The sequence below is a fragment of the Leucopleurus acutus genome (genome assembly GCF_964270905.1).
Source record: "Leucopleurus acutus genome assembly, chromosome: 6".
Lineage (NCBI taxonomy): Eukaryota > Metazoa > Chordata > Mammalia > Artiodactyla > Delphinidae > Leucopleurus > Leucopleurus acutus.
Window position 1 is genome coordinate 116,272,246 of NC_139149.1, and position 141,401 is coordinate 116,413,646.

The 141,401-nt window shown below is 49.8% G+C and overlaps 2 protein-coding genes and 1 long non-coding RNA gene across 3 annotated transcripts; all 3 read left to right on the forward strand.

The window, feature by feature from the left end:
- The first annotated feature begins 25,087 nt into the window (after nucleotides 1–25,087).
- Nucleotides 25,088–91,652, forward strand: TRAF3IP1 (TRAF3 interacting protein 1). Its single transcript, XM_082840883.1, has 16 exons — nucleotides 25,088–25,262; nucleotides 28,423–28,491; nucleotides 28,919–29,080; nucleotides 30,865–31,008; nucleotides 31,112–31,507; nucleotides 33,910–33,981; nucleotides 35,054–35,129; nucleotides 46,736–46,819; nucleotides 47,205–47,225; nucleotides 48,191–48,275; nucleotides 48,716–48,799; nucleotides 51,430–51,553; nucleotides 51,771–51,804; nucleotides 54,613–54,689; nucleotides 88,337–88,560; nucleotides 89,058–91,652. Exons 1-16 carry the CDS (start codon nucleotides 25,140–25,142, stop codon nucleotides 89,221–89,223), a joined length of 1,941 nt encoding a protein of 646 aa, XP_082697009.1. The 5' UTR covers nucleotides 25,088–25,139; the 3' UTR covers nucleotides 89,224–91,652.
- Nucleotides 91,653–112,556: 20,904 nt separating this feature from the next.
- On the forward strand, nucleotides 112,557–130,574 carry ASB1 (ankyrin repeat and SOCS box containing 1; the record flags this gene model as incomplete). The annotated part of the gene is made up of 6 exons (XM_082841615.1): nucleotides 112,557–112,580; nucleotides 112,772–112,986; nucleotides 117,117–117,263; nucleotides 119,316–119,618; nucleotides 126,548–126,933; nucleotides 128,121–130,574. 6 exons carry the CDS (start codon nucleotides 112,557–112,559, stop codon nucleotides 128,324–128,326), a joined length of 1,281 nt encoding a protein of 426 aa, XP_082697741.1. The 3' UTR covers nucleotides 128,327–130,574.
- A 5,978-nt stretch (nucleotides 130,575–136,552) lies between these two features.
- LOC309962732 lies at nucleotides 136,553–138,489 on the forward strand. Its single transcript, XR_014326261.1, has 3 exons — nucleotides 136,553–136,683; nucleotides 137,773–138,016; nucleotides 138,383–138,489. It is a non-coding gene; the product is annotated as an uncharacterized lncRNA (long non-coding RNA).
- The last annotated feature ends 2,912 nt before the right edge of the window (nucleotides 138,490–141,401 follow it).

The following is a 141,401-nucleotide window of genomic DNA, read 5'->3' on the forward strand; positions in this document are numbered from 1 at the left end:
GGTCTCAGCCTTCACCCCACCTCCCAGCCAAGCTGCTCTCCCCGGACGCCCAGTCTATTCCCAGCAGCCCGCTTCTTCTAGGGGGCCTGGCCCAGGTCAGCCCTGCCCACTTCTGCGGGGCCCTGCCTGGAGGGCCCCTCTGCACCTGGGCCCCCGTGCCCTTGCCAGGGCACTGGCTCTCTCGTTTGCTCCTGCACTCAGTCAGCCAGCTGTTTACTGGGCAACTACTATGTGACAGGCACGGTGCTGGCCACTGCTTCCTCTCCTCCTGGATCACGTGGGTTGTGAGTTGGCAAGCTGGGGAGTGAGCTGGGGAGGCAAAGGACAGGGGCCGGGAAGAGAATTAGGTCTGTGAACGGGGAGGGGGCTCTCATGTCCTCTCTAAGGAGATGGAGGGGACACTGTGCATCTTTCTGGCTCTAGGGACGTTGGAGATGAGAACACCGGACCCTGACCCTCCCTCTCCAGCCTCCCTCATGCTGGGCACTGGGCACAGAGGCAGCTCCTGTCGGGGACACACCCTCAGCCATCTCCCAGAGGTGGGTCCAAAGGCATGGGCAGCTGTGTCCAGGGTCTGAAGACATGGGTGAGACAAGGCCTGCCTGCGCCTCATGGTTGGGAAGTCTCCTGAATCAGGCAGTGACCAGAGGGTTGGTCCTCCTCTATGGCTGTGAGGTGCTCTGGGGACCAGTGTAAAGAAGGTGTCTTTATTGTTCTAGCCACCTACTGAGAAAGTTGTTGTTTTGTTTTTTTAAAACTAAATATAGATGCAGGGAAGTCTGTTCTTTGTTTTGGGGAGCCGTGTGTCTGTGTTGCGTGTGCACGACACACGTGTGTGCGCATGTGTGTGTTCATAGTACTCCCCCGGGAAGTTGTAGACTGAGCCATCGGCAGTGAGTGTGCAGCCAACATCTTTCTTCACCTCACCCCGGATAAGAGACTTTGAAAATGACTGAGTGAGTCTGCACAGTACTACCTGGCCAGGAGTGTTGGCCCCGCGTCCCCATGGCCCCTTTGCAAGCGACATCCCCAGCATCACAGTCCTGATGGCACAGGCTAGGACCTCCAGTACAACGTAGAATAGAAGCGGTGACGGTGGACATCATGCCCAGGCCCAAGCTGGAGAAAAAGTGCTCAGTGTTTCTCCACGAAGTATGATGTGAGCCTTAGGTGTTTAGTTTTTTACACATGTCCTTTGTCACATAGAGAAAGTGTCCTTCTATTATATTATTATTAATATAATCATATTACCTATTATAGCACTAATGTAAATATTATTCTCTATTAGTATAGTTTGCTGAGAGTACTTTTCTTTTCACTTTTTTTTTTGGCCACGCTGCGCAGCGGGTGGGATCTTTGTTCCCAGACCAGGGATCGAACCCGGGCCACTGGCAGCGGCAGTGGGGAGTCCTAACCACTGGACTGCTAGGGAAATCCCTTTGAGAGTTTTTTTTAAACTCATACATTGGTTCAATGACTTTTAATCCATGGCAATTATTATTATTTTAAAAATCTCTCCCAAATAAATCTAATCTATTGTTTTAGATCTGCAAATAATTTAAGTCACCATAACTTTTTTTAAAAATCACCATACCTTTGTCTTTACTATGCAACACTGTGTATAGACTTGCTTACTTCATGATTGTGTCTTAAAACAAAAAATATTAATGAATAAAAAAATTAGTGCCTAAGACTCTGCCTTTTTCATGTTGTCAGTTTCTTCTTTTTGCTCTCAGAACCCAATGATTAAATGTGTACCCAACAGAATTCTCTTATTATCAGTTTTGCAAATAAAAGGCATGGTTTTAGCGGAAGTCAAAAAACTGTTTGTTATTGTGTCACTTGAGAGGGGATTAAAACTTCAAACTTCCTAATCACAAGGCCATTAAAAGGTAACCTGAGGGTTTCCCTGAGGTGAAACCTGTGCCCTTTGGTAAGGGAGAGGGATGTGGCAGTGGGGAGGTTGAGTTTGCTGGTCAGATTTTTGCCTCGCCATGGACATATGTACACTACCAAACGTAAGGTAGATAGCTAGTGGGAAGCAGCCGCATAGCACAGGGAGATCAGCTTGGTGCTTTGTGACCGCCTGGAGGGGTGGGATAGGGAGGGTAGGAGGGAGGGAGACGCAAGAAGGAAGAGATATGGGAACATATGTATATGTATAACTGATTCACTTTGTTATAAAGCAGAAACCAACACACCATTGTAAAGCAATTATACTCCAGTAAAGATGTTAAAAAAAAAAAGATTTTTGCCTCTTGACTTTGATGGCTGATTTGTGTGTCAGATTTTCTGGTCTCTGGAAGCTTGAGCCCCCTTCCTAGAGTTTCTGGGCCACTAATATCCCTCACTCTCCTGGGATGGCCCAAAGAAAGACAGCTTACCAACAAGGCCCCCCATGTCCAAGGTGACCCCCATGTCCGAGGTGCCCCTTTCTTCAGAGGGCAGAAGGTCTCTCACTGGTTGGCATGCCATCCAGCTGGTCTTTGGGGCCATGGACTGGACGAGGCAGGCCCCTGGGGCAGAGTCTCTCGCCCTGTCACACTCTGCCTGGTGTGTGTCCCCAAGGCTGGTTCTGCTAGCATTGCTGGGGTTGGTGCTGAAGTGTAGCCCAGCCGGTACCCCCGCAAACATCCATATCCTGGGGCAGTGTCTGGAATTGGAACACTGCGTGCTTCGGGAGGGGAAGAGGGGCCCTCCCCGTCAGGGTGTGTGATCCTTCAGGACGCTGAGGTGAGCTCCATGTTCATGCACGGCCTGAACCTCAGGTTGCCTCTCACCCTGTGGACGAGCTACGACTTAGCACATCCTCACCACTGGCAGCGCTTTACGTGAATTCTCTTCTTTCATCCTCACGACTCTGTGAGGCGTGTATCCAGATCCCACGGTCCCTTTGCAAAAGACAGCCTCGATGTCAGGACACACTAAGGAATCGTGCAGAGCCGTGTCTCATGTCATCAAGGAGAGACGGTCTTTGTCTGCAGAACGATCTCGTGCCGCTTGCTCCTGCAGAGCCTGGGAACAAGGCGACCAAAGTCCGAACTCCAATGTCTCTCTCGTCCCCAGAACATTAACCCCACCCGAAACCTCCCTCTGTGATGTGGCTGGCCAGGTGCCTGCACCTTCCTCCCCCGCCTTTAAATACATAGAGGCTCACAGTGGTGGGGAATGGGGGGTGGGAGTGGCTGGAGCACAGGTCCCTCTCGTGGACCACCACCCACCCCTGGCCCTGCCGCCCGCAGGGCCTCCCTGGATGGCAGGGCCCTTGCCTTCCGCCTGAACCTCTAAGTTTTCCCTCCAGTATACTGCGGCGTATGTCTCACCTGCGTTACCTGCCACGTTGGTCCTTGTTCACCTGCTTCTCCTTGCTGTCCAGCGTGGAAAGTATACCACGTGTGCCCGGACCACACCTTTTTGGAAGCAACAAAGGGGTCTGGGTAGATCACTCTCAGGATGGGCAGCATCGCCTCTGGGGATGGTGACAGGTCACCTGGCTGAGTTGCCAAGGCAGGAGCCCAGGTGACTGAGCTGTGGAAGGCAGCAGCCTTGGGGCACGTGGTGGTCCCATCGTGAAAGAGACCCTTGCGGGGAGAAGGCTGCTGTGGGCCCATACCCCCACTCCTCTTCAACAGATCAAGCCCTGCGAGGGAGGAAGAAGGGAAAATAGGAGACCCCCACCCACATGGCACTACTGAAGCTTCTGGGGCCCCGTGGTGCAGGGAGAAGACCATGTGTTGGTGGGATATGTGTGGGTGCTCATTAAAGAGATGGGCTCCCCCTGGCGTTGCTGCCACCAGCACTCCGGACTCTCAGGAAGCCGGGAGGGTTCGTCTGCACAATGAGAGCCGACAATGGTGCTGCCGAGGGAAGCAAAGGGCAGGTGGCGGGGGCCAACCCAGGACCCCTGCCTCGGAGTCTGTGGTCTGGACAGACTAGCATTCCCACTTGTGTCTTGGAGTGGGTGCTCAAGGGCATCCGTCATACCCCCCCACTCTACCCGGGGGAGCTCCTGAGACCTTGGGATAAACTAGGACACCCCACTGAGGCCATGGCGTTACTGAGGGAACTTGTGGGAAACCAGGAAGAACCCCTGACTACAATTTCTGGAGTCAGAAAATGCCAAGTGATTTAACGTTGTGAGGCCTCCAAGGGGGGATGTCCTCGGCTTTGCTCCTCCAGTCCCGAGGCAGTGTCAGGGATGGAACGGTCCTCCCAGATCTCTGCCTGAGATAGGAAAGGGGAGCAAAGACAGGGAGGACTTGCCCCCCTCCCAAACGGTGTGGCCATGGCTTGGGAACAAAGGGTGCTGAGTAGGGAAATGGTGGCCTGCCTAATCCTACACCGTGGAAGGCTGGTAGATCAGGAAGGAGGACTAAGGGGCCCATGGTGAGAGTAGGGAAGGGACCGTTTGTAAGGAAGTGTGTGGACAGGGGTGGGGAGATGGTGAAGGGAGAGTAATGTGAAAACTAGGAAGGGAGGGCAAGAGGAAGCCTGGGGCCGGGGGTTCCCTGGGAGAGAAGAGCCCATCACCCTCACCTCTGGGGTCCACCCTGCAAAGCTCCTACCCCTCTGAAGGACTCGGGAGTGCAGCCGAAGAGCTGGCGTGCCACTTCTGACAACACTGAAACGCATTCCTGAAGGGAAGGCTTGTGGCTGGAGGGTCCACGCAGCCAGACCAGTCCTGCTCGGGCCTCCCTACACCCGGAGTCCTTCAAACCAGAAGATGAGGACCGAGGTCCTGGCCCTCTGCTCCCTTGGGCCTGGGTGGGGATTGAAGACTCTGTGTCATATACACTGGAATGGGGAAGGATCCTAGGCCTGGGGTCCCAGGTGGAGCCCAGGAAAGGTCACCATGGTAACTGCTGTCCTGGTGGGACTGTGGACCCAGCCTGCACTTCTCCAGTAAGAGGCGGGAGAGGGCCAGCTCACCAGTGCCTCACCCTTCACCCTCCAGGGGGCAAAAATCCCAGCTGTTCCAGAGAAACTCCTGGGCTGAGCACGTGAACCTGCTGACTGTCTGGGTGTCTCACGTGGTTCATTGGGGAGCAGAGGTGGCCACGGAAATGCTGCATCTCGCATTTTCCTCCATATTCCTTTGCGATCACTGCCCTGGGACAGTGAACCTCCTGGTAAAGTGTGGGTTCTTAAGCTTTTCCTCAGGCTCTGTTTTCCAGGGAATCTAAACGAAGACACTGGAGACTGAAAATGGTTTTAGAAAGCAGACCCTCAGGGTTTCATTCTGGGATTGAACTGCCCACTTGTCTTAAAGCCACCGCTTTATCCATTCCTAGGGGGAAGCGGGATTGTAACAACCAGGGTTCGGCCGTGGCTTGTTTTGTATGGTCCTTGAGCTAGAGCTAAGAATGGTTTTTATTTTCTTTCTAATTTTTATTTTATTTTATTTTTTAGTATTTATTTATTTGACTGTGCCGGGTCTTAGTTGTGGCATGCAGGATCTAGTTCTCTGACCAGCGATCGAACCTGGGGCCCCTGCATTGGGAGCACGGAGTCTTAACCCCTGGACCACCGGGGAAGTCCCAAGAATGGTTTTTATTTTTTAAAGGGAAAAAGGAGGAATAAAAAAGTCAAAGAGGGCTTCCCTGGTGGCGCAGTGGTTGAGAGTCCGCCTGCCGTTGCAGGGGACGCGGGTTCGTGCCCCGGTCCGGGAAGATCCCACATGCTGTGGAGCGGCTGGGCCCGTGAGCCATGGCCACTGAGCCTGCGCATCCGGAGCCTGTGCTCTGCAACGGGAGAGGCCACAACAGTGAGAGGCCCGCGTACCTCAAAAAAAATAAGAAATAAAAATAATAATAAAAAAAAAGTCAAAGAATATGCTACAGAGCTCACACTAGGCCTACAAAGCCTGGATTATTTACTGTCTGGCCATTTACAGAAGAAGTTTGCTGACAGCTGGTAATAACTTACCACGCAGTAGCATTGCAATTCCTTAGGTTTTCACGGGTGGTTGGTTATGATGGGGCACAGGTGGAGAGCAAGGTACTGGGAAGTCAAGCAGAGGTGATACTTCATCAGAGGGGACAATGGTAATGATACTGATCATGGAGAAGGGTGGCTCCTAACGTTGGGGCTGGAGACCTTGGCGAAAGAAAATGGTAGGCTTAGGACAGCTCACTGCCAACTTGACCAAGTCTGTAAGCCTGAGGGCCCCTTTGCAGCCCAGCAGATTCACATCTCCCACGGCCACTGGGTAGACTGGTGGAAATCAGGCCTAGACTCTGATTGTGAGGTTCCCAGAGCTACAAAGGAGACCAAGTCACAGGCTTGACAGGTCCCTTATGTCAAGGTCAGGAGTCAGATAGGGAATGATCCTGGGTCATGGATGAACTGAAATTTTCAAAGCCCCGAGTTCCCAGGAGTCTCCTCGTCGGCAGAAACGATCACTTCCCCCTTCCAGAGAACTGACTGTCCTTGCTGGTTGCCTCACCTGGAGCAGGTGCCCTGCAAAATGATGCCTGTTTTCCTCAAGACCTACTCTCAGCACGCCTCTCTGATTCCAGGCCTATGAGGGGGACCGGGTTTCAGCATAGCTGGAGCAGGGAAGATAAGCCCTGCCCTGGTAAGAAACAGCCCACACGCCAAAGGAATTGCAAGCCTGGCTGACCTGTACCCACAGGACCTGAAGTACATGTGTGATGGTGGGTCTTCAGAGTGCTGCAGTGGGGGCGGGGGGACTACAAGGCTAGGTCGGTGGCTAGAGAAGGATTCACTGGTGTGGGGCACTCTTCTGTGATTTAGAACTTAACGTTTTGGCAAGAACACCGGGAACTTGTTCTAATCATTTCTTGGGGGTGAGTCCAGTGGTGTGCTGGTAAGAGTTTAACAGCTGGGTCTCTGGAGGGAGAAAATGTTTGTCATGGTGTAAGTGTCCCCACTGTGGCCAATTTCCAGCTACCAATGTGACTCTCTTAGGAAAGCGGCAATGCCCACCAAGGCCACACCGTGAAGAGAAAAGATCCGCACCGGACTCAGCCCAGTACGGCTGACAGAAGCATTTCTTTAGAAAATAGAGTGAATTCACTCAGTTGCAAGGAGAAATGGGTCTTCTGAAGTTCAACACCTAAAAGACTCTTTTTCACGACTCTTTGTTCAGGAGATTTAAAAAGAGGCAAGTGTTACCGAATAATCCGAATAAAGTGTTCCTTTTACAAGCATTTCTCAGGGTTCTTGAGGCCTCTTGTAGGAGGATTCTGCTGTAAGTCAGTTCACGCTGGGCTTGGAATCATGGCTCCTGAGAAGCTGTTTGGGACAAGGACAGGCCAGTCCTCAGCCACAGCGCTCCTGCTCATCACGGCTGTACAATCTGCTGTCGGCACAGAGGAGGCAGCTCAAGGTTCTGTCCTGAATGAGGGCCCAGGCGTCGGTGTGAGTCATTAGGGCTCCAGTGAAGGAGAAATGGCTGCCAGGCACCCCTGTCTCATCCCCTGGGAATGACCCCTGCCCTCTGGGATGCTTCCTCCCGCCCCTGCCTCTCACATCTGAGCCAGCCCTCAGGGTCAAAGGTCAGGAGGAGGTCACCAGAAAGGCTCAGTGTCCCTGACAGATTGTTCCTCAGTGGCGGGGGGGGGAGCATGGCCAGCAGGGGATGAGCTGTGCCCAAACCCCCCGCCCTTGATGTCGAATGTTGGCCTGAGAGAGCCCGACTTGCGCTTTATTGAAAGAGTATGGACTTCCCTTCCAGACGAGGTGCACAGTTAACAGCCTATGTTTTTAGGGGAGTGTGTTTGTGTGAACGTGTACATAGAAGCAAACCAAAAAGGAACATCAAAACTCTTACAGAGGGCTTCCCTAGTGGCGCAGTGGTTGAGAGCCCGCCTGCCGATGCAGGGGACGTGGGTTTGTGCCCCGGTCCGGGAGGATCCCACATGCCGCGGAGCGGCTGGGCCCGTGAGCCATGGCCGCTGAGTCTGTGCATCCGGAGCCTGTGCTCCGCAGCGGGAGAGGCCACAACAGTGAGAGGCCTGCGTACTGCAAAAAAAAAACAAACAAAAAAACTCTTACAGTGATTTTTCCCTGAGTTGTGGAATATGGGTGGCATTAGTTTTCTTTTTTATACCATACTTTTCAGTGTCTGTCATATAGTCTATAATAAGCATTCGTTACATGTTCTATATATTTGTATAAATTCTAGATAATCTACATTTATATAAGAATTTTTATAATTAGAAAAATATAGTTTTAAATGTTATAAACTACTAAATATAAATCAAAAATTAATTTTGAGTTTTTACCATGAATGGATGGTGAATTTTACCAAGTGCTTTTTCTGCATCTATTGAGATGATCATGTGGTTTTTATCTTTTCTTTTGTTGATGTGGTGTATCACATTGACTTGCATATGTTGAACTAAAAAATTAATTTTGAATAGGGTGCTTAGTATCAGTCTAAAATGGCTGGCTTTGTAACCCCAATAGAGATGAAGAATTGGGACCAGAGCAGTGAAAAGCAAAGACACTGAATTCTTCATATTGTGAAGTTACTATTTTTGTTTGACTTCTCTTCATTTCCCAGTTTTTGTCTTCAATAATTACATAAATATGAGTTTCATGCTGTTTTGAACAACCACTGCTAGAGATTTACCAAGCATATATTTATTGTCCACACCTTTGCAGAAATGATAAACAAATAAAATATTCTACAGAGCCAAAGTCAGATGATAGAACAATAAACAAACCACAGAAAATAATGTGACAGACATAGGTCAGGCACAGCCATGAGTGCAACAAACAAACAATGGAAGTAAGAGCAGTGGGCTTTCAGGCGGGACAGAAAACACCCAATATTGGGGGGCTTTTAAGATGCCAAGACACAAATGCTACAGAAAGGTAACATAATAAAATAAATAAAATGATGAGCTTGGCTGTATCTGTGAAACCAAAGAACGTAGATGTGGCAACATTGCGGAAAGACAAAGCAAAATTTGTGCTTTTGGGTGTACGTATCTTACGTGTACAACCATATGAAGCATACGTGCCAATGGGGAGTGCGGGGAGGGAAAACGTGAAAGGAATACACTTCTGTCGGGTGGGTGGAGTGGAAGTGGCTTCCTCACTTGTTTTCCAAGCTCTGTTCTGCTTGTACAAACAAACAGGGGATGCTAATTCCTGTGCTTTCTCAGCTAGCTTTTAAACAAAACAAAACAAAACAAAACCTTCTAAGCATGTTTGCTTAAAGGCCATACACCTAGCACAGTTTATAATAGCCAAGACATGGACGCAACCTAAGTGCCCATCAACAGACGAATGGATACAGAAGATGTGGTACATATATACAATGGAATATTACTCAGCCACGAAAAGAATGAAATGATGCCATTTGCAACAACATGGATGGACCTAGAGATTATCATACTAACTGAAGTAAGTCAGACAGAGAAAGACAAATATCCTATGATGTCACTTACATATGGAATCTAAAAAAATGATACAAATGAACTTATTAATAAAACAGAGATAGAGAAAACAAATTTATGGTTACCAAAGGGGAAAGGGGGAAGGGATAAATTAGGAGTTTGGGATTAACAGATACACACTACTATATATAAAATAGATAACCAACAAGGACCTGCTGTGTAGCACAGTGAACTACATTCAATATCTTGTAATAACCTTTAATGGAAAAGAAAACTGAAAAAGAATATATATATATTCAGTTATGCACATATATATAAATATATATATACATATATCACTTTGCTGTACGCCTGAAGCTAACACAACATTGTAAATCAACTCTACTTCAAAAAAAAAAAAGACCAGGCATCTCTCAAGAGTGGGATTTTGGGGAGCTAAGGCAGAGATGTGGCAAGAGGCTCTTCCTGGAGCGGTTCAGGGCAGTGCGGGGGAGCCCTGGGGGCGGGCGGGGGGCTCACCCTGCCCCTGCCCGCCACTTGCTTACAGCTGGACCCACGAGGCTTTACCGCACCTCCAGGTCACTTTTCAGCCCCTTCCTCCTCCGACTCCCTCAGGCTCCGGGTTGGAACGCGGGTTGCCTGCTCGTGCTCCTCCGTCCATGAAGACTGGACGTGGCCCTGGGTGTCATCTGGGTGAAGACATCAGGCCCCAAAACGACAGCGTCGGTCAGCGCTGGGTGCGGGCGGATTTGCACCCTGGAAGCCGCCTCGTGCAGAATCTGTCCCCGGCTCTCACCTTCCGCCGGCCCTGACGCAAGGACACTGTGCATCCATGCCTGCCACCCGTCCCCGACTTCCTCTCCTGTCCTCCTCTCTGTCCTCACCCTCGGGACTCCAGCGTTCTTCTAACACTCGGAACTCCTCATCCAACTGCCGCTTTCGGGAAACATCTGATGGCGTCCCTGCCCGGGATCATGGAGGCTTTTTTATTCTGAGGGAGTAAGTTCTCGCCACCCTGGGCTCTAGGTTTAAGAGTGCTCTTCTCCAAATCTGTTTGGAACTCACTCTTTTTTCCAAGGACAAGCTTCACCTCATCCTGTCCAAATGTTTTTGCCTTTTTAAAAATAATTAATTAATTTATTTTATTTTCGGCTGCGTTGGGTCTTAGCTGCCGAGCCGGGGCTTTCTCTAGTTGCAGCGAGGCGGGGCTACTCTTCGTTGCGGATTTGCGGGCTTCTCATTGCGGTGGCTTCTCTTGTTGCGGAGCACGGGATCTAGGCGCACGGGCTTCAGTAGTTGTGGCACGAGGGCTCAGTAGTTGAGGCACATGGGCTTGGTGGCTCTGCGGCATGTGGGATCTTCCCGGACCAGGGCTCGAACCCATGTCCCCTGCCTTGGCAGGTGGATTCTTAACCACTGCGCCACCAGGGAAGCCCTTTGCCTTGTTTTTGCTTAACTCTTTTGTCCCCTACCTTTCCCTCAATATTCTCTTCTCTCCCCCTCGTTGTTCAGGTCCCCAAGATTTCAGGCCACATCTGTGTCACTCCAGAGATGAACTCTCCTCTGAGACACCCTTTGCCGGCCAGCAAAGGAGCTCCTGGCATGCTTGTACGTGGAGCTTCTGACTGGGAATTGTCCCTCCAGGTCTTTGGAGGGTGCTCAGGCCAAGGCTGCGTGTGATATCTGGGAGAGCCATGTCTGTCCCTGGGGGCTCTGGGGCTCCGGCTGCATGGCCCAGTGAGGGGTGTTTGTGTGTGTGTGTGTGCGTGCGTGCACATGTGTGTGCGTGAATGCCTATCATCAGGGACTAGCATCTTTCACTGGCATCAAAAGACTGACCCACTTTCTGCAGCCACCTTCTTGCAGCCGACGAAGCCTTTGTTCAGTTTGTATGGGAGAGCGGAAATGTGTCTCCAGCTGGGCCAGGTTGTTTTTAAGAGAAGTGGTAGGGGCTTAGCAGGTGGGAAGGAAGCCTGGCCATGGCTCTCCTGTGAAATCTCACCTCCTTTCTTTCTGGAAAATTTACAAGACTCTGGTTTCCTTTTGCTCAGTCATAATGGAAGCCTCTCTTTAGGCATAAAGTCAACAGGGCGCAATGGAAATACCCTGAAAACATCACCCCCTGTTGGTACCTGGGATTCAGGCCCGTGAAAGCCCTCGTTCCCCGTGGTGATGAACGCCTCACAGGTACCAGGCTCAGCTCTGGCACACGGCTGAGCCCTGAGTTTGCAGAGAGCTTCAGTGAAGGGCAAGCCGAGTGCACTAAGCATTTGCTGAGAGCCCACTAAGTCCCAGCAAGTGGAATTGGTTTTGGTTTGTTTGTAAAATTTCATTGCACTTACAATAAAACCAATTGCTTTAACTCTTTTTTAAAAAAATTTATTTTTCTATTTTTGGCTGTGTTGGGTCTTCGTTTCTGTGCAAGGGCTTTCTCCAGTTGCGGCGAGCGGGGGCCCCTCTTCATCACGGTGCGTGGGCCTCTCACTGTTGCGGCGTCTCTCGTTGCAGAGCACAGGCTCCAGACGCACAGACTCAATGGTTGTGGCTCACGGGCTTAGTTGCCCCGCGGCATGTGGGATCTTCCCAGACCAGGGCTTGAACCCGTGTCCCCTGCATTGGCAGGCAGATTCCCAACCACTGCACCACCAGGGAAGCCCCGTTTTAACTCTTAAACTATTCCATGCTCCTCCTGCGTGTGGACCCCCAGGAGTCTCGGGGGTGGGCCTGGCCTCACTTAACGGCTCCGTACAATGATGCAGCCCTGCTTTCTTCCAGAAGCTGGCATTATGCCTAGTGTTAGCTGTCCTAAATTTGTAACAATTGCTGGACACATATAAAATTCATCTGTTTGGACTGCACAAAGTGAATGGACAAGACTAACATTTAAATTGTTAGCCAAATACTGCCTTTTGAAGAAACACATCACGCCTGGACCTCTGCCTCAGCTTTTTGTTTGCGTACAGTGAACATTGTGGGAATTGATATAAACGTTATTTTCCTGTTTCTCTGGCTTGTGTTATTTTTGTTTTTACAATGTTGATTTGATTTGAAGGCGAGTGCATCAGAGGGAAATGAATGTCAAATCTTGTTCAGAAGGTGGTAAACAGGCTTGTTTGGGGGAATCAGAGACCAACTTGATGGACAAAGTAAAGGAAAAGGAGTGGGGTTGGTGGGGAGGGGACAGTGCAGGCCTTGAGGGACGTGGTAGGGGAGGGTCGAAGGACATCTGGGGTCTGACCATCAAAATGATCCCCAGGACATGGCCTGAGAAAGGGGTTGGGTGGATGGGCCCTGGGGGCCAGCTGAGGTGGGAGTCGAAGGTCTCACAGGAGATGCAACCTTGGGCATCCTTTGGTTAGTTTTTATTTTTTAATCTTATCCAAAAAAACGTATGTTGTGTATAGTGTGCAGAACAGCGGCTTGGGTTTCATAGTTCATGTAGCCAGATTTACAGTTATTTAAAAGGTTATTTAAAAATTCAACCACGTTCCCATTTGTTTGTGCTTGAGGAGGTCTGACCTTACATTGGTACCCCACCTTCCGGTGGTGACTCCTTTTCCTGCCTGCCGGTCTCTGGGCACAAAGAGCCCCAAGTGACTGCTGACAGCCATGACACAGCTCAGTGGCACTCTTACTGGGTACCCTGGTGGAAGTGGTCTCCCTCTGGAGGAGAAGCACAAATTCTCCCAGTGAATGCCTGGAAGTGAAGGAAAGGGCACTGCTTCTAGTTTTACTCCTTGGTTCCCGGACCTATGCATTTTATCAATTGGAGACAGCAATTTATAATGATTTAGGGTACATTCCGTGTCCTAAAGGATGGAGTCGCATCCTTGTAGGGTATTTTCTCCCACCTGGGACCTCAGCTGAGCCTCCAAGAGGAGCGCCCCGTCACTCACCTGGGCGCGCCGCTTCTGGGTGGAGAGGTAAATGAGAGACCCTGTGGACCCCGCGCTCGTGGGCCTAAAGCCACACCCCCTTTGCTGTCAAGTGGGCCCTTTGGTCTGGAGCAGTATTATGTGCTGTTCTATACCTGACGATCGAACATTCTTATAAGCCCCAGAGAGTGACCATAAAGGCAGGAAGAACAAATCCACACTCGGACTCTGCGTTGATTCAGCCAGCATGAATCATTGCCCCCTTTAGGGTGGAAAAGTCCAAAGCGATCAACTTTCCACAAAGTAGCCTGTGGGATTCCTCAAGGGGCGGTGCTAGGATGGGGGTAGCTCTGCCTCCTGGTGCTGTCGGGTTGAACTTCAGCAGATGCCATAACTGGCTCAGCCTTGGTGGGTAGGATCTCATGCTGGGCCCATGCCGTCCTGTTATCCCACCACCACGGCTCATCGCTGAGTGGCCCATGGTTGAGGCATGTTGATTTCAACCAGTCAAACCATTTGCCTGCTTGGTTGGTTATTGCCTGTTCCCTGGTGGGTGTTTTCTGGTGGGTGTCACAGTGGAAGACAAAGGTCTTCGCACCACACCCACCCCCAGGTCGAGCCACACATGTGCCCCTCCACAAAATTCCTGGGGTCCTCAATCTTTGGATCCTTCCAGGACCAGCCTAGCGGCAGCCAAGCCTTTAGTCACCGTCCATGGGCTTGAATACATTCAGGTCACATCCCCTTCTACGTAAAACGAATAGCCAAGTGTGCTGCCCAAGGGTGGTGGGCAGAATGATGGCCCCCAGAGATCTTCGCGTCCAGATCCCTGGAACCTATGAGTAGGTAACAGTACATGGCTAAAGGGAGTTTGTGGATGTCATCAAGTTGAGGAGTTTTAGATGAGAAGGTGATCTTGGACTATCTGGGCAGGCTCAATTTAACTAGTGAAAAAGGGAGGCAGGAGGGTCAGAGTCAGAGAGGGAGATGTGGCGATACAAGCAGATGTTGAAGTGATGTCATTGCTGGAAAGAAGCCACGAGCCAACGGACTCAGGTGGCTTCTAGAAGCTGGAAAAACCAAGGAAGTGGATCCTCCCCAAGAATCTCCAGAAAGAACACAGCCCTGCCATCACCGTGATTTTAGCCCAGGGAGACCCATTTTGGATTTCTGACCTCCAGGATTGTATGATATTAAATGTATATTGTTTTAAACTCCTAAGTTTGTGGAAATTTGTTGTAGCAGCAACAGTGAAACTAACACACCAAGTTTCTCCTCCCTGGGAGCTTGGGAAGATTTCATTTCACCTCTGCCTTTCAGGGACGCCGAGTGAGGCTGTATTGTAGCTACAGCTGCCTTTCAGGGACGCCGAGTGAGGCTGTAGTGTAGCGCTGCTGTTCGTAGGCACATTTTGCACCCCACCCTGAGCCAACCCATCCACATAGGAAGCTCAGCTCCCTTCTTCCTCTGCCGGCTGGTCATAAGTGCCACCCTAACCCAACACAGCAATAGGTGGAGGTGAGGGACAGGCAACTGGGGCAACAGCAGTCGGTGGTACGAGGGTCTGGGCTTACGAGGTTTGCTTTCGTCCTCTGGCCCTGCGCGTGCCCGATCCTGACGTACGACTTTCTTCTTCCAGCGGATCACAGTTGGCTGTGCCTGACCTCGCAACTTGGAGGGTCTGGTGGAACCCAGCTCTAGTGGCGTGGTGGCCACTTGGTGTCTCGCGGTCAGGCACTCCTTCTCTAGGACACAGAGGCGTGCCAGCAGCTACGGGTCTTTGCTGCAGGTAGTGTGTGGCCTTGCTCCAGAAACCTAGGGGTCTCCGTTGTGATTCTCCTCCTGGGGCTTGCCATAAAATTACCACAGGCTTAGTGGTTTAAAGGAATATGGCATTGTTTCCCAGCATAGGCACCTCTAGAACCACAGAATCTTCCAGATCACATGGTCTAAGTGGCAGGGATGCTTGTACCACAGCCTCTGCACCTGCGAGAGTTCTTTGCTGTTCTGGGACTTTTCCCAGAGCCACTTGGTAAGGACATCGGGGTATTATTCCCAAGTGTGGCCCACTCTGCCACCAGCATCCGAAGAAGCTACGAGGCGTCGTGGGTCTTTCTTAGTGGTGGGAAGTGCAAAATGCAGTATTTGTCCTCTCCTTTTTTTTTTTTTTTTGTCCTTTCCTTTGGAGCAGGTGTCTGTTATGCTCCAAACCACTGGACTCCTGCAGGCCCCGGAGTCTTCATAGGATTTCTCTCCACCCTCTGCAGCATGTATCTTACTAAAGCCTCTGACGTGTTTTCCTCTTGTTCATCCAGTTTAATTAATATGATACCGTTAATATGCTGGACCAATATGGTGTCATGCAGAGCACCCTCTGTTAGGACAGAGGGAAAAGAGTTAACATAACCCTGGGGCAAGACCGTCAATGTGCCCTCTGTCCATCCTAAATGAGTGTAAACTGCCTCTCGTCCTCCTTTTTAGCAGGGATGGAAAAGAATGCATTGGCTGCCTCCCACGTACTTGAGGCTGTGTTGACCTGCTCTGGAAAACATACAATAATTGGAGCTACTACTTGTTTGGGTTTGCAGTACTCCACTGTCATTTTCCAGGATCCAGCTGAATTTTATAGGAGTTAGACTGATGAATTAAATGGCTATATGATGGGGCAAACTATCTATGTTAAGGGTGGGGCAGATCCCGTTCTTATAACTACTGTCGTTCTCAGCAGTATTCAGTACCGTTTTGGTTTACTCTCCCGGCGGAGGTGAGCAGGGGCTCCCACACAGGCTCCCCCACTTCTATAGCTCTTATTCCACAGTCCAAGGACCTGGGCAACACGGGGCTAATCCCACCTGCTAAGTATGTCCATTTCAACTGTGCGTTTAAGGGCTTCGGAAATGACCACCAGGTGGGTCCGTACACTCAGTGGACCTAACGAAATCTAAACAAACCTACGGCTAACTGAAGCAAATCTTGGCCAGGACTTTATTTATCACTCGACCCCGAATGCCCTCCCTCTAACAGGGGCCATGATGACGCTTCAGGTCCCCAGGACCCTGCGTCCAATATTCCTTGAAATGGTTGTGTATACCCCACCCCTGTCCCCCCAGTGTAGGGTTACCCGGATGAGTGACCTTAGGTCTCTTTGGAGAAAGACTGGGGGAGATTATGACTGTATACAATGGCAGTGATGTCGGGAATCTGGGCTTTCCTTCAGTCAGTGGGGTCCAGGTCTGAACAGTGAGTAAGGGGTGGAGGCATTTTATTGGGGGCAGAAACCCTCAGCCTCTGGATTATCTTTGATTTCTTTGGTTAAACCTCACTCACTGCCTGTGCATCTGGCCCCTAGGAACACTGTGTTCTATCCACCATCTTCATGGCTGTCTGCATGTCACCTCCTGCTGGCTACCACGCCAACCTTGCCACTCTTTACTGTAACTGTATCTACCCTGTTTCTGATCATTAGGCACCGCTGCTTGGCCTCTATTATTCTGAGATCCTGTCGTCCCCATTGTTACCAGGGAGCTCAGACTCACAACAGCATCTCCCTACCATGAGCCCCCGCCGGGCGCACTTCTCACCAGTCACTGCTTTGGTAAAAGAAGTGATCCACCGGGACCCCCCATGGAAGCAAGTCGGCTGGTGGGTTTGCTGGTGTTACATACTGCATCTACTCTAGCAGGACTACTTCTCTGAGCCTTTGACCCTTTTCTCCACCATATCCCGTGGCAGGGACGGCAGTTTTCCTTCATTTAGTGAAGGCCACAGCGTTTTGCAGGCTTTCAAGAACCATACTAACAACTAAGATGATTAGTCCCGTGTCCCTAGGTCCTTGCCAGGGTCGTAAATCCTATACTGTATGGCAGAAGTCCTGCCACACTGACTGACTCTCTCTCATCCAACTTTTCATTCTATCCCCTGCTGATCCAGCACGTTGGGATGCCGTCCCAAATACCGCCTCCAGGCTCTGCTGGGCCCTACAGCTCCTGTGGGTCTAGTGCCTTCTTCCCAGCAGGTCATGTCGTGACTTGACCCTGGTGACAACTCTGGGGACAGGAGGGGGCTAGTGGGGAGGATCCCGAGAAAGGTGCGTGCTGTCTTGCATGCAATGACCTCTATGTTGTCGTCGAGAAGCCCTTTACGGGGAGAAGTGGACCACTTCTGTAAGCCCAGAAGATTCAGGGGAATGTGGGGATTCTAGATTTTTGAGTACATCAATCCAGATGTCCTGTTCAAATCTCAGTCCCAGGGCTTCCCAATCACACGTCTCATCTTGGCAGAACAGACTTCCTGGAGTTGAGAAATAAACCTTCTCTGGAGCTCCACTGCCCTTAAAATTAATGTTGAGGCTTCCCTGGTGGCGCAGTGGTTGAGAGTCCGCCTGCCGATGCGGGGGACACGGGTTCGTGCCCCGGTCCGGGAAGATTCCACATGCTGCGGAGCGGCTGGGCCCGTGAGCCATGGCCGCTGAGCCTGCACGTCCGGAGCCTGTGCTCCGCAACAGGAGAGGCCGCAACAGTGAGAGGCCCGCGTACCGCACAAAAAAAAAAAAAAAAAATTAATGTTGGACCTGATCCTTAGCTATTTCTGATCTTTGGCTGCGAGAGACAAGGGTTTCTTTACGACCTGCCAAGGAGGTCCTCTGACTCTCAGCCTCGGCCTTCATTGTCTTTATCCACTGCCCTGGCAACCCCACAGCCACCAACTGACCCCATGTTTCTTTCAGATGCTGAAGATAGTGCCCTCTTGCTGGCCTCCCATCCCTCCAGCGCTGGGGAGATTTTTCACAGTTGCATCCCTACTGCACCAGGTGCTCAGTTCTCCCACTCTTATATTAATCATGGGGATTTCAGTTCAGCTGGCCAGTGGGTGATTCCGCTTCAAAGTCTCAGGTTAGAGGCTGCTTCCCCAGACCACTCCTGATAGAAACTATATTAGGTGGAGGTCCCTGAGAAAGTGGGTTTGTAGCCCCAACTCGAATGGGGACTCCCCGGGGGGAAGAGGGGGGAGGTAAGCCGCTTTGGTTGAATTTCCCCAGAGAGGAGCTTAGCTGGGAGCCAACAAGGACCAGTACTCCTTGTGGAGTGGGTTTTGGTCCGAGAAGCATCGGGGTGGCCTTCCACAGCATCCGTGACAGTGGTTTCAGACTTTGGCTCATTTAGCCAAGGTGCACCGTGTGTACCAAGGAGACAGCAGAGCAGGCTCCTGTCTTCCTGGAGCTTGCGTTCTAGCGGGGAGGAGACACTGTACATCCCTTTACACAATTTCTTGTTTAGGTGCAGCCCGGAGGAAGCTGATGGGCGGCCGTGGGCCACCTGGCGAGGCACCCGGAGGTGCAGGTCAGGGGAAGCTCCCCGAGGAATGACCCACAAGCCTAATGGGCTTGCAGGGGTGGCAGGCTGGCATAGTTTGGGTGGAAAACTCAGTTTTTACGTGATTCAGACAGAAGCTGTGCTCTGAAACTCTGCTCTGAGGCGTGGACGGTGTGTGGCTCACGGTGTGTGGCTCATGTGGACGGTGTGTGGTAGGTACTCCGGAGGGAGGGGCTGGGCCCAGCGAGGCGGAGGGGCAGCGCCAGGCAGCGCTGAGGCCTCGGAACCCGCCCGCCTGCCCTCCTGTGACACCTACTCTGGCAGAAAGCGCCAAGTCCACGTGTGTACCTTGTCCTTGTGCTTTCGGGCAGACCCTGACTGACTTTGGACACCAGTTAACCAGGCTTTCCTGGAAAGGGCTTGCTTGGGTCTCTGACGGCAGACGATTCTTGCTCTTTGTTTGAGAAACAGCTCCTCTGTTCAAATAAGAGGAAAGCCGTGGACGCCCCCTCCTCCAGTCCAGGAAGGTGCCCTGAACAATTATTCTGTCTGTGTCTTCATGGATGTAAGGGCCCTCCATCAGATCTCTAGGTCCCGGGAGATCCCGGTTTAAGAAAATCCTGGTGGCATCTGGCTCGGCCCGATTCTTCTGCGGGGCGTTGCTCCAAGGGCTTGTCATTAGGGATCATTATTGGAGGAGGCGTCTGAGCTTCTAATTCAAACCCCTCGCTTTCCTGGTGAAATAGATGAGGACTAAAAAGGCCAGAATTGACCAAAAGTCACACAGCTGGTTACAGGTAAAGTGACAGCTGGTCACTGCTAATTTGGGGAACTCACAACAGTACCAGGTAAACTTCAGTCTCCTAAATGATCCTGTGAGATGCAGTTATATATATATATATATATATATATTTTTTTTTTTTTTTTTTTTTTTTTTTTTTTGCTGTACGCAGGCCTCTCACTGTTGTGGCCTCTCCTGTTGCAGCGCACAGGCTCCGGACGCGCAGGCTCAGCGGCCATGGCTCACGGGCCCAGCCACTCTGCGGCGTGTGGGATCTTCCCGGACCGGGGCACGAACCCGCGTCCCCTGCATCGGCAGGTGGACTCTCAACCACTGCGCCACCAGGGAAGCCCAGATGCAGTTGTATTTGAATGGGGTATAAATGGGCACCCAGAACATTCACCAACAAGGCATCAATACTGTGGTTTTTCCTAAGTGGGGGCTTCCTCTGACAACCTTTAACTTTTGTTTTTGATTGAAAAGTTATTATTTATTGAGAAATAAATCTAAATTACAATGAGGTATAAAGAAGCAGAGAAATGTCCCATTATCCCAACTCCAAGATCATCTCTGAAACCTTGGGACTGCCGGACTTATTCACACACTCAAACACACTCACACAAGTACACATTTTACATGACTGAGATCATATTGTCCACATAACATCATAGTTTGATTTTTTCATTTAAACTTGAGGTATAAGTGAATCATGTTACTAAGAGCCCTTAGGAAAGAGCAATTCTACTAACTGCATAAGCTATTCAGCGTTTGGCATATAGGTATTGAGTATCGTATGCATCTGACAATGTTGAAGGTATAGGGGATTTAGAAGTGAGCAAATCAACCTGTACTCATGGAACTCACTCTCTGGGGGGCAACTGGGGTGGGAGAGGAGACAGAAAATGAAAAGGCAGATATGAATTTTAAAAATTACTTCCAGAGAGTGATAAGTACTTTGAAGAAAGTAAAGATAACAGGCTGGAGAGTTCAGATGTGGTTTACTTTTGACATCTCTGAAGATGTCACATGTGATTTGAGACCCAAATAATGGGAAGGATGCAGCCATATTAAGATCTGGGGGACCAGTGTTATTCAGCTGAAAGGACCAGCAAGTTCAAAGGTCCTGGGGCAGAAATGATCTTAGCAAGTTTAGGAACAGATAGAAGGTTTTGTCTTCTAGGCTCACTTGGAGAGGAGGGGACAAAGCCTTCTAGGCAGACCCCTCAGATTTCACAAAATGATGTCAGTTACCTCGTGGCTTAGATGATGGAGTGTACAGCAAGGCACTTTACTGGCCATACAGACTGATACCTGCCCTTCTGAGGCTGTCCCCAGGCTCTGGCCACTTCTCCCTCTCCTGGTGCCTGCTTCCCAGCCCGTCCCTCTGGCTGACCTACATTCTGGGCTCTTCTCAGATGTGGAGCTCAGGATTGGGCCTCCCCAGCCTCTGTGGGCCTTTGTCTCTAGGAATGTTCGCCTCTCAGGCAAGGGAAGGTAGGGCCTGGAAGCCACCTTGCTTTGTGGACTTTCCCTCCTGGGGTGAGTCCTGGCCACGGTTACTTGGTTCATTTATTCATTCAGAAACTGCCGATTTCAAAAGCATCTCCTGCCAGGCTTTTATGTTTCAAACACTTTCTTTGCTGTGATTTTCTCTAGTTATTCAATCAATTATCTTTTTTTATGAATGACACTTTTTTACGTGCTCTGCCTTTTCCTCTAATCCTTTCATGACTCTGAGGAACTTAGGGGCATTCAGGGTACAGAGCCCCCACTCCCTGCAGCCAGCCCCCAGAACTGGAGGCCCCAGGCTGGCGCCCTCCTCCCGTCCCGACTCCTGAGGCCCTGGTGCCAGGTCTCTTTCCTGGAGGCAGGAATCCTTAGCTGCATGCACTAGCCCTGCTTTCCCAGGCCCCAGAATGCCTGCCCACCTGCCTTCCGGGTGGGAGGCGAGGACTCACCTAGGGACGGTGTTAAGGACGTGACCTACAGGGACTCATGTCCACTCGACAGTCACCTCCGCCCAGACAGGCCCTCAGTGCGGGGTGGTGACCCTGCTCCCTTGTCCCAGATCTCAGATCTCACACCCTCTCTCACAGTCCCGCAGAGAGGGGCCAGGCCTGTGCCCTCCGGCCTCCACAGGGCCTCCTCAGCCTAGAAGTCCCCCTACTCTCCACAGCTGTGGGAGAAACACGATTCCTCCTCGTGCGGCACTGGCTGGGGTCCTCGGTGGACCTTCGGGGCCAGAGGACTCTCCACAGCCATACGCCCTCCCCCACTGCTCACAGACAAGCCGGTTACTGGCCACAGCTGCCCTGGCTGCTCCGGGCCCAGAGGAGGATTCTGCCTGGCGTGAACTTTCTGGGCAGGAGGCTGGGGAGCCTCTGTTGAGAAGGCCGGGTACTTGGGGGTCAGAGGCCAAGGTCACTGACCTCCCTGAGTTCCCCCTCTGCCCCTTGGCTCAGGCCAAGCCCAGCCAGTGTTCAAAGCTCACAGGTGGGTGCCCCTGACGGGAGACTCTGGGCTCCCAGCTTGGCCATGGTGGGCAGGTGGAGGAAGAGGTCTGGGTGGGACGCTCCGGCTCTCAGACTCCACAGCATCTTCTGCATCTGCTGCAGGCCCCGGGGGCCTGGCCGCCCTGGGCCAGTGAGTTCCCCTTCCTTCTCTCCCTAACGCCTGGAGGGCAGGAAGCTGGTGCATCCTCGTCTAAGGGCTTAATCACCGCAGAGCTTTGGGCCAAGCTGCATGAACTAAGGGCCCAGCCATGAAGAAGTACACAGTCCCATTATGGCCCCCCTTTTAATAGACTTCCAGGGGGCCTGAGGTGGGGTCGGGTGGTGGACGGGGAGGGGGAAGGGAGTGAATACCATTCTCCATCGTGATTGAAGTACTAGCGTCAGCGTGGGTGAGGACGCTCAGAAATGGCGAGGCAGTTGGGAAACTGTTTTACGCTTCTTTATGGCGTTTGATGGACGGTTTAAGAACGAGTGTTTGCTCTTGGGCAACAGGATACATGTGTGATAAAGATAAGTGTGTGGACGACAAGGAGGATAACAGGAATCTGAGAGCCCTGGAAGGAGCCTGGTTCACAGTGTCCACCATCACCCAAGGGACCAAGGTGCCAAATGCCACAGGGGACTGTCCTGCCAAGACCTTGGATTGTGAGTCTGGACGGGAGAACCCAGACTCTGGGAAGTGTACTGCTGGGCGAAAGGGAATGGATGGGAAGACAAAAGCTCCCATGGGTAGAGTGGGGTTCCCAGAAAGTCAGGAAGATTTGATAAGGCAGGGGCCTGAGGATGGAGGTGCTCTGGCCAAGGGGTGGACTTGGAAGTTGGGAAGCAGGGTTAATAGCCGAGGGCCACCTGGGAGGGAATCTTAGAGCACGATTCTCCGGGGGCTTTCTTCCTCATGGACCGTGGAAGAGCTCTACACAGTGAGTGTTATCAAATGCCTTCCCTCACAGGTTGTCACCTCTTAGGCTTCTCTCAACCTCTCAGTAAAGTCTCTTACAGCCAGCCCACCTGCATGGTGAAGTGTGGAAAGAAATGAGGTTGGCACTGCTGGAAGGAGATGAGCTCTGGCCGTTCACCTGGCCTCTGGCTAGATAACCAATGCTCACATGGTCCTGGATGCAGTTAGCAGCAGAGAGAGCTATGGTCCTAGGAGCAGTGAACAACTGCTGTTGTGGAAGTTGCTTACCAGAAGGTATGTAGTTCCACAGAAATCCCCAGCACCTAAACAATACTCAGCATACAGCAGTGATTCAATAAATGCCTGAATGATACTTTGTAGGCTATCCTCACCAAATATATATGAATGCCCGTGAAAATGAAAAGTGTACATGTACATAAAAAGTGCTTGAAATCAGTAATTACCAGAGAAATGAAAATTAAAACCATAATAAGATACTATTACATACCTATTAGAACGGCTAAAATTAAAAAGACGGACACATCAGGTGTTGCCAGGGGGTATGGGGCAACTGGGAATCCCATACGTTGCTAGTGGGAATGAAAACCGATGCAGCCACTTGAAAAACAGTATGGTTGTATCTTGTAAAGTTAAGCATATTCTTACCATATAATCCAGCAATCCTATTTCTAGGTATTTATCCAAGAGAAATGAAAACTTATGTTCATACAAAGACTTGTATGTGAATGGTCTTAGTAGTGTTATTCATAAATAATAAGAAATAAAAGCAACTCAAATATTCATCAACTGTTGAACAGATAACCAAATTGTACTATGGAATACTACTCAGCTGCAAAAAGGAATGACATATGGATGAATCTCAAAACATTATAAAGGTAAGAATTAAACACAAAAGACTATGTACTGTGTGATTCCATTTATATGGAACTCTAGGAAAGGCATGGATGTAATGACAGTTGCAGTTGCCTGGGGCTGGGGTGGGGGAGGAGATGAACTGCAAATGAGCACGAGAAAATGTTTTAGGGTACAGGAACTGTTCTGTATCTTGATTGTGGTGATGGTAGCATAATTGTGTAAAATTACCAAAATGCATCAGGCTGTACACTTAAAATGGGTGCATTTTATTGAATGTCAATAATAATCGGGGGCTTTCCTGGTGGTCCAGTGGTAAAAAATCCGCCTTCCAATGCAGGGGACATGGGTGCAATCCCTGGTCGGGGAACTAACATCCCACATGCCGCAGGTCAACTAAGCCTGAGCCCCACTACCGAGCTCTCACGCCTCAATTAGAGAGCCTCCGTGTCGCAAAGTACAGAGGCCCTGCGCTCTGGAGCCCAGGCCACAACTAGAGAAGAGAAAACCCGCACGCACGACACAACTGGAGAGAAGCCCGCGCGTCGCAAGGAGCGCCACAACGATAGATCCCACATACCGCCAACGAAGATTCCGCGTGCTGCAACGAAGATTCCGCGTGCTGCAACGAAGGCCTGACGTAGCCAAATAAATAAATATTTTAAAAAGTCAAATATAAATTTTAAGTTAAAAAACTCCACATCCAGATACATCTCGAGCAAAGAACACATAAAGAATGGAGCGCATTGAAAATGGTAAAAATGAATGTAAATAAAAATTATAAAGGTATCCAATAGAAGAACTAAAAACAGACCACAAAGCTTCAAAATTTATAGAAGTACCTGCAGTGAGCCTGTGCGTGGCGGATGGAAGACAGATGGGACAGAACCACAGACACCTGGCAGAACAACAAGGGAGCGGCTTCATCCTGGTTACAGAGCCCTGAAGCATCGTTTGGTCCTCATCTCCCTGGGAGTGAGGGAGGCTGGCACATATTATCCCTGCTTTATAGGAACAGAAACATAGCCTCAGAGAAAAGGAGTTACTCTTCCGAGAAGCCATGTTAAGTAACAACAGGATAAGGTATGTGTCTTTCGAGATAACTTAGTCCAGTCCCCCCGAAATGAATCTTGGAAGCTGTGTTGCTGCTATCAAGTCCTCGGGAGGGCTCCTCTAACGCGGGGCGAACAGCTTTTTCCCGAGGCTGCTGAGCGGTGGAGGGGTTCGGCGCTGTCACCGGGCAGGGACGCTGAGGCAGCCCCACCGCAGACACCGCCCGCGTGCGCGCGCAGTCGGACAGGGCCCGGGGCGCCGCCGCGGGTCCGTTGCTAAGGCCGCGCCGCCCTGGCGACCGAGGGCCGCGGCCCCGCGCACGCGCCTTGGCCGACTCCGGTGCACTGTGGGATGGAAACCCGAGCGGCGCGTCTAGGCTGGACCTGGCGGCGGCGGCGGGGCCGGCGGCGGCCGGGGAGCGGGGTTTAGGCTCGGCGGCCGGCGAGACGCGGGCGGCGCCGCCATGAACGCGGCGGTGGTGAAGCGGACGCAGGAGGCTCTGGGGAAGGTGATTCGGAGGCCGCCGCTGACGGAGAAGCTGCTGAACAAGCCCCCGTTCCGCTACCTGCACGACATCATCACGGAGGTGAGCGCCGGGCCGGGGCGGGGGTCGGGGTGCAGTCCGGGGTTCGTCGGGGTCGGGGCCGGGGTCCCGGTGCGCTGTCTGGGTGCGGGCTGGGGGTCAGGGCCCTTGTGGGGCTCGGGGTGCGGGCCGGGGGTCAGGGCCCTTGTGGGGGTCGGGGTGAGGGCCGGGATGCGGGTCGGGGGTCACTGCCGGGTTGTGGGTCGGGACCAGGGCTGGCGTCAGGGTGGGACCTCGCGTCGCTGAGCGCGTCCCCTGCCCGAGGAGCCGGGCTTTGGCCGGATTCCGCGGCGCCTCTGCTCTCACCCCTGTGCTCCCCCTTCGCGCCACCCCCCTGAGCCCCCTCTTCCGGGGAGACTCCCGGCCCCTTGGGGAGCATTCTTATTTCTTCCCATCCTACCCATGTATCTCTTAGAGCACATCTTCCACTCTACCTGGCAAAGCTGTTTCTGTGATTTTTTTTTGCTGCGGTGTCTAGCATGTGGAGAGTGCTTACAAATCCCGGGAGAAAGAAATCATTCTTTTTTTTTTGTATAAACTCCCTCTCCCTAAGTTTTCTTCCACCTGCTCCACTGTGGTCACCACATACTGGATGCTTAATCAGTACCTGTGGGTGAATTGATTGAAGGTGGTTTAGGGGACCTGAAAAGAAGACGCTATAAAAGAGCAGGTCAGTATTTGCTGATAAACGACAGAGCATGTCTTGAGATTGGTTGTCTGTAAACTTTTCCCCACTGGCTGGTGAATTCCTGAGTGACGTGGACGGTAGCTTGTTTGTTGGCATATCCTGGGTACGGTACACAGAAGGGGCACGACATTCATTGTTGAATGGAATCAGTCAAGGCTCCTGTAACTCAGGGTGGCAGCGCCCATTTCCGTGGCACACCTGAGTGCAGTGTTGACCTTGGAAACTCGGGCATGCTCTTGGGGAGTTAAGAGCTCAAACTTGCAGGTGTCCAGGGGCTCAGGCTCCCACTCTTGCCCCATGTTTGTCCTTAAACTTCACTTCTCACTCTTTCCAGCAGGTGCTGGAAATTACACAAATTTTGCTCTGCTTGTGTTTGCTATCTCAGCTTAGCTTACAATGTGTGCCTCTCTCTGTTAAAAACCCTAATCGTGCTTACAGCTCTCTTGAAACCCACCCACATCCCAAGGGCTGCCTTGACTGGCCTCCCGCTCCTCCTAAGCTAGTGCAGCACTTAGACCTGCCCTGGACAGTGTTTGGGGAAGGGACGTGGCTGCGTGGAGAGCCTGGTGGGAGCCGGGCCTTGAGCTGCATCACCCCCGCCCTGTGAAGTAGGCAGGTAGCGTCCTCTAACCCAGGAGGGGTCAAGTCACTTAGCCAGGAGGTGAGTGGCCAACTACAGCGGTTGCCGCCCAGCCTCACACTTTCATTTTCTGTGTTAGTCCCATCTCTTCACTGAAACAGAGCCAGGAAGGAGGCTGGGGCCATACCTCGTCCTGTGGGTCTTGGTGTGGCCCTGGGCTCATGGTGGCTGCTGTCCCCACCTCCTGGAAGGGCGGAGGAGGAGGAAGGTTTGGGCAGGAACCGGCTTGGTTGGCCAGGTAGCCAGGGTGTGGGGAAGGAGTTCTGTGTTCCCAATCGGGATCCACTGGTCTGCTTTTCTTCCTCAGTTTTTTCCTAATCTAAGGTCAAAATTAATTTCTCTACCTGTGTAAAGATAAATACGTTAATTGTCACCTACTCAATAAAGATGTTAGGACAGTTGACATCTGGAAAGCATTTTCAGTAAATATGTGCAGATCCTTGTACGAAAATTCTTCACTGCCCCTGAGTATTGTATTCAAATCTCCCTGTTAGTATTTTAGCTACTGCTAAACCAACTCTGCCTCTTTCATAAATTGAAGCACTGATCCTGCGAAATTCACGCCTCTTGTTGGTTAAAATGACTGCTCACAAGTTTAACTGTCAGCACACTGGAAAAAGCTCCAAAGGTTTTTCCTTTTGAGGATGCAGAAGTTCCAGGAATGTTAAATGCAGGATACTCCTAATATTCCACCTGTTTTGTCAGGAAGAAAACCAGCACAGCTGTTAAGTAGTTTGAGGAATGAAAGCTAGCTTAATTAATAGCTAGCTAGTTGTAGCTTGGTCTCAGAGAAGGAGCCTAATATTAGTGTGGGACTGTCTTTTTTTTTTTTTAAGGTAATAAATACTCTTTATATCTGACCCAGGACACACACATATAGGCAATGTTCATCTTAACTACATACAGTGCAGTCTGATATTTTCTTTTATGTTTTATTAAAAAAATGCTTATTGCTACCCATTACATTGACCTTATAGTGACCTGCCGCATTTTGAAAACCTCTGGTCTGAGAGAAGCCAGGGCCCTGGTGTGTCTGGAGGTGGGGAGGAACAGAACACATCACCACCCCCAAAGCCTGACTGAGGGGTAGCTGGGAGGTCCAGGTTGACTGAGGAGAGGAAGGGGTGGGGGGAGAACAAAAGTGATGTGGCACAGAGCACCCCTGTGTCCCAGGAAGTGAGGAGAAACCCAGGCTGGGAAGTCCCTCTTCTTTCCAAAGTCCACGCTCTCCACTGCCCTGAGCCGTCCTCACAGGAGGCCGTTTCCTGTCTGTGCACCTCTCGGGGCCTCCTCGTGGTCGTGAGGCTAAGTCCATATTCCTGATGGCTTCAAAGGCCATCCAGTCAGGCCCGTGCTGACTCCCTGGCCTCAGGCTCCTCTTGTCGAACTTCCTCTGGCCCCTTGAACAGGACCTAGTTGGACCTTGTGGGACTGTTTCTTTTGCCTGTCACGTGCTTCCTCAATACCCGCTCCCCCAATTCTTCTCCTGTAAGCTTCTGGTCTTAGTTTAGATATGATTTGCTCTGGGAAGTGTTCCCCGACTCCCCGGGGCCTCCTGCACCTGGATTAGGAGGGATCCTGTCCCCCGTTATAGCCCCGTGGGTCCATCGTGTTCACCTGTCGTCACAGCCAGGCTGAGTTCTGTGAGGACCAGGCTGGCTCCTGCCGGGACAAGGCCTGGCACATGGCAGACGCTCAGTGCTCATTGCGTCAGTGGATGAATGACGTCCTGGGCGTAGACAGATCCAGGCGGCCCTTAGCGTGGGCAGTGGGCGAGGCCAGGGCACGGGCTGTCCCATGGGGCGCTGACCATGGCCTCGCTTTATCTTTTGAAGGTGATCAGGATGACCGGTTTCATGAAGGGCCTCTACACAGACGCCGAGATGAAGTCCGATAACGTTAAGGTAGGTTTGAGGCACTGTCCCTGCTCGCCTTCGTGAACGGGGTTTTTGTGAGCGGTGCGCTGTGGTGGCCCCTCGCTCACGGCTGACCTGTGGCTGGCATGCGAGGCTGGTGGCTCTGGGCGTTGCCAGGTTCCCTTCCTCACTTCGTGGTCTTTTCAGCAGCTGCCTAGCACGCTAACGTTATCCTGGAGGAATGGAATGAGTGTTCCAAAGGTTAGTGATGCTAGCCCACCACCTACAGCTAAAAGCTTTACCGAAGATTTTTTTTGGTGGTTGTTGTTATAAAGAGTCAGGATTTCTAAATTTAACACACATCTAAAAATAGCTTTTTATCTAAACGGGAACTGTGCCTGTTGGACATACTGAAGATAATGCAAGCTCTTTTTGAAGTATTTTAATATTTGTGTTTTAAATGGAAATCTTTCAGGATAAAGACGCCAAAATTAGCTTCCTTCAGAAGGCCATAGACGTGGTGGTCATGGTCTCCGGAGAGCCACTGTTGGCAAAACCGGCTCGGATCGTGGCTGGGCACGAGCCTGAAAGGACCAACGAGCTGCTCCAGAGAATCGGAAAGTGCTGTCTCAACAAGGTAGCGCCGCCCCCGAGCTGGAAGCTGCCAGCGCGGGAGGGATGACCAGACGGGGAGGGCAGGCCACGCAGCGGAGCCGAGGTGTTTAAGGAGGGGGTTTTAACCCTGTGCTTGCAGTCTGACCCCACCTCTCCTGGAGCCTCAGAGTTGCAGAAGTAGTTTAAAGCTGTACACTGAAACAGATAAGGCAGTGCTACGCACAGGGTCTATGAGCTGTCAGCATCAAATAGGGACTCCACAGGCACTTTGCTCGTGGGCACGTGGCTGGAGGCTGCGTGCCCGGCCTGCTGAGCCCTGCATCCTTTCTCCTTTTGGGCCTCCTTTCAGGGCAGGTGACTGTTTCCAACCGGGTGGCCGGAGGAGCTGCTTTTCTTCATCTTTGGGGCTTGTGGGATGTCCCTGTTCTCTGCCCGCCTTTCCAGCCTCTTGGGTCTGCTTCCCTCCCTCTTTCCCTCCTCCCCTCCATCCCTCCCTCTCCCCTGGTGGGTGTTTGCAGAGCTGTGCTGCCTTCACAGAGATCCCGTTTCACTTGTGCAGGGACTGGATTTCCTGAGATCCTCACCAAGGGCTGGAATCTTGGCTTCTCCCTCACAGTCCAACTGGGCCGTAGGAGCAGGTCATCCCCAGGGCCTGCCTTCTTTGTGGGATCTGAGTAGCCCCCAGGGGAGCGGAGTTGGACCTTTATCAAGGGCATGGCTAACAGAGCCCTTCATGGACCTGATGGGCTGAGGGCTCACCTTCCATGTTACCAAGATGGGAAAGGTGGGCTTCAGCTCACACAGCAGCAGTGGGAGATGGAGAGTGGGATCAGACTGGCCCCCGGGGCCTCAGGGTAGCCTCGCCCTGGTGTGCTGGGTCCAAGGCATGGAGATGCAGAGGCTCATCTTCCAGTGCGCTGACCTCTGTCCCCCGCCCCCACCCCCAGATCCTTCTCGTTGCTCATCTTTCCAGAAAGCAAATCTGACTAGCCTTCCTGCTGAATCCCTCGCCCCCAGCTCCGTGCACCGCTCACGAAGCCCGTCTCCTCTGGTCCTTTTCTCTCATCTCTCACCTTGTGCCTGCGCCCCTGAGGGCTCCTGCCCTGGTCTCGCTCCCTCACTTGTGCTGCTGCTTTCTCTGTGCGGAGCTGCTTCCCGGGAGCCGTGTGGGATTGGCTGCTCTTGCTGGAACCCCCGTCGTGTTCCCCCAGCGCACTGACTTTTGGTTGTTGTGTTTGGCCGCCTCGCTGGTGTGCAGCGTGTCCTCGGCCCGCGGTCTAGTGCCGGGCGTGTAGCAGTCACTCAGCGCAGGCTTGCGGAAGGCGGGAGTGTGTGGCCAGTGGGATTCCTGACCCGAGGTGTTCAGAGACTCGGGGGCGGTCAGGGCTGCTGCAGCAGGGATTTTGGCATTTGATGGGGCTCCGGTTAGGTCATTCCTTAGGCCCTTTCGGTGCTGGGCCTCTGTGGCCCCGTGAGAAGTGAAGGGTGTCGTAGTCGTGTGGCCAGCTTTGGCGTCCTTGAACAGCACACACGTCCACGCTTGGCACCTTGGGTAGAAGGGACCCAGGGTTCATTTAGCTTGAGTGGACTGTGCGGTTACCGCAGGAGTGCTGGAGGGCTCAGGTAGAGGAGATGCTGTACGTTGTCTGTGGTAACGTTCATTTCCTTTTAATATTTTATCCTTTGAAATCCATTAGGAGACAAAGATTCCGTTTAATGAGCAATCTTTGAATGTTGACATTCATGTTTATTAAATGTACTAATTTCATCGCAACCTTGCATTTTATTTCCTCACGTTGGGACAAGCTCTCCAGCGACGATGCGGTGAAGAGAGTGTTAGCTGGAGAGAAGGTGGAAACAAAAGGAAGGTCCTCACTGACGTCGAAACCTCAAGAATTGGATAATAAGAACGTGAGGGAGGAAGCATCCAGGGTTCATAAGGATAAAGAGGTGAATGCAAGTTACGTGCATCTGAAAATGAAATAATGAGGCTTTTTGTGGTTCAGGTAGACATTTATAAGTGATATTGTCATCCAGCTTTTTTTTTTCCTAGGATAGAAGAAACTCTGAAATAAATGAGAGGAATACAAGCGGAGGTCGAAAACAGAAAGAGGAAGAAAGCAAACCAAGAGAAAAGGAAAGGGACAGGGAGAAGGCCAAGGAGAATGACCGAGACAGACACAAAGATCCCGAGAGAGACAAGTGCCACGAAGGGGAGAGCGAGCGGGCCAAGAACAGGGCCCGGCCGGAGAGGGCCAGGGATAAGGGCGCAGAGCGGGAGAGCGAGCGGAAGAACGAGGGCGGAAAGGAGGAGAAGTGGAAAGACCGGGAGAGCGAGCGCGAGCGACACAAGGGCCAGGAGCGGGCCCGGCAGAGGGTGCGGGACGGGCAGCGCTCCAGGGACCCCGACAGGGAGAGGAGCCACGAGCGCGAGAAGCCGGGGAGAAAGGTAAGTCCTGTCGGAAAACCTCTGCCTTTAACTTAGAAAGGGTTCGTGGTGTTCTCCACAACGACTCTGGTCTTGGTTGTAGTGTGATTAGGAAACTGGATTTCTTTATCACCAATTTAAAATTCTGACAGTCGTGGATTCCTAGGAGAACCTTAAAGCGATACTGGTTTTTGCTTTTCCTGTCTGCTGTGTGTGTGTGCCTTTGGGCGTTCTCCTGGAGACTGGGGATCAGTGGGTCCCGTGGCTTTGTGAGCAGCGTTTCCAGGCAGCCTCAGTGTGTGGGGTCCCCGGGGTGTGGGCATGGCTGCGTTTATTAAGGATTGGGGATACTTTCTAAGTCTCTGAAGCATTAGCAGATGAGTAAAATGAGACCTCAGTTTACTGAATTCTTGTTTAATTAAATTTTCAGGTAAATTTAGGGTTTTCCAGAAAATTCTTTTGGTTTCAGACACTGTTTTCTAGAGGTGCAGGTTATTTCGGACCCACTGTAAATAGGGTAAGTCTCCGGGCAGGGCTGGCATTGCAAATGCTGGTTCTTGCAGGGACATCAGGTAACTGTAAAGTGTCCTGGGCAGGTCCTGGAAATCCTCTGGTCTCCAGCTGCTAGAAAGGAGGAAGCTGAGCTCTGGGAAAGCACAAGGTCTGCTGAGTGAGGCGGCCAGGCGGTGAGGGGCTAGCTTGCTCTTTCCTGCTGAGCCGGCCTCTGGTTTTGTGGCCTCGCATCCCTGGCACCGGGAGGTGAGCGGGCTCCGTGGGACGGACTGCACGCCAGGCCTGGCAGCTGGTCTGCTCGGTGGTTCTGTTGGCTGTCGGTATGCTACCTGGGACCCTGGGGTCTCCCAGGGACACCCTGGAGTCATGTAACCCACCACGGCGTATGTATCATAAGAGCCCGGTTTCCCGTAGGAGTTTTAGAAATAACAGAGACCTTCCCCGTCTTTTGCTTCTTTCTAGAGGTCTAAGAAAAGTCTTTTTCGCTGAGCCGGTTTTAGTGTGGTGCTCGAACATTCTAGTGCACTTTACTGTGCACGAGGCAGCCCCTGCCTGGGGCACCTTCTCAGCCCTCCAGGCCTTCAGACCCAGTGTCCCACCCATGATGTTCACTGAGGTTGCTGGTGGTATGACTGGTTTTTTAAGTAGAGAGACAGTTCCAAAGAGAACTTTTATAGGTGGATATATGGGACGTATTGGAGCCACGAGCGAGGCGTGCTTTTGTTTAAATGTGTGAGACCAGGGTGAACGGACTGCGTTCCTGCTCCCAGCTGGCCCTTGTTGGCCGAAGGCAGGTGTTCATAGACCTGTCGTGGTGATTTTGCTGGACTGGCCCTTCTGTGTCCATCTGGGGCTCCTTTGTGGAACAGGGCTCTGGGGGCAGGCTGCTGTCTCCCCCAGGAGTGGTGGGACCCCCAGAGAGCCGAGCCTCGAGGCTTCCGGGAGGGCAGCTCCAGGAAAGAGGAGACTCAGCTCTCACCTGGGCCCTGCCGGGCAGTCTGCAGCCTCCAGTCGAATCCCATGAGTTAGAAGAGACGATGGTGAGACATTCTCAGCCTGTGAAACAGCAGGTATGAAGGCACTCTGAGAAGTCACGGGTGTGTCCCCGTGTGGCGGTGGAGGATGAGTCTGAGGTCAGAGTGGCCACGTGTGGGTGCTGCCCTCCTCCCATGTCTGCAGGGAGCTGAGCACTCTGGGCTGGGGGGACCCCAGGCACAGAGCCCGGCCCGCACAGGAAACTACTTCGGATATAGTCTGCTACCTTCATAGTTAAGTCGTGAGGACAGTTAATTGTTGAAGTACTCAACAGGCATCCACTGCTTTTCATGGAGGAAAATCTCAGTGATCGTGTCTCTTCTACTCCTTATGTCGAGATATGTCTTTCTGAGAGTTGATTTAAGTGTGAGGTTTTTTAAGGTGTTGATTTAACATGCTTACAGTTTTCACGTCATTTTTGTTTTGAGAGTGCTTTCCTGATGTAGCGTCTGGAGACTTTGCTCAAAAAGAACTGCTCCATTGGGAGGTGACAGTGGTTCCCTCACAGAAGATAGGAGTGGGCGACTCCCTTGTTTCCAGATTCCCTGTGTGTTCCTGGAACATCTCCGAGAAGTCTGGCCTGGCGTAGGGACCGCGTGGGCCTGGGAGCCGCTGCTCCCTGCGGTTCCCTGCGAGGCCCTGCCCCTGCTGCCCTTGGCCTCCTGGTCAGCCCCCAGTGGGCGGAGATCTCGGATAGGCCTTTGGAGGTCCAGGCCACACAGCGACCACAGTGGGGCGGGGCTGGGATGTGACGTGGTGCTCCCGTGTGAAGGGTTATCTTGTTGGTCAGCGTTAGAGAAAACATCTCGGCGCGTTTTTAGATGTTACGGACTTGAGTAATTCTAGAGTTTGAAAAAAAAAATTTTTTTTTATAGTCCTCAAGCTCAGGAGAGATGTCTAAAAAGTCGTCAGATGGATCTTTCAAAGACTCCAAAGCTGAAACAGAGGTAAACTTGAAAAAATAATTTTGAGAGGCATAAACCCATAAACCCATAGCTGTGTTGAAATAGTAAGTGCTGTGTGTGGTCCACCCCCAGTCCACGGAGGCACGGGGTGGGGCGTGGCGGAGGCTCACACACAATAGGTCCATATTTATTTTGTCGTAAAAGTACCGCTTTAAAGGGTTTACTGCCTGCAAGGTAGGTGGGGTGTGTTTATTCTCTGCCTCTCTGTGGTGGACTCTTGGGTCTCCTCGTACCTTTATGTGACAAGTATGATGTGCGGAGTACAGAGGGGTAAGGCAGTCATTTGGGGAGAGGATGGAGGTGGCACTTTGGAGGAGTCTGGGAGAGGATTAAGTCATGAGGCAGGCAGGGACCGGAGAGCCGGCTGGAGGGACCCGTCCAAGCTCTGCCTGGCCCGGTGGGACCCTGCAGTGCAGTTCCTGTGGGTGAGGTCCAGGCCAGGCCGGGCTGTCTTGGGGAGGTTAGACTCACCCCAACTTCATCGTCCAGTTTGCATTTCAGAAAGTATATCCGGGCAGCCACAGGCAAGATGGACAGGCGTGGAGTGGAGGCTGGGAGGCTAGTTAAGAGGCCCTCATGGCAGGTTGAGGGAGGGGTCGGGCCAGGGAACTGAGCCAGCGGTGGGAGGGACGGGATGTGCTGTTTTCTCTGATTTACGCTCTGTTTAAACACACTGTGTACGTTTTCACTCTCAGAGTTGTTCACAAATGCATTGAGGTAATTAAGCATATAGCGACAGAAGTTGAGTCCTCATAAACTCATCTGATGAGAGTGATTCTCAAGGTATGGTCAGTGGACGGCTGACCTTTTTAGGGCTGTACCAAAAAGTGGAATTCTGCATTTAGAGTGAAAGAGCTTTCGGCTTCCTTCTAATCCACACTCTTAGGTCTTAAGTGCTTAGCTGCGCTGACTTGGAGTCAGTTCCCCTTTGAATGCGTACGGATGTTATTGTGTTTCCTGTTTGTTCTTCCTTGAGCTTGAATAATAAATCTGCTCATGGTGTCGCTCTGTGGTGCATCAATTAATTTATATTTTTCATTCTCTTTTCTTTAAGACTGAGATTTCCACTAGAGCATCCAGGTCAGTGACAACAAAGACATCAAAACGGCGATCCAAAAATTCAGTGGAAGGTACTGCAAAATTTATCATACAATGTAGCTGAAAATACTAGATTCTTTTTTCTTAATTTATTTTATTTTTGGCTGCGTTGGGTCTTCGTTGCTGCGCACAGGCTTTTCTCTGGTTGTGGTGAGTGGGGGCTACTCTTCGTTGTGGTGCGCAGGCTTCTTATTGCAGTGGAGCATTCTCTTGTTGTGGAGCATGGGCTCTAGGCGCGCCGGCTTCAGTAGTTGTGGCACGCAGGCTTAGCTGCTCCGCAGTATGTGGGATCCTCCTGGACCAGGGCTGGAACCCATGTGCCCTGCATTGGCAGGCGGATTCTTAACCACTGTGCCGCCAGGGAAACCCAATACTAGATTCTTTGCTTTAGTCACAACATCTAGTAGGAAAAAGCTTCTGTGACTAGAAAGCGGATTTGCCTTTGGAAGGAACAAAGACTGTGTGAAAATGATGAAGATATATGGTTTTCACACCCACATGCATGTGCATGCCCTCGCACACATGTGTGAGCTCACGACACCAGGGGCAGAGTACACCTGCGTGATCTGTGTTCCAATCTAAAAGATGTGACTGAATGTTAATTTTCCAGAAATATTTATCAGTCATCCGTGTCTCACTGACTCTTCTGAATGGGTAAGCAAGTTTAGTCCTGATGCAGGACGGACATCAAGAGCGTCCTGCCCTTAGACAGGTGATGTTTATGCATTTAAAACATAGCAGAAAATGTCACTGGCAGTCATGCTAAAAGCTGAAGCTGAAGCAAACGGGCCTGGCCTGGGTTTGCCCGAAGATGTGTCTCCTTGTGACAGACCAATAAGTAGGGAAAGAATGTCAGTCCAATGCAGGGAAATACAGTTGGAGGCTGGCAGTGTCGGAGGCTTTCAGTGGAAGCATGAAGTTACTTTGAATGAGCGGTAGTAGTTCCTGAAAAGTCATCCTTTTCCTAAATTGTAAAACTTAAAGAAGTATGGCAAGAATGTAGTAGTTGGAATTTTTCACTGAGAAATTGAACTTAGGTGGTAAGTTCCACTCTTTGACATTGATAAATGCTTTAGTGAACTTCTTTGTGACAGAAACTTTCTCTTCCTTTTGGGCGATCTCTGTGGGATAGGTTCCCAGGGTATAATTACTGGCACAGAGGGCCATTATGGACATTGTAAGGTTTTAGCTACGGTGGACACTGTCCGTACCCTCTACCCCACACCTTCTCTGGGGATTTGTTTGAAAGGCTCGCTGATTTTGATAGATGGAAAACACTCAGAGTCTGAGTGTTCTTAATTTGTGTGAGCTCCCTGTATGTTAAGGACATCTGCCAATTTTTTTTAAAGTATTTATTGTTTTATTTTTTTTAATTGGGGTATAGTTGTTTTACAATGTTGGGTTGGTTTCTACTGTACAGGGAAGTGGAGTTCCCTGTGCTAACAGCAGGTTCTTATCAGGTATCTATTTTAGGTATGTATGTCAATCCCAATCTCCAAATTCATCCCACCACCACCCCCCTGCCGATTTTTAAATAAGTATTTGTTTCTTATATTTTTTTCCACTTTTTTAATTCTAATTTTGTTTGGTTACTGACTTGCCTAGGTGTTTAATTTTTTTTTTTTTTTTTTTTTTTGCGTTATGCGGGCCTCTCACTGTTGTGGCCTCTCCCATTGCGGAGCACAGGCTCCTGATGCGCAGGCTCAGCGGCCATGGCTCACGGGCCTAGCCTCTCCATGGCATGTGGGATCCTCCTGGACCGGGGCACGAACCCGTGTCCCCTGCATCGGCAGGCGGACTCTCAACCACTGCGCCACCAGGGAAGCCTAGGTGTTTAATTTTTATGCACTGGAAGCTACCAGTCTTTTTTCTGTAGTTTTTCCAGAGATTTGAGAGATGAAGGTTTGTGTTTTGTCATACGTTTTAATATTTAATCTTTTTGGTTATCTCGTATTTTAATTCATGGTATAAAATGAAGCTCTGCATTTATTTTTTCATAATAACTCATCAGGTGTTCCAGGGTCACTTACTAAATAATTGTTCCCTTCCCTCCTGCTCTGTGATCTCCCCACATGCCTTTTGGAGTCTGGAGTCTGGTGTTTCTGTTTTTGTTTTTTCTCTACGGTTTTCTGTTTCACTACTAGTTCCCTATCATTTTTCTTTTCAAAGACGTTTTAAGCCCTTTTATTTGCTATTCTTCCAGATGTATTTTGTAATCACTTCATGAGTCAAAGAATCCCACATCCCACAAAACAAATGGATGAGGATGTAATTGGACTTGGGTGAAACTTAGGCTTTCGTTATTCTGGGAAGATTGGATACCTCTACTTTCAAGTTAGACAGGGGTCTCCTCCTCTCCCGAGATGTGTGTTGGGTGCTTGGGTGTGTCTGTCAGTCAGGGATTGCTCGATTGTTTGTTTTGTTTTCAGTTTTTTTGGAAATGGTATCTTTCTTCCCCTCATTAATTTTTACTGATCGTTGTTGGAATATAGAAACTTCATTGATTTTTGTAAATGTATCTTAAATCTAGCTTGTATTGAATCTTAACCCATAATTGTTCCATTGATGTTTTGATTTTCTAAGCTGATGGTCGTATCATCTGCTTTTCTTTTTTACTAACTCAGGATGTTAGCATCTGAGTTAACCGGTAAGCTTGAACTGTAGGGTTCCTTGTATTTGATCTTTGAGAGATTTGGTTATCAGAGAGTTGCCAGCTTTAAGACACTAAGGTTTACTGAGCTGTTGACAAATTGGTGAACTCTTCCTTCCCTGCCTCTGCTAGTCGGGCACTGACCTCACCCCGGGTCCTTGCCCAGCAAAGCTGGCGCTGCGCCCTGTCGTGCTGCCTCGCTTTAGCGGGTAGCATTAGGGGAAGGGTCCAGCACCCAGGAGGTGTGCGAGACACAGGTCCTCTGTGTTCCCGCCGAGGAGCGAAGCCTTGCCTTTACTAGAGAGGGAGGGCATCACGTTTGTTAGACATACTTAGAATCTTAAGGCCACACTAGAATCCCTATAGGATCCAAAAACCATTCTGCGTAAGAATATGATAATTTTTGCTTATTCTTAACCAGTGGAGACTAGCAGAGCAAATCACTTTGAGTTAGTGGGTGCATTTTAATTTCATTTGTTTGATAATATGCAGCATCGCAAATTAAGTTTAATACGTATTTTCATTGTGCAATTTCATGTTAGGAAGAAGGGATTCTAGAACCAGTGAAAATAGTCTCTCCCCTGAAAAAGAACGTAACTCTTCCTGCAGTAAAGCTAAGAAGGAACACGCCGGGAAACAGCTCGGTAAGACTGAGCGAACCCCAGGGAGGCTGCGAGCGAGGGTTTGTGACTCGAAACCTTTAGCCGCCTGATCCCTTGCTTCCGTCTGATCGTTGAACAGATGGAGCCCTGTGGGTGGTGCAGGGGAGATGCGCCCTGTGCTAGAGACACGGCCCGGGTGCTAGAGCACTGTTCTCGGGGCCCCAAGGGGAGCAGGGGCAGGGGACCAGCGAGCCCCCTTGTCTGAGCCACGGGGCTGCCCCCGCCGTGCATGGATTCCCGTCCGTGACCCCCTCACTGGCCGAAATCGTCCATGTGAGCCTTCCTTTCTTAATTCTGCAAATATCTGTGGAGTACCTGCCCTCATGGAGAGTATGATCTAGAAGGAGAAGACAGATAGTAAAGAGAACTCAGGATGTATACATTCATGTTAGTTAACCATGAGTCTTTTGAAGGGAGGTGAAGCCGAGAGAGGTGGAGGGGGTGCGTAGGCAGGGAGGGCCACTGAGGAGGGGGTGTCTGGACAGAGTCCACTAGCATCACAGAGCACATGACCTGTGGGTGTCCAGGAATGGCCAGAGGCCCTGAGCTGGGGACAGGCCTGCCTGTTTGAGTGACTGGAAGCTAGGTGGTGAGGCTGGAGCAGAGAGAGGGCAGGTGCCAGGAGAAGGGGCTCGTGAGCGGGCAGGCTGGGGGCAGTGGAGTAGGTGGGAGCGAAGTCCCGGGGTGCCCAGCAGGACAGAGACAGGCTCTGGCTTAGGTTTGAGAGGCGCGAATGAAGGCCAGAGAGCAGTTAGGTGGTGCTGTGGCGTCCAGGTGAGAGACCGCGACGTCTGGGACCCAAGGTCACTGCTGCAGAGATGGGGAGTGGGGGTGGGGCGGGGTAGGCCGCTCTCACGGAAGGGATGACAGTGGCGCCGATGGACTGCACGGCGCCTGTTAGAGAGGAATCACAGGTGGGATCGGTCGGGGTGTCCGGCACCTCTGTGGTGTCATTTATTGAAGCGGGGAAGGCTTTGGGAGAAGCTGGTTGGCGGATCCGTTCTAGAGGCGTTAAGTTCAAGATGCCTGTGAAACAAGCAGGTGGAGGCGTTGGGACAGCGGGCGGGCGTGTGGGCCTGAGGTTCAGGGGCAGAGCTGGAGAAGCTGACGTTAAAATGAAGAACTTGGGGGTTCCCAGATTAGCGCGCGGGCCTTCATGCAGTAATGGCCTCCGGGGAGCGTGGAGCCCAGGATTCGAGAGTCGGAGAGGAGGAGAGGCTCTGGCAGAGGAGACAGAGGCCAGCAAGTTGGGGGGTTGGAGAGCCAGCGCCCTGAAAGCCAGGGGCTTCCGGAGAGGTAGGGGCTTATCCAGCGCTTCCGAGACGGATCCCGTGGAGGCTGAGGGTTGACCGTTGAGTTGATGGGACAGTTAGTTGGTGACCTTGGCATAAAGCCTTGTAAATCCCAACCAAAGCAACCAAAAGCGAAAACCTTTGCAATAGTTTAATCTGTTGTTCACTGTTTTATGTCAGGAAGAAAGGAGGATGATATTTCAGCTAAAATTTTAGACCCCATAGTGTCTGGATTAAATAATGAACCAGATCAGGAAACTACAACTTCAGAAATAGGTAAGAAAAATATATTCTTTAGTTTAAATTCCTCACCACTTTGGTATGAAATATTTACATCTCAGTGGGGTTATCATTATTCTTTATTTTTCTAACCACTTTAATGTTCATCAGATTTCTTTTTTCCCACAGTGTACTGAAGAACAGAAATGACTTGATAGTCTGTTTGCTTTAATTTGCTAAGTTTTATGATAAAGAAGATTAACTTAGCTTTAAGTTAACCTTTACGTGCTTTATTATGTGTAACCTCTTTGCATAAGTCAAAATGCTTTCTTCATCTTACTCCTGGAATTTTAAAAAGTGTTGTGGATAGTTAGAGAAATTATCTTTCAATTCTGCAGCGTGCTCTGCTGTGTTCTGTTAAGAAAATGCTCCACAAGAACTATTTTCAAGTGCTTGCTTGGAGCACCCTGGGAAGGTGTCCCCGTGGCACACCTTTTACATTCGAGGCTGGCACTGTGACGTGTGTGCACATCCTCACCCTGCTGATACCAGCTGATTAGACGTACGGATATGGAATTTCGGTGGGGTGATCCAAGGTTGTAACTGTGTGGAGTCTTCTGTGATGTTTAACTAAATTCTTCAGAAATACGGCAATTCTTGAGTGACATTTGAGGGGAAAAATAGTGTAAATCTTGCCCCCAGGGAAAGATAAAAATTTTTCTAGGCTGAACTTGCCTCGGATCTACCTGGTTTTTTAACATTCTGTAACTGTAGCTAGAATAACAATGAGCCCATCTTTCTGCACTTGCGTTCTCCCTTTACTAGTTTTTGCTTTTCTAGGAGGGGTGTGTTTGCAAGCCGTCTGCTCCATCGCTGGTTCAGCAGTGATGGTCTGTGGTTATTCTGTTCCAAGTAGGTCAGCTCTGTGTGGTTTATCTGCGTCTTGAGCAGTGTGGGAGGACCGAACGACCTGAATTGGGACAGAATGAGTTCTTACGGATGAAAATGCTTTTCTCAGTGGCCACGCCTGTTGCAATTCAGCTGCATCTTGTGATGTTTTATTTCATTTCTGCAGGAGCTTTTCTCAGCCACAGGCGGGTCCTGTGGGGGGCAGCACAGGGCAGTCCTGGTACTGCAGGAGAGGGGAGTGGGCGGGGCGAAGCTTGAGTGAGGGCTTGCCCTGCTCAGGCCCTGGGCGGCCCACGTGGGCACACCTCGCATCCAAACCCAAACCTGCGTACCTGCTGCCCTGGAACGAGCCGCACAGGTGTGCTCGCTGAGCCAGTGTCTCCTCGTGGGTACACGGGTGTGAGAAGACCTGCCTTGAGGGTAAATGAGGTGATGATCGTGAAGTGACTGGCTTGTCACAGACGTGTCGTGCACCATTGCTTTAGTACCCATCACTTTATATATAAAGTTTACTCGAGAGCCCCAAGTCAGGGTGAGTCAGCGCTGTTCTGAGATGGTATGCTGGATTTAAAATAAATTGGGGTAGTTCTTTAGACATATGTTAGACTTTATGGATCTTTATAGATCTTTATCTGCATGTGTGAAAATAATAAAAGCTCAGCATTTAAGAAGCACAGAACATTGCAGCCGGCGATTCGCAGTTGAGCGCTTTGTGGAGGTTAGAAGGAAGCCTGGCGCCACCTGGTGGCCACCAGCAGAGTCCTGTGCGCTCCCTGTCCCTGGGTGGCCCTGGTGAGCCTCCCTCCGCGCAAACCCTTCCTCCCTTGAGTCCTGTCACTGCACACACCCCGGGTCCCTGTCATCACAAGTGTCGTCCTGCACTGGCAGTCATTTTGCTTCCGGAATTCAGGGTTTGCCAGCAGTCGTTAGGGTTCCTTAAGTTTCCAGATTGATTATGGCTTCCAGATCCAGGCCACTGGGTGTGTCCTCCCAGCTCCCTTCCTCTCCTGGCCAGCGCTTCTGGCCAGCGCTTCAGACCAGCGCCTGGCCGGGTCGTGCCGACTGCTCCAGGGCCTGGCCGGCCCGCGTTACTGTTGGGGTGTCCCGGGACAATGGCTGGGCTTGGTGGTTCTCATTTGCCTTTGCCGGTGGATTGAAGAATTCAACAAGGAATTTATCCATTTCTTTCTCAAAACATGAACGTCTTCCTCCCCTGCTCACATTGTCACACAGGCTGTCTGAGCAGACTCGCTCCTTCTACAGCTGTTTGGTCGTCTTATGTTTTCCCGGAACCTTACGGCATCCATGTCTTCATTTTGCTCGGGTTCGCTCATTTCATTTTGTTTTATTGTTTAGACATTTTCGTTATGGAAAATACGTAGAAAGAGTAGAATGACTCGCACCCACGTACCTCTCACGTAGATTCAGTAGTCCTAACGTTCTGACACATTTGCTTCATCTATGGTGACGTAGTTTTATGAAATACTTCAGAGTATTTAAAAAATATTTTAATACTTTAAATAATTCCATTTAAATACTTCAGCATGCACCTCAAAAAAAAAATGTTCCTACATAGCCGTAAAATTATTGTTGCACCCAACAGACTTGTCATTCCCCAAGAGCATCTAAAACCCAGGCTGCATTCTTATTGTCTCAACAATGTTATTTTTAAAAAAATCAGGATCCAGAACACACTGTATGTTTTTTATTATTCTTTTTGTGTCTTTAATCTCTTGAATGTGGAACAGCCCCCCTTCCCCCACCTTCGTTCCAGAGCATTGGCTTTGTGCAGAGGTGAGGCTGCTTGTCCTGTGCAGCGCTCCCTCCTCTGCGTTTGTCTCATCGCTCCCGTGCTGTCATTTAACTTATGGCGCCACCCCCCGCCCCCCGGTATTTCTGTTAGATCTAAAGGCCTGATCAGATTTGGGTTAAAGAGATTGCTTCTCCCTCACCCCTACGTAGGTGCTGCTGTGCCCTTTACCTTGTGTCCTGTCAGGATGCACTTAGTGTCTCTGCATCCCATGATATGATGCTAAGGCTGGTCACTGGGCCCGGCAGATCCGCCCATTTTAAACCCTGGTTATTTGCATTTACCCTCAGATGTAGTCAGCACCTCCGTGCAGCTGAACTTTGCACAGAGGCCTGGCAGGACGGCAAGCTGCTTGTGCAGTGCTGTGGGCTCTGCGCTGCTTGGTGAGTTTCAGGGAGAGTGACTGGTGCAGACTCCGTGGCCCCAGCCGGTGCCCCCAGCTTTGCGCGGGTGATCTTATTGGGATGAGAACCCCCTCAAGGCGCGGTGCTCCGCCCACGTCCTTACCTGCAGGGCTCAGTAATGGCCGCTAACTCAGCAGATTGTGCTAATGCGCTGACTTTTTTTTTTTCCAATTCATAGTAATTTTAATTTCTTATGGGTGCGTTATTGTTTTAAAAGCTGTTGTTGGCAAGTTGGTTAACCTGTCCTCTGATTAGGAATCGATTGTAGTATTATTAGTGAATGATAGTCTGTTTTTATGTTCTTTCTGTTTGTGTGAATTTGGGGTTTAGTAAACCTTACTTAAGAATACCACTGGAAACGTTAAAACAACCATCATAGGCCTCTCAAAAAAGTAAAGAAAGAAAGAGCTTCGAGGAGATAAAATTGTGCAGAGTGTCATTGGTCTCCTCAAGCTATGGACAGAAGTAATGCATTTGTAATTTACTTACTGTGCTGGTGGGTTTTGCACAATATAGAAAATATTTGATACTTTCAATTAACATATGACAACTTAAAGTTATTGGGGTGTTTTCTTCTAAAATTGACAAGCTACAGCTGCCTAACTTATACTTATTTTTAGATTTGTTTGTTTTAGAACTTAATGGTATTTCTTGTTGGTCCTATGAGATATCATAAATAATTAACTGTAGGCATGAATCAGACTGTTTAAGTCAGCATCGTTTTTGCAGATCAAAAAAAAAATTTCCTCAGAAAATTACATGTTGTCTATTTTATGTAGTTGCACTACATCAAATCAAGCAGTTCTCTGATAGTTAGTGACAGTTTAATTCTGACATAAACTATTTCTTTGAGTACTTTTAAGAAATTATAAGATCGTGTTTCAGGAAAGGGAACGTTTTCCTGATTTTATTTTTGCCTCCGGATCCATTTCAGAGAGTGTGTGGGAGGGTCCTTTAGTAACGGGTCAGGTTTCCTCCCTGGGTCCTGCCACAATTCAAAATCTGTTCCCCCAGCACCCATCCTTTTGTTTTTACTAGGAAAAAATGTTTTATTTCTCAGGTATTTGGTGTTTTTTTCTATTTTTATAAACATTCGCGTATGAGTCAGTAATCAGGAGGCAAGCGTTTGGGAGCTTTTGACACGTCTAGGGCTGTGCACGAGGCCAGAAATATTTCTCCTTCTCCTCCTGCTTTCCTGAAGTTGCAACCTATTTGCAGCTTGTGACTCCCAGGCCTGGCTCTCGTGGGGAGATGAGGGGAGACTGGTAGTGTCGGGTGGTCCTGGAAATGGGGGGCCAGGGTGCTTTGGCTGTGGGAGCCCAGGCCTCTGCCTGGGCCACGTGGGCGGGGTCTGCTCACGTCTGGGTGTCCCTTCGTGCTCTCCTGATCCCAGAGCCAGGCCTGGGAGGAGTGTTCTAGGTGCGTTTTCTAGAAGCTGCCCTGGGTCATCCTTGGGAAGCTTGTGGTGGGGAAGCACAGGTAAGTAGGGTGCCTCTGATGACCAGTTCCATCTTAATAACCCATTTAACTGTCTTACATCAGGAACAAAGGAAGCTAATACTAACTCAGCTAGTGTTTCAGATGCTAATTCATCTAGTCTGCCGCGAGAAAGTGCTGAGCCAGAACCAGCAGTAAAGCAGAAAGGTGAGAAAGGGGGACCCCCGTGTCAACCACTCCTGTCCCGTGAGGGAGACCCGGCGCCCCGATGTGGCGCGCTTGTGTGGATGCCTCTCAGCCCAAGGCCACGGCTGCAGCCACAGGTTCCCTGAGTCTCTGACACCCCCAGAGAGTCCAGGCCCTCGTTCTCCGCACCATCAGGACCAAACATGGCAAATGGCTCACTTCTGCCTTTTTACAGAAACTAGAAGGCGTCTTCTAGTCACTGCCTGATGGCAGCAGACTGTCCTGTGTCCCCAGTGTTCCTCCTGAGATACTGTGGGAAAGCCCGGGGTGTCGGGACGACAGGAACAAGCCTCAGTCGCTGCTGGGGGTCCCAGAGGCCGAGCTGCATCCCCCAGGTTTCAGGTCCAAAGAGGACTTTTAAGCAGCTCAGAGCGGTGTCACGACTGTGACTTTTCTGGCTGTGACGTTCTCTGAGTGTCTTAAGTCCCACCTCAGTGGGGTTCTGCTTTTGGCATAATTTTTCTCAGCAGTTAAAAAAAAAAGTCCTGGTAAAGTCCCCGTTCAGCATTTGCTTTTTAAGGCCCTGGAGCTCTTTCGAGCATGGAGGGGTGCACGTGCCCCAGTGCCGGGCCTGGTGCAGGGTGTTGGGACCGGGGCAGCAGGGGCACGGCCAGGTGAGGGCCGACATTTGTCAGTTTGTTCCAGTAGAAAATGTTGGTTGAAGGCCTACTGTGTGCTAGGCCCTAAGGCAGTGAGTGCATGAGTGGGCAGAAGCCAGTAGGTGCCCTGAGGGGTGCTGGGGGTGGTCTGGGGGGAGGGACTCTGCACTCTCTCGGGGAGGGTCAGGGAGAGCCTTTGGGCAGGGGCAGGGGTGAGAGCTGGGGCCAGTGGCCACATCAGGGAGCTTTGCAGCAGGAAGCTGATGGCATTTTTACGATGAGTGGCTAAGCCCTACTCAGATGGCCTCCACGTGGGCAGAGCAGCGCATGGTCCAGAGGCGAGAGCAGCCTGGGCTGTGGAGTGGGGGGGGGGGGGGCGGCAGAGTCTCGAGGCGCGCAGACACCTGAGGGCAGGCTCCCAAGCTCAGAGGGGGGCGCGGCCGGCTGTGAGGGTGCGCTCACCTGGGACGAGGGATCCGAGGGGGACAGAGCGCCTGCACGTCCGGGCCGCCTCGGCCCCGGGATCTGGGGAGGAGGTGGAGCCGCAGAGGACCTGGGCATCCGCGAGGACGGGGCGCCCAGGGGCCGGGCTGATCTGTGGGCGGGGCTGTTGTGTGCCCTCACCACCTGGGCATCAGCTCGTGACTCAGCCACCTTTCCGGGACCCACGGCCTGTCCCCAGCGACACCGAGGGCATGGGCTTTGGAGAGAGTCTGGAGGTGTGGCGTTGGGGCCCCGGGGGCCCAGCGGCTCTCACGCTGGTCTCTTTCCCGCGCACCAGGCGACAGGGCAGCAAGGAGGGCGGCTGCGGCCGCTGTGTGTCCTCCCGGGCAGCCCCCGTCACCCCGTCTTCCAGAGGCTCTGCCTGGAGCCACGCTCCCCAGGCCTGTCCTCACCTTGTCCCTCTGTGGGGCGGGACCTCCGGGAGGCTCTGTGTCCCACACAGATGGAGTCCTGGAGGGCTCCCGGGTCCCCCCGATGCCCTAAGTGGGCCCCCCCACCCCCTAGAGCCGCCCTCTTTGGGGCAGCATTTCTGTGGCTCTGACCACGGCGTCCACAGGCCACCCAAAGCGCTCGAGGTCCCCCCCGCCGGTGCACAGCTCCGGGGTCTGAGGGGTGCTTGTCTGTCACGTCTGTGTGTCCTGAGGGTAAGCTGGGCCCATCCCCGGGGGGTGTCTGTCCAGGCCCTCACCTGAATCCAGGGAGTTTTGGGTCTTCTTCACACGTGTTCATGCCTTTTAGGAGTGTAACACAGAGACCTTCCTGGGTCCACCCACCCCTGCAATGCTTCACTCGTTGACTGTGGCCGCGTCGGTCACATTTGTCCCCATAAAGTGGCACTTGAAGGGTCCTGGGGGAAGAGTGCCAAGGCAGGCCTGTGTGGAGCAGAGACACTTTCTTCTAATTTAGGAGCCGATGGAGAAACACTCGCTGCTGGGTTATGTAAGACGGGCTCTTGTTTGCTTCCATCCAGAGCCTGGAAAATGCCCCAAGGTGTGTTCGCCAGTTCACCCCTGGCTCGTCCCACACACATGGAGTCGGTCCATCGTGGCCTCGAGGCTCTGCCACCTTCCCCCTCTTCTGTTTCTTTCATGCATCTCTTTGATGGATACACTTTCTTCTCATCGCTGCCCCCTGTCCCCATGTAATAGCATGCTCTGATTCATAGCTTAGTTTGTCCTTTCTCTCTTTGGACATAAAGCAGTGGCAATAGGAAACTAGAAAAAAGGCTATGAGGAAATGACCCCTTTCTCCCAATAGACATGCAAAATTATTAATTATGTATTTCTCTCTAATCCTGTTCTGCTCATTTAATATACTGAGGTTTCCTAACACAGAAGTTGATTTTCTGATGTACCTTTTTTTTTTTTTTTTTTAGGTGATTCTCCTAGTGATGCAGGTAAGGAATAGCCTTAAGTAAATCTGTTTGGTGTAAACTGTGTACGTGTGTATAGTTACTAACATGTACTCTCAGGTTTATGTTTTACAAATTGTATTAGTGAAAGTAACTGAAGGAAACATAACTACACCAAGTTAAGATTTAATTTTCATATTTTATGAAAATATGTTTCAAAAGAATACATTTCAGAATTTCTTCCTGAGTGTAAACTGTATTTCCAATAATCAAGTTCTGATTTTACTATTTTCTAATGTATAAAGTCCTTTTACTTTAAATAGTAAGAGTAAATTTAATTGTCTTAATATTATAGCTTGGGCTTATTATTTACTGATTAAATATTTATCAAAATGAACAAAACTTTATTCAGATTATAAAAACAATATGGTACAGAGCCAAAGTGAAAAACCTTAAAAATGCAGAAAACTATGGAGAAGAAAATGAAAAGCACCGCAGTGCCCCTGCTCGTAACTCGAATGGGTGTCCTTCTGGAGCCCACCTGTGTGTGCAATGATCAGATACGTTACCCTACTCTACCGATGATACGTACATTAACATGACGACTGTTTTATACGAGGGTCTCACAGACCGCAGTTCCCTGAAGCTTCCTAGTGTCTGTCACTGTTGTAAATGCTGCTGGGTGAGCGTCTTGACACGAGGTTACACGTGTCCGCTTCTTTCCTTAGCTTGTATTTCCTTTAAGTTAAATTGCTGACTTGATTGACCTACCTTTTGAATTCTGTTTCTGGAGAAGTTAAACCAGTTTGTATTCCCAGGGTTTGAGTGTGCCCGTTTCCCCAAATCTCCCCCCAAATTTAGATATCAAGTGTCTGTTTGAACTTCATCAAAATGATAGATGAAAAAAAGCTCATTTATATTTGCAGTTGTTTGATTGCTGTCTCTTCACATATTTACTAGTTGTTTGTTTCTTTCTTTATGAACTGCTGGTTGGCTTGCTGCCTGTCCAGAAGGAGACGTTGGACCTTCTGGCCAGGAGAAGTGTGAGGTGCCAGAGAATTCCGAGCTGCCAGGCGAGCTCCCAGCCGCCGTCAGGTTCGTGTGCTCTGGTTCCCACCCGGGCAGCTGCCCTGCTCCTCTCCGTACCTTCCACAGCTCATGTAATGCTTGGGCTTAATTGTGAGGAAGTGTGTGTACGAAGAAAGCAAAAACTGTTTAATTTTCTTGTACCTGAGGTGTAACTAACTCACGTAGAATGTTTTAGAGATTTAGGGAAACTCGTACTTAAGGCTAAATCATGTCATGGTTTGATTCCTGATAGTTAGGTGACTACTTTTTGTACCTTAAGATTAACAAGAATGTAAGATTAGAAGATGGATACTTTTAGACTTGTCAGGCTAATGGAACGTTCTTAATATGCTGCAGGCTGTGTCCTAACTGGCATATTGATGGTGGCCTGGAAGTTAGCATTAACATTAATGTGGGTTTTCATCTGTCCACTTTGAAACGTGCAAGCGTTTTGTATCCCTTTTCAGGAGGATACCTCGGCCTGGGAGCGCACGGCCCGCGCCTCCCCGGGTCAGGCGGCTGGAGAGCGCGGAGGTGCCGACGACGGACAGGTGAGGCCCTGGAATCCGCGTTGGCACCGAGGGGCAGGGCTTCCCTGGCGCTGGTGGGACAGGGATGGGTGAGGATGGTGCGTGTGCTGAGAGATGGGGGCGGAGCGGGCAGCAGACGGCGCAGGGAGCACCTGCTATTGAGTAGAAGAGAACCCGGGGTAGAGCGTCACCTCAAACCTCGTGCGTGCCACACACTTCAGATAGAAGTGAGGGAAAACACAGGTGTTCGTGCTCGTACAGTTATGTCTTTACAGTTACAGGGAAAGTGGATTGCCCCCATCTCTACATAGAGGATTTTCTAAGCATAAAAACAATTAGGGGAAAAATAGGATAAAAAAATTTAAAGGCTTAATTGCACAAAAATTAAAAAACAAAAGGTGGTCAGAAAGTCATCAGCAGTATAAAGACAAGCCTCAGGCAGGGCTTTTATAAATTTTACAAATCTGCCTGTGGATCCAGTACAGAAAATCAAAACAAAAAACTAGGAAGATGAAAACAGGCTGGTCGGAGTGGGCTTCATTTGGACCGGGAGGCGGGGCCTGGAGGCGGCGTAGACGTATTTTACGTATGGTTGCCGGGGGAAGCGGAGGGATGCGCAATGTCAAGGGAAGTTAGGGGTCTCTGTTTTGAAGATGAGCCGGCTAACACATTTTTCTGGTGCGGGGGATGGTCCAGTGGAGAGGGGGAGACTGGAGATGCCGGCGTTGTGGGGTGGGGAGAGGGGACTGTGGGAACAGAGCCCCTGGGTGGGCCAGGACGTGTGGAGGGAATGGCCTCAGCGAAGGCCGGGGGGCTGGTGGGTGGGCGAGATCCCAGGAGGTGAGACCCTGGCTCTTCATCTTTCTCCTGAGCCAACAGCGAGTCTGGGCGAGGAGGGGCAGGGCTCAGAGGAGAGAGGAGGTGGTGGATAGTGTCCTCCACGAGAGGGGCTGGTGAACGGGCGAGGGCAGAGGTCCTACCCGGGGGCCGCCCCAGCCCGGGGCCACGTCTGGGGGCGTTTTGTGGCACCGTGATTGGGGAGGAGGTGCAGGGGAGGCCCTTGGCCTCTAGGTGGGGCTTGGAGCCAAGGATGCTGCTGAACATCCTGTGGAGGACAGGCAGCCGCACCCCAGAGGTCTGTGGCGTGCCTCCCGCCTCCCGCGGCACGTGGGGCGGAGCGATGGCTCAGCATCACGTGGACTTTGTTCTCCAGCCGGAGCTGGGAAGATGGGTGGGGGAGGCCACAGAGTGGGTGCTTGGATCCGTGGTTAAGCATTTGCTGTCAGTGGCAGTGACAAGGCATCACTCTGGGAGTGATTTCTCAGCCCTTGAAATCCTCAAGAGTGAAGCCAGGAGCCTGGAGTGCGGGGTGAGGCCCGGGATTGGCAGGTGGCGGCACTCTTAATGGGGTTCAGGGCGAGACTCTGATTCTCGGGGAATCTCTGACAACGTGAGATTCAGAGTTGGGAGATTTTAGGGAGAAAGATCTGGAAGCCTTCATAAGCCCAAGGAAAACCTCGACCCTCCTCGGGACCTGGCGGTCGGAGGCCAGAAGGAGGAAGGCCTCGCGGGGCAGGCACGTGGCGGCAGCATTCGGGGGTGAGGGTGAGGATGGGGAGGGTTTGCTGAGGAGAAGGATGTGGGGGAGGGTTTCGGGAGCTGCAAGTGGTGGGATGTAGGCTGGACGGGGTGTACAGAGGGCGTGGAAGACCAAGGACGAGACAAGGTCGGTCCTGGTGGGGCAGGACAGGCGGCTGGAGCCGAAGGTGTTAGTGGGAAGCGGGTGTTGTGTTGAGAGCTCACACCCAAGTGCAGGGACTGCTTCTGGACCTCCCATCCCACTGAAGGGTGTGTGTGCATGTGTGTGTACATGCGCTGGAGAGATAGTGGCAGGGGCTGAAGGGTATTTGTTGAAGCGTAACTGTGTCAGGTTGGTAGGGAAGACATGAGGGCAGGAGGGGCTGGTGGGGAGCCATGGAGTGTTGGGGTCTGGGGGCTGTGGTCCAAGTGCAGGTGCAGCAGAAGTCAGTGCCTGAGCAGCAGGCAGCTGGTGGTGGTCTGCCGCGGGGTGACAGTAGGCGGGGCAGTTCCGGCGGTGGCCACTGGAGGCAGGAGAGAGCCCTTGGATGGAGGCGGTTACCAGGGAGACCAGGTCAGGAGCCTGTGGACATCGGACTGGTCCAGAATGATGGCAGGCCCTCGGGGAGAGGCAGTGTGTAAGTGAGGGTGCTGGGTGGGGCCGTAGGTCAGGGACAGCACCCAGCAGCCAAATGAGGGGCCTCGAGGAGGCTGCTGTGTTCCCGCGAGAGATCAAGGAGCGGGGTCTGGGGTGGCACTGGCCAGCAGGGCCACCAGTGAGTGCCACCCCTGCCCTGAGATTTGCGACTTGGGAGACCGGGCTTCTCCTGGAGAGGGGCTGCAGGCCCAGGGCTGGTCCCGCAGCGAGCCCGGCTGGGAGGAGGGCACGTAGCGGGGCGGGGTGGCACAGTGGGGCGGGGCCTGGCGGCTTTCCCCAGACTGCATGTTCGCAGACTGCGTCTCAGCTCCGGCCTCCTCTCAGGGAACCTCAGACACAGTTCCGGACGCTGGGATTGATGAGGACGTGTGACCTGGAGAACGTTTCTAATTTAATCTGATTTCTTTTCATGTAGGACAGGAAGTGGTAAAACCGTCTCAAATGTGATCGTAGAGTCACAGAATTCTGACAGTGAGGACGCCGACCAGTTTGTGGTGGAGGCCGCCCCCCAGCTCTCTGAGACGTCAGAGCTTGAAATGGTTGGTCAGCCACAGCGTATGTTTAATAATCACACTCAAACAGCACTGGAATTAATTCTCCAACTTAGAGATTTGTGTAGACGGAATTTTCCTCCAGCGTTTCAGTTAGTTCTCTGCCATCTTTAATTTTGTCACCTCTGCTGAGATGCATGCAAGCCTGAGTTTGAGATTCCAACAAATCTGAATCTCCTTTTCTTCTCCTTCCTTTCCTGCTCAGGTACAGGCGGTGGAATTAGAAGATGAGAAGCACGGTGAGTCGTGGGGTTGTGTGTGCACACGTATGTCTGCTCCGTGTGTTGTGAAAGGATCTGGTGAAATGAGCTTTGTCTGCCAGGGTTTGGTCAGGGGTCTGAGTAGCAGTGGATGGGATGCCGTGGGCACGGATGCCTCCTCCGTGTGTGGGTTATTCTGGGAGGCGATGGAAGCTGCTGGGGGGCGGGGGGTGGCCAGGACCCCAGAGGGCAGCCGTAGGCAGTTGTGGGGATGGCATCACTTCTTTTCTGCACGGTTAGACTGTGGGATTGGATGACCCCTGAAGTCCTTCCCAGGTCGACAGTTCTGTCATATTGTTTTCTTCCCAAGCACAATGTCTTCCTTGATTTCAAACATTTATGGAAGCAGAGAGAATAGTCTCGTGAGCCCCTGACGGTCGTGCAGCTTTTGCGGTGAGCGGTCATCTGGTCTGACCTCAGTCTCCACCGACTGCTTTCAAGTCCTGGAGAGCATCATTTTTGCCATAAACATGTTCTTTTTTAAAAGGCATAACCGTCACTCCATTACTATATATAAAAAAAGCAGTCCTTCCTTAATATCATCAAATGCCTGTTTTTTTTTCCCAGTGGTTTTGTGTGTTTTTTTTCTAGTTTGTATGAGTCAGAATCCAAATAGGGTCCCTGTGTTTGCAGCTGGTGGATCTAACTCTGAATCCGCTCTTAGCCTGTAGGTCCCCTGCCGCCCCATCCCCCTTGTAGTTTATTTGTTGAAGAGGCTGGTCGGTTGTCCAGCAGAGTTCCTCACCGTTGGGTGTTGCTTGTCACACCCCAGTGTTGTGGGTTTCTTCCATGTTCTTCGGTTCCTGTAAATTGGTTCTAGAGACTTGGTCAGATTCAGGTTTTTCGGGCAAGAACACTTGACAAGTGGTGTTGGTTCTTCATCACACCTGCCCGTCTCTGTGCTTGTTGGTTGGTCTCAGTCTGTTGTTTCATGAGGGTTGTGGGGACGGTGACCATTCTCGTCCCGCCCCCTTCCCCCTCCAGCACGTTTTGGTGGGCAGTCTCCACACTGTGAGGCTTCCCCTCTGCAGGAATTTGCCGCTCCGAGGCCCAGCTTCGTGCTTCCCCTTCATTGATCAGTTTTCTTAATAGTGCATTTGTCTCCTGGCACCTTCAGGGGTGACTAATGAGGGCTTTGGTGGTGGTGGTGGGTTGTTTTTTTTGTAATTTTTATTGGAGTAGCTGATTTACAAAAATATGGAACGAATTTGCATGTCATCCTTGCACAGGTGTCATGCTTACCTTCTCTGTATCGTTCCAACTTTAGTATATGTGCTGCCGCAGCAAGCGCTTGACGTCTGTATGATGTCATGGTTTTTAACACGCTTGACGTGTTCCATTTCAGTCCATCTCAGTTTTCTCCTTGATGTTCTGTTGTCCAGTGTTTGACCGTGGGGGCCTTTTGACACGTCCCAGTGGACTTTGTAGCTTCCTTGTTTGTGGTAGGACAGATGTTTCAGGCTCGTTTTGTGTATTTCCTGCCCGGTGTCTCTAAGGAGCCTGGCTGCAACTTGCTTCTGGGTTGGTCATTGTTTCTGGGGGTTTTCTAATTTTTTTTGTAGGAAAGTATATCCTGAGTTTGTACTGGTATTTCCAACTTAGATTTATGATGGCAGGGTTCTTCCTAAGTTCTTTGTTTTTGCAGGTACGTTCGTTCCTGTCTCGTGCCCCAATGCTGGCTCCCAGCAGCAGTAGCTGTTTGTGTCTTTACCCTACATTGTGCTCTCACAGCAATTTGGAGCAACACCACTGGTGGTTAACAGCGACGTGATTGCTGGAAACACCCTAGGATCGTTTTTGGCAGATCTGCTTGCCTTTTTGTTCTTAGTGCACATCCCATTAGGGACGTGCAACTGATTCTTCTCTGTCCGGTTATGCTTGCCAGCATGATACTATTATGTTTATTTTTTATTTATTTATAAAAAATTAAGAAACAAAAGCAAAAAACCAAAATGAAAAAGTCACCATCGCTTCTGTCCTCAAGGAGCAATTAGAAGGGACTCTTTCATGATATTTGCTTCATGGTCCTTCAGAACCGGAAAACGGGAGGCATTTGCTCCTGTGGGTTTTCTCTGATGTACCTCCAGGGTCTTAGGGCTCTGGTTGCAAGGCATGATGGGAGAAGGTGGACGTGATGATAAGTGTGTTTGGCCTGCATAGCTGTAACGGGGGGTGGGGCGGGAACAGGGTCAAGGGGAAGGAGGCAGGTCTGATTTCAGGGTTTCAGATGAACCTCTTCTTCCTCGGGTCTCAGTCCTGCAGAGCATGGATTGTGACACTGCTCCAGCTTCTGATTCAGTGGATACACGATTTCAAATATGAGCTAACAGTTCATGATGCTTCAAGGCTTCGATACTGTTGCGTTTATAGTTTCATTTTGCTTTTCAAGTTTTAGGCTTTGAAATTTTGGATTTAATTTTGTTTTACCTATGTAAAATACTCCCTTATGTGAAATATTCACATAGTTCCAAGGTCAGATGTACCAAACAAGATATATTCAAATGGTTTTTCATATGATATTTATGCCACGAGTAATCCTTTAAAAAAAAAAAAAAAGTTGATGACTTGTCCCAATATAAAAAAAGTATTCGTCCTTAGTCTACAGTAGGCTGAGAGAATTACTTTGACCTTTTATCATACAATGATTATCTGAAGCCGTTTCAGTGTAGAGAGAGAAAGGATAAGAACTAAGTATCCCTCCTCACCCCCAGCCCCCCACCCCTTTAGAACAGGATAGCTTCTTAGGGCAGAGAATCACTTTAACATAAAACCACTGGTTTTCAACAGGAGGACTTGTCAAAAAAATTTTGGAGACTAAGAAAGATTATGAGAAGTTGCAGCAGTCACCCAAACCTGGAGAGAAGGTAACAAAATGATTTTTGTCAACAGTGGCATTGTAGCAGTCTGTTTCACACATTCACATTTAAAAACTAGAAGCATCTTTCAAGTGTTGTGATTATCAGTGATGTCTGTTTACGTGTTTACAAGCCCCTTCCCATCTCCCCCACCCTCCAGGTGGGAGGATAGAAGATTTGGGGCTTTTGGGGTGCGACGTTGCTTCCCCGGACCCACATCCAGTCCCGTCCTGGGTGGGGCAGTGGCCTTGCTTGGGAGCTCAGGAGTCAGGGTCCAAGGCCTGTTCTGCTCTGACCCCCTGTTGACCCCTTCCTGCCGGGTGCATCCCTTCTCCCTGCACAGAGTGGGCAGGCTGTCTGCATGGCCCTGGCTGATGACAAAGTAAGAGTCGGGGGAAGTTTTCAGGGCTGGCTTTTAAATGCACGTGCTATTTGTATGTGGCCTCCAGCCGTCTCCCTTACAGGTGTGTGATGTGGCTCTGTTGGAACCCACGGCCTCCTACCAGCCACTGCCCTTGGGCACGTGACCTGGGGTGAATACCTGCAGGCCGGGTAGTGTGCCTCAAATGCCACGGGGAGGTTTCTGTTATCGCGCCTTAAAAAAATAAGAATAAATCTTCATTTTGTTTTTTTTTTTGCGGTACGTGGGCCTCTCAGTGCTGTGGCCTCTCCCGTTGTGGAGCGCAGGCTCCGGACGCGCAGGCTCAGCGGCCATGGCTCACGGGCCCAGCCGCTCCGCGGCACGTGGGATCCTCCCGGACCGGGGCACGAACCCGTGTCCCCTGCATCGGCAGGCGGACTCCCAACCACTGCGCCACCAGGGAGGCCCTATTTTGGGGTTTTTTAACAGAAGTTTCTTGGTTAGTTAGCTCTATCAGCAGCCAACAGTTCCAGTAAGTTTTACACACACACTCCCACAGACACTTTTCTTTCCTTCCAGTTGAATGAGCGGTTATTTGTTTTAGATAATTTTGCTTAAAATGTCCTGGTTTGGCATGCAGATACGGCCTGCAGGATTAATAGCTACTGAGGAGAGCTGCATGGTAGAGCCCACCGTTAGAGGGAGCCCTTTACAGCAGTAATGGGAGAGTAGCGTAGCCTGAGTTCTGCCGGCAACACCACCGCCAGCTCTTCTGAAAAGAGAAAAACTCTTTCTGCAGTTTATTGTCTATTGCTGTGGAATTTTAATATGTCATAGTCCTTTTCATAGGCCTGAGGACTTGTCCCGGTGTCCCTGGCAGTGTTTCTGCAACCCTGTCAGGAACCTCCAGTGTGGGCCTCGGGCTGTTACTGTAGGTAACCTTTGACGCTTCAGTTGCTTTAAATTTTATAGCTATGTTTTTCTGCAAAGCACACTAGGCCTGTGTTTCAGTTTCCTCTGAAGAGTAAATTTCAGATTAGTAGATCTTCTGACTTCAGAAGATAAAAGGGAAAAAATTCCCTCGTTTGGTGAACATTTGGGGCTTTAAAGGAGTACAGTTTGCGAGTGTTCTGAAGTCAGGGGCGATGTGTATTACAGTTGGGCGGGAAAAGTCAGCAAGTTCTCTGCTTTTTTTTCTTTGGTATGTTATAGACATCAGATTTAAATTTAACTTGTGGGTCTTCTAAAAACATTTTAATTAGATTTTCAAAAATAAGTTAAAATGTATTGGGAAAGTTGAAGTCCTTTCTGTCCTCGCTCTGATCCTGTTCTCACGAGGGCAAAACCACTAAGATGCATTTGGTGTGCTCCTTACTTTTACGTGTATCTGCATTGCTTTGTGAGTTTGTAACTTTATCCTGTTGTTGATTTGTTGTGCAAGTTGCTTTCTTCAGACAGCGTGATGTATCTAGTTTATTCATTTTAATTGATGAATGGTATTCCAGTGTTTGTCAGTAATTAATTCCTTTACTGATGGACATTTAGGATTCTTCAGCCTTTCGCTGTTTGTGAACAGTGCTTCCACGGGCTCCTTCGCGTGTGCCCTGGCGCACAAGAGCCAGTGTCTCTCTCCAGCAGTGGTCAGGAAACGTCCTCTGTAAAAGGCCAGACAGTAAATATTTAAGGCTTCAGAGCCATACAGTGTCCACTGTAACGTCTCATCTCTGCTGACGAGCTTGCAAACGGCTGTAGCATAGATACCAGTAAACAGATGTGTGGCCGCGTTCCAAAGAGACGTTATTCGCAACAGCAGAACCAGGCCTGGGCCTGTGATTTGCGACCCCCGTCCTTCAGAGGCCGTGCCAGACCTGGAGCTGCTCGCCAGAGCGCGGGCAGAGCTGCCGTTTCACCAGGTGCTGTCAAAGGCTATACCCATTTGTTCTCCAGATGGAATGAAAGCCTCTGTTGCCACACAACGTGCGGCCACAGCCAGGATAACGGACGTGCCCACCGCCCTCAGAAGTGGCCTTGGGCATCCCTCCCACCCACTTCTCTCCATGCCCCCCTCCCCCAGTCCCCGGCAGCTGCTCATCTGCCTTCTGGCACTTTCGTTTGCATTCCTAGAACTGTATATGAATGGACTCAGTTGGTATATACTTTTTATTGGGTCTGGCTCCTTTTATCCGTCCTGATTGTTTTGAGATATCTCCACGTTGCGTCGTGTATCAACAGTTCACTTTTTCTTTTCCCGCCGAGTAGTAAGTAGTCGGCGGTGTGGGTGTACCGCCGTGCGCTGACCCACGTATCAGCCAAGGAACATCTGGGTTGTTTCCGGTTTGGGACTGTTGCAGACAGAGCTGCTGTGAACAAGTCTTTGTGTGGACACATACTTTCATCCCATTGGGTAAGTACTTAGGAGTGGGACTGCTGGGTCATGTGGTAAATGCGTGTTCACCTTTTTAAAACACTGCCAGACTGTCTTCCTGGGTGGCTGCACCACCTGCCATTCCAGCCAGCAGTTGAGTTCCAGTTCCTCCACACCTTCATCAGCACTTGGTGTGGCCAGTCTTTTTAATTTCCTGTGGTTTTGATTTGCATTTTCTTAGTTGCTAATGATGTTGAACGTCTTTTCTGTGCTTATTTTTCCATTCTAATATCTTCTTTGGTAAAGTGTCCAAATATTTTTGCCCCTTTTAAAATTAGGCTGGTTGTTTTCTTCCTGTTGAGTTCTGAGAATTCTTCTTATATTCTGGATACGAGACCCTTATCAGACATGATGCGCAAATATTTTCATCCGGTCTGTGGCTTGTCTTTTCCTTCTCTTAACAGTGTCTTTCAAAGAGCCGAAGTTTAGGATTTTAAAGTAGTCAAATGTAGGGGTTTGCTCTTTTTGTTGGTTGTGCTTTTGTTGTTGTGTCTAAGAAGTCTTGCCTAACCCTCAGTCATAGAGGTTTCTTCATATATTTTCTAGAGGTTTCATAGTTTTAGGTTTTATATTTTGAGTTAATTTTTGTATAGAATGCGAGGTATATTGAAGTTTATTTATTTGTTTTTGCATATGGTATCCAAATGTTCCAGCATCATTTGTTAAATTGTCACCCTTAACAAACTTTTTGCCCAATCTGAAGGATGTACGATTGTATCTTCTTGTTTCTTTAATTTAATATTAATAGCAACACACACCTGTTGCCTCCCTCTGTGCTAGGGGCTTTGTATTGATTGCTCTGGCCTCATATCAACCGTCTGGTGTCAGTTCAGTCACAGTCCTGTATGCAGAACTCCTGATGCCAGAGGTATTTGGTTTTAGAAATGTGCTGTGGTACATATACTGTATATCCTCTAATCCCTACTGAGGTCAGAGGTAATCAAATGCATGAACAGTTCCACAACAGCATGGATTAAGAGTCCCACTAAGGGGGTGGGCAGAATGCTAAAAATAACCTCACATGAGTTTTGGTGCCAAGTTTATGAAAAATCTTTCCATTTTCAGCACTTGTGGCTTTTGGAATTGACACTGTGGTTTCTTCTCGTGTGTTGCCTGTTCACATCTTTGCCCATTTTCTTTAGTGGTGTTTTTCCTTTTGTTATTGGTGTGTGTGTGTGTGTGTGTGTGTGTGTGTGTAAAATGGTTGCATATGTCATATATCCTATAATAATAAATATCATATATGGTATATGTTATGGTTGCATATAGTACATGTGTCATGGAATAATCCCTTGTGTCTCATGCTGTAAACATCTTCCCAGTCTGTTACTTGTCTAACTTAATGTCTTTTTATATACAGAACTTTCCTATTTTGATATAAAATTTAATCAGCCTTTTTCTTTATAAGTTGTTCTGCTCTTGCCTTAAAAAAAAAAACTGTCCTATCCTGGTAGTAGAGATGGTCTCAATAGTTTTCTTAAAATAGTTTGTTTTCTTTTTTCATCTAGGTCTCTAATCTGGAGTTTTTGTTTATGTCGTGGGTAGAGATCTGCTTGTTTTCTCCTTGTAAGTGGTGCTGCCCTCTAGTGAACCCAGACCCCTCGTGTGTGGGTGTATTTCTGGGCTCTGCTGTTTTAAGTCCTATGTTTTTATGTCTGGGAAAGACGTTCTAATTGTTCCCCTCCACTCCTCCCACACCCCAGGTTGTCTTGGCTGTTACTCCTAAATCTTTCTGGCTTTGCATGAGCTCTAGAATCAGTTTGTGTGGCTCCATTAGAAGGTCCTGTTGCGATGTTGGTCGGAGCTGTTTTCACCCTTGCTCCCCTGCCTGCCTCCCCACATAGCAGAGCTCCTCAGTGGAACTGGATGTACCCGCCAGCTACAGTGCACCCCTTCCCATCCTCTTGTGAATGACTCTTCTGAGTTGCTCCCGTCAAGGTCACCTGCCTTCCTGGTTGGTAAATCCTCCTCGTGTGACGCTCAGTCCTCATCTTACTGGAATTAGCGGCAGCACCTGGTTCACCTGGGCGCTCTTCCTGGATGTGCCCTCTCCCTTTGGCTCCCAGGACAGCAGCGTGCCTCTCTGGCGCCCCTGCTCGGTGCCGGTCACCCCTGCTCCGTGCCGGTCACCTCTCCTCTGTCTCCACTGCCGGGTCTTCCTCCTCTCTCGCTTTTCTTAGTATTGGCATCTCTGTTGCTAGCTTTTCTGTTCTCTCAAACTGGTCCTTTCTGTTTGTTTTACCAAGTCACTTTCCTAAGCGAGTCTATTCCATTTCCTATTTCTTTTTGAGTTTATTATGGTAATTAATATTCGAATCAGTTAGGATTAGGGTTACCTGTGGGTGCAGGAAAGATCTGAAGCAACAGTGGCTAAAGTGAGCTGGAAGGTCCCGAGTCAGTCTGGAGGTGGTGGTGATCCGGACCCTTCTGCCTCCTTCCTCCATGCGTGACGTCCATTCCTCAGGGCACCTCGTGGGCCACAACGGCTGTCGGCTCTAGCCTTCGCGACTGCGTTCCAGCCAGCAAGAAGGAAAAGGGAAGTAGGAGAAGGGCCCACCTCTTCTCTTTTAGGCTATTTAATGGAAATGATGCACACTACTTCCATTTACATTATATTGGCCAGATCTTTGTCACGAAGGGGTCTGTGAAGTGACACCTTTATTCCAGGCATCCGTTTGCTTAGCTAGCAGTCAGAGGTTCCATTACTACAGACCACAACTTGCAAGATTTTCTCATTGCCTGGCATGGTCAGAAAATGATGATTTTGCAAGGCACTTGGGTAAGTGGCGGAGGCTGCCTGCCTGGCTAGGGGCCGAGGGTTCTGAAACCAGCACGGCTACCACATGTGGGCTGCACACAGGGCAGGAAGCTTTGCTGTAAGTAGAGAGGTCAGGCACGGGGGTCAACCAGCAGTCCCTTCCACGGAGCTTCTCTAGGAAGTTGCTTATTTCATGCCCATTTTACAGAGTCATGGCAAAAAGATGTTTCGAGATACTTTTATGATTTAAAAAATATATCTATAGTTATAGTTTTCCTTTTCTTCCAAAATTTTTGCATCTTTTTTCCTTTGATAAGACTTTGAAAAAACTATTGAAGGAGACAGCCTCTAGCAAAGAATCAACTCCTGGTTTTGTAGATACTCACTTTTATTTTCATTTCATTGATATCTACTCTTTATTCTTCCTCTTAATTTCTTTGGGTGTTTACTTTTTCTAGCCTCTTGAGTAAAAGACACAACTCATTTATTTTTAGTCTTTATAATTTTAAACAAATATATTTAAGACTGTACATCTCCCTTTAAGCATGCTTTATATCCTTAAGTTTAAAATTTTTTGAATACTAAAAACTCCTTGAATTTTAATATGAAGTAGTTGGTTGTTATTTCTTCTTTAACACGTGGGCTATTTAGGAGTCTGGTCTTTAGTTTTTTTTTTTTTCTTTTTGCGGTACGTGGGCCTCTCAGTGTTGTGGCCTCTCCCGCTGCGGAGCACAGGCTCCGGACGCGCAGGCTCAGCGGCCATGGCTCACGGGCCCAGCTGCCCTGCGGCATGTGGGATCTCCCCGGACCGGGGCACGAACCCGTGTCCCCTGCATCGGCAGGCGGACTCTCAACCACTGCGCCACCAGGGAAGCCCTGGTCTTTAGTTTTTAAACATAACGGTTTCTAAAAAGTTGTTGTTTTTTTTTTTAGCAGTATCTAATATAGTTGCATGTTCAAAGAATTTGGTCTGTATGATGTTGATTATTTGGAATTGAGACTTCCTTTGTGGCCTAGTTTGTGGTCAGTTTTTATAAATGTTTCAGAGTGCTTGCAGAGTATGTTTACTTCTCTCTTTGGTGTCCACACTTCAGTGCACACTGCTGATTTCACGGAGCGGTGATTGGACGACTATGTGCAGACCGTATCTATCTATGATTTTTATGTGTTAATCATAATATTAATTGCTTATCTTCTCTACCTTATTCAGAAATTCAAATAGTAGGTGTTTGCTCTCACATAACTTTTAGTGTGCCCTTAGTTTCGGTACTTTTAATTTTTTTGGAAGGAGCACTTTTTTCAATGCTAAGGAAGTACATATTTGTAATCTGGGCATCTCTCCAGCCTGTCTTTGAAGTTGTGTTGGAAGAAAAGCCGTTCCTTATTGTGCTAATGGACTTGAGGAATACATTATAGAATAAATATGTGAGTCAGATTGCTTTGAGCATTTTCTTCATCATCCTGACTTACTTGCTCTCTTTTCAAGAGGAAATATAAACTTTGTTAATAGTACGATATTAGCCCATGCCAAGTATTTTTTTCCTTCAGATTTATGAAGTTTTTGAAAAAAAACCAGAAAAGCAGTTTTATGACAGTGTTCCTTATGCTTTAAAAATGCTTGCTTTTTCAGCTTTATAAATGAAGATGCTTTGGAGAATAACCAGCAGTGTCAAGGATGGTTCACTCAGTTTAAAGGACCATTTAAAGATTTCTCACTCCTAATTTTTCAATCTCCTTTTATACAGTCTTCTCTCGGGTGTTTTTTTCATTTTATATCTGTTCTGTGAATGTTAAAGTTCAGATGCTTTTTCTTTGCATTTAAATTCTTTATTTTGAAATAGACTCAGAGTCTATTTCTCTTCGTAGATTTCTTTCTCTTCGTTTATTTAACGTTTTGGTGATTTTGCTCTCTTCATCTTCTCAGTCACATAAACCATGTATTGTACTGGGACTGCTAGAGGTCATACATCTCTTCAGATGGGAACCTGAGCGTGTGTTGAATTGGACCTGCATGTATGTATTTCACTGCCCTTCTGAAGGAAAGCTGTCATAAGGACCTAAGGTAGCACCCACACATCATAGAGATTATGGATGACTGTCTTAGAGAAGCACTTATTTGGGCATATGAGAACCTCTTGTATCTTGAAATGCCTCTTGATGGATAAAATGATCTTATCACAAACGTGTTATATTTTAATTGTAATAAGTAGAATATAGCTAATAGTCATTACCTCAATTCTTATATGAAAGTCAGGGGTTTCGGTCGTATTCTCTTTTACTTTGGTGATCTGGATAGATCGTCAAGTTATTTCTTATTTTGGTAGCTAGATGGTGCAATTTCATTACAAATTTCTTAACCCTGTTAGAAAACTGCTATTCCAAATCCCTGCTTAACTGAAATCCTGCGCCTGATAAATGTATTCTTAGTTTGGAAGTTCATGGTCCTAGTATTATTGGATGTTCTTTTGCTAAGAATATTGTTCCTGTTTAAATTGCTATGAAAGAAATAAAAGGGAACGTATGCTACGATATTTCTTCACTGGTGAGACTTTAATAACTAAACTGGGGAACCACTGAAATTGATTGTAATCATGAAGAGTTACAGGGTTTTTGTATTTCTTTCTTTCTTTATTTGGAAATAAGGGGATAGTTTTACATTCCCAAGTAGTACAGTGTTTTCCAATACACAGGCTGGGGATTTGGAGTTCTGGATATAAAATTAAAACAGGGGCTTCCCTGGTGGCGTGGTGGTTGAGAGTCCGCCTGCCGATGCAGGGGACACGGGTTCGTGCCCCAGTCCGGGAAGGTCCCACATGCCGCGCAGCGGCTGGGCCCGTGAGCCATGGCCGCTGAGCCTGCGCGTCCGGAGCCTGTGCTCCGCAATGGGAGAGGCCACAGCAGTGAGAGGCCCGCGTACCGCAAAAAAAAAAAAACAAAAACAAAACCTTAAAACAGAATTATCAACAGTATCACTTCAAAATACTTACAGATAATATACCATGGATATATTGTAGACCACAAAAGTGGTTTAGGAACCATCAAAACATTATATGTATCTGAACTTTGTGAAGATAATTATGAGGACGTAGGCCTTCTCTGTATATCCTGTGATGTGGTTTGTTATGTGGATGAGGAAACTTTACCTGAAAAAATATATATGTGACTTAACAATTTGGATTATAAGAATTAGCTATAGTCCTATAAACATTTCCAAATTGAATGGTCATCATCTTCTCTTTAATATGTTTACTCAGTGAATGATGTGACAAATATTTTTACTCAAAATGTCAACTTAAAATTCATATCATATTGTATCTATACTTTCCTAGATTTTAGTTCTGTCACGCTAAGTAATTTTGGCCTCAGTTCCAAAGTTCTGTGCTTTGCATAAAAAAATACCTTGAGTTTGACTGATCTTGACAGCCTAAGCCTGTAGGTGGACATTCAGTTACGGAGTAGTGTGGAGCCTGGGGTTAACTGTACTCACTGTGACGCGTTAATGAAGGTAGGAGGGGATTGTGCTGTGGAAGCCACAGGGTGGACGTCAGTTGGTTAGGGTTAGGATTCAGAGTGAATTTACACAAATTGACTGTAGAAAAGTGCAGGGGGTAGTCTTGGGAGCAGAAGGTAGACAAATAAGAGAGATTTCGTCACACGTCACAGAAGCTGCAGCTGCCAGACTCGGGCTCGGTCGACAGGAAGAGACTGCAGGTGCGCTGCCCTGACTGAAGGGTAATTCTCGCTAGTTTGTGCAGGTAGGAAGACTAGAAAATATCCATGAGATGTCATGAAACGGTTTTTTAGGAAAAAAAAAAACAAACACATTAGAAATCAAGGCTTACAAGGAGTGGCGTAAAAATGATCTAGCTGAGCCATTGCCGGCTCAGCCTGCCTTGGCTGGCCTGCTGGTGCAGGTCTGGCCTGGTCCCCTGAAGCCCAGCACAGAGCAGCCTTGCAGGGCGGGTCTCCAGTTGTCTCTGCTGGTCCAGGTGGACTGCAGGTCCGTGGGTGACAGAGGTAGGAGAGTCACGTTCCCCATGCAGCATCTCCTGTAATCTCACCACCTTGTTCAGAGCCCTGCCCGGTACCATCGATGATTTACAGTGGGCCCTCTGCACCCATGGGGTCTGAATCCACAGATTCAACCAACGTCAGACAGAAGATATTTCAAGAAAAAAAAATTCCAGAAAGTTCCAAAAAGCAAAACTTAAATTTGCAGTGCTGGCAACTGTTTACATGGCATTTACATTAAATTTACAGCTATTTACGTAGCATTTATACTGTATTAGGTGTTATAAATAATCTAGAGGTGATTTAAAGTATACTGGAGGATGTGACTTGGTTATATGCAGACACTTCGCCATTTTACATAAGGGACTTAAGCATCCGAAGATTTTGGTGTCTGGGGTTCGGGGGTGGTCCTGAACCAATCCCCGGATACTGGGGGAGGACTGCACTGCTGAGGAAGTTGGGGTCCGGGCGTCTCCGTACCTTGCCGAGGTCTCACGCCCAAGGCCTGGGGCCCAGCTCTTATTCTGCTCCTGGGCAGAGGGTCTTAACGCAGTAGGGCCCGTGGGCTGCTTGGGGACACATCTCAGATTCACCAGAAGCCGCCCCCTCCCCCACCCCCCAGTTTGCAGGGGCAGAACCTGTGCTGTGTGGATTGGGTGGAGCAGCTCGTTCCTGGAACTGGTTTAATCCTGAAGTCCATATGTCTTTGTCTTCACTTTAAACAAAGACATTTATTTCCTAGTAACTATTCTTATTCTTAGTTATTTTGGTCCATCCTGAAACATAGCCATTTGTGCTTACTGTTTTAAGTGAGAAACACGTTTATTTTATTTTGCTAGTTCCCCTTTCTTTATTGTTCCTGTGTGTTTACTTACGACTTGAAAAGCAGCTTCCAGGGAAGCTCTGTTGCTGGAAGGACCAGACCTGGATGAATAAATTAGGTTTCCTTGAGCTTCTAATGTAATCTGGGCCACATGGCCATGTCAGCGAGACCGAGCTGGAGGAACCAAGGGCACGGCCCTGCCGCTCTCTAGGGATCCGGGTCACAGCGGTGCTGTGGAGTCGAGGACAACTGAAATGCTTGGCATTGAAATACTCGATTTCCTACTTATAGCAGTGACGCATGTATAATTTCTCATATTGGAGCATTATCAAGGTTTTCTGATCAAATCTCTAAAACATTCCTTCTGGCCGAAGGCCTCTCCCCAGCCGGCGGAACCCTTTAATGACGAATAAAGCCTTTCCATAATCCTTGTCACAGAGGCCAGGACTGACGGCCACTTAGTGAAGGGCTTGTTTTATGTCAGGGTTTTGCTCTACATAAGCTATAAATTTTAGAGAATATTCTTAAATCCCTTAGAGAAAAACAGATCTTAAAGTAGAAATGTGTATTTTTTAGACATTGCTATTTATAAATTATTTACAAATAAATACACTGTATCCTAGTACTCTTCCATGTGTACTGCATATTACAAACAAGATGTGCTATAAAAGTTTTATTTGTTAGGTTTTGAAACTCAGGAGTAATTTCCGCATATTAATATCTTTGAGACTGATTAGGTTTCCAGGTAGCTTTTAAAAGCTTTACCGTACTACAGATAGTCACTTGCAGTGAAAAATGATAGACAATTATGTTGTAATAGTAACAGCTAAACAAGGCAAAGAAAATACTTTTAAACAATTTTAAAAGCTACTTTTGAAGAAAAGCAGATTTAGAAGACATTTAAAGTTGTGAGGACCACTTTTGAGCACTTTCAGATACTTCAGAGATGACTGATCGGGATGTTTAATGTGAAAAAGGAGTGTGTGTCATGGCCCTCCTTCCAGGGCCGCTCCCGCTCTGCTCCTCGGGTTAGTCTGGGCTCCACATTCAGCCCTCGACTGGGTGAAGGCGGCTTAGCTTCTAGGGAAGGAAGGCCTTCTCCGAAGCCCATCCTGGGGTGGCAGCAACAGTCATCGTGCGCCGGGGTTGGTGAGCTTCTGTTACGGGCCAGGCCCTGAGCCACGTGCCTGGATGTGTTGCCACAGTTAATTCTCACAGTAATCTTACACTTAGAGAAAAGTTGCACGTACAATACAAAGAAGTTTCCCCTCTGAACTCTCTGAGAACAAATTGCTGATATCACTCCCGCATACTTTCCCGAGTAAGTTCTCTGAACAGGGGCATTCTCTGCACTACAACAGGGCCACCTTCCCCAGGAAATGAGCGCTGCTACATTGTTACCATTGTTACCGTCTTGGGCGGGAATAGCCCAGAAGCAAGGCCCTGCTCTTCTCACTGGGTCCCGTCACGGGGCATGTGTTTTAATCTGTCCCGTTACTGCTAGTTCTGCCTCGGATCTCACGGTGTCTGCCAGGCTTCTCCACTGGCAGGTTACTTTTTGTAGTAAATAATATTTTGTGGGGAAGCGCTTTGGAACCACGTAAGTATCCTGTTCTTCACTAACTTTCATTTTAATTATTTATATCACTATGGGCTCATGGTTTCCAATTTAGTTTTATCGTTATTTTAACGCTCACATGGCCTCTGATTTGGCCAGTGGGGGCTCCTTCAGACTGGCTTCTGTGTCCTTTCATTCTGCCCCTGTCATTCTTTGAGTTCTTCCTTTCTTGCTGGTTCGCCAAGATGTTCTAGGCCTTGCCTGTACTTTCCCTGCCTCAGCCCTGGTTCCGTGCAGTGGAGAAGGGTCTTTAGAAACCACGATCTGCTCACTAGGTGTGCTCACTGCTTTTGAAGTGTTTCTGCTCTCAGGCCCTCTCGCTGGTCAGAGCTAAAGAGAAAAAGTGTGTGAGTGAGTGTGTGTGTGTGTGCCAGTTTTCTGCTTCTGTATTTGTATTTCTCTTTTCCAACAGTGTGAAACCTGGCTCTTGTTATCCTTTGTAGATGAGTTTATACATGACTCCCTCTTGCATGTAGCCAGTCCCCATTGCTGCTGTCACCCCTGGCCTGTGTGGCTGCCCTCTTCACCCACCTTGGGTTCCAACAGCCCTCGCCAGAACAACAGTGTGACCGCTGCCCTGTGGACGAGCTCCCCGCCGCTCCTGGACTAGCCAGCCTCCCCGCACGGCTGCCCTCTCTGCAGCCTGCGTTGACTGCTGCCCGCTTCCTCCCTTTCCCCTCCCCACCCTGGGCCCCCGAGGCTTCCCACCCCGTGCAGGTGCTTTCCTTGCTCTGCCCACCTCATGGCTTCAGGGCTGAATGGTTCAGGAGGGAAAGGAGCCAGGAAAGGCCACTTACTGGCGTTCCCTCGGAAGGGAATCTCATAAGGTGAGGACCCGTGCATCTCATTTCCCCCTCCCGTGGCTCGCATAGTATTGGACATAAGTGAGTGATCATTACCTGTTGACTAGGTGAATTTCAGAGCTACTGAACAAAAGTTAGGAGAGAAAGAAGGACATGGAAGAGAAGGAATGCTAACATGTGAGGAAGCCCTTGGCAGAGATGAAATGAACAGGAGGGGCTGCGGCCTCGGGAGCCGCACACTAACTGGTGGCTGGTGCTTCCAGCCCCTCCAGTGGCGCTCTCCTGGCGCAGAGCCCTGGATGGCCTGACCGCCGGCCGCCGGGTGGTGGAGAGCAGGCACACAGCCCCCTTGCTCTGCGGTTTTCTGCCACAACTTGGAAGTTTGCAGTTTGAACAGTAATTCAGATTTCCAAGTAAAGTGTGATAGGCATGACGCTTAAATGGTTTTCTGACCTAGATTAATGTGGTGTTAAACATAAAAGTATGCTTTTTAAGAGGTGCTTTGGTACTTTCACAAAAGCAAGAAGCTTAACCTGTGGTGGGCCTGCACTTAAAAGGGCTGTTATGTTCTGGGTAAAAAGAGAACTCACAATATTGGCAGTATTGTTGGGATTGAGGTTTTGTTCGTTTGTTTGTTTTTAACTATTCTATAGGTATACCGTAGGGCAAGAAACAATAGGTCCTTTTTTTTTTTTTTTTTTGCGGTACGCGGGCCTCTCACTGCTGTGGCCCCTCCCGTTGCGGAGCACAGGCTCCGGACGCGCAGGCTCAGCGGCCATGGCTCACGGGCCCAGCCGCTCTGCGGCACGTGGGATCCTCCCGGACCGGGGCACGAACCCGTGTCCCCTGCACCGGCAGGCGGACTCTCAACCACTGCGCCACCAGGGAAGCCCCAATAGGTTCTTTTCAAAGGAACCAAAGTCAGATTTGCTTTTACACTTCTCAGCAGCCCTAAATGCCCGAAGAAAATGGAATAATAATAGTGGTTATAGCATTTGGAGAGAAACAGATTGACCCAAGATTCTTATTATTTAGTCAGGTTGGCGTCTCATATGCAGAAATAATGAAAGACATACCCAGGTAATGCGAGGGCTCAAAAAATATTGCTCTTGGATTCTTCTTGGAAAAAATGATTGCCTAAAATATAGTCTGTCTAGATAACTAAGAGATCAAAAGAGCAGCCCAAGCCCACCCCTCTGGAAAGGGGAAGGTAGGCCTGACCAGTGCAGGAGCCACTGGTCAGATGCATTTGGGCACCCGGAAGTGGCTGGTCTGAACTGAAAAGTGTGCTGTGAGCTTAACAGACGCAGCGGGTTTATAGAAGACATAGAAGGAAAGAAGACAGAAACCATCTCGTTAGTAATTTTTATATTGACTGCATGTTGAAACAAGATTTTGGACAATGTTAATTAAAAATTCATTGAAGTTAATTTCACCCATTTCTTTTGCCTTTTTTAACGAAACTAGAAGAAAATGTTAAGTTACGTATGTGGCTCACATGTTTGTAGTGGGCGTCGTTGGTGTGAACAAAATGAATTAAAATTGAGCCTTAAAACCAGTTAAGCAAAGAGAATTTGAATGGGCTACAGAATTAAATGTGAAATCCTTAAGACAGCTTTCAAAACATCAGTTTTATAGAAAAATAACACAGTAGCAGGTAGTGGGGTAGAGAGTCAAGGGAGGTCAAGTCGCATGAACGGCGTCATTTACTCACTTTTCCTTGTCCTTCTTCAGTGTCTCTTGATTACTCAGTTCTTAATTTTAATCTAGTCAAATTCTTCAGTCTTGTCCCTTGTCATTAGTGCTTTCTGTGTCTTCGTTAAGAAATCCTTGTCTCTTCTAAGGCCAGAAAGGTATTTCTTCTCTTTAAAAAACTAATGCTTTCTTACGACATTTAAGTCCTTGATCCATGTGGAGTTGATTTTCCTGTATTCCTTGAGGTAGAGCTACAATTTTTCCCCCCAGTTCTTCCTCCTTTCCACACTGATCTGTGATGCTGCCTCTGCTGTATATGAAGGCTCTTCCTGGATTCTCTACACGAGAGGCTAGCAAACTTTTTCTGTAGAGGGCCAGGTAGTAAATATTTTCGGCTCTGAGAGCCGTGCAGTCTGTGCCCAGTACTCAGTGTGGCCATTGTAGTGAAAGCAGCCGTAGACAACACGCACGTGAACGTATCCATAAATCAACTTTTATTTATGGACACTGAAATGTGAATTTTATAGGACTTTCGTGTGTGTCACAGAGTATTCTTCTTTAAATATTTTTTCAAGTGTTTAAGAAAGTGAAAGGTCACCATTCTCAGCTCGTGGGCTGTATGAAAAGCAGGCGGTGGGCCAGGCTGTGGGCTGTGGGCTGCACTGTCTCGCTGGCCCTGCCCTGTCCACCCTGCTTCAGTCCCTGTAGCTTTACAATAAGGCCCCACGTCTGGGAGTTTGGCTCTTACTGGCCCTTTCCACTGCCGTGTAAACGTTATAACCGGCTTCTTGGGTTCAGTGGGCGTGTTCACGCACAAGATGCTGCACTTACTTAGCCTTCCTTTGGGTCTTTCCGTGAATGTTGAGGATCTTCTCTGTAGAGGTCGTGCACATCTCTTGTTAGATTCTGTCTGGGTACTGCAGAGTTCGTTCAGTTATTGTAAGTGCTGCATGTTTAAAAACTGTTTTCCGTTTGTTGCTGGTAGGTAGGAGTGCTGTTGATTCATAACCAGCTTCCTCGATAAACTGATTACGTTCAAAAATGCGTCTGTTGATGCTTTTGTGGTCTGTGCTGTAATAGCCACTGGATACTAAGGTAGATGATATTGAGATGCAGACGGGGGGCGGGGTGCTCCAGGAGGCCAAGGGACTGGTCAGCGCGCAGCGGGGACTCCCACCCAGGCCTTCTGACCCCAGCCCATGTGCCACCTCGAGTCAAGGCGGCTTCACCTCCTCCTTTCCTGTCCTCACGGTTTTCTTTTTAGGGTCTAATTGCTCTGGCTGGGGTAGTAATGAACTAGTCGTCGTGAGAGTGAGCAATCTTGTTTCCTTCCTGATTTTTAACGGACATGCTTCTAGAAGCTACCCCTTCCTGATATCGTTGTAGCAAAAACAAGTTGAGAAAGTACGATTTTTCCCAGTATGGGGCTTTTATCTTGAACGGGTGTTGATTTTATTAAATGTTCTTTCCGCATTGATTGAGATGATTCTGTTGTCTTCTTTTAATTTGATAAACGTCACTTATAGCTTTTCTCATCTTAAACTATTCTTACATTCCTGGTATACAACCAGCATTGCTGTGATATGCTATCTTTTTTATCCACTGCTAGATTCTAGTTGCTGATTAGTATTTTTCCACTTATATTCGTGGGTGAAATGGGCCCCTGATTTTCTTCTTCATGTGGTCTTCGTCTTGTTTTTGTCCCCAGGTTAAGAATGAATTGGGGAGCGTCCTTTTCTTCTCTCTGGAACAGATTGTAGACGATGGAATGATATATTTCTTGACAATTTGGTGGGACTCACCTGTGAAACCATCCGAGTGTGGTGTTTCTTTTGTGGGAAAAATTTAAACTACTGCTTTTATTTTTGTATTAATTATGGGCGTATTCAGGCTTCTATTTCTTCCTGAGTCAGTTCTGGTTATTAATTTCTTTTAAACTATCAAGCTTGGGGCTTCCCTGGTGGCGCAGTGATTGAGAGTCCGCCTGCCGATGCAGGGGACGCGGGTTCGTGCCCCGGTCCGGGAGGATCCCACATGCCGCGGAGCGGCTGGGCCCGTGAGCCACGGCCGCTGAGCCTGCGCGTCCGGAGCCTGTGCTCCGCAGCGGGAGAGGCCACAACAGTGAGAGGCCCGCGTACGCAATAAATAAATAAACTATCAAGCTCATTGCAAAAAAGCATTTTTTTAAAAAATTTATTTTATTGTTTTATTTATTTCTTTTTCAGCTGCGTTGGGTCTTCGTTGCTGCGCACGGGCTTTTCTCTGGTTGTGGCGAGCGGGGGCTACTCTTTGTTGCGGTGCGCGGGCTCATTGCGGTGGCTTCTCTTGTTGTGGAGCACGGGCTCTACGCACACGGGCTGCTGTAGTTGTGGCACACGGGCTCAGTAGTTGTGGCGTGCAGGCTCAGTAGTTGTGGTGCACGGTCCCAGCTGTTCTGCGGCATGTGGGATCTTCCCGGACCAGGGCTCAAACCTGTGTCCCCGGCATTGGCAGGCAGACCCCCAACCACTGCGCCACCAGGGAAGCCCGCAAAAAAGCTTTTGCTAGAACTCTGAAAACATCTGCTCTATTTGTAATTTAGGTTTTTTTTAAATTAATAATATTACTTATTTGTGCTTTTTCCTTTTTTTAAATCACTTTTTACAGCACTTTGTCTCTCTTAAAACCACCGAATTGTGGCTTTGCTGAGCTTCACTTTGTATCTTTGATTTTACTTTTTGCTGATATTTCAAGTTTTCTTTATTTCCTTCCTTCTACTCTTTGAGTTTTTTCTGTTTTGTTTTGTTTTTTTAATTTCTTAAGTTGGACACGTGTTACTAGTTTTTATTTACCCTTAAAAAAAACCTTAATATAAACTTGTTTTATGATTATAAATTATTTTGTTTCAGAAGTCAGTATTCGGGACTTCCCTGGTGGTCCCGTGGTTAAGACTTTGCGATTCCACCGCAAGGGGCATGGGTTCATCCCCGCTCAGGGAGCTAAGATCCCACACGGCGCGTAGCGCAGCCAAAGAAGAACCAAGTCAGTGTTCATTCACTCACCAGCCGTTTATTGATCACCTGCATATCCTGGGCACTGTTCCAGGCATCAAATCAGGAATGATGTTAAATGCTATCAAATATCTTTTTGGCAACTGTTGAGATTATCATATATTAATAGAATTCCTAATGTTGAGCAAGTCTTTCATTCCTAAAATAATCTTTGCTTGGTCATAGACTATTATCCGTCCACTGCAGAACTATATTCAATTTACTACTATTTTAAAATCGAAGTTTGTATCTTTATTCAAGTGAAATTAACCTGGGGTGTTTGTTCGAATGTGTCTGTGTATTGTCATTAGGTGTTACGATCAAGATGATGTTGGTTTTATAAAATTCGCTTTTTTCCTGTGCCCTAGACAGTTTAAGTCAGAGGAGTGATCTGGTTCACAGAGGTTTCATGGAGCCTTGAGGCTGGGTGCCCTTCCTTCCTCTCAGACAGAGGTTGGTCCCCTCGGGGGCTCCTCTCCCCAGGGCTGCTATCAGAAGCAGGAGCTCACTTCTTAACTGACGACAGCTTGAGAACAAGTAGCTCGGAGCTCACAGGGTTTCCTGGTCCCCAGCTGCTGACAGTCACAGGTTCCCATGCTCTTGCCTGCGGGGCACATAGGTCGCGGGTAGTGAGGCCTGGGTAGGAGTCCTTCTCCTACACATGTGGGTCAGCTTGCCCCCCTCCCCCCACCGGGAAGCCCTGGGAGGGACACTGGGTGCAGCTGCCCTGCGGGAGCTCAGCGGGATCCCAGAGCTGAGGTTTGTCCCCTCTGTGCTCCCTCTGTCCATAGGAGGTGGGGCGGGGCTGTTGTCAGGGTGTAATTAGCGGCTTGCTTTCCTGATTGCTTTCCTGCGGGGCAAGCCGCCTCCTCCCCTGGGTTGTGCTGTGGGCTGGCGGCTTCCGGCCTCTCGGCCGGGTGGCCAGTATCAGGACCTGTCACAGAAACCCCCGCTCAAGTCCCTGCTCACATGTCGCCTCTTCAGAGGCCTTCCCTGCCTGCCGGCTACACCAGTCCTCCCTCCAGCCCCTCACCCACGAGAGTCCGACCCGACTAGTCTCTTCATGGCATCGGTGGCCACCTGGAATTGTAGAATGTGTTTTTGGACTGACTTGAGTGCTGGAGGAGCGAAGAATAATGAGTCCCGGTTTAAGAAGACCTAATTGTGCCATCTGTGTCTTCAGGGCACCTGCAGCACTCTTGCCACTGTCCTCAGCGCCCTCAGGGTGTCTGGGACCCAGCGTCCTTTATTTGCATTTCCTTTGCTCCTCCTAGCCTTGGGCACACTGCTTATGCTGATCACGAATTCTGCGGAATGTATTTTCTGCTGAAGACCTCTGATATCTGGGTACTTCCAGTTACAGGTTTGAGTGTTGATTTCTTCTCCATTTCCCATGCCAGCAGCCGTGAAATTCACTGGGGTCATAGCCCAGTAACTGCCTTCGGGGGTTAATGCTTAATTTAGGTGTGATTATTGTATCTGGTATTTTTAGAGCCATTAAATATGGTAAGAATTTAGAAGTCTAAATATGAAAAAATAAAACTGGAGCCAGAATTATAAGCACAGATTGGAGCAGTAGGCTCAATAGAAAATGATAAATATTTTAGCAAGACATTTAAAGTAGCAAATTCAGTTAGTTAGTAAAGGGATGGAAAGGAAAAGCAAAATAATTTAAGGATCCTAATGGGCATTTCCAGAGATGATAGTGAAAAGAGAAAAGCACTTCTAAAGTGTATTTTTAAACCTAGATTCATTTGCTTCCACTGCCTACATCATGGGAGGTGATTATAAAGTATAGAGCAAGTGAACTTTAGAACCCTGTATCCTTTGAAATTTCCTTAAGGTACATCTGCTCAAACAGTCTGTGCATTAGCCCTGTGCAAAGGGTCTTGTTAAATGTTGGTGCTGGGTCTGCCCCACACCCATAGGTCAGTCTAAGGGCAGGATCCTGGTGTGCGTATGTTTAAAAACTTCCGCAGGTGATTCTGATGCACAGCCAGGAATGAGACGGTGCCTTCAAGCTTCTGCGCCAGGTGGTCGCTGACCCCTGGAGGGATGAGGTAGGAGTTGCTTAGCCTCCACTTCTGGTTCCTGTGCACAAGGGCTGATCCCATTAAACCCTTAGAAGACCTGGGGTCAGTGCTCGGGGAGGAAAGAGCCTGTCCACTCCCTCCATCCCTGGGTGGTAGCAGTGGCCTTCTTGGACCTGGCTCATTTGGGTGGGGGGGCCATGGAGCTATGGACTTGAGGCAGATCTAAAAGCATCGTCCTAACCAATAGGGAACATGCACTACCTCCTGCCTGGTGGCCTGTGTGCTCTAGTTATAGCTTCTTCCTCTTGCTGACATGCAGGGAGTGGGGCCTGTTCCTCGCCGGTGCATCTGCCCAGGTTGCTGTTTCAGGAGCAGGGACTGTTTCTTGTTGGCCCTGGCTTGCATGAGCCTAGCCACTCCAAGCTTACTCACCCCATGGCTCTCCCCGCTTCCCCAAGGTGAGATCATCCTAACAATATTTTACAAAAAATGCCTGCACACACCTTTTTAATCTTGAGCTCCTGAGAAATCTAAATAACAAATACAGACTTGTAAAAAGACGAGAGGAATGTGAAATGTAATAAAAATGACATAAAAGGATATTAATAACTTTGATGTCCCTGAAGATGTATTAGTTGATGCTTAAATGTGAATGCTATAGCCATGGAGATGCCATGGAGATGCCTTGGATGGAAAGCAAGGGTCCTTCCTGGGAATGTCTTCTTAGATTTAAGTTCCTCTGAGTGCTTGATACCAGTTTTCTCCGTCTGTTGAGCCTGGCGCCTCCGGTCTGGTCGTCTGAGGGTACTCCCAGAGCCATCCGTCCTCTTTACAGAATGGCCACTGGTTTTCTTGCCTTGATGACGGGACTCAGTAGGAGGCTTGATACTTTTTCAGAATTCTGTTTCCATGGAACTTCTAGGTCAGATGGGGCAGCTTGAGCCCAAGAGTTTATCTTCCTCTCTCCTATTAGTATTTGCTTAGTATACCTAGGTGTGCTGATGTTGGGTGCATATATATTTATAATGCATATATATGCATATATATTTATGGTTGTTTTAAACTCTTGATGAATTGACCCCTTTATCAGTATATATAATGACCTTTTTTGTCTCTTCTTAGAGTTTTTGGCTTGAACTCTATTTTGTCTGATACAAGTATAGATACCCCTGCTCTCTTTTGGTTTCTAATTTTGTGAAATATCTTTTTCTATCCCTTCACTTTTAGCCTATGTGTATCTTTAAAGATGAAGTGAGTCTCTTGCAGGCAACAGGTACTTGAGTCTTGTTTTTTTTTTTTTATCCTTCCAGCCACTCTATGCCTTCTTTCTCCCAGTTTTATTGAAATATAATCGACATATAGCCCTGTGTACTTTTAAGGTGTACAGCGTAATGATTTGATTTAAATATATCGTGGAATGGTTGCCATAACAAGTTAGCTAACATCCATCATCTCTTATAGATAAAAAAAAAAAGGAATTTTTTCATTGTGATGAGAACTCTTAGGATCTATTCTCCTAACAACTTTCATATATACCGTACAGCAGTGTTAGCTATAACCATCGTGTTGTACATCACATTCCCAGTACTTATTTGTCTTATAACTGGAAGTTCGTACCTTTTGACCACCTTCCTCCAGTTCCTTCTCCCCTTACCCCCATCATACTGTATTTGTCTTTCTCCGCCTGATGTATTTCCCTTAGCATAATGCCCCAGGGTCTACCTGTGTTGTTGCAAATGGTAGGATTTCTTCCCTTTGTGTGGGTGAATAATATTCCACTGTGTATAACTATCTATCCATCCATCCCACAACTTCTTTATCCATTCATCTGTTGATGGACACTTAGGTTGTTTCCACGTCTTTGCTATTGTGAATAGAGCTACAATAAACGTGGGGCTGCAGATGGCTCTTTGACATGGTGCTTTCATTTTCTTCAGATATGTTCCCAGAAGTGGAATTGCTGGGTTCGCTCTGTGCTTTTTGCTTGGAGGATTTAATCCATTTACATGTAGAGTAATTACAATAAGTAAGGACTTACTAATGCCATCCTGTTGTTTTCTGGCTGTTTTCTGATTCCCATGTTCCTTTCTTCTCTTTCTGCCTGCCTTTGTGAATTCATGATTTTCCATAGTGGTGTGCCTTGATTCTCTTCTCTTTGTCTTTTGTGTATCTACTGTAGGTTTTTGCTCTGCTTTTTTTTTCGTTTTTTTTTTTTTTTTGCTTTGTTTTTTTCTGAGGCTTACATAAAACATCTTACAGATATAACAGTCTGTTTTACACTGATAACAGCTTAACTTCAATTGCATACAAAAACTCTACCCTTTTACTCCCCCTTATGTTTTTGATATTGTGATCTACCTCTTTTTATATTGTGTATTTATTAACAAATTATTGTAGCTTTAGTTATTTTTAATACTTTTTTCCTCGAACCTTTATACTAGAGTTAAGTGGTTAATACCTCCATCACATTACAGTACTAGAGTTTTGTTGTTGTTGTTGTTTCGTTTGGCTTTAGCAGAAACGCTAGACATGGATAAGGCTTTGTGACATTTCTTCTCTGTCTGTGACACTTTAGAAAGCAAGATTTACACGGGATTGTCTACAGTTAACAAATAGGCTATTTTTGAGACTTTATGGCTTCTTATTTAACAGCCATAAATCTAAGAGTAACTATATGTCATGACATAAGAACTATGAGGTCCCATCTTGAGATTGCTTCCTTCAAGATCAGCATTTTGTTTCAGATGAAATGTTTTAAATTTGGTTAATACTACATTTCAAGAAAAATAATTACATGTATACATGCACCTATTTATCTATCTATTTATTTTTAAAGCGAAAGCAGGTTTATTCAGGGAGATACACACTCCGTAGGCAGAGTGTGGGCCATCTTCGAAGGCAAGAGGCCAGTATTAGAGTATTTTGAATTTGACAGTATACTTATCTTCACCAGTGTATTGTATATTTTCATGTTTTCATGTTACTAATTAGTGTCCTTTAGTTTCAGCCTGAAGAACTCCTTTCAGCATTTCTTATAAGGCAGATCTAGTGGTGATGAACTCCCTCAGCTTTTGTTTATCTGAGAAAGTCTTATCTCTCCTTCATTTCTGAAGGACAGCTTTGCTGGATAGAGTATTCTTGGTTGGCAGTTTTTTCCTTCATCTCTTTGAATATTTTGTCCCCCTCTTTTCTGGCCTGTAAGGTTTCTGCTGGCAGATCTGCAGATTGCTTTATGGGGACAGCTGGAAGTTGCAGGCTGCTTTTCTCTTGCTGCTTTAAGAGTCTCTTCTTGTCTTTGATTTTTGACCGTTTCATTATGTGTGTCTTGGAGAGGATCTCCTTAGGTGAAGTTTGGTGATGAACTGTGAGCTTCGTGAACTTGGATGTCCAAATCTTCTTCCAGATTTGGAAAGTTCTCAGCCGTTTTTTCTCTCAATAAGCTTTCTGCCCCTTTCTCCCTCTTTTCTTCTGGGAGTCAAGTGCTTTGTAGATTGCTTCCCTTGATGGTGCCCGTTGATCACGTAGGCTTTCCTCACTCTTTTTCACGCATGCTTCCCCCCAGACAGGGTCATTTTGAAGGTCTTGTCTTCTACGCCACAGATTCTTCTTCCGCTTGAACCGTTCTGTTGCTGATGCTCTCGTCACATTTTTCATTTCATTGGTTGTGTTATTCAGCTCCAGAACTTCTGTTTCTATCTCTCTGTTAAACTTATTTGTTTTCCTATGTTATTTTCCTGATTTGTTGAACTGTCTGTGTTTCCTTGCAGCTCATCGAACGTCCTTAAAATAGCTATTTTGGGTTCTTTATCAGGTAAATTGGAGCTCTCCATGTGTTTAGTATTGGTTACTGGAAGAGTATTGGTGGTGTCATGTTTTCTTGATTTTTCATGTTCCTTGAGTCTTTTTTTTTAAATTTATTTATCTTATTTACTTATTTTTGGCTGTGTTGGGTCTTTGTTGCTGCACGCAGGCTTTCTCTAGTTGCAGTGGGCAGGGGCCACTCTTTGTTGCGGTGTGCGGCTTCTCATTGCGGTGGCTCCTCTTGTTGTGGAGCATGGGCTCTAGGTGTGTGGGCTTCGGTAGTTGTGGCATGTGAGCTCAGTAGCTGTGGCTTGCGGGCTCCAGATCGCAGGCTCGGTAGTTGCAGCGCACGGGCTTAGCTGCTCTGCAGCATGTGGGATCTTTCCAGACCAGAGCTCAAACCCACGTCCCCTGCATTGGCAGGTAGATTCTCAACCACTGTGCCACCAGGAAGCCCCTTGTTGCTTGAGTCTTGTGTTGCTGTCTTCACGTTTGAAGTAGCAGCCACCTCCTCCAGTCTTTACTGACTGGCGTTGGGTGATAGCGATTTCCACCAGCCCTGCTAGGGATTCTGAGGCTTCCTCATCTCCTATGCGTGCGCTCGCCCCATGTTTCTTCCCGTTTCTCGCTCCCTCCTCCAGCAGAATTCCTCAGCTTCTGTGCCGTCTCTCTGCCCCGTGGCTCCCGGCTGGGTGATGACAGCCTCTGTTCCTTTTCCCAGGAGCGGAGCTCAAGCTGAAGGTTGTGGTGTCTCCCTCCACAGACTCAGGCTGGCTCTCTGCTCGTGCTCAGTAGCCGTCCGTCAGAGCTTGCTCTCACCATGTGGGGATCACACACAGGAGTGGCCGCAGGGTGGGAGTACGTGTGGGTGAGGCACGCTGAGCGCTGGGGGGCACCCATGGGCCAGCTGGGGCTCCGTAGGTGAGGCGTCCCCAGCGGCTCGTATAGGCGGACTTGTTGGTGGAGTCTGCGGTGGGGGCAGTAGGGTCTGCATCAGTGTAGCTACCTGCCACTCTCCCAGCCACTCCGAGCCCCCAGGCATGCAGCCCACGGCGCTGGATGGGGCGAGAGAGAAAGGAGCCTCCTTGGCAGCTTCCCGCACAGCTGGGGAAGCGGAGTGCCCACTCCGGCGCTCTCACTGTCCCCTCGGGGGAAGTCACAGGCCATGGTGGTCTCTCGTGGCCCTAAGCTGCTCCACCTCGGGGAGGAGTGACACCATGGGTGAAGTCAGGCTGTTTCTCTTTCCCTCTCCAGTGCATCCACACTGGCTTGTTTTGCTCTGGTGGTGTGCTGGACCTCTCCAAGGGCTCCCTGCCTGCAGAGTCAGCACAGCCGCTGCCTTGTGGTGGAGTCTCCAAAGCTTGGCGGCCCCCTACTCCGTGCCGCGGTTGGGAGATTGTCCCCATGTGGAGAGCGGAGCGAGAGTGGGCTGGCTGCCCGAGCGTCCTCCTGTCCAGCTCTGAGCCGTCTACTGCCTTTCTTCATCTCCTGAGCATGGTTGCCTCTGACATTTTGTTCTGGTTTATAGTTGTTCCCTAGTTCGGTTTCAGTTCTGTTATTTGGGCAGAATCTACTTGCTGTAGCTTAGAAGAATTGCAGAATCCTAAAAATCTCTAGCTAGAATGAATTTTAGAGATTTAAACAAAGATAAAGAAATACAAAAATAAAGGTTCATGGTTACGAATTCCTAATCTTATTTTTTTCTAAAGCATATATTTGATGATATGATTAATAGTGAAATAGAATACACTCTAGGAATGGAAACCCTATTCCCTAGTGGATAAATATATTTTTGTCCATTTTCTTTAATAGTCAGTGTTTCTTCTTCTTTTGGGCTGCCACATCCAGGAAAGAGTCAGTTGTTTCAGTTAAAAAAAATTCAAGTCAGCCGTTGTAGCATCCTTTGAACTTAGCTTACTTACGGTACATTTAACCAAGAAATTATTCTTGAACCAAATAAAATCACTAGTGAGTGTGTTGTGTCTCAGGTAAAATCACTAGTGAGTGGGTTGTCTCTCAAGAATAAATGGCACATATAAAATTCAACATCCATTATTGCTACAAGCTTGCAGTGAACGAGGGGTAGGAAGGTTCCTCTGGCCACAGGAGGGAGAGTACCTGCAACGAGCAGTCAGCAACCTACACAGCAGGGAGGGGCTGCAGGTGTTTCCGTGGAATTCAGGAACAAGGATGTGAAGGGAAACCTGGCTGAGATATTCTGGAGGGTCTAACTGGTACAAAAAGAAATGAGGTTGAATTCTGGAAAGGAGACAGGGTCACCATCATTTGAAGATGACAGCAGTCTACCGAGTCAATCAACCCCCTAAAAGTTAAAACTATTTAAAAAATTTATAAGGTGCCAGTGACAAAATAAATACACAGAAGTCAGTACTTTTCCTATGTGTCAGCAATAACCAGTTGGAAACAATGTATATCAAGTCCCCCATCCAGAACTGGAAACAAAAATGCAAGTTTCCAAGGCATGTGTGCATTTAATAAGAATTTATAGTAACTGTACTGAGAAGCCACAGAATTTTACCAAGAAATATAAAAGGTCTGGAAAAAGTCGAGAGAGACATTGTGTTTCTGGGTGGAAACTCAATATTATAGAGATGTCACTTCTCTCAAGTTAACTTGTAAGTTTAATGCAATTCCAGTAAATATTCAATGGATGTTTGGGAATTTGGCAGGGAATATTCTGAAGTTTTTCTGAAAGCATAAATATATGAGAATAGCCTTCCATAAAAATGTTTGAAAGGACCAGGTTTAGGCCAGTAATGTCACATTCTTAACTTACTTTCATTACTTTAAGTAGAGAAGGGATCACTGTGGCTGGGGATCTGAGCTCTACATTTCCCTGTTGCCTGCTTTGTTAGGGTCATTATGGTCAGTCCTCCATGTGACAAGATGATTTTTTAAATCCTTTCCATTTTCATGTCAGTCTGAAAGGCCAGGCTGAAGGTACGTCTTCTCTGTTCCGTGCAGTAACCTTTGGCTTCAGCCGCAGTGACCCCACGCCAAACCTCTGTACTCTTATCTTACACACCGGCCTTCCGAGAGGGTTCCTCGTTCCTTTCCAAGGACATTAATGTTTGTAGAAGTAGCTAACATTTAATGATCTTTTGATTTCTCTCTGCACCAGGTTCTAGGTGGTTCCTTATATGCATTTCTTCTCCTGTAGCAGCTTACCCTTCGGATAGTCTCAGTCGTAGACAATATAATTATAACAACAGCTGACATTGATAGAGCACTTACTATCCCTAAGGAGTTGCATACATCACTTCATTTAATCCTCCCAGTAATTTATGAGATAGGTGTCATCCCCATTTTCTAGGTTAGGAAACTGAGGCACAAGAGTGATCTTGCCCAAGATTATGTGGACAGTCGCACAGGCAGGACATCAGTGAACCTCACACTATATAGCTTCTCATGCATACGTTCTAAAAGCTTCCTGCTCGTGTTTATTTCTTATCCGTAGTGGCTGCAGCGAGCAGATTTTACCAGCTGGGAGGTTTTTTTTTTTAACAGCGTGTCCCTGACTTGGACTGGTGGTTTTCTCTCTGCTGCCAGTGTTCAGTAGTTACACCTGCAGCTGTCAGATTGTGGAAATGCCATCGGAGTCGATGTTCTTGTATATGCACAGAAGTAAAATACTGGCTTGTGAAAAATATTTGATGTAAATTGGTACAAGCACTTTGGAAAACTGTGTGACATACGTACCCGTTGACCCAGCAGTGCCACTTCCTGTTGCATGCCGTGGAGAATCCTGTGCCTGTGTGCCTGTGTGTATTAGGACAAATGTATAAGGTTGTTCCGAGTGGCCTTGTTTGTCATGGCCCCAGACCAAGAATCACCCAAGTGTCCACCAGCAGTGGGGTGGTTGGATAAATCATGGTGTATTCATATGATGACATAACCGTTCAGCAATGCAGATGAACAGAACGCGTGTGCTCGTAATTACATGGTTGATTCTCAAGTACAGCGCTGAGCAACAGAGTCCAACACGTGCAGATACATGTGTGATTCCATTTGTCCCGTGCACATAGGACAGGCACACGGGTCAGCAAACAGCAGAGCCCGTCATGCAGACCTGGGACTCGAACACCAGGGACGGCAGACTGACAGTGACCTTGGGCTTTGGGGACCCTGGCAGGGTTTGCTTTCCTCACCCAGATGATGGCTGCAGGTGTCACTTTATCATTTTGTTAAACCGTTCATTTGTGTCTTAGGTGCTTTTCTGTGTGTGTGTAAAGGTTAAAGTGTTTGATTCCAGACTGTTTTACTGTGCGTTCAAGATACCAGTTTGACCCACACTAGAAATGAATGTGTGGTTTACAGAGAAGTTTGGTGATGGAATATTTCTGGATGAACAGGATGCTTGGAATCATTATTCTGTGGGTCTCTGCTTCTCTCATGTAACTTGGATGCAGGCATTCCTCGGTTTACGAAGAAAATGAACTTTTGACAGTTTGTATATAAATCGCTTCCTGAAGTCATGGGCGAGTATGTTACTTAAAGCAAATACTCACACTCTTTGATTTATTACCCCCCCCCCTCAATTAATCAGGCCTTTGTTTATCGGGTTGGCTTCATGTAGGGTAGAGCTCTGCTCGGGAGTGTCCGTGACCCCGCAGATCAGCGGCAGAGTGGAGGGCAGTGTCGTACCCCAGATCCGGCTCTGAGAGACTTCCAGCAGAATCTAAGGGTCAGGCTTTCAAGCATTATTTTAACAATAGTACTTTTTTGCCCTGAAGCATTGTAATTGAAATTTAAAGAAACAAATCTCGGAGGTCAGCAGTTTTTATGTGTATGACTTATAATAATAAATCATTATAAATTTAAAAAGCACTATAAACACAAATGCCCACAGTTCTGGGGACAAGTGTGTGTGTGGTAAATGCAAATAATATTAAGTCCCAGGAGTAACTCTTCACCTGAAAACTCTTGGAAAGTCACTTTTTCTGAAGCGCGCGTGCGAAGTGGCCGGCCAGACGCTACCAGCTGAGCAAACAGTCTGCATGCAGCCTGCGGCAGGCGGAGGGCCGGCCAGGCGGGAGGGCGGGCGGGTGTGTGTGCCCGCGACACACAGCTGCTGCCCCTCTGTGTCACCTGTAGCAGCTGATCCCGTGGCAAGCCACACGCAGGAGCTGCAGATCTCCGAGCTCAGCACTGCAGTCTTTCAGTAAAGATTTTTAAGGGCTAATTTCATGGTTTGGGTTATTTATGAAGTGGCGATGGGGAAGGGGATGTGTCAGGAAGGAAGGCAAATGATGTTTTGGTGAAAGAACTTGTCCGCCTGCAGCTGGGCACACAGCTTGTCGGTTGGTGTTGACAGTACAGCAGCGTACCTGTCAGCCTGTCGCCTTGCCTGGAGCGGCGGCGCCCGCACTGAAGCAGGGACTCGCCTGCTCCCCCTGCAGGCCTTGCGGCTTCGTCCCTCATGGTGGATCAATTTATAATGGTTACCGTTTACTGAGGGCTTACTCTGTGCGAGGCACTGAGCTGCTTATTTTATATTACCCCACTTAATCTGACCTGCAGGGTAAATATTATTACTTCTGTTTTATGGTGAGGAAACCGAGGTACAGAGAGGTCACGTCAAGCTCCCAAGGCCGTAAAGATGGGAGGCGGTGAGGCGGGCTGGGACCGGCTGGGGCCCTGCAGAGCACACGCTCCCGACCGCTCGCGCCTCGCCCACAGGCCCTCTTGTGTTCTAGGCGGTTTTAGGTGCTATTTTGGGTCATGATACAGTTTTGTTACTTTCTGCTCTTCTGTTTTCAAAAATTAAGTATATTTCATGTGACTAATTCCTGTATGGTGAGTATGGTGGTGGATTCTCCAATTCTACCGTACATATTAAAAGTCTATAAAACAAGGGCTTTAATGGTTGTATTTGTCTGGAAAGTTGCTGATATAGCAGTAGAAGCTCTGCGTAAATCAGAGGCTGTCGTCAGTGGAGTGTGCTTGCAAAGCACATGATCAGTGCTTGACTTATCCACCCCACCTGCCACTTTAAGTGAAAGTTTGAAAAATGCCAGAATTTTGATATTTTGCAGCAATAATCAAAGCCTCTCCCGACTACCATAATCCAAGCCCACATGTATCTTGTTTAACATCTGAGGCTCTTAGAATTATGACCTTTAAGATTAGTGTTCCCGGGCTTCCCTGGTGGCGCAGTGGTTGGGAGTCTGCCTGCCGATGCAGGGGACGCGGGTTCGTGCCCTGGTCTGGGAAGATCCCACGTGCCGCGGAGCGGCTGGGCCCGTGAGCCATGGCCGCTGAGCCTGCGCGTCCGGAGCCTGTGCTCCGCAACGGGAGAGGCCACGACAGTGAGAGGCCTGCGTACCGCAAAAAAAAAAAAAAAAAAAAGCAAGATTACTGTTCCCAATCCTGCTTGGTTCTGTGCCACAGAAACATGAAGGATTTTGACAGATGACCCCTTATTGTCTTCATCCACGTTGGGACTTGCCAGTTTGGCAAGACATTGTGCCTGTTAGTCTCCATCCTAAGTTCTGTGCCCTAAACAGTTTTGGGTTAGAGACAACATGATGCCAAATGCATAGGAATTACTTAATAATCATTATGAGTCGGCTTAAATAGAATTTTAAATGTCTCAACTAAGTAAGTAGTCAATATAATAAAGACAAGACAGTTTTTCCTGGGAAGTCGTTTGTCATTGTATTGATTCATTTTAGTCATTTAGCATTTTAATTTAAAAGCATTTTTATAGCTACTACCTTTTTTCTTTAATTAAACTTATTTTGAGATAACTGTAGATTCAAAGGCAGTTGTAAGAAATAATAGAGAGATCCCAGGGACACCTTACTCAGTTTTTCCCACTGATAACATCTTACAAAACTGAGTGCAGTGTATGACACCCAGGATGCTGACCTTGATACAGTCAAGATACAACATCTCCAGCATCACAAGGATCCCTCTTGTTGCCCTTGTATAACCACAGTCCATTCTCTACCTTCCACCCCACCCCGTCCTGAACCCCTGGCAACCACTCATCTGTTCTCCGTTTTTATAGTTTTATCATTTTAAGAGTGTTATATAAATGGAATCATGCAGCATGTAAGTTGTTTTTTTTTAATTTTAAAATTTGTATTTATTTTTGGCTGTGTTGGGTGTTCGTTGCTGCACGCGGGCTTTCTCTGGTTGTGGCGAGCGGGGGCTACTCTTCGTTGCGGTGCGCAGGCTTCTCATGCGGTGGCTTCTCTTGTTGCGGAGCATGGGCTCTAGGCGCGCGGGCTTCAGTAGTTGCAGCACATGGGCTCAGTAATTGTGGCTCACAGGCTCTAGAGCGCAGGCTCAGTAATTATGACGCGTGGGCTTAGTTGCTCTGCAGCATATTGGATCTTCCCGGACCAGGGCTCGAACCCGTGTCCCCTGCATTGGCAGGCAGATTCTTAACCAATGCGCCACTAGGGAAGCCCGCAGCATGTAAGTTTTGAGACTGGCTTTTTTCACTCAGCGTAACTCTCTCAAGGTCCGTCCAGGTTGTTGTGCGAATCAACAGTTCGTTCCTTTTTTATTGCCAAGTAGTATTCCATGATACAGATGGAGCATAGTTTATTTAACTACTCACTCCTTGAAGGGCATCTGGGTTGTGTCCAGCTTTTGGCTCCTTGAATACAGCTTCTGTAAACATACCTATACAGGTTTTTGTGTGAACATGTCTTCTCTTCTCTGGGATCAGTGCCCAGGAGTACAATTGCTGGGTCGTATGGTGGCTGCACGTTTAGCTTTTAAAGAAACTGCCGACTGGTTTTGCAGAGCAGCTGCACCACTTTACATTCCCACCAGCCGTGAATGGGGGATCCAGTTTCTCTGCACCCTTCCCAGCATTTGGTGTGGTCGCTTTTTTTTGTTTTAAACATTCTGATAGGTGTGGAGTGTTATCTCATGGTGGTTCTAATTCCCATTTCCTTAATAGGTAATGATTTTGAACATCTTTTCACGTGCTCGTTGGCCTTCTGCATATCATCTTTGGTGAAATGTCTGTTCTTTTGTCCATTTTCTAATTTGATTGCTTGCTTTTTTTGCTGTTGACTTTTGGGAGTTTTTACGTTCTAGGTACTAGTCCTTCACCAGGTCTGTGGTTTGAACATATGTCCTCTCACTCTCTAGGCTTTCTTGCATGCTCTCAACAGGGTTTCTTGCCCAGCGACAGTTTTTAATTCTGATGAAGTCCAGTTTATCAGGTTTTCCTTTAATTGACCATGCTTTCGGTGTCAAGTCAGAACTCTTTGCCTGGCCCTAAATCCCAAGGGTTTTCTTCTAGCTTTTTTTGTAGAAGTTTTATAGTTTTCTGTTTTACATTTAAGTCTGTGATCCATTTTGAGTTAATTTTTGTACAAGATATGAGACTTAGGTCAAGGTTTATTTTTTTCCCTGTGGATGTCCAGTTGCTCCAGTGCCTTATGTTGACTGGCTGTGTTTCCGCCACTGGATTGCTTGTGCACCTTCGTCAAAAATCAGCTGGGCATATTTGTGAGCATCTGTTTCTGGATTCTCTGTTCTGTTCCATTGATCTGTGTGTCCATCCTGCCGGTACCACCCTGTCTTGATTACTGTCGCTATCTGGGAAGTCCTGAAATTGGGTAGCCTGATTCTTCCCTCTTATTTCTTCTTTTTCAAAATGTTTTAGCTATGCCAGTTCCTTTGCCTCTCTATATAAGTTTTAGGATAATCCTGTCCATGTCTACAGGGAATTTGGGATTTTGGTAAGAATTGTATTAAACCTATGTATCAGCTTGGGGAGAATTGACATCTCTACTATGTTGAATCCTGCAATTGATGAACAGGGTATGGCTCTCTCTTTTTAGATCTCCTTTGATTTATTTCATCCACATTGTGTAGTTTTCAGTATACAAGTTCTGTACATATTTGGTTAGATTTACACCTAGTATTTCTTTTTTTTGAGCAATTATAAATGGCATTGTATTTTTAATTTTGGTATCCGTGTGTTCACTGCCAGTAAATAGAAACACAGTTGATTTTCGTATGTTTATCTTGTATCCCGCAGCCTTGCAGAGCTCACTTATTAGTTCTATGAGCTTGGCCTTTTATTTGTAGTCCTGTGTACTTAACACTGTCTATGTGCCAGGCATTATGTTAAGGCTTTCCGTGTGTTTGCCAAAGGCCAGGACGTAGTGAGGCTAGGATCTTGACTCAGAAATTACTTACTCACTTCATCTATTCATTTGGCAAATATTTAAGGAGCACTTATATGGACCAGATGCAGGGTTCCTGCCCTCCTGGGGCCTACGGTCTGAAACCGGAATTAGAAGTGACACAAGTGGTTATCTAACTTAATACAAGAAGTTTAAAAATAAAACAAGACGTTGATTAATTATAACCTAATGCATCTGACTCGGTGTCAGTGGGTAAAGCAGGGACCTTTAGTCAGCCTGTGTGGAGTGGGGGCACCCAGGGGGGACTTGCTAAACATTGTTCATTTCCCCAGGAAAGGTTTCCCGACCCAAACTGCTTGTTGATTCTTACATCAGTTTTTGCAGTTCAGAGACGTCTGTGGTAAAACCTCATATGAAGGGAATTAAATATTCTTGTCCAAGAGCCCAAGAACTCCTGGCCAAAACTACGTGAAGCTCCCTGGTCGCCTCCATCGTCACCTCCTTCACCTGCTGTGCCTTAGCCCCTCCCCCGCCAGCCCTGCACCCTCGATGCCCGCCCCAGGCCCCGTCGCCTCCGCACCGGCCAGCCCAGGCCAGCCCTCCTCGACCTCACCTGCTGCCCCCGTGCTGCCGAGGGCCGCGCCCTCCGTCCGCACACCGCACCTCCCTCTCTCCACCTCGCGGCCCTCCTCCCCTCGGCTGGCGGCTGCCCTCCTCTGGCCTGGCAGGCCAGGTTGCAGAGTCGTTTGAGCTGGGAGGGTGGTGCATCAAGGAGTGAGATGCAGGGCCAGGTCCCCTTCCCGCCACACGGTTTGGGAAGATCATCGGTGGCCCTGCCTGAGCTTTTGTAACAACAGCGGCAGTAAGTTTCTGGCCAGTTGGGAAATGAAAATCTTACCCTACAGAAATGTGCCCCTCGGGCAGCCTTCCAGGGACAGGGCCTTACGGGGCGCTGCTGACGTGCTCACACAGGGCCTGGCACCCCGGGCCACTGGTGACCTAGTCTTGCGGTCACAGGCATGAAGCAGTGTCCCATAGCCCGGTGGGTCCCGAACTGGCACCGTCCCCACGCCCACGCCCCTTCCGCCCTTATTAGTCCCTGTCCTGCCTTAGGAGTGAGGCTGTTGCTCTCTCTTCATTCTCTTCCCACTAACTGTAGGAGAAACTGCTCGTCTTTGAGTCGGCGTGGAAGAAGGAGAAGGACATAGTCTCCAAGGAGATAGAGAAGCTCCGTGTGTCCATCCAGACCCTGTGCAGGAGCGCACTTCCCCTGGGCAAGATCATGGACTACATCCAGGAGGACGTCGACGCCATGCAGAACGAGTTGCAGCTGTGGCACAGCGAGAACCGGCAGCATGCTGAGGCCCTGCAGAAGGAGCAGAGGTGGGGGCTGGGGTGGGGGGTGGGGAGCCGGGGCGGGGGAGAGCGGGGGCGGGGCCCGGGGCCCACGTGTGCCCGCAGCCCAGGGGGAGGGCTCCCGAGAGCCCACGGCCCCTCGACCCTCTCTTTCTTACCTCCTCCCCCGAAGGAAACACGTTTCTTTTTCTTTTTCGTTCATAGCATGACGTGCATTTCTTTGTAGCAGTTAGAGAAGATCTGCAGTCAGTGTTCAAAAACGAGATTTAGACATTAAAACAGACAGCAAACTTTGCAGTTTGGATACCATATTTTTCATGTATCTTATCGAAATCCCCAAAGCTTTGTGACTGTAATTTGAAAGTATTTTAATTTTTCACTCTAAAAGAGTACGTTTATGTTTTTACCCTTTTTCTTTGGATGCAATGACTAATTCCCCTTTTGTTGTTTTCCACTGTTTGAATTAAGAAGCAAATGTAAAATGTGAAAGATATTTATGAGCCCCTGGCTTTGCTTTCCGTCAGCATCACAGACTGTGCCCTGGAGCCCTTGGAGGCGGAGCTGGCGGAGCTGGAGCAGCTGGTCAGAGACCAGCAGGACAGGATCTGTGCCGTGAAGGCCAGTATTCTGAGGAATGAAGAGAAAATTCAGAAAATGGTGCACAGTATCCATCTGAGTTCCAAAAGGTGAAAGCGCAGACGTTTCGGAGACTAAAGGCCGTCCTCAGTTTGCACGTCGTTACTCCTTAAGTTTCCGTTTGAAGACAATGAACAGTTTACAATGTTATCCAACTAATTTTCAGAGCTTTACAAGCGTGAGGCATATTCAGTGTGTGAAGACCATGTGTTCCTACCTTCCTCCGCTAGAATACTTGCTAGTTATAAATAACTCTTGCAAATGCCTGTGTGAAAAGTTTCTTTACAAGCCTGTCCTTTGTATTTCCCCCGTAGGCTGTTCAGTTCTGTGCCAGATTCGCCAGCAGGTGAGTGGTGCTGGCGCAGCCAGGGATGCAGGCGTCCGTGATTTCAGACTCTGAGTCTAGTGACAGGACTTCTGTGAGTCAGGCACTGAGTGAGATGGCTGTACATTTTGATAGGAGCTTCATAAATACAATGAAGCCTGAAAATGAATGAATTATATTTTTAGCTCATTTCCACTTGAAAAGGGTTAATTTCGGCCCATATCTTTATAAGGTACGCGTGAACTTTAATTTTTAACCTCTTTGTAATTGCATACATGTTATGTAATTTTCTTACTGGTCCCTTTTATCTTTTGCTTATATTTCCAGCCCTTAAAGTTCATACATTTAAAAAGGAGGTTTGAGTATGGCCTTCATGGACATCATCTGGACATGAGATTGTCACAGGCCCTTTCCTCACTTTCTTTAACATTTTGCCCCTGGGTTTTCGCCACGTGCACACTTGTGTCACTTGCCTCGTTCTCTCCAGAAGAGGGGCTTGCTCTCCAAGGCATCGGCATCATGCCTTTTCCTTCGCACAGGTGTAAGCACCTGTGCACCTGAGAGACAGGTAGCTTAGGGAAAACTGCAAAAGGAAGACTTAAAAGGATACATGGATTTGCAAAATTTTTTAATGTTAGCGTTTTTTTGGAAATTTTTTTTAAAGCAAAAGTTTTTTTTTTTAAACATGGTTTATATTTAGTTTTTCACTGCATATAATATTGTAAATACTTACTAAAGTCTTCAATTTGTGTATAAAGGATTTCACTGTTTGGAGACATACTTACGGGTCTTAAGGTCTGGGTCCTGATACTTTTATTTCTAGATACTGTATTTATTATGTAACCCAAGGAGGGCCATTTTAAGTGTTAGAATTTGCCCGAGAAAGTTTTGTTTCTTTAAAAGACTAGCACAAATGGCACGGTTAAGTTTTTCTTAGTGTAATTTCCAAAATAAATCTGTTACAAAGGTAGTTCTATGACTTTCGAAGCTGAGTAAGTTCAAGGTCAGATTATTAAGATCTGCCGTCATGAAACATTGGTCGTCTTCTCCTTTCCGTAGTTTACCGTAAAATTCAGTTTGGCGAGGCTCCACTAATGCAGCCCTGCCGGCGGGCAGGTGTGTCAGTCCCCAGCCCTCACGTGCTCATAGTCTCTTTTCCACTGACTTGGATGGCAGCCACCATCCTAAAGGGACCCTGTTTTGCTTCAAGTGAAGGTGTCTGCCTTTAATGAATTTGTACATAAGACTAGAGATTTTGTGTTGCAAAAAATTACATACATTGTGAGTAAAATTTTGTATGAAGTAGTCTCTCAAATTGTATCATAAAATTTATTTTTCTTTTATACATAAATCATTAAAAATCATCAGATTTTTTTTCTATCAGTGTATGGGTTGTGCAGTTCAGTTCACACCTGGAAAAAAGCATTTATAAGCATTTGGATTTTTTTTAGTTTTCAAATGTGTGCAGTTTGTTTTTCTTTGAAGAAAGTTCAGGGAAATGTATATTTTCACTCATTGTGACACCCCTTTTCTGTATAAATTGAAGTCTTACGTATGGCAGGTAAGCATTTATCAGAAATTTTAAGACCATTCAGGAAGTTTTAGAAAGTCTCTGCATGTAGTTATTAGTGTATCTTATCACAAACGAATTAAATCCTGTTATTTATTATTTTGATAGAATACACAAATGGGGTTATTAAATGTTTTTCTCTGCTTTGGCTTGTAAGTTTTCAAGACGTACTGGAGTCATACTTCAGAAATTTTAATTTAAGCAACTTCCCTGGCGGTCCAGTGGTTAAGACTCTGCACTTCCACCGCAGGGGGCACGGGTTCAATCCCTGGTGGGGGGAACTAAGATCCCGCATGCCGTGTGGTGCGGCCACAGAAAAAAAAAAAAAAAGAAATTAAAAGTTGAGCCGACATATTTATATTTAAAGGAAATACATAAACCTTTGAAAAAAATAACAAGACTAAAATTCAGGCTTTCTACTTTGACATTCATGCTTATTTTTCTTAATAAGCAACTTAAAAAATGATAACTGGAATCTGTAAAGACAGATGATGTTATTTAGTGACAATATAAGTGCAGTTTAGGATTGGGGGGTGGGGGTCTGGAATTCTCAGTCTGTTGACAAGTGCCCCTGAAATATTCCCAGACTTCTTTTCCAGGCTGCCCTGAACTGACCGGGATGTGTCTTCTGCTGACTTGCGCAGCCCTGGGGCACACGAGCAAGAGGAGAGGTGGCTGGACCTTTACCAGCTTGGTGTCACCAGTCACAGGCTTAGGACGACCAGTCTGCTTGAGTTCCCACAAGAATCGGGTTCAGGATGAGGCTGCACGCAGGACCCTGTGCTCAGGCGGCTGCCCTGAAGGACCGGTTTCCGCACAGACCCAGACCCCCTCCCAGCTCCGGGGTCTTCTGCCCGCTCCCAGGGGGGCAGGGGCAGAGCGCCTCGCTCCTCATGCCCTCCCTGCCCCCAGGAGCCCACCGCCCGAGCTGGGAGGAAGCCCCAGGCCCGTCCACTCCCGGGATGTGCTCTTGCCGTGGCGGGGCTGTGTTCGCCTCTATCCTGTGATGCACTTCACTAATCGAAAGGCCTCATGTTTTCCTAAACAGTGTTTGGGTGAGTACGGTTCACACAAGCTCTGCAAGAGGGCAGGAGGCCCCTGGAAGAGTCCGCTTCTGCCGCTAATGTGTGTTTTCATAAAAGGAGTTTGGGAAGGACTTTTATTATTTTAATTCAGTGAGAGAAAAGACATGTAAATGGCTTTTTAAGCTGTAAGACTAGTGTTTAAGTCCATGTTTAGAGCTGAGTTCCAGATTGATGATCGGCCTCTTAAACCAAGCAAGTTGGTCTTTCTGGTGAGAAAATGGGGTTCAGGGACTTCCCTGGCCGTCCAGTGGTTAGGGCCCCGCACTTGCACTGCCGAGGGCGCGGGTTCAGACCCCGGTCGGGGAACTAAGATCCCACAAACTTCGTGGTGCAGACCCCCCCGCCCCCCCAAAAAAAAACCCGAAAGCGGGGTTCCGAAGGAAGTCAAGGCCTGAGTCACGGAGACTGTGCCGGCCAGCCGAGGCGCAACCAGGGCTTTGTGAGCCAGTGTGGTGGGTGCGCTCGGTGTGCGAGGTTCCCCGGTAGCCCCGCCCTCTGCCCCCGCACCGCCGGCTCAGCACACCCCGCAGGCGCACGGCCGGCGAGTCAGGGCAGCTCAGAGGATGCTAAGCCCGCACCAGTGTTCAGCCACAGCCTGTCGGCTAATTCACAGCATCTGTCCTGTTCCTCACTGCACTCTCGGACTTCCCGTTCAATTCTCAGAAAAGGCTCTTAGCGTTGCTGTCGCCGTGACGTAACAAACCAAAAAACACTTAGGTCTGCCGTTTACGGTCCCCGTCAAAGCCAGCACTTTGCCGGGTGACGGCGGCCGGCGATCGCGGGCCTCGCTTGCTGGACCCCGGCCTGAACGCCGGGTGCGCGGTGCCTCTTGCACCCTCCTGTACTTGGGGCGCGACGCGCACCCCCGGGAGCGGAGCCATAGCCCTGATCTGCTCAGGACGGTGGCAGCCGTGCCTTTTCTTGAGGCATAATTATTAATACATCCCTTCCCCGCCTGCAGGAGGGTTCTGGTTTGGATGACAAATGACCTTCTCCCTCTCCCTATTTGATATCTAGGAGTGGTGACACATGGCCGTGAAGGGGTGACGGGGCCCCTCTGAGCGACAGGAGAGCCGTGTGGGTCCCACTGTCGCCACAGCTCTGCCGCAGGTCAGGGGGCGTTCGTGACGCGTCCACGCTGCAGACAGGTGACAGGGCCTCTGCTTGCCCGGGGCGAGACGTGGACGTGTGTCTTGGCTTCATGACTGTTGCAGGGCCTTCCCCAAACGCTCCCGTCTGAGCTGATGTTGCCTGAAGGGAATCGCAGGGGGCCTGTTGGATGCCCTTCCAGCTATCTGGATGGAGCTGCAGGAGGTGGGTCTGTGCTGTGTGCAGCTGGCATGACCTTGACCGGGCAGGACAGAGGCCCCAGAGAACCTCCCCGGGCCGCGGCAAGATGGGACCAGGCAGACCCTGCCTGGAGGAGAGTGGCAGGAGGAACCCCGGGACTCCTGGCACCGCAGTCAGGATGCGCTGGGCGCGCGGAGACGCCCCCCGCCCCGGGGCGTTCCGTGGTGAAGCCAGCACAGCGCGACCTCAGGGGATGCCCGTGGAGGCGAGGCCCGGCTGGTCCGCGTGGACGGCAGGGCTGGGCCGTGTTCCCACGGAGCCCGGCGTGACATCCAATGACAGTGTTATGTGTAAATGTCTTTTTAAAAAAGAAAATGACCGTTAACTGCTCTCACGTATCCGTATTCTTAGTCATTCCACATTTTTGTATGTGGCATAACTATAATTTTAAAAATATGGCTTCCATATTTTTATTTAAAGTGCTTTTTTAAGAAATAGATTATATATTAACATGGATCAATAAGTGGTGCAAAAGGTCTGCACCGAGCGGTCTCCCCCTTCTCATCCCCGTCTGCCCTGTTTCTTCTTGCCCCTGTAGGCAGCCTCTTTTATTAGATTCTCCTTTATCTCTCTGTTTCTTTACGGAAATATGAATACATATTTTTATACTCCCACAACACACAGTATCGCGAAAGGTAGAACGCTATAGATATGCCATTCTGCATCTTGGTTTTTAAAATGTTCCCAAATCCTGGGGACTGCGCTCTGCCAGTCCCTAGAGGCCGTCGTCATTCCCTGCAGAGCCGTGCAGAGTGTCCCAAGGACGTGCCCGGTGCGTGCGGCCCAGTTCCCTGTCGCTGGCCTCGGGTGGTTTCCAGCCTTGCGCAGTGACCGACCTCGTTTTGCTTCGTTTTTTACGTGTGCAGGTGTGTCCACGGATGGACACCCAGAAACGAGGTTGCCGGGTTGCTGGGTAGACGCACCGTAATGTCGGCACCTCAGCTTCAAGGCGATGGTTGTGGGCTGTGCTGTTTGGTCTCCTGTCAGTACAGGTGCAGGCGTGTCTGCTTCGCCACAGCCTTCCCAGCGGTGTATTGTCACACGTTTGGCCTTTTGTTACTCTGACAGGTGAGAAAGCGGATCTCAGTGAGGTTTAATTTGCACTTCTCTTTTTTCGAATGGGTTCGAGCATCTGGCCGTGAGTTTAAGGACTGTTTGCTTTCTGTGAACTGAGTCTTCTGATCAGCTGCCCTTGATTCTGGTGGACTCTTGGCCTTTTTCTTCTGATTTGTTTCTAGAAGCCCTTTGTGTCTTGCGTTGTAAGTATTATTTTCCACTTTGCCTTTCACCCAAAATGTTGCTAAACAAATAACGATGCTAATCATCCTCTTTTTTTTTTTTTTTTTTTTGCGATAACGTGGGCCTCTCACTGCTGTGGCCTCTCCCGTTGCGGAGCACAGGCTCCGGACGCGCAGGCTCAGCGGCCACGGCTCACGGGCCCAGCCGCTCCGCGGCATGTGGGGTCTTCCCGGACCGGGGCACGACCCTGCGTCCCCTGCATCGGCAGGAGGACTCTCAACCACTGCGCCACCAGGGAAGCCCCATCCTCATTTTGTGACCGACTTGACCTATGGTCCCTCTGGTGCCACTGCTCAGAGCAGTGACCGCTGCTTTAAGGTACTTTTTTATCACGTTGAAAACACGTCCTATTCCCGGCTCACAGAGCGTGATCAGCACGAATGGATGTTGAATCGTTCTTTTCTGTTAGGGAGAGTGTACCTTTTTCTCCTTTGGCCTGGTGATGTGATATTCCAGGTCACCTGATGTCAGAATATCCTTACAGTCATAGATCAGATCCTGCCTCATCAGCATGGATTATTCTTTTGCTCTACCAATTAGTTGTGTTACGTAGTCATTATTCCAGGATTTCCTGTTGCCAGACGCTTGTGGCCTGGCTTTCAGGGCTGCAGGGGCGCCCTCTGTTGTTCCGTTTACCCCAGCCCTCTGTGGTTCTCTGTCCCTGGGGTGCGGCCCCCCAGCACTCCTGCCCGCCCCGGGCTGCAGCTCCGGACCCAGCACACTTCCCTGCCTGCAGTGCCCTGAAGCGGACAGTGCTTGTCGCTGCCCCACAGAGGGGGAGGGGAAGGTTCCAGTAGGAGGTGTTGCCCCTCCAGTGGCTGCTGCTCCCTTTCCCAGGTCTACACCGCGAGGGATACATGGTGAAAAGCTGTCCAGCGTCTCCTGGGAGGTTGTGGAGAACACCCGCAGGAGGGTGGCCCCCGCTCCAGGCTTTCTCCCTTCTGGCTTGGGCTCTGCCCTCTTTGGGGTTCTGTGCCGGGTGCTCGTCCTGTGGCCTCAGCTCCCAGCTCAAGAAAAGTCTCAGGCTTGTGCAGCCTTCTTCCCCAAGTGGAGGAGGACGTCCTCCTCTGCCGGCCCTGGGGGCTGGTTCCTGGGTCTTGCTCTGCACTGTAGACTCAAAGCCCCCGATGGACCTGAAAATCAAAGGTCGGGCCAGATAGTGACTTGCTGCCATCACTGGTCTCTGTCGTGTCCGTGGATCACGCCACAGTGTTTCAAAGCCCAAACAAGGTTCATCATCAACAGTAAGGGGCAGACGGGTCAGTATCTGAAGGCTGAGGGTGGCGTGCTGGCTGGGGGCACGTCTCACTGGCCTCCAGGGTTACAGATGAGATGCGCCCCCCCATGACCCCTGGACCTTTCCCCCAGCCCCCCAACCAGGACTTGAGCCATGTTTCTCTTCCGCTGGCAGAGAAGAACCACCAAGGTGCCCCACGGGGGAGTGCAGGTCCCTCTCCCTGCCGGACCCCACCTCTCCAGGTGAATTCTGCCCTTGCCGAGGTGGTCTCCTCTGGTGACAGATTCTCTTCTTTCCCTTAAACCCCACAGGCAAAGGCAGACCTGGTGGGAAGGAGGCCAGTGGCCTGGGGAGAGCTCGGGACTTGGAGGCTGTGTGGCCTGGGTGTCCCCGCACACCATCTCTGAGCTGTAGATGCCTGTGGACGGGGTCGCCACAACCCCTCAGCATCAGGGGGCTTCTCAAGAGCGTTCTGGCTCACACAGGGGCTCCTGGGGGCTCCTCAGCTCCTTCATCCTTCAGGGCAGGTGGGCCGTGTCCCCATCTTGCTGGAGGGTCGCACATCTCCTTCCTGGCTCGAGGAGAGAATGTGCCGCAGACGCACAGTTAAGTCCAGGACTGTCCCCTCATCCGTGTTTGGATCGCTGGCTACGAGCGTTTTCCTGTGCGAGACCGGACTGTGGTCTGAGCTGAGGTCTTAGGAGAGGCCTTGGCCTGAGGACACCCAGAGCTGGACACAAAAGGGGCAGCTTTGCCTCGGCCTGTGGCCACTGAGGGGACTCGGGCCTCCTGGCTGGTGGCACTGAGGAGCGATATGGTCCCAGAGCCGGGCATGGGGCCCCTTGGGGCTGAGGGCCCTGACGGTTCTGGGAGGCGCTGTCTTCATAAAGCGCCTGAAGCCCTCTGACCTGGGCAGTGAGGGGCCAGCCCGGCCCTCCCAGACTCCCAGCTTCCTGAGTGCAGACGTGCCCACCCTGCCCAGGGGACAGACAGACGGCGCTCCGGCTGTCGTCCTGGTCGCGAGCCACAGGGCGTGTGGAGGGGCGGGACCAGGCAGGGCTGGCTGCCGGCTCCCCCCAGGACAGGAGGCCCGAGGGTGGGCAAGTGGAGGACAGCCCGACACGGGACTGCACTCCAGCCAGCACGGTGGGCTGCCCGGGTCCAGCTCTGCTGTGTGGACCCTTAGCTTCCTCTGCCCGGGGGGTGGAGGAGGGGTGCCCAGGAGTGTGGGCAAGGGCGCGGCACAGGGAAGGGCCAGGGAAACGGCGAGTCTGCGTTCCCGGGGGGTGCAGAGCATGGGCAGGGTGCAGGCCTCAGGGACGCAAACAGACCTTTCTCCCCGAAAGCTGGAAATTGAACAGTAAAAATTCAAATCCCAGTGACGTTATTGAAGAAATGTAAGCTGATCACATACGATGAAGCTCTACATCACATACGATGTAACAGAGTGGAACCGGTGTAGGAAAACATGAACCACTGAAATAGCACAGGACCCCCCTCCAGACACATAAGTCTAGGAATTCTGATTTCCGATAAATGTACTTCAAAGCAGAAGTATTTCAGATTGGTGTCCAAATAAATGGCATTGGAACGTGTGGTTTTCCATACGGCAAAACTGTTACATACAAAAATAAATTCCAAGAAATTAAACAGTTCAAAACATATGAGAATACCGGAAGAAAATAATTGGAGAATATTTTATATGATAATATGTATAAATGTTTATATAATTTATTGATATATTTATTATACTATTAATACATTTGTTATTTATGATAGTTCTATTTTGTGAGAGGCAGTGTAATGTATCGGAATAAAGCACTTAGAAGAGACGGTACTAAGTGCTAAACATATTTTAAGGTGAAGAAGAACTTCCTAAAAAAGACATTTTCAGAAGCCTTAAGTGAAAAAAATTATATATACTTGGCTGTATAAGAAATAAAAATTTCTGTATAGCCAAGCAAAAGTGAAAAATGGTTCACTGGGAGAAATACTTGCAATGTCTCTAACAAAAAGTTAATATTCATAAGAGGCAAAGACTTTCTCATTAATAAGAAAAATACTTATGGTCCAATTGAATGATGGAAGGAAGTGACAAAATAGGCAGTCAATTCATGGAAGGAGCCAGAAACCAGCGTTTGGCCTTATCATCAAGGGATAAAGGGGCAGAGAGCTTGGGAGTCCAGGCTGGAGAGAGTGACTCGGGTTCAGACCCCAGCAGGTCAGGGTGCCCAGCCCTCAGCCTGAGGAGGGCTCCTTTGTTAGCTGGTGGCTTTGGGCAAATGGCCTGAACTTTCGCCTCACTTGCCCATGTGTTTGATTGGGTTAATCCACGTGGCACCAGCTTCATAGTTTGTTGTCAGAGGATAAATATGTTACTGGTTATAAAGTACAAAGATCAATAATTGGCACGTAGTACGGGCTATATAAGTATCGACTAGTGTGCACATAATGTAACGTGAGCGTCACACTGGCACAAGTTTTCAGCTGGCAGAGGGTAGAAAGATTAATAATGCATGGTGAGGGGCGTCCCTGGGGGCGCAGTGGCTGAGAGTCGCCTGCCGATGCGGGGGACGCGGGTTCGCGCCCTGGTCCGGGAAGATCCCACGTGCCGCGGAGCGGCTGGGCCCGTGAGCCATGGCCGCCGAGCCTGCGCGTCCGGAGCCTGTGCTCCGCGACGGGAGAGGCCACAACGGTGAGAGGCCCGCGTACCGCAAAAAAAAAAAAAAATGCATGGTGTGGTTGAGGATGTGGTGTGTAAGTCGGTCAGTATTTTTAGGGGGTGTTCTGGAAGTACTTCTCAAAATTAAAAACAGGAATATTTGGCTGACTGAAGAAAAAGCTGGAGCAGGGAGATGACCACTGTCTTCAGATAAAAGGTCCGGTGGGTGGAGGAACCTTCAAATAAAAGGTTCTCTGCGGCCCTAGCACTGACCTGTGGATGTGAAATACAGGGAGATGGGCTTGGCCCTGTGTAAGGAATAAGTCTCCATTCAGACAGAGCGGTCCGTAGGTGGTATGGATAGCGAGCTCCCCGTCTCAGGAGGTGTGCAAGCAGAGGCTGGTTGGCCACTTCCCAGGGATGCCTTGGGGGGTTCGCTGGAGGCTCCCTCTGCTTCTTCAGGCCTTGCCCACCACAAGGAATGACCCATCCCACTAGCCCAGATCTCCACCCACCCTTCTCCCTGCTCTACCTGCCGACTCTGCCAGGTCAGCAGATGTGGTCTTCAGGAGCCCCTGCAGGCTGAGCCCGGCTGTGCTTCCTGCCCCCCTGATGGACCTGAAGCCTCCATTCCCCTCCGCTGCTCAAAGTTTGCCGGGAGAGGCCCCGCCTTGCCCTCCTCCAGCCAGGGGTGGATGTCATCGTTCTCTCCTGAATACAAACCGCCTTTCAGGAGGTTTCATCGTGGCCCCAGGAAACTGGGGGCGACGGGCAGGCAGCTTCAGGGGGATGTGCCTCTCAGGACAGAGACCGATCGGGACAAGAGCATTTGCTAATTTTTCTGTTTCACTTTCAAGCAGCCTGAGACCCTTCCAGGGTGTTCCAGAGTTTTTCATTTAAACCCCGGGGAAAGCTGTCCTCTGTGATCGCGTGCCTGGCACTGGCTCTCTGGGTTGGCTGTAGCTGCCCTGCGGGTTTCCAGGGCTTGGCACCTTGGTCAGGGCCTGGAATTCCCTCTGTCAGGGAAGCCCCTTCCGCTCTTTTGTTAGAGCTACAGGGAAAAAGAAAGAGCCCTCCTGGCATGGAATTGTTTACAGAGATCTTTGCCTCCCACCTTCTCATGTGAGCCTCTCTGGGGCTGGGAGTCAGGCCTTAGCTACCCATTTTACAGATGAGAAAACCGAGTCTGTGTTAGCAAGTCTCAGGCCTCTGCCAGGTCTAAGCCCCAGGCATGTTGTCCGGCTGCCTTTGAGGTGAGCAAGCCTGGGCTGAGTTGAAGAGCATGGAGGCCGGGTCCAGGGCTGCTGGCCTTTGGGCTGAGAACACATCGCTTGCCGGTCCCCGGGGTGGGTTCCTTGTTCTGTCATCTGGGTGAGCACACAGCTAAGAAAGGGCGAGTCAGTGATTTCTAAAAGCCCGTTTGTTGTTGTGGCTGGTGCCCCAGCAAGGACGCCTCCCCGCCCGAGTCTGTAGGATGACGGTCACCCCCTGCCCGTCTCAAACCGCACACCTGAGCCAAGGCATCAGCCCAAGGGCCACAGCCACTGGGCGCATTGGCAGGACCCACCAACCCACCGGGCACAGCAGGTGCAGCACTTTGAGGGGCCCGGGAAACCGTTGTAACTTTTTATAATAAAAAAAATTAACTTTTAGGTCAGAGTAAATGTTTGAATATATAATATTAATACATCTGCCTTTATAACAATGTGGTTGTAAAATAGAATTTTTAATATTTTTTGTGAAAGAAGGGCCCACAAAGGCACAAGTGCCACGGACCATCGTGCAGCCTGAGTGCCGCCCGGCCGCTGGGGCTCACGCCCGTCCTGTCCCCAGTGTGGCTGGACCCACCTCGAAGGTGACCTCACTTTACCCGGACGCACCCAGGGAGTGGAGCAGAGCTGTATTCTTCCGATGGGTTTTCCATTTCCAGGGATTATGGTTCTGAAGGAAAGCATCTTTGGGGCAGTTTCAGTACAAACACCGGGATGTATTTAAAAATAGAACTTGCAAATGGAAGCTCTTAAACCGTGGCTTTTAGGCAGGCATTAAGCTCGTTCGGATGGATGCAAAATCAGAACCTCATGTCAGCACGTGGACGTGCCTCTTGCAGCCCGCAGTGCTGTGGAAGGAAGCTGTCCCCTTAGCAGTGGCTTCTGTGTCCCGCTGCCAGCACAGCCCTGTGGGCAGGGCTTGTGGACCAGCCTCCAGCCCTCCGCAAGCCTCTCTTCTATCGCCTGTAAAACTGCACGCCCATCTCAGTATTTCCCCTATTTTTACAGCTGCCAGAACAACCATTTGTGGTTTTAAAATAAAACTCTTATTAGACTCCTTAGCAACGGAATGGAAAGGTCACAGTTTATAAAGAGAAGAATTGTCTCTGGGGTGAGCATTCCCCTCGTTGTCCCCCCAGAAGGAGCCTTGCAGGGCCCTGCCTGAGGGGCACTTCCAGACCTCCAGGGCCACATGCCCCAGACACTGGCACCCCGAGGGCCAGAGCACAGGTCGAGGGGTGCACGGTGAGCTGGAGCTGCTCGTACAAGCGATTGTTAAACTTTCCGGAATTCTGCGAGCTGTTGTGTTAAAAACAAAAGTAGTGGCTACTGAAAGCTCATGGCTTCTTAATTATTTTATCACTTTCTACTCTCAGCTCTGCCTTGGGGCCTATCTGTATGGTGGAATACTACTGTGTGTTGCATCTCTCCCTGAATCCAGATTCAGTTAAGTCCCTTTTGGCCAAGGTTGAAGTATTTACACCATGGAAACTGGCAACTTTGATAGAGTGAGGGTGATAATAAAGTGTGCATATCTGTAGCCATTACATGGTGAATAGCACAAAAAATGGAGGCAATTCATTCCAGTGTTCAAAAATGATTATTCAGTTCAGCAAAGTCATCGCTCGTGTCATTGCCAAACAACCGAAGTTCCTCTGCAGGAATTGTATCTCTTTTCTCTTACTTGTTAAAATAAATGAAAACGTCAACAGACATTCAGGTCAGAGCTACACTTGTTTGTCAGTTACAGCCATAGGTTGACTATGAACACGAGAGTTCAGCAAAAATCCACAAAAGCATTCTGTGAGAATCGATTATCGACCTCTGTGGAATTTATAATATTGTATATCTTATTGTTTGTAAGTTGTGTGCTACACATATTTATACCACTAGTATTTTGAGAATATATTATTATGTATTGTCTCATTGTTGATATTTATAATTCCCTTCCCTCCGATCGGGGGAGGAGACCCGTCTTCCGTTTGGACCTCTGGTTCTGACTGGGGGCTGGAGGGCCTCCTGAAAGTTCTGAGTCCCCTTGATTTAGCAGGCTGTGGGGTACTGAGGTGCTTCCCGGGGTCTGGCACGGTCGGCTGGGGCTCCAGGATGAGAGGAGAGCCAGAGGACTTAGGGGGGCATTGAAGACAGAGCAGAACTGGCCTCATTGACTCCAGGGGTCCCGCCAGTGGCACCCCTCATCTGGGAAGGCAGAGGATGGAAGCGGGGGTCTCGTGTCCTTCTCTGACCACCCAATGCCCTTCCGTCGATCCTGCTTGAGTGGCTGGATCAACACCCAGGGGACCAAAAGTTGGGTGCTGGGGGTTCCTTGTGCTCCGCCCACACAGCTACTCTTACTTTTGTCCCAGTGACATTCATTGTTTCGGTTTCCTGCTCACTTAATTTTTGTTCAGTTAGAAAACAGCATCAGGAAGGAAATAAACATGACTCATAATCCCGTCTTCCAAAGTTAGCGATTTATATGCTGGTTGCTGGTGTCTGTTTTCCCGTCTTTAAATTTCCTTTTTCTTTACAGTCGCATCTATTTCTTATGCATATGCAGCACGTACACATCAGCCACATGTTCACACTGTTGAGACAACGTGGCTTGTATTGTTACGCAATGTTGACTTCTTATCTTCAGGAAGAATTTAGTGTATTTCCCCTTGTCTTTTTGTTCTCTTAACCATCGTTTTGAGAGCTGAATGGAGGACTTATTTTGGTTCAGCTGCAAATATTTTCTCATTCCATAATCATTTCTTCTTTGGCCTGTTGTCAGATACGTACCTCCCCCTCCCCCGTTTTATCTTTTTGTTCTTGGTTTCTGGTTTGATTGCATCACATGAGAGAATGGGACCAGCCACGCCTTGGAGCTGAGTGGAGGCCGCATATGGCCTAGCATGTAGTCAATTTCGTAGAATGCCATGTAACTTTTTTTCACAATTTATCACTTTATTGGGCTTAACAAACAGCATTGTGACATGTCATTATCCCCCCTTTTATTCTTATTGTGGTAAAATACACATAACATAAAATTCACTACCTTAACCATTTTTCAGTGTATATTCAGTGACGCTAAGCACATTCACATCGTTGTGCAACCGTCACCACCATCCATTGCCAGAACTCTTGCATCTTCCCGAACGGAAACTCTGTCCCCATTAAACGCTAACTCCCCATCCCTCCTCCTCCAGCGCTGGCGACACTCATTTTACTTTCTGTGTCGATGAATCTGAATCTTCCAGGGGCCTCATATAAGTGGAGTCAGGCACTATTTGTCGTTTTGTGACTGGCTCCTTTCGCTCAGCACGGTGTCTTCAAGGTTCATCCATGTCGTAGCCTGTGTCAGAATTTCATTTCTTTTCAAGGCTGAATACCATTCCATGCTGTGGATGGACCCCACTTTGTTCACCCACTCACTTGTCAGTGGATACCTGGGCTGCCTTCACCTTTTGGCTATCGTGAATAATGCCGCTATGAGTGTGGGTGTGCAAATATCTATTTGCATACTTGCTTTCCATTTTTTTTGGATACATACCCAGAATTGGAATTGCTGGATCGTATGGTATTTCTCTGTTTAATTTGTTGAGGAACCACCATACTTGCCTACACTTGTTCTTCTCACGTTATTTTGAAAAGAATCTGTACTTTCAAATTGTTGCATATGATGTTGTATCTATATTTGCCCATCCTGTCAAGCTTATTTTGAGTGTGGAAATAACCCTGCAAACTCACTAAATAACCCTGTAAACTCACTAAAGGTTGCCCAGAGAGTGAGTCAGTGGGAACCACTCTGCCCTCACCCACTCTGCCTTCTTTTCATGGGGGGGCAGGCCGCACGCCCAGTATCCCCGGTGTCCCAGGCCATGACATTACCATCTCTGGGGCTGTTGGCAGCCTTCTCGGGCCCCTGTCTTTGTAAAAAGTTGTACTCAGAGTGGGACTTAAACTAAACAGACTTCCTCTAGGAAACACACACAATCACACTGCTGTGAAAGTTGCTTTTATGGACATTTCCCTGAGAAATATTCCTCTCTGGAAAAGTAAATTCACAGGATGTAATTAAAACCATTATATGTGTATGTTGGCCTGGGCGTTTCTTAAGTGCTTCACCAAATGGGCCACCAAATAAAGAAATGAAGGCCGGCTTTGTTCACATCCAGTAACAATGACCTTTATTAACTGTAACCTAGGACGTTCTTCTGTTACTTTATGGACTCAGAAGTAGCCTTTCATCGGGCCCTTGTGCAGGGCATGCACCCTTGGTCCTGACCCCGGTGTGACCGACCACTGCAGGGAAAAGCAGAGCAGGTAGTGCTGTGTCACCTGGATGAAGGTGACCATCTCCGTGTCCACTGACAGTTGAATGGCATGTGTTTTCTGGCTTTCGACCTGTGAGAAAATAAGATAAATTCATGTTGTCTTCAAACATCATAAGTCTGAGAAGGAAAGTGACCAAAGCAAGGCGCTTTGAGCAGTGCGGCTTAGAGGAGCTACTGTGCTGTGTTGGCTCCTTTGGTCACCTTCTGGCTCTCCTTTTTCCAATTCTCTGCGGAACTCCTCCTTCACCGCAGTGCCCTGGTAGAGGACCCAGCCACGGGCTTGCACCGGCCTTTGTGTCGGCACGTGGCCCAGCAGGACAGTCAGATACTCTTTGGGATGGACATGTGATGTGGGCTGAGAGGTTTCTCCTGCAGTTACTGAGCGAGGAGCTTGAAGGCCTGTGGTGATGCAACACAGAAGAAACTGTCACAGTGGAGACTGCACACGGAGGAAAGCAAGTCTGGAGGTGGGTGAGACCTAGGGCCAGACTTTGAGCTCCTGGATCCAGCTGTGCCTGAAGACCATCCCACCTTTGACATCCCATTCTGTAGATGACTTGGTAGGTGTGATGGTTCAATTTTATGGGTCATCTTGGCTAGGTTATTGGTCAAACACCTGTCTGGGTGCTTCTGTGAAGGTATTTTATCAATGGAATTCGCATCTACAATTCACTGACTTGACTTTAAAGAGATTACCCTGGATAATCTGGGTGGGCCTCAGCCAGTTGAAAGCCTTAAGAACAAAACCGGGTTTCCCTGAGAAAAAGGAATTCTGACTCAAGACTGCAGCATAGCAACCCTGTCTTGAGTTTCCAGCTTGCTCGGCTGCGCTACAAATTTTGGGCTCAAGGTGACAACACCAGCTCTTGTCTGAGTTTCCAGGCTGCCAGCCTGGATTTCACACTTGCCAGCTTTCTCAATTACACGCGCCAACTCCTTGTTCCCTGGGCAGACCCTAAGGCAAGGATTTGTGTGCAAGTGATTTATTAAGGCAGTGGCTGCCTGGGGAGGGGGGCAGGGAGTGGCAACGGGGGACATGGAAGAGTGGAAACAGGTGGAATCTGATTTCAGGCCTGAGCTGGATCCCGTGGGGGGCTCTGAGGTAGGAATTACAGTCAGCGTTTGCCCTGCCTCCGGTAAGGGCTGTGACTCCCAGGTCCTTCTCTCTCTCACCTCCTGGCAGTGGTTCCAGGGCACCAAGAGCTTCTGCTACGACAAGCCAATAGATTCTTTCCTCCTTTACTGGTTTGAGAAGAGCCTCTCCTGACAAATCGTCAACTCACTGTGCTGTTCAGACGGAAACTCGGAAGCCGAGCAGGACCCTGGGGGGCTCCTGGGCACGGACGCCTTTCCCTGCCCCCTGCTTCCTGTTTGTAGGGACAAGACTCCAGCCTCCACGACCTTCCCTGAGTTCTAAAGTGCAGATTCAAACAGGTGCTAATCACGGAAGGGAGGGGGATGCAGAGACAAGGGAGGAGCGGCCAGGAAGCAGTAGAGCAGCCTTGGGCCAGGGTCCTGGTCCCTCCTCAAGGGACACATATAACAGTGTATTTGAGCTCTTTACAGAACTGAAACCCCCAACAAACGGAAGATGTTGGCATTCTTCATTCCCGAGAACATCACAGTTTGATAACCTCATCAAGGGACCACCTGAGGCCAGATTAAAGGACCCAGAGCAGCTCATTAGGAGGAGAGCACCTGAGGCCAGATGAAAGGAGCGCAGGCCCTGCACACACCCTAATCCTTATCAGCAACGCCGCCCTTGAACCATTGCTATAAACTCCTCACCAAATCCTCCCGGGCTGGGTCACACGCAGTTTCTGAGGGGCATGTGGCCCTCCTTGCCTGGCAAAGCAATAAAGCTGCTCTTTTCTACTTCACCCAAAACTCCAAGATCTGATTCAGCACCGGTGCACTGAGGCCGAGCTTCTGGCAACAACCCCTCAGCTACAGACCACAGCAAAGGCTTTTAATTATCCACGTGGCCAGACTCTGCCGGTCGACACAGCCGGTGGAGTCCTTGGACTCCAGGCTTGGAGCAGGGGCTCCTGGGCCAGAGGAAGCTGATCGTGGCCGACTGGCTGGCCAGGGTTCTGTCCCCAGAACATGAATCCAGAGACCCAGGGGGAGGTGGATGCCTGAACTGTTGGTCACCGAGGGTCAGGCTGGAGTTTCTGACTCAGTGAGACTGAGGGCTGCCAGGGGCAGAGGCTGAGAGACGGCCGGGCCGAGGAAGTCCATCTGCAGAGAGGGGCTGGGCGCACGCACAGGACAGGCAGGGAGAGAGACAGGGAGGGCGCTAAAGAGACAGAGGGAGAGAGAGGGACAGAGAGACACCAAGGTTCAGGGCAACAGTGAGAGACAAAGGCGGAGACAGAGAGAGATTGAGAGAGAGAGATTGTATTACTCAGAATAGCTGCAGCAAAATATATCCCATCTCGCATCCTTTCTTTGGACGTGGCGTTGATGTTCCTCCACAGAGAGATAGGTGGGGTCCATGCTGGCATCTTGAGCACGGGCGGCCTTTTGTAACTTCTTGGACCGATAGAGCGCAGCGGGAATGATGCCCGCGGCTTCCGAGGTGTCCTACGACATGCATCCCCTCCCTCGCTCCCTCTCTCCTCTTTGTCTCGCCTTCTCTCCGGATGCTCCCAGTGGGATCCGGCCACCACGTTGTGAGGAGCCCTAACCACGTGGGGAGGCCACATGCGGTGTTCCTTCCGCAGCCCCAGCTAAGGCGCAGCCAACAGCCAGCATCGGCCTGTGTCCCTTCAGATGGCCCAGCCCAGCCTCGGGGTCTCCCGGCTGAGACCTCAGTCATGAATCAGAACCAAGCCATTCCCGCCGTGCCTGGGCCGGGTTCCTGCCGCACAGCAACCACGCGGGATGACATACGACGACACCTGGTGATTATTGAAGCCACTGCTTTGTCACCTGGCGACACAAAGAGACACACATGGCAGGTCAAGGAGGGAAACAGAGCAGAGAGGCTGCTGGGTCCCGTGCAGCCAGCCTTCCGAGCTCAGCTTGGCCTGACGCCCCGGCCACCCCGTGTCCCCAGACCAAACCAAAGGCTCCTGGTACTTGAACCAGCCTCCGGGGACGCCTGGTCTGTGTTCGTTTTGCCTCCTGACTGTCTCTCACAGGACACACTCTTAGCTCACAGGGGTGCACAGGACTGTTCAGCGCCGGACGCGGGGGCAGCGGCCCCGTGAAGGCCAGCGTCTTCTGTCCCCTCAGCCGGTGCGGGGACGGGGTTGCCCGGGTCTCTCTGGAGTCCTGCGCCCTTTTCCCCTCGATTTCCCACACACGGGAGCCAGCGTGGCTCTGTCCAAACCTGGGTCTGATCACCACACTGCTTGGTAAAACCCTGTGGACCTCCTGTGACACAGCACAGGACCCGGCATCACCAGGTCCGCAGGGTCTCCCCTCCCCTCCCAGGCCCCAGAAGGGCCTTTGCCCAACTGTGCGGTGCCTCGGTTGCGATGCGTCCTCTCTCGTGGCTAACTTCTCACCCTCCCTGACTCCTGCAGACGTCCTCTTGCTCCCCGGCCCCGCTCCATCCCTCGTGGCCCTCGCTCCGCGGGTGATCTGTGATTCTGGTCCGTGGCTGGGTGTGAGTTTCCTGTGGCTGCCGTGACCAGTGCACACACGGGAGGCTTCACCCAACGGACACGTACTCGTGCTCAGTTCAGAGGGCAGAGGTCTGAACTCAGCGTGTCGGCAGGGCCACGCTCCCTCTGGAGGCTCTCGGGCCGGACCCTCCCTGTCTTTTCCAGCTTCTGGTGGCTCTTAGCTTGTGGCCGCATCCCTCCAGGCTCTGTCTGCTCACGTGGCCTTCTTGCTCTGTGTCTGAGTCTCAGATCTCCCTCTTCCTTTCAAACCCAAAGATCTGTCATTAAATGCAGGATGATGGAGATCGTTTACTTAATTACATCGGCAAAACCCCGTTTCCCAAATAACGTCCCATTCGTAGGTTTCAGGGGTTAGGAGGTGGACTTTTCTTTTTGGGGAACCACTATTCACTCCACCTACTGGACCACAGGCTCCATGGTAAGTGTCCACTTTGGCTCACCCTGCACCAGGCTCAGTGCCCAGCAGAGGTGGCTGTCACTTCTGGCCGTCTGTTCAATGTCAAGTCCCGAGCGAGCTCTTGTGAGGGAATCTAAATATCTTTGTGAGCAGAAGCAGCTTTTGAAGAAGCTGCACCTCTGCCAGGAGAGATAAGACACCTCCTCCCGCAGCTGCAAGTCAAGGTGAGAGGAGATGGGGCCCAGAACCACGGGTGGAGGCTGGCAAGGAGCCCAGGCGCCCAGCTGGGTGGGTGGGGATGGGGGAGGCACCTGCTGAGCTGGGAGGCAGGTCCCCTGGCTGAGGGCGTGGACGGGCCTCCGGGTGTGTGCAGACGGTTGGGTTCTAGGTGGGAGGTTGGAGTCTGCATTGTAAAGGGCCCCAGATGCCCAGAGAAGGAACATTCCGGAGTTCTGGGGACCATTTAGGAGTTTGTGGGTCAGAGCGACAGAGCCTGAGTCGCAGGGCACAGAATCAACCTGGTGGGGCCGGAGGGAGGGAGGGTGAGGCAGGGTGGTTGGGAGCAATCCTGCGGGGTGGGGAGGGTCCCAGCTCACTCCGGTTTGAAAACTGGGGTCCTGCGTTCTGGGAGCCCCTCAGCCTGGGGCAGACTGGGCTGGCCTGGGATGGGGGAGTCATTCTCCGAGAATCTGCCCCTTTTGCTCCCTGGGGACGCAGGTTCAGGCTTCTCCCACGTCTGGACCCCGCCCCCCACCCCCAGGGGCCAGCAGCGCAGTACGTGCCCCGGGCGGGTGTTGGGTGGAGAACGGAGCAGGCCGTGGCACTGATGCCCGTTTTGTTCTGAGGCTCTCTCTGGACCGGGAAGCAAGTGCACTTCCTGAGGAATTTCGTGTCTTTACAGTAATCCTGCAGACAGGGGTCATCAGCCCCGTTTCACAGGAGACGCAGGCCCGGAGGAGCTGCGCCCTGGACTGGTTGCTGGGCAGAAGGACTTGGCCCCCGGCTCCTGGCGGACTCCAGGCTCCGCCTCCTTTCGGAGGGTCGGCACCTCGGCTCCGCGGCGGCGGGGACTCTGAGGGGCTGAGGCAGGGTCTGCAGAGCAGGGCCGGTCAGGTGTTTCCAGGGCAAAGCCGAGGGTGAGGGCTGCCCTCGCTCATGGTCTCCTGGGTAAACGTGAGGAGTGAGTGGCCCTGCTTCCTCCTTGGAGGCCAAGGGCAGGGGGGGAGGGGAGCAGCAAAGGAGATCTCCGAAAGGGGGTTGAGGCCCGAGGCCCTGAGAGCAGACGCCCCAAACACAGGCCCAGGGGCCCAGGATCAGGAGAGCTGCCCGTTTCCCACCCTGCGGGGTGGCCGTCCGCTGCCCCGTCCTGGGCTGGGCTCCGGGGGTCGAGCTGCCGACGGCACCAGCACCCCAAGCCCGGGGCAGGAGCCCTCCCCTCGCGCAGCTGGGGGCTCTGGCTTCTAGCTGCCCCAGCACCTGCAGCGTTTCCAGAGGAGGTCCTGGCTCCCTGCAGGGGGGAGGGGACGAGGGGCTGGTTAAGAGAGGAGTCCATGCCCCTTCCCGGACCCCCTGAGCCAGAAAGCTATTGTTGGACATTTTTTTCTGTAAACATTATGCTTAATGAGCAGCCCTGTAGCAACATCTCTCACGCATCTGATTATTTCCAGAGAATAAACGCTTAGAAGAGCAATTTCTGGTCAAGGATTATGAACATTTTATGCCAAGTTGCCCTCCGGAAAGACTGGTCCAGACTCCAAGGAGGGATCATTTGCGGACATTGGGTGTTTTGTTTTGGGGACACAGATAAGTGAGCTGCTGTGGGGCAGGCCTGAGCTGTCAGATGGCAGCAGGAGGCGACAGGGGACAGGGGATTTTGGGGTAGGAGGAAGTGACGGGATGGGAAAATGCCAGGGTGCCCCTGGGACTTGGAGGGGTGCGGGGACAGCCCCCTACTCTGCCTGAAGGTGGCACTGGCCCTGTGTCTGTCCAGGGCTGGTGCTCCCAGAGCTGTGGCAGCACCAGGGAGTTCCTGTTGGGAGGGGTCGGTCACGTGATCTGATGAATTCCATCTGTTCCATTCACTCACAGCCCTTTGTCGGTGGGTGTTTTGGGCTTAAAGGACCTGGAGGGAAGGTGAGACCTGAGGAGAGCGGCTGCCCGGCTGGACGGTCCTGGGTTTGAGTCCTGACTGGGCCACTGTATGTTGTGGGCACGGTACCAAGGCTCCCTGACCTCAGGGTCCTGAAAACAACACGGCGAGCGTTAGTGCTCCCTCCAGTACCTGCTGGTGTTGAGAGCACTGACCCATGCCCAGCGGGCAGTTAGGAGGAGGGGTGGGATGCCTCTGACCCAGTGGGGCCTCAGGTCTTTCTAGAGAACAGATGGGATCCCCAGGGCAATATCAGAGCCAGGCACCGGCAGGGAGTGACACTCTGCTCAGGCCACTTAACCCCTGGTTGCAAAGGCCCTGATATTGGGACGGGGGGGGGGGGGGGGGCGGCGGGGGGGGGCAGTGCAGCTGAAGCTGGCTGGGGCAGGTGTCTCAGCCTGGCTGCATTCGAATCACCTGGGAGCCTCAAAAATCCTGATGCCCAGGACACATCCTAGATCGCCTGCATCAGGATCTCTGGGGTGGGGTGGCATCAGGCTTGCTTTTTTTTTTTAAAATAACTGTGGTTAAGATATACATAATAAACTTTACCATTTTAACCTTAAGTGCACAGTTTTGTAGTGAGTACATTCACTCTGTTGTGCAACCAACGGATCTCCAGAACTTTTTGTAGTGAGTACATTCACTCTGTTGTGCAACCAACGGATCTCCAGAACTTTATCATCCTCTCAAACTGAAACTCCAGGCCCATCAAGCAACTTCCCGCTCCCCCTCCCCCAGCCCCTGGCACCACCATCTACTTTCTGTCTCTATGACTTTCACTTCTTTAGGAAACTCATGAGTGGAATCAAACAGTATTGGCCTTTTGGTGACCGGCTTCTTCCACTCAGCTTGATGTCCTTAAAGGTTCACGCGTGCTGTAATATGTGTTAGAATTTCCTTCCCTTTTAAGGCTGAATGATATCCCACCGTATGGCGGGATATATATATCTACCCGTAGATGTATATATATATCTACCTGTATGGGTAGACTACACTGTTTACCCACCCATTCATCGCTGATGGACACTTGGGTGGTCCAGGCTTCTGAGTTTTTCAAGCTCCCAGGTGTTCCCGAGGTGCAGGTCTGGTGGAGGGCCAGTGGGCATGGCAAGCCCCTGGCTCCCTGGAGGGCACGTCACTCCTGGCTTTCCTGCCGGTGGTAGTCTCTGCTGTTATCAAGCCCAAACAGAGCTGCAGGAAGCTCCCTTCCCCCAACAGACACCCCTGCAGGGCCTGCTGCCCAGGTGGTGCCCCCCACTGAACTTGAACACTCCTCCTGGGGACGCGAAGCCCCTCCGTGTGGCTCCGCCTACGCCAGGCCGGTCCTGTGATTACAACACAGGCCAGGCCAGCGGGTCACACGCACGCTTGTTGGGGGGGGGGTCTCCAGCCTCACACGCATCGGTCCCCTGCTGGAGCTCCTTTTCTCCACCTGTAAAACTCGGAACCCGCTCTTCACCTGGCCTCAGTCCCCCCCTCCCTGCCCGTCTGCTGAAGACCTCCTCCTTCTCCTGCAGAACCCTACTCCCCACCCGTGGGGAGCGTGGAAGGAGCCTAAGGAATCCACGCTTACAAACCAAAACTCAGTCCACATTGTCCGACGTTATTTTAATAAGCGAGTGGGCAAGAAAAGTTATTCTTTCGTTCACTAATTTATTCAATAAACGCTTTGTGTCAGGCACTGGGCTACAGTAATTTGATAGACATGATCCCTGACTTCATGGAAGGAATTTCGGGGGGCATTCACCTAATACCACAGTAATATATGCCCAGCCGTGCCGTGCCTCTCCAACAGAATCTGTTGCAAGGACAGAGCTGAAAGTCCCCCACCTTCACGTCCACGCTCTCCCGGGGCTGCTCCCAGCCCCCGGCTGAGCGCGCGGGGACACACTGGCGCTGAGCCATCGCTGCCCGGCGCAGGCCTCCTTCAGCCGGCACTCCCCGGGGACGCCCCATCAGCCCGGCTCGGGTGCGATTCAAACACCGGCGCGAACCTCCCGCGGCCCCGCCCACACCCTCCCGGCAGAAGGCCTCGCCCTTTCCGTGGGGGCGGGGACGGGCCCGACCAACCAGAGTTCCCAGAACATGCAAATTAGCTCCGTCCCCCAGGTGAGCGTGTTTTCCCAGACTCCTCTACCTCTTCTGTGGCGAAACACAGCCCCGGTGGGGCCCGACGGCGCGCGCCCCCGACAGCCCGCACCCCCGAGCACGCGTCTCCGACAGCGCGCGCCCAGCGCCGGCGCTCGTTCGTCCTCACATCGGGAGCGAAGCGGGAGGTGGACGCCCTGGCGCCCTGCTAGAGGCGCCAGAAGCCCCTGAGGGAGGCGCGCGCCCGCCGGAAGCCGCGCCCCCGACGCGGCCCACGGCCCGAGGCGCCGGAAGTGGTCGCGGTCGCGCTGCTTCCGGTCTGCGGGAGGCGCTCCGGGCGGGGGCTGCGGGGGAGGCGAGTTGCCGACTGGCCGAAGGCCGGCACCTATGGCGGAGGGCGGCGGGCGGGCCGGACCTGGGCTCGCAGGTAACGTGCGCGCGGCCGCCGGGCCCCGGGGCGGCGGGGGGCCGGGGCGGCTGCCCGGGCCGGGGCCCTGCGTGTTGCCCTGCGGCCGGCCGGGGCCCACGGAGCCGCGCCCCGCAGCCGGGGGTCGGTCAGCGCGGCTCACGGGGTGCCCGGCTGCCCGGCTTCGCGAGACCAGCCCTCGCGCCGATGTCCCCTCCTGTGGAACTTGCACCGTAACTGCCAGCCGGCTGGCCTCTAGGGCTGGGTGGGACCCCAACTGTAAAGAGAGGACGTGGGTCATCCTCCAGCTGTGAGCGCAGCGGTCGGGAGAGCCCCCAGAGGTCAGCTCCCGGGAGGGCGGGTGCCTTCTCTCCATCCTGGCATCGGTTCCCCTCAACAACCGCCCCCCTCCCCGCACAGGCCAGGGACAGCGATAACGCCACCCCAGCGAGCTGTCAGTGACACAGCAGGTCCAGGGGCCCTTGCCCACCGGCAGAGGAGGCAGCCGTGCCATAGTTCGGTTTAGGCGGCTCGAAAGGCTCGCGCCCAAAGCAGCCATCTGACTGAGGGTCTCCACCTTGAAATATTCCTGGCAAACAAATGTGAATTTGCGGGGAAGTGCGTTTGCCCGCCTTCGGGAGAGGCTTCCTCTTAACCTGCGGGGTCGGGGGGTGGGCGGAGGTTCCCTCCTTGTCTGTTGTCTCAGTTTTCCCCGGGTACCAAATGCTTCTATGTGCTCTGGACTTTACACGCTCATCTGTGTCTCTGGAGAGATACCCCTCCAAAGAGTTTATTAGTTAGTAATAAACTAAGGAGCTTATTACTCTTAAATGTGCCAAAATTTAAGCTATAATGTTGATTTGGAGACGGGTGCAGGTAGTGCCTTTCATCCCTCCCTCCATCCATTCATTCATCCAACAAACGGTTTATCGAGGACCTGCTATTGGCTGGACCTGGCTGGGGGTGGGGATACTGCAGTGAATACAAATACAAACAAAGCCTCTTCTGTCCTGGGCTTTGGTTGGCATTGACTTTGACCCCAGGGGCAGCCAGGACCTTAGGGTCTGGGACGTCACTTCATGTGAGAGTGCGGGAGGGACTGAGAGGTGTTCACCTGGGGGAAGAGGACTGGCAGCTGCTTCCCAGTGTGGAGAAGAGTCTTGTGGCAGGAAGACCGGCTCTGCCTTACACAGAGGCACTCTTGTCAATATCCAGGTGGTGCTGTTTTACTGTTGAGTGTGTTGCAGGCCTGGGAGTGGAGGGGCCACAGTTAAAGCTTACGTGCTGTGTCGAGTAATTGTGTTGTCATTGGAGAAGCTGATCAGAAAAATGCAAACTGAAAGATATCTTGGAGCTGGAGCTGGGGGAGAGGAGGCTGTGTTGAGCTGGGCAGGTAGTGGGTCAAAAAGAGGCCAGCAAAGGGAGGCCTAGAGGAGAACTTAGCAGAAGTTTGTCAGAGTCTCCTTACACCTTCTGAGTCTTACCCCTACTTTGAACTTCCTCAGCCTGTGCAGTGAAACTGGGATAACTACAGTGGAGGATAGCTACCGAAGGAGCATTGGCATGGGGGCCCAAGGGGTCCTTGATGCCTGCCTGTTGATCTGCTGCAGATCTGGCTGTGGCGTGAGCTCGAGTGAGCCATGCGTTTGTGAACCCCCACTGCTCTGCCCACCTGCCTGTGGCCTTTGTGTCTTACCTCTGCCATTGAACTATCAAATCCTGGAGTGTAAGGAAACGTACGCATCACCCCTGTTGTCCTATGGCCCAGCCTTGTATACAGTAGGTACTCAAAAGAGATTTGATTTGAATATAAAAAGCAACTTCAGCATTGGAGAGAGTCCACCACTAGGACAGCTGGCATGGTGGGGACTTGAATGAAGGCCGTCTGAGTTCATGCTCTTTCCTTATGCCCCTCTCTGTGCAATTATGTTTATAAAGAGATATTTTGGGCTCCAGTGTGAGGTGAAGAACTCAGTTACAGTTGACCCTTGACAACACAGGGGGTGGGGGTTGCCAAACCCCTGCACAGTCAAAAATCCCCATAAAACTTTACAGTTGGTCCTCCATGTTCAAGGTTCTGCCTCTAAGAATTCAGCCAGGGACTTCCCTGGTGGCTCAGTGGTTAAGAATCCGCCTGCCAATGCAGAGGACACGGGTTCGAGCCTGGTCCGGGAAGATCCCACATGCCGCGGAACAACTAAGCCCGTGTGCCGCAACTACTGAGCCTGCGCTCTAGAGCCCGTGAGCCACAACTACCGAGCCCACGTGCCACAACTACTGAAGCCCGCGTGCCTAGAGCCTGTGCTCTGCAACAAGAGAAGCCGCCGCAGTGAGAAGCCTGCGCACAGCAACGAAGAGTAGCCCCCGCTAGCTGCAACTAGAGAAAGCCTGCGCAGCAACAAAGACCCAATGCAGCCAAAAATAAATAAAAAATTAAAAAAAAAAAGAATTCAGCCAACTGCGGATTGTGTAGTGTAGTATGTATTTAGTGAGAAAAATCCATGTGTGAGTGGACCCACATAGCTCAGACCATGCGCTTCAAGGGTCCGCTGTAGGTATCTAATTGTACAAATTTGTTGACTACTGAACAACTTGGGGGTTGATCTGCATGTAACTTCTAGTCTGTCCTCTGCATCTGAGGTTCCTAGGCATCTGTGGATTCAACCAACCACAGACTGTGCAGTATTGTGCTGTTTACTGTTGAAAATATCTACGTGTAAGTGGACCCCTGCAGATGAAACCTGCGTTGTTCAGTGATCAATGGTACTTGTTCTAGTCCATTCAGGATGTAATAACAGAATAGACTGGATGGCTTATAAACAACAGAAATTTATTTCTCACAGCTCTGGTGGTTGGAAGGTCCCAGACTAAGGCACTGGCAGATTGGATGTCTGGTGAGGGCCTGCTTCCTGGTTCCTAGGCGGCTGTCTTCTCACTGTGTCCTCACGTGGTGGAGGGGGTGAGGGAGCTCTCCAGGGTCTCTTTTATAAGGGCACTCATCCCATTCATGAGGGCTCCACTCGTGACCTGAAGGTCCTACCTACTAAAGGTCCTGCCTGTTACTGATCACCTTGGGGGTTAGGACTCCCAGCATATTATCTGGCAGGGCATTTTGGGGGACGCAGACATTCAGCTTATAGCAGCTACTCCTCCCACTCCTCACTGATTTTGCTGCCCATTTCTCACATGCCAAGCTTTCTATACTAAGCTCTTTTCTGGGCAGTTGATTGCTTGATTTATTTATCTTTTTATTCTGATGAGAGAGAATTTCTGTTATCTAGTAGGATAGATCTCCTCTCATACATACAAAAAAACCAAAAAGTGGTTCTTATTTTTATTTCCAAATAAACTTCTAGAAGATTTTTGTCACATCTCATATAAGAACCCCAAAGAGATTTGTTAAACCTCTTAATTTAGTTGGTATCACTTAAAATTTTCCTAGCATTGACTCTCACTCAAGTACATGGTATGGTTTTCACCATTTATTCTAGTCTTTATTGTTTTTTTGTTTTCTATCTTCATTATATAGGGCTGGCTTTCTAGTTGTATGCATGTATTTAAAAATTTTCCTTTTTACTGCGGTGCAGCTTATATTCAGAAAAGTACACCCATCTTAGGTTACGTCAGATTTGTCACTCGCGGGGACTCCCGCGTGGCGAGGCCATTGCCCAGATCACATGGCAGAGTCATTCAGGTTTACAAGCAGCAGTGTTTTTCTGGCTGTTGAGTTATGCCAAAGTCAGGTGTCCTTTTGTAACGTAGCAGCTGATTATATGGTTTTTCCCAACACTAAGACATTCTTGGAATACATTAGAGTAATTTTATGGTGACTTTTTGGATACATATTTTAAATTTCACTTTATTAATATTTAATTTAGGATCTTTATCCTTAACTAGTTTGGGCTTATTATCACCCACCCCATCAAAGTTTTAAAACCTCGCCAGGTTTGGTGTCAGGAGTGTGCTAGCTTCATTAAGGGAAACTTTTTACATTTTCCTGGCTCTGGAAGCTTCTGGAGCAGGGGAATGATGTGTTCTTGAGAGTTGGAGAGCACCCGTGTTGGGGAGAGGCAGGGCTGGCGGCCGAGGGCGACCCCTCACAGTTGGTGCTGGCAAGGCTTCCCTGAGCTGACAGGCGCCCCTCTCTTCAGTGCAGGTCCGAATCTGAAGGAGTGGCTGAGGGAGCAGTTTTGTGACCATCCGCTGGAGCACTGTGAGGACACGAGGCTCCACGATGCAGCCTACGTGGGGGACCTCCAGACCCTCCGGAGCCTGCTGCAGGAGGAGAGCTACCGGAGGTGAGCGCCGCTGCCCGCCCCGGGGCTGCCCAGGGTTTGGCCTGTGGGTCTGCACGCAGCTAAGGCTCGGGAGCTGTGAGGGAGGCCCAGTGGTCTCCGATTTGCAGGTGGAGACCCTGAGCGTTTCCACTTTCCGAGGGTGGGATAAAAGGGGACTGCCGGAAGCGTGGTCAGACTTGTAGGCGACAGCCTGATGGCGAGGGCAGAGAGACCCGAGTTCAAGTCCAGTTCTGTCACCTTTATATTTTCCAGCAACTTCTGGTGCTCTCTGGGCGTCAGCTTCCCTGATGTTACCCTCGACGACAGCGTCATTACTGTCTTCAACAGCGGCCCTGCTCCCTTGCGAGTCTCTTCTGGCTCTTTATCCTAAGGCGCATGCATAAATTCTCCTCCCTTAATTATTGCATCGTTATCCCCCTTTGGGTCCGGACTTCCTGATGGAGCAAACCTGTAGAGCTCCTGACGCGCTCTCCTCTGGCTTCTCAGGGCCTCAGTCATCTGCCTCCAGGGCCTGGGGCTCAGCCTCTGGCCAGCTGTCTCATTACCCAGGGACACGCTCCTTTTGTTGGTAGCGCCCTGCGTGTTGCCTTGCCACATCCTGCTAGCTCCTCCAGACCGGCTCAAGCCCCTCATGGCATCGGAGTCTTGCTGTTACTTTTCCCCACTCGAGACACCCGGGGAGCACGGAGACTGCCTGTGCTCCGTGTGTCTAAGACTGGAGTCTCAAGTAGACTTGAAACTCACCTGCAAGCAGAAAATCCTTCAGGCTCTTTCTGTGTTTCTGTTTCCCCTCCAGGGCTAGGATGCCAGTGAGTTGATAGAAGCAATGCCTGTGTATTGATACTGAAACTTATACCACTTTTCGTGGGTAGTTCCCAAGAGAAGGATTTCTAACAATACAAGAATAGGTGTCTCTTCTTTCCCTTCTAATGTCTTAGCATTATTTCGTTAGAATAGATATTCATGTTAAAAATAAAAAAGCTCCAAAGAGCCAGAAAGGATCGTCATAAAGAGAAATGAGGTGGATTGCACACGAATATTTAACATGAATGACTCAAGTCCAAAGAAAACCTTAAATTTGCAGATATAACAGTAGAATAGAGTTAAGCTACTAAAATAGACCAAGTATGTTCATATTGCTTTTTCAAGTACCGTTTTTCTTTCACTCAGGTTCAGTGAATCTCTGGTTTCTTGACGATATTTTGCTCTTGCTATGTAGTTCTTCGGTGATGAGTCCTTGGAGCATTCCTTGGCCTCCTTGGCTAGTGGAAGCTAGTAACCAGCTGAAGGAGGAACCCTGACCTGTTGCATGTTTTTGGGTCACTGCTTTAGTGATCTGTATTCCTCAGCTTTGTTCAGAGCTGCACTGGGAGCTTGAGGTGAAGAGCCTCAGCTGGTGACATGATGGGTCCATGCATTGCATGACCCTGGCATCCCTTGATGGGGAGTTGTGGTCTGAGTGTCACTTGCAATGAGGGCTGAGCCTGGACGGTTTCCCTCTGCTGCTGCTGGCCAGGAGTGTGGTGATTCCTGCAGGCTGTCCTTTGTGCTGTGTCAGAGGTAGAGGGACCACAGTGGTCACCTAGCCCCAGTGAGGATACCGAGGCCCAGAGAGCGGTCCAGCCTCAGGCCTTCACAGGTAGTAGCTGGTGAAGAGGGGCCTCGGGGCCCTGACCCAGGTCCCGAGCAGCTATGCTGTCCTCCATCCTGCGCTGCCTCCCGGGCAGGCCCTTCTCCCCTTCGTGGAGCAAAGAGCTTTGGACGCGAGTCAGGAAATTGGAGATCTTAACTCTAGTGCTCAGCAGTCTTACCTGCGCCTCGAATCTCCTCATCTGCAGAACTGGGCTCTTAATTTATTGCCTGTCTTGCCTCAGGCGTGGACCCAGCAGGGTGGCTATGTGAAAGCATTTCATGAAACGAGCACCTGGAAGCACTATTAAAGCGAAGGCTGCCCTCCTGCTCCCTGTCTCAGGATCCCACCTGAGAGGAGCTGGAGCGGCTGGCCGGTCTCCCAGCACCCCTCCCAGCCTGGCTCCCTGTGCTCTCTCTCAGCCGCATCAACGAGAAGTCTGTGTGGTGCTGCGGCTGGCTGCCCTGCACACCACTGCGCATCGCGGCCACTGCAGGCCACGGGAACTGCGTGGACTTCCTGATCCGGAAGGGGGCTGAGGTGGACCTGGTGGACGTGAAGGGACAGACGGCCCTGTACGTGGCCGTGGTGAACGGGCACCTGGAGAGCACCCAGATCCTTCTGGAAGCCGGCGCCGACCCCAATGGAAGCCGGCACCACCGCAGCACCCCTGTCTACCACGCCTCCCGGGTGGGCAGGGCAGACATCCTGAAGGCCCTCATCAGGTCAGTACCACAGGGGCCGGGCCACCATTGCCCTTGTGATGGCCACCACGGGGAGCGTGGCCGCATCAGCACGTTCTCGCAGCCACATTCTCATTTCTTGTTTTCTGCATTTGCCTTTTTTTCCTCTCTCTCTCTCCAATTAGACTTGTTAGAGGATTTGTCTGTTTTGTTAGTCTTTCTAAAGAGCTGCTTCTTAGCTTTATCAGTTCTCTTATTTTTTTACTTACTGATTAATTTCTGTTTTTATCTTTATTTTTTCCCATTTTCCTTAATTTTACTTAATATTTTCCCTAATTTTCTGAGTTGCATGCTTATTCATTTTTTTCTTGATTAATAATGTAAACTTTCAAGGTTATGAATTTACCTTTGCCTATAGCTTTGGCTGTGTCTGCTAAGCTTTTTTCTTTTTCTTTTTCTTTTTTTTTTTTTTCCTTTGCAGCACGCCGGCCACTCCGTGGCATGTGGGATCTTCCCGGACTGGGGCAGAAACCCGTGTCCCCTGCATCAGCAGGCGGACTCTCAACCACTGCGCCACCAGGGAAGCCCTTCTTTGGGCTTTTTTAAAGTTATTTTTTAATGTCCAACTACGTTGTTGTGGATACTTGTAACAAAGTATATAACCACAGGGTTTTATTTGTATAGTACAAGATGACAGCCTCAGTTATGTTATTCAGACTTCCTCTCTCTTTTGTTTTTACATCTTTAACCATTGGATCTTCCCCAAATTCAGAGAAGTCTGTTAGTCTGTAAGTACTGTTGTGATTTGCCAGTTTCCCCTTGTATTTCTAATAATTTTGCTGACCGTATTTTGATGCTCGTTGGGCTCATGGAAGTTCTTGCTTATGGATTGTGCCCTTTATCAAACCAAAAGGAAACCATTGGTTTCTTTGAGGCTCATTTATGTAGCATTCTGTAACTTTTAGTTTTCATCTTAGTGGGTTTAAGTAATTCTTTGTGAGCTCACTTTTACTGTTTGACTGTCTGGGATTCTTTTGTTTTTTTAGGTGATACAAATGAACTTTTATTTCACACTTCAGGAAGTGGATAGTCTCCGAGAACTGCAAAATGGGGTGAAAAGCAAGAAGCTTTTGTAGGATAAAGGGATTCTTTGTTTTTTAATACAGTTAACATTGTTGCCATAGCTGATGTTAGGTCTATTACTGTTGTCTTTCTGTGTCTTAACTGTACCTTTATTTTATATCTTTTTTCCATGATCTGTGTTTTCTTTGCTTTCCCTTTCTGTGGTTTTAGACGGTTTCTGGTCTTCTTTTAATTGTACTAACGGTTACCTTTTTAAAAATTTGAGCCAGATTGCATTTTCAGTCTCAGTCTCATGTCTCCAGTGACTTCTTTCTACTAAAGATGCTTCCCTGCCCAACAGCCCCCGCCACCCCCACCACCGCCCCCCGGCTCTGGAGGCTGGCTGTTCTGTGGCTGGACTGAGTGCAGTTCAGGTAGCCCGTTGTCGGTGTGGGAAAGTATTACAGGAGAGCGTTACAGCATCGTTGCGGGCTGCATTGGGGGTGTTCTGAGGAGCAGGGACCTGGCGTCCCCCTCGCCCAGTGCAGGACATCCTTTTTTAAATTAGGTACTGAGAATATATTTATTATATCAAAAGGATTTATATATTAAATGGCTATGGAATTGAGTTTTGGAAAGATAATTGAGGATGGTATGGTGGTTATACTGGAGGGTGATGAAGACGTGATGATGCTTTTTTCCCCTTCTTTTGAAGGATTTCTAGCCTGATCATCTAAATCACCTCAGTCCCGTATCTTTGCATCTTGGAGAATGTAAGTCATTAATTTGGAAATGTTTCTCAGTAGGATCAATCCATGAAATTTCATCTTGGTTCCAGAAATCCCATAGGGCATTTCAGTCAATTCATGATGCGCAACTGCTTTGAATTAACTGCAGGCTTGACTTTCAGAGATATTTACAGGTGCCCTTCCTGAGGAAACGTTACTAAGACATTTTGCTGCCCCGCTGGAGTACAGGACATTGCTTTTACAGTGAGGTACCAAGAGCATATATTATTCTGTTGAAGAGTTTTCTGGATTCTAAATTACCAGATAATTGACTTTTGGAAAATGGGGTTAAGTTACTGAACAGCTAATACAATCTAAACACAATCTAAACGCAACTCCTGCCTCTTCCCTGTGTCATTGTCCCTCATAGGCAGGGCTCTCTTCGGTCACTGTTGTGATTTGGTGTCCCTCTGCAAGTAACCTCCATTTTGTTACTTCTCATTTCCCTTGATATATATTACTGATGTTTTTTTAAAAAGGTAAGGAGTGGTATTTCTGTATGTGCAAAAGTTATACTGATTTATTGAGTCGTCCCGGTGGTTCCTTGCCAGTGATACTAAAAGCAGTAGGGGAATTTTGGAAAATATTCAGGATTAAAATTAACTGGATCCCATCCATTATATTTTTATGAGTGGATGAAGGACTGTCTTTCCCACAGCTCAGCTAATACCAGATTGTCATATTGCCCCAAATTACAAACATTCTAGAAGACATAGCCGTAAGAATAAGGAGGCAAAACAATGTCGCTGCTTGGAATCTAGTTCTCTTAATTGATTGAGTGTGTGAAATGAAATTTCGGCTTCTGCTTGGTTTGGTATGTGTTTTAGAATGTTTCTCTTGTCACTCCTAGGATATCTTGGAGAACATTGGGTGATACTTGCATTTGTAGTGGCTGACGATGCTGCATGGCGTCAGTGGGGAAGCAGGTTGTCGTGAGCTCATTGGTCTGTGTGCTGTCCTTTGTCTTCCTCAGCTCTGTGCTGCTGACAGGCAGCAGTGTCGCTTCTAGGGGCAAGTTCCTCCGGATGCTTGCAATAGTGCTGAAGAGACGGGTGATAAAACATGATTGCTGGCTGTGAGTGTTGGCCAGCTATTTCTATTAAGGCATGGAAAACGATGCTCTCCCCTCCGCCCGGGCCCCTGTGTGTCAGGCCCCATCATCATTACTGCCTACATTTTGTCATTTCCTAATTCAGATGAAATATGTGATGACAAAATTTGTGAGGCATTGCAGCACTGTCTAGGGCAGTGGAAGCTCAAGTACGCGGGTGCTGGCTAATGTTTACTCACGGAAGAGGTGGGTAACGCCTTTTGGGTAGCAGTCTCACGGAAGTGGGGCTGTGCTCTTCTCATTACATCCTCTCAGGCTGCACATGTTTCAGTTGGTCCCAATACTGCTGCTGTTCACTTTCATCTTTTGGTTAAGGTGGCGTCTGCCAGCTTTTTCCATTGTAAAGCTCCTCTTTTTCCCTCAGCGATTAAAAAATATTTTTGTGGCTCGGTACTTGGGAACCATGTATATATCCTGTTCCTCATCAGATTTTTAATTTATTCATTTATTTATGTTAGACTCATGGTTTCCTGTGGAGTTACAATTATTCTAGGCTCTTGTGTACTTTGCCTGGTTCACCCCTGGAATTAGTCATTTCTCCAAGGAATCCTGGTTTCTGTTTGTGGCGAATGCTATTTAAAAGCCAAGGTGTGGACACTAGGAGTGCCTATTGCTTATGGGGTGTCACTGTTTTCAGCTTCTCCTACTGGACAGAGCTAAGGTTACTTAAACATGTTTCTGTCTACATTTCTGTATCTATTATACATTGACAGTTAAAGAGTTCACCCTGATGCCTCTAATCCAATCCAGCACCACAGGGTTCATCCTACTTTTCTCCCTTTCCAAATTTATTATTCTTTTGCAACATTGAGAGACCTGGTTCCCTTACCTTTAACATGTTAACTTACTTTGCCAATCCCCCATATTGAACCAGTCTCCTATGCTGCTGCCCCTCCCACACATGCCTCCTCCCCCGCCGCGGGCTGTAGCACCGTTGCAAGGCAGCGTCCTTAGAAGCACCCTCTTCACTCGGCCATGACTCCAACAGCTTGAGCAGGCCGCCCTCCCTGCTGTAGTCAGCGGCCCCCGCCTAGTGTAAAATGACCCAGTTGGTAGTTTGTGCTTGGCCTGGGAGAACCCTAAATGTCCCATAGAAAGCCATGTATTTGGGCGTCCTTGGGTGCAAGGACAAGGGCAGGTCCCTTGAGGGGATCCTGAAGGCTCTGCCTGTAGAGTCGTTTAGAGATTGGCTCTGCTGGAAAAGGAGGCTTCCGGGTCAGGCGGCCGCTGCGTCGGCCTGTGTGAGATTCATCCTCACATCTGGGCTGTCTCTGGGAGTCAGAAGAGGAGAGCTCCCGGGCAGCCATACAGATCAGCTCAGGGACTGTCATCAACGCTCCCACCTCTGGCGGCTGCGCGAGGCTGCCTTGCTGTGCATCCTGTCCTGGGTCCTTCTAGGTGACTCTGCTGGGAATGGGCTGGCTCCTCTGGAGGCTCAGTGCCTGAAGGGAAGAGCCGCCCTGGCGGGCAGCACGCAATGGCACCAACTGGGTACACAGTTGCGGTAAAGTATTTCTTTCTGCTTTGCAGTTTCTAAGGATTGCTGTTTAATTTTTTTTTTTTCTTTTTTCTTCTTTTCTTTTTTCTTCTTTTTTCTTTTTTCTTTCTTGCAGGCCTCTCACTGTTGTGGCCTCTTTCGTTGCGGAGCACAGGCTCCGGACGCGCAGGCTCAGCGGCCATGGCTCACGGGCCCAGCCGCTCTGCGGCATGCGGGATCTTCCCGGACCGGGGCCCGAACCCGTGTCCCCTGCATCGGCAGGCAGACTCTCAACCACTGCGCCACCAGGGAAACCCCTAATTTTTTATAGTATGTATTTACATGGTTCCAAAGTCAAACCTATAAAACAAAGTATATTAAAAGCAGTCTAGCTTCTATCCTCATCTGCTTCGTCCCTGCCCTATAGATAACCATTTAAAAAGTTGTGTGGTTTATCCTTCCATCATTAAAAATTAGGCAGGTATGTGTCTAGGTGTGTATCATGCACACATTGGTATTGCAGCCTCCTCCCCAGGATAAACAGTGGCATACTTCACGTTCATCGTCCTGCTTTTCTCACTTATCAGGGTGTCCTGGAGGTCACTGCAGAGCAGTCCTTAGCCCTGGTCCTCCTTCCTTTTCAGATGGTACAGTGCTCCTTTATGTGGATGGGCCAGGCCCTCTTGACGAACCTGTGGCTCGCTTCCTGCCTTTGGCTATTACGGGTGCTGTTTTAATGAATTGCCTTGTGTACGCATCTTTTCAGAGTTTTGCAAATGTGTCTTGGGACTAGATTCCAGGAGTTGTGATTGGTGCGTCAGAGGGTACATACATAGGAAGTTTGCCAGCTATCACCAGATTTCCCTCTACAGGGATTGCTGCATTATGCCTGGCCCCCAGCGATGAATAAGACTTCCTTTTTCTTTAAAGCTCGGTCAATAAGTTTTTGGATTTTTCCCAATCTGATAGGTGAGAAGTGGTATCTCCGAGTAGTTTTAATTTGCATTTCTGTTATGAGTGAGGCTGAGCATCTTTTCATCTGGTTGAGAGCTGTTTGCACGTGTCTGTATCCATCTCTGGCTCATTTATCTATAGAGCTGTTGATCTTTTCCTTTTAGAAGGTCTTTATATATTAAGGATGTAACATTTCCCCCAGTTTGTAACTTACTGTTTTACTTTACTTATGTTAAAAAAGCTTTGTTTTTATATCTTTTCCTGATCTTCCAAATCAACTTTATAATCAACTTATGTAGCTCCAGGGATGTTATTTTTATGTATTTACATTTATAGTCAACTTATTTAGTTCTGGGGAGGGTATTTTCATTTATATAATAAACTTAGGGAAAATGACATCTTAATGATATTGAGTCTTCTTGTCTAAGACTACGGTATGTCTTTCTATTTCCTTAGGTCTACTTATGTGACTTTCAGTAGTATTTTATAATTTTACTCATGCAAATTTTGGACATATACTGTTAAGTTTATGCTTAGATAGCTCATTTTAAAATTTATTTTGCTATCAGAAATGAGGTCTTTTTCATTTTATCTTTCAACTTGTTTTTGTTTGTATATAGAAGGCTGTTGGTTTAAAACTTGCTATTTTAATAAATTCTCTCATTGCTTGTTAACTGCATTTTCATTAATTATTTAAGGCTTTCCAGACAGTTATATTCTCTGTAAATAGGGAAAGTTTTACCTCTTCCTTTCCAATTTTAGTCAGCTAATTGCTTTCTCTTGTCTAATTGCACTAGTACTTAAAAAAAAAAAAAGAGTCTTTAAAACGAGTGGGCTGGAAAGTGGGGCTGTGTACCTTGCTCCCGGCAGAGCTGCTGCTTGTGTTTCCCTGCTAGGCGAGAGGCTGACTTCTGGGTTGAGGAAATATTTTTTATCATGTTAAGGAAATATCCCTTACTTTCTTTTTTATTAAGTATTTGCAAACATGCTTAAGTGTTGAGTTTTGTTATATGCCTTTTTTTTTTGCATCTATGGAGATAATCATGGATTTTCCCCTTAGTTCTATGAATATGATGGATTATGTTAATAGAGTTTCTAATTTAAGAACTACCCCCTGGAATAACCCCCATGAGGTCATTGTATGTTGCTTTCTTAATGTTTTTAGATTCTCTTTGCTAACATTTTATTGGAGATTGTTAAGTTGATATTCATAAGTGCAGTTAGTTGGTAGTTTTTCTTTATGGTGAGGCCTTTGTCAGGTTTGGAGATTATTGTTTTGTTAATTTCATAAGCTGAATTTGGAAGTTTTCCTTCTTTTTCTTTGCTTTGAAATAGTTAAAATAGCCATGGGATTGTTGGATCTTCAAAGGTTTGAAAGAACTCCCTTACGAGTTCTTTTGCGTGAGTGGATTCCAAGGTTCCTAACTACCGTGGTACCTGCTGGTGGTCACGGGACCACTGTGACTGGGGGGCTCTCCAGTGCTCCCAGTTCGGGCCCATCTCCACCGGGTGCCGTGAGGATGCGTTGACTGCGGTTGGCCTGCTGTGAGGTCTCACTGTCCGTGTGTCTACCCTGCAGGTACGGGGCCGATGTCGACGTCAACCACCACCTGACTCCTGACGTCCAGCCGCCTTTCTCCCGGCGGCTCACCTCCTTGGTGGTCTGCCCCCTGTACATCAGCGCAGCCTACCACAACCTCCAGTGCTTCAAGCTGCTCCTGCAGGCTGGGGCAAACCCGGACTTCAACTGCAATGGTCCCGTCAATACGCAGGGCTTCTACAGGGGCTCCCCCGGGTGCGTCATGGATGCCGTCCTGCGTCACGGCTGTGAGGCGGCCTTCGTTAGCCTGCTTGTGGAGTTCGGAGCCAACCTGAACCTGGTGAAGTGGGAATCCTTGGGCCCAGAGTCGAGAGGCAGAAGGAAGGTAGACCCTGAGGCTCTGCAGGTCTTTAAAGAGGCCAGAAGTAAGTGGTCTTAGTTGAACTCTGACTGGCAGTCTCTTCAGGTCAATTGAATGAACCAAGTTGTAGCAATTTAAAAAAAAACAACCTCCAGCTAAGCACTCGGTCACGGCCTTCAGCGAGGACTAGGAATTTTCTAGAATGGTCTTCCAGATTGGTCTTCTCTCTTTAAATTCCCAGACACTAAGATTTAATACCAAGAAACCTATCAAAGTGCATGTTCTCAGAGCTCCTAGAATTATGTTCTCTTTACCCCTTTGCGCTGCTTTGTGATCCCCGATTCTTTCACTGCTGTTTATGGCTTTTAAGTGTTTTTGCTTTACAACAAATCGCAAGCCCTTCCTTCTCTAGGGCGCCTCACGTCCCCTTCTTCGGTTCCACTCAAATACCATTGTTCTGCATTGTGTGCTAAGTATGATTTTTGTTAGAATGAGGCGTACAGTTTGCTTATTCATGAAGAAGGATTTTGCCAGTGAATTAAGTTGATGGCCAGGGAGTTTGCAGTTGATCCGTGGCTTGGTACTTGTTGTCGTTCTCTCTCCAGGACTCAGAAGTTGACCCTGTGCGCCCCCTGACCTGCCCACACCCTGCCCCTTTCCCGTCTGGGTCTTGAGGGCATCTGGGTGACCACCTTTTCCCCAGTCCCTTGGCTCTCGCAGAACTTATGTTTGTTGTGTTCTTGTTACTGGCTTTCCTTAAACCAGTCATTAAAGCATGGTCCTGTTGAGGCTTCCCCAAAAGAGTTGCTGGCTGGTCAGCTGGAGCCACACTGACAGAGTTAGGCTCCCTGTGTTCAGGCCTGTTGCACAGGCAGAGACACGGCGAGGCTGTTTCGACCAGAGCAAAACTGTCAGCCTGCCCTCCTCCTGTGTTGCTCGGCCCGTCCCCTTCAGACCCCCTTGGAGCTTCTGGGAGGGACCAAGAGCAGAGGCTGACAGAGGGCAGAGGGCAGTCTGTCACACCTGCTGGGGCGTGCAGTGGCCAGCTCTGTTTCTCTGTCTAGGGAGTTCCACAGAGTTGAGCAGATAACAAGACCTTCCTCACCAGGGCCTGCTCTCCTCTGGAGGTGGGAAGTGGCAGCGAGCGTTGGCGCAGCCCCGCTTGTCCTCGCAGCCAGCCTTTGGTCTGTGGGGTTAGGAGAGGCGTTTAACCTCTCCCTCTGTCTCTCCCTTTCTTCCCATGCGTTCCAGGTGTCCCCAGGACCTTGCTCAATCTGTGCCGCGTGGCCGTGAGAAGAGCGCTTGGCAAATACCGACTCCATCTGATTCCCTCGCTGCCTCTGCCAGACCCCATAAAAAAGTTCCTGCTGTATGAGCAGAACTCGCGAGCGGCGGCTGACTGCAGCGGGGAGGAAGCCGTCTCCAGAGCCAGTCGACACCGGTTCCTGCCCCTGTGACCACGTCCTGTGCTGCTGCCTAAACCCCACCTGGCTGCTGGTGAAGCGGAATCAGCCTCGTCCTCATGGATTGCATCCCATCTCAGGTGCTTGGGGCGCCGGACAGTCCTTAGGTCGGTATCAGCCGAAAGGCTCGTACAAAATTAATTTTGTTCTCCCTCAATGTCTGTGTTTTGGAAATTAATGAAATGGGCCTCGAAATGTGAGCAAGTTCGGGCTGAGCTTGGAGGCCTGCTGACTTCCCCAGGAGGGGGAACTAGCACCGTGCAGGGCTGTGCTGCTGCGTTTGCCTCTCAGCTTGATTAACGCGAAACGAAAAGGAGTCTTGCTATAAAAGTACGGAGAGGCACTTCCTGAACTTACTAGTTTGTTTCCCCTGCTGCTGGGGTAGACGTGTGACATTTATCATGCGCACCCCGTTTCCTTGCCGCTTCACTGTTCTCTCCTTGTGGCGGAGGCGCCATATTAATTGTCTTCATTCAAGGATGGTTTCCTGGCCACGTGGATGGGCTTTACTGCCTCAAAGTCAATACTTGCATTTGTTCACAGCCTCTTTAGGTAACGCTCAGAGTTCTGCAGCGCTGCACCTGTCTGATACCCACCTGTGCCTAGCATCATGCCAACAGGTCTCATGAGTTCTCTGCCATTTCACTTTGGGGAGCTTCCAGACAGTTGATTGATTTTAGGAGGCCAACGCTGAAATAGCCAGTAATTGACTGCCTACATTCGGACCAAGGACTGTCCAACAGCATTCACTGCCAGTTCTAAAAGAGGAAGATGCCTGCGGCGCTGTCTTCTCGTCCCTGCACATACCAGAAAGTGCAGACTTCAGTCATCTCTGGATGGCTCTAAGCTCTCAGTTGCTTTGTGTTCAGTGGACAGAACATCTGCTGTTTGGTTGATTGAGCTTCACTGTTTTGGACCTAATGTCTTGGTAGTTGCTCCTAGAACCGAAGAGAGGGGACAGCAGCGAGGTCAGAGGGCTTCCCCTGGCCTGCTGGGGGTGGTGAGAAGTGAGAGGGATGAGCTGGCTTGTCACCTGACGGACGGCTCGGCTGTGGGCAGGGCTCACTCACACCTGGGCTGCGTGGCCAGGTGTGTGGCCATGTCGGCACAGGTGGGCCAGAGGCTGCCTCTTCGGAGCATCCAGGTGCTGCTGTTTCCAGGGAAATCACATCTGGTAATTTGAGGCCTCAGGGCCATTGTGTGGATCTATGGTGATTCTGACCTTTAGAAGTGTTTAGAAACGGGCAGATTTCAAATCTGAGTTTGGATTTTCTGCAATAAGAGAAATCTAATTTGTATCAATTGAACTAATGATAGGGGTTTATTTAATTATTAGCGTCATTATGTGTCTTCACCGACCAGACAGGCAATGTCTGGTCATTGTCTTCTGTGGCTCGAGGATGGAATTCTGAACTCCACCTCCTGTGTCACGGATGGACGTGTGTTGGAAAGCCAGGCTGGCCCGTATATGTACGTATGAGGTCTGAGCGGGGGCCGTCGATGATTTGGGGGGGCCAGCGTAGCCGCTGGAGGCTTCACCTCATTACAAGCGGTGGCCAAGGCGTAAGTGTTGGATGGCATCTGAGGCCCGAGCCCAGGCTGTGTGCTGCTCCTCAGGACGGGGAGCCTGCTTGGCTGGTCGCATTCAGAGCTTGGAGTCAGGGGAGGCTTCCTGAGAGGAGAGGCGCTGCGGGCGGGCGGCCGATGGGGCCCTTTGCAGCCGGAGCTGAGTGCTGCAGGGCTTCAGCCCGGGCCGGGGATCAGCTGCCGTCCTGTGGCACGTGTGGTGGGACCACACCCGAGCTGGGCTGCGGCTGGGCCAGGAGCTGCGGGGAGCTGGGGCTCTGCCTGCCCTTAGGGAAGGGTTGTGTGGAAGCTCGAGCCACCCAGAGGTGGGCTGGGCCGCTGGAGGGGGCTTCGTGTCACTGGGGGTGTGTCAACGCTGGCTTGTCACCTCCGTGGTCGGGCTGAGAGAGGTGTATCAGGAGTGGTTAGCTCCCCTTACTTTTTTTTTTTAAAGATGTTGGGCGTAGGAGTTTATTAATTAATTAATTTATTTTTGCTGTGTTGGGTCTTCATTTCTGTGCGAGGACTATCTCTAGTTGTGGCAAGCGGGGGTCACTCTTCATCGCGGTGCGCGGGCCTCTCACTGTCGCAGCCTCTCTTGTTGCGGAGCACAGGCTCCAGACGCGCAGGCTCAGTAGTTGTGGCTCACGGGCCCAGCTGCTCCGCGGCATGTGGGATCCTCCCAGACCAGGGCTCGAACCCCTGTCCCCTGCATTAGCAGGCAGATTCTCAACCACTGTGCCACCAGGGAAGCCCCTCCCCTTACTTTTAAGCTCTTGCAGCTGCCCTTTGGCTTGGGGTCCCTGCGGGTGAGCCTTGCTGCAGGCTTGCAGGACATTCTGAGTTTGCCCTGCTTGGTGTTTTCTTCAGGGGTCTGTTAGGGACAGAGCCTCCCCAGCCCGGCCCTGGGTAGGAGGGTGTCTCTGTTCTCAGACCTTCTGGAAAGCCGCATCTGGGAATGCTGCCAGTGCGGGGGTCCCAGCCATGCCGGTGCGACCTTGGGGCTGCACCAGTGGAGTGGGCGTCAGCCTCCTTTGCAGGTGAAGTGAGTGCAGGGCTTGCTTCTGGGGTTTGGAACTGTTTTTCTGGGATCTCTCTGGAAGGAGTGGACTGAGTCGACGCTCATTGTTGGGCCTGGCCCAGAGCTGGCCGCGGAGGCAGTGGGACTGGGGAGAGGTTGAGCTGGGGAGTGGGGCCCCCGAGCATGGTGTGCTCAGGGCCGGTCCACAGGGGCCAGGGCCTCAGCTCTTCCTTTGCAGAGACAGGTTGGCTTTCTCTTTGTGCAGCCAACTTTTAGAGATTTTTTCACAATCCCAGCAACTTCGAGGTTCAGGCTCTAGTTTGACATTTCACAGCTGCCAAACCTGAATCTGAACATAACGTAGATAGCTGCTTAAGGCCATTCCTGCTTGTTTTGAGTGACGCTTTGCTAAAGCTCCCTTTCTCTTTTGTTGGCAGAGATAGGATCCAGAATAGGCAAGAGTAACTCTCTCCATCAGAGCACTTTATAAAATCATGTTTCTGAGCCCTGGGGCCCCAGCCCCACACAGCCAGGAAATGTGGTGGTACTTGATGAGGCTGCGGCCCCAGAGCCCTCCGCAGGGAGGGGCATGATGCACCAATGGGAAGGAGCCCGAGGTCCCCCCAGCCTGGTCCCGGCAGTGTCCTGCTGTGTCCCTGCTGGGGCGCCTGCCGGCCACTGAACGGAGTCCTGTGCCTGGGCCTTGGCTGCTGCAGACGGGCGGGGGGTGGGGGGGGGGCGGGCGGGGGGTGGTGGAGGCAGCGCTGACACCTCTGAGAACCTCTGAGAATTCAGCTGTGGCATCCTGGGTGGCGTTTCTGCATGTATTTCCAGAACCATCAGTGTCATACATATCTGTGCCTTTTCATATTACTTATGCTATTTATGTATTTATTTACTTATGTATGCCCTACCTTGTTCCAGAAAAGGGTTTAAGGCAGTGATGCTTATTTTTTGATGTTCTCTTTTGACATTTGATAAGTTGTAGTCAACATGCGCTTGTTGTTAAACAGGTAGTTTTAAAAAAGGAAAGGACAATTAGCAGTTTCCTGATGTTGAATATGTTTCTGTTATCAGGCCTGAGTGCCATCATTTTAATTTTTTCCTCTTGCTTCCATGAATTGATTCTTCAAATAAAAGGTTCACGCGTAAATAGAAAGAGAGGAACTTGCAGCCAAGGTCAGGCTGAGCAAAGGAAAATCGGCCCTAGAGAGAAGCGCTCTCCTGTGCTTGCTGCCTCCTGCCTGGCCTTGAGCAGGTCCTGTTCCCAGGGAGGCTGCTCTCTTACACGGGCCGGGTCTGGCCGTGCCTTTCCCATGGAGCTTTTGGGAGGGCACGTGAGAGAATGTATGTGAAAGCACTTTGCACTTAAGCCATGCCTGCGACGTGTACACTGCTGTCCTTGTGAGTGTGGTCCCTCTTCTCAGTGGATGGGTCTTCGAGGCCGTGATGGTGCTGGGACAGCCTGTGATCTTGGTGGTCGGCTGGGCTTGTGCCCCAGGGGGCAGCAAGAGTCACGGCGCCCACGGCATAGGCCTCCTGTGCAGGTCGAAGTACAAGGACACATGTTAAATAATATAGGAAGTCAAGTTCATTCAATTTAAAGGGTTGTCTTTTATTCTAAGATTACGTCCTTCCTAATTTGGGTGATAAAATGTCCTCTTATATAGTGAAGGTGATACTAGAGGGCAGTATTTTCATTTTAAAATGCTCTTGGTTGCAGAATAAAACGTCAGCTGCCCTTTTGTCAAAGCACAGAATTTCTTATTGAGTTTGCCTGTCTCTGAAATCCAGCGTCGGGGACCCGCAGTCTCGCTACCGTGTATGTTTACGTGCCGAGGAATTTCTCTCGGAGTCTTGAAACAGCCTGTACGTGGTTGAAGCAGAGCCCAGCGTCTGCTCTGCCTGGTAGTCCAAGAACAAGCCCTGAGATCACTGTGTGAGCTGTTAGGAAGTGCGTGCTTGTGTCCTGCCCACGGCAGAGCAACGACCCTGGGGTGATGGGCCTCTGGCCTCCCCGAATCCCCTAAGAGACACTCTCGGGAGGTTCGTGTGGACTCCTCAGCGAGGCTGCCCCTGACCTCAGGCCTGGGCACCTGACGCATCCCCGAGCGATGGCGCTGGCGGTGGTGGTGAGCCTTCTGGTGCCGGGGCTGCCGGCTTCTGCTTGTGCCCCTCTCAGCCGCCTGCCACTCAGCGGCCAGTCCCGAGTGGTCTGGATTCCCCGCCAGCTTGGAAGTGCCTCATCTGGCCCCATGACCTCTCTCTCCCTCGCTCGCTGATGCCTCACTTCCCTCCTCATCCCCCGCCCCCAGCCTGACTCTCTTGATGTGGAATAAAATAACTGATGTGCACACATGAGTGGTTAGTGGGATCATGTCCTAGGAGAATTCCACGGGGGGGACGTGCAGAGTTTGAAGTGCAGTGACGTGCGGAATATATGCTATAAATTCTAGGAAGACAGTCGGATGGAAAAGAGAGGCGGGGGGGAAGGGTGACTTCTGTTGCCTTAACTTGTAAATCGCTCAGTGTCTGGAATGCACGGGGAGCTTTTCTTTTTTAAGTTGCTGGGATTCCAGATCTCTCCCAAGTGACGTATGTGTGTGCACCCATGCAGTTCAGTGTGGTGTTTGTGGGCACGGCTCTCCTGTGTATAACATCAGTTTGCTGCTGTGATTTAGCCAGCAGTGCCCCTGCTCCGCCCCGCGTGTTTGCACAGCTCCCGCTGCTTCTGTCTGGTGTCGGGCACGTGAGGTGTGACACACGCTGGGGCCCGTGTGCCTGCACGCATGCTGAAGGGGAATGCTGACCGTCAGCCCTCAGCTTCTCCTTCCTCCTCTGGTCATGACTGCGTGCTTGCCCGCAGCAGCTGGGACCATGACTGTTCTTTGCACTTGTGCCTGGTTAAGAGCTTTCAGAAATACAATGGACATCTTTGATGTGTTATTGTAACTTTAGTAAATGCTTTATTCCCCTTTAATTCCCCCCAATGCCTTAATTTAGTGCACTGTTTATCTCATTGGATAGAAGAATTGACCATGTGAAATCTTTGTACATGAACTTCCGGTAGAAGAAGCTGGCTCTCTGGAGAGTTCCTAATTCGCAGAGAAGGGCTTATCTAACACAGGAGTTTTAAACTGCTCTGGGGGACCCTGGCGCTCTAGGGAGGCACCCAAAATGTTGCCCAGGTTTAAACTGATGGATGAGCCTGTTTTACTTGGTGGGGTTTCTAGTTTGAAGAGAGTGTGCTCCTAAAAGTGTTTGAAACACATGGCTTTCCGTCAGGGTGACACTGTCCCTACAGTGCTCTGTCGGGTGGGGAGGTGGTGGAGACTGCGGGCCCCTGTTCTTTGTGACTTAGTTTGAAAGTGGGATGGTGTGGTGTGAAGCTTTGGGAATGAATGAACTAAATAAAGCATTTATTCATCTCTCAGTGACTCCCTGGCATGTCCCTCCGTTTGCTGTTTCAGATGTTTTCTTTGTTCCTCACACCAATGCCCAACCCCCTACCCCCATATGTACACTTCTCCTGCTCTACTGAAAGATGGCCTCACTTTCAGTCTACCTCAAAACCAGCTGCATCTGTGTGGCAGAGATTGCTGGTTTTCCTTCATTGTCTCCATCTGTGATAACAGACCCACAGTTCTAGCTGGAGACTTGAATTCTCTGAATAGGTCTTCATTTCCCAGACTTCTTACAGCTCGATGTGGCCATTTACCATAGCTCCTTCCTGAAATCCCATTAAAGTTACAGGGAATTTTAATTTTTTTAAAAGGCATAAATCCACTAGGATGACTATAAATAGCAACAAAATTTTGGAACCTCTCAAGAAAACAGATGAATGGTAACTGACTTAGAAATACCCGAGGAGACAACGTTGTAAAAAAGAAATGAGAGCATCTGAGAATCTGATTTTATTGCAAAGCTCCCAGAGGCTCTGGGATTGGCAGTTCCAGGTGCCTCTAGAAGTGGTTGTGAAAGAGTGAAAGCAGGAGGGCTGGCTGAAGGCCCTTTTCAGAAGCAGTTACAACTCTCCACTCCACACAGTTGAGCAGTTGTTCCTGCCCCAGCCCGGCGGGAGACTGAGGGAGGCGAGACATCGGCCTTCAGTATGTAAAATCCTCAGCTCAGGAAACAGGCTGCATCCTCCAGGCAGGAAATAAAGGAGAAAGAGACTTCTTGAGAGATCTCATCAGCCTAAAAGGAAACACCTAAAGATACCAATACTGAATGTGGCTAAAGAAAATCACACACTTCTAACAGTGGATTCCAGTAAATAATTCAAGAAAATTCTGAGAATGAAGGCTATGTTTCCAAATTACAAGGACTGGCCAAGTACTAACCACGGCTGGTGACCAGCCAGGGCACATCACTGTGGAATTTCTGAGTGCTGGGGAGAAAAGATTCTATAACTTCTGGAGCGGATAAACAGGACACATACAAAGTATCAGGAATCAAAATAGCTTTGGAATCCTCAAATGTCACATTGGATAACAGAGAAATTGGGACCTTTCCGAATTCTGAAGGAAATGCATATAAAAGTCATGCTAAAAAGACCTGTAGTTTCTTTAAAAATGTATGTTCCACACACCCTTTCTTAAGAAACTATTAGAGGATGTACTCTTCCAGAACAAAGGGGTAAACGAAGAAAGGAGAAAACCTGGTATTCAGGAAATGCGGATCCAACGCAAGGAGGCAAGGTGACTCCCAGGAACACAGTGAAAGCCGGTGACTCCCAGGAACACAGTGAAAGCCTTGAGGACGACAGCTGTGCATCAGGCACAGAAGGCACCCGATCGAGACTAGATGTGAGGGGCTGAGGCCCCAGAGAAGATGCCTTAATTATTAGAATAACTGTTGTCTCTGAACATGTTTAGATAGGAGTTGGGATTGATTTATTGACAAGTACCTAGGAAACCAAGGGACATAACTCCAAGGAAAACAAAAGGTTGGGCAAGAAAGAAAAAGTTACCACGGTAATATTAGATGCCTCAGCTGTGATTAGTATTTACACAGTCCTAATGACATGCACCTACTACCATAAACGCTATTGGGGGGATGGAGGGTGGGGAAGTGTGTGTGGGTGAAAGCTAAATAATAAAGAGCAGAATTCATTACAACCAACAGAGGGCAGCAGCAAAGCCCAAAGCTGCTGCTTTCTAAGGAAAAAATGGACACACCTCCAGAGAGACTAATCAAGACAAAAAGGACATACAAATCACTTAAAAATTTAAAAGAGCAATTTTATAGGTCATATAAGAAGATAAGGGTATATTATAAACAACTTTACGATAGTAAATGTGAAAATTTAGAGGAAATGGACACATTCCTAGAAAATAGAATTTACCTAATTTATGGAAGTACCCGGACAGCCGCGGGGGCAGCTACCGCCCGAAAGGAAGTGGCGTTTGAGTACTTGACGCGGAAATCTTGGCGCGTCTCCTTTAAGAGGAGGTGAAGCCCCGCCCCACGTGGGAACGCCATTTCTCAGCGCCCGTTGTGATGTACGTCACGACGTGGAGGGCCAATGAGGACCCGGGGGGTGGGGCGTTCCTGTGCGTGTGGACGAGGTGGGGGCCGGACTTCCGGAGCCGTCCTCCTGGGATCCCGTCGGCTCGGGGGTAGGCCCTCGCCCGAAGGACCCGAGAGCTGGGTGGGGTGGTCCTGGAGGATTCTCGGCTGGGGCTCCCCTGGCGGCAGGGCCGCGTGGTCTCCGAGGATGTGCTTCTCCCAGGAGGAGTGGCCCGGCGCCTGCTGCGTGGAGGTTGGACGTGGGGGAACTTGGCACCTGCGGCCCCGGGTGGTCGGTGTGGCGTAGAGCGGGAGGCACCGGCCGAGCGGGGCGCTTTTGTAAGCGCATCTCAGGTCGGGACGCCCCCTCGCAGGTCCGTCTGCTTGGGCGCGTTCCCTGAGATGTGTGGCCCAGGCTGGAAAGACGAGTTGCTCCTGGCTGAGCACCGAGGAGCCGCCGCGGGCAGAAGCTGCAGTGAGAAGGCGTGTGGGAGAGGCTTCGGCCTCAGCGCTCCCGGCCCCAAAGCAGCCCAGCCGAGAGAAACCCAGCAGAGGCGGGCAGGGTAGGGCCTCGTGGCGAGGCACTGTGGATCCACGTGTCAGAGAAGCCCTTAGTGTGCGGGGAGGACGGGTCCAGCGCCGGCCTCCTCCAGCACCAGGACGGGGAAGGCCGGCAGGAGCGCCGCAGGCTGGGAGGCCGCTCACCCCGGACTGTACGGCAAGTGGGAGGGAGCCTACGGCCGCCACACCGGGGCAGGTCTGAGTGCAGGTAACCCCCGCCTTTTTCAACGGCGGAGAATCCACGCTGGAGAAGAGCCTTATGAGTGCAGCCGCCGTGGGAAGGATGCATTCAGCGAAGGATACACTCTTGCTTGGCACCAGAAGGTTCACAGCAGAAAGGCCTGGGACTTCCCTGGCGGTCCGGTGGTTAGGACTCCGCGCTTCCACTGCAGGGGGCACGGGTTCGATCCCTGGTCGGGGAACTAAGATCCCCGCAAGCCAAAGGGCGCAGCACCGCCCCCGCCCTCCCCCCCCCCCAAAAAAAAAAAGCCTGATGAGTGCAGTAACATCAGAGAACCTTTAGCGACATCTCTAAGCTCAGTCGGCCTCGGAAAGTTTACACTAGAGAAAGTCCCTTTGAATGCGTGGAATGAAAGCGTTTTGCCAAAGGTGTGCTCTGATTTACACTGGAAGTTCACCGCCCAGGAAAGTGTTAGGAGTGCAGCAAACGTGGGAAAACCTCCTGCCAAAACGTCAATCTTGTACTGCATGGAAGTCTGTTGAGTATGTCCAGTGTGAGAAAGCGTTAAGCTGCAGGTCCAACCCCATTCACCCCTGGCAGGTTCACCCTCGAGGAAGACCTCATGGATGCAGAGATGGGGGAAGGCCTTCCACCCAAGAGGCTTCTTCATTTAGCAGCAGAGTTCGCGGTAGAGAGGCCTATGAGTGCAGCCGATGTGAGAAAACCTTCAGTCAAGGGCCTCACCTCGTAAAGCATCACGAAGTTCATGCTGGGGAAATGCCTTAGTGTGCAGGGAACGTGCTCTCTCCTCGTTCAGCGGAACAGGACGCGTGCCAGAGACGAGGTGAGGGAGCCTCTGTGAGGATGCCCTTGGCTGGAAGCAGAGCTTTGTAGGGTCAAATGGGATATTCCTGATGAGTGCTAGGTGTGTGGGGAGCTTTCGGGTGCTCTCACCTGCCCCGGGGCCCTTGCCAGAGTTCTCTCGCTGGCAGGGCCCATGACAGAAGCCATCTCACCACTCTGCCAGCTGGGAGGGACTCGTCACCTGTGCTCCTTCCAGTCCCTGGAGGGACCCATGAGCAGCCTGGGCCTGTTGATGGGCCTCATTTCCTTCCTGGCTAGTGAGGGCCTGGGTGTGACCCAGCAATGGCTAGGAGGACCTCACCTGGGTCCTTTCTGTGGCTCTCAGGGATGGTTTACCTTTTCTCAGGGACCTTGTTGGCCTCATGTGACTCTCGATGGATTTGTCCAGCTTCCAAGTCAGACTTCCAAGGGAACTGCCTGCCTCCCATTAGTCTGCTGGGTGTGGAAATAAAGGCCTTGTAACTGAGGCCACCTTGAATCTGGGGATTTCGGCTTACTGTGTAGGGTGAGTTGAGAACAGGATTGGGGTCTGCCAGCATTAAGAGGGCGGGTGGGGAAGGGGAGAGAAGATGATAGGGAAAAACTCTGTCTCCTTTTGGCTTAGTTTGTGTTGCTGCCCAAGACCTTTGGGGAATGACTGACGCTTAGTGGGCTGAATCCCATGGGCTGGAAAGCAGGATTATTTTGGACACAGAGATCACCCTGAGGACGGGTGGTTGGTGTGACAGCCCCAGTGCATCTCAGAGCTGTATGAGTTTGGTCCCTTGTATCCAGGGGGTGTCTCACAATTCCCCAGCACTGCTGAGGGGAAGCTTTTTCCCAGCACCTCTCTAGGAGCCTCGTCTCCTGAAGTTAAGAACCTGGTAGGCATGTGTCATCGACCATAAGACCCACAGGGGCCGTGTAGGAGCCATAATTAGTGCAGAAACACTAGGCGTAATAGTAGGGAACAGGGGAGTCTGTGGCAAAGTTAGGGGGCAGTGTGCCCCTTTTAAACACACATTCATAAGTGTGCTGGCTCTGAAAAATGAGTGTATAGAAATTCTCCAGGCCTCCAGATGCATGTCTCTCCAAGCTTACCATCAGCAAATAACCTAAAGGTTCTGTAGTGGTTGCACCTGCTCCAGGGTTGAGAGGTTCACTGGGTTACCCTGGGCTGCTGGACCGAGGCTGGTGGGCAGGAAACCACCTGTTGGCGTGCCAGAGAGATTCGCTGGGAAGCTGCTTGCACGGGGTTCCGTTGAACCTGGTGGGACACTGGCGGGAGCAGGCTGGACTCCCGGGGAAAGCTGGGAGGCTGCCTGTGGGGAAGTTGAAGTTTCTGGGAAGCCTGTTAGGATACCTGAGGAGCTCACCCGGAAAGCTGCCTGCTGGGTGCCGCTGACACTGCAGCAGGTATGCTCCACCGGTGTCGTATGCCAGCCAGGTGCCTAGGGGGTTAGAAAGAAGGGAAGCACTATGGAACTACGAAGAGAAACCCCCCTCCTTCCAGCATCCCTCCAGCGCCCTCTCCTGACCAGCTTAACATCGTTCCAGTTCCAGTATCACAGCTGAGCAGTGGAGCTGGGATTTGGGAAGGCTTGGGGGAGGAGTCTCAGACCCAGCCTCCCCTGCAGTCAAGGGGTCTGGCCTGTGAATTGACTTGGGTCTGAACCAGGTGAGGGGCCGTTCCTAGCCACAGTTGGGACTCAAGTCAGGGTTTTGGCTCTTAGGCCTAAAGGTTTTTTTTGTTTTTGTTTCCCCCCCCCCCGCCCCTGTTTTATAGATCAGTCAGTACTCTTAGGAGCACTGTGTTCAGTGAACCACTGTTAGAGACCCCTGGGGACCAAGGTGTTCTGATTGGGGGTACACGTCTGCTGTCTCTCTCGGTGGATGCACCCCCCTTGCCTTTGGTGGTCGATTCCTGCCGTTTGGCCTCTGCTCCTCTGGAATCCCATCATCTCCACTGAAATTGGGGAGCCCACCTCAGCGGCAGCATCCCCACCACCATGCGTGCCGTCAAGGAGAACAATCCCAAAGCCTTCCAAGCACGTGAGTGCCCCTCTTACTAAGGGGTTTCTCGGTGCCCTAGTGAAAGGAACGTCTTCCGGGTCTTCCGGAAATCCGTAGTTGGGAGGTAGGTGTGCAGGTCACACGGGATGAATCCAGTCCGACATTCCTATCTCCCTAGGCCTTTGGATTCCCTCCTCCATGCCAGGGAAGCTCTGGCATCTCACCCTAGCTAAATGTAGGCCATTTCTGAGGATAAGTCTCAGTCAGACAGTCAGATATGTTGTTTAGAAACGCCTCCAGCTGCTCAAATGAGTGCATTAAATCTGAACTCTAGTCCCTTTACCATCGTCCATAAATTTGGCCTGATCTAGTGTTATGTCCCACCCTCTGTGGTCTAACACCCTTAGAATCCACTTCACATGTGTTTCCCATGTTTCTGGTGTATGTTAGAAAAGGCTTGCTCATTTTCTAGGTGGGTTAGCATTGTGTGTTCCTGTCCCACTGGGGCATGCTGTGCTTTGACCTTAGTCACGTGACTGGTGGCAACAGGGGGTAGTTGTGCTGGGTCTTGAGAATAGCTGTCCCTTTTCAAGGCGTCTCCCCTTGGCAAGGGTGTCAACGGATTTTCAAGCAAAGGAAGACGCCACGGACAGACGACCTCTACTGGTGAGGGAGGCTTAGAACAACTTGGGGTTTTAGGCCGGTCAGTTTCCCTGGATCTAACCAAATGTCCCCACCCCAGTTTCATGTTCCCACCCTTTCTCAGTCAGTGCCTGACGTTCCCTTGAGATGCTGGTGAGACTGAATCTAGCTGTTCACAAGCAATACAATGAACAAAATGACTGCAAAAAAAGAAAGAGGTTCTTTACTGAAGTATTCTGGTTCTCACTATTACTTGTCCTGAGAGTTAAGTCACCATGACTTGTCATTTTCTCTCTGTGTGCACTCCAGTGCACTCAAAGCTCTATCCCATACTGTACTGCCTGTAGCCATCTTTAATACCATTAAAAAAAAAAAAAAGGTTCAGTAGCCACAGGTGCTCCAAGTCACTTGCTTCAGTCAGCACTTCATCACAAGCAACCAAAGGCGATGGCCCGATTAATTCTGATACTGGTGCATGCGGGCGTGCCACGGGTCACCATCTTGCCGTGCCCCAGTGGCAATGAGCTCAACACTACTTAAGCTCGAAACCACAGCAGACCAATTCCCAGACCCCACTGTGCCGCCCATCTCCTGTGACCACTCCCGGCACCAGTTCTGTATCGGTCAGGGTCCAGTCCAGCACACGCAACCGCACGATAATACGAGCAAGGAAGGTTTGAGATAAGGATTATTAACTATTTCCAGGGAGAAAAAAGAGCATTCGAAGGAAT

Coding starts and splice junctions, on each gene's coding strand:
- TRAF3IP1 (XM_082840883.1), top strand. CDS start 25,140: ATGAACGCGGCGGTGGTGAAGCGGACGCAGGAGGCTCTGGGGAAGGTG. Junction 33,982..35,053: donor ACTCCAAAGCTGAAACAGAG/GTAAACTTGAAA, acceptor CTTTTCTTTAAG/ACTGAGATTTCCACTAGAGC. Junction 48,800..51,429: donor GAGGTGCCGACGACGGACAG/GTGAGGCCCTGG, acceptor CTTTTCATGTAG/GACAGGAAGTGGTAAAACCG.